Consider the following 143,275-nt stretch of genomic DNA (forward strand, 5'->3'; position numbering starts at 1 on the left):
ACAATGTGGATCAGTCTTAACTGAATTTTGCTAAGTGCAAGAAGTCAGATTCAAAAGGCCACATACTCTATGGTTCCATTAAATGACATTCTGGAAAATGTTTATAACTTTAGTGACAAAAAACAGATCAGTGATTGCCAGGAGTTAGTGCTGGGGAGAGAGACTGATTATGAAGGGGCAGGACAAAGGAGATTTTGGATTAATGTAGTTATTCTGTGTCATGTCTGCAGTGGTGGATACACAACTCTGTGCATTTGTTGAGACCTACTGCATTGCACACCAAGAAAAGTGAATGTTACTGTATGCAAATTTAAAAAAAATAGCCAGAGTATTGGAGGAACTTAAAATGGAGTACTCTAATATATAAAATTGTATGTAAATGTACCATACACCTATGCTGAAGGGGATGGGAAAGAAGAGAACCAAACCTAAGTAATGTTCGAAAGCAGTTTTGACTGGATACAATAAGAGAACGGACAAAAAAGGCCATGCAGGTGTTGACTCTGGTCAGGAAATCTGCTTCCCACAGGCTATGTCTTAGTGCTTCTGCAGCTGCCCCAGGGGCGGCTGCACTGGGGTGTAACACTCGTCATTCACGGCAGTTCGGGTCCACGAATGACTGAGGACACGGACTTAGCAAAGCCTGAGCCGCTGCTCCTCCGGAAATACAAGGCGAGCTTCTTGTGAGGACCTAGTCACCACATCTTCATCAACCAGTCAACACATAGCTTTGTTTTATCCGTGTTTTTGAGTAAAGAAACTTTATTAAATGATGTCGTTGATTCATTAGCAATGAGCTCATGATCAACAACGCCACGACTTGCGCCTGAAGGGAGCTCGTCTAACCGCCATGTTGTCCCCACAGGGCGCGTCACAGCCTCCTCTGCTCACCAGCGCCAGGCGGCACCTCAGCTCTGTGCGAGGGGACCGTGGTAAACGGCAACATCACCAACAAAAGCGTGAAGACAAGGAAAATGTCTTTACTAAATAGACCATGAGACGGCACTTGTTTACAGAAGAAGAGCAGACATAACTAGGCGGAGGGGCGCCTCATTTCACCTCGGAACACATGCCTCTGGCAACTAACTTGTTTCCCACTCTGCGCACGATTCACAAAACACCCTGAGCGTCGATTTGCAGATGAATAAATTTTAGTGAGAAAGAGAGCTCACAGTTTAGAATCCACAGTAGTTGCTGTTGTTGCTCAGTTGCTCAGTCGTGTCTGACTCTGTGACCCCGCGGACTGCAGCACACAGGCTTCCCTGTCCTTCACCAACTCCCAGCATTTGTTCAAACTCATGTCCGTTGAGTCGATGAGGTCATCCAACCATCTCATCCTCTGTCCTCCCCTTCTCCTCCTGCCCTCAATCACTCCCAGCATCAGGGTCTTTTCCACTGAGTCTGCTCTTCACACGAGGCGGCCAAACTACTGGAGCTTCAGCTTCAGCATCAGTCCTTCCAATGAACACCCAGGACTGATCACCTTTAGGATGGACTGGTTGGATCTCCTTGCAGTCCAAGGGACTCTCAAGAGTCTTCTCCAACACCACAGTTCAAAAGCGTCAATTCTTCGGGGCTCAGCTTTTTTCACAGTCCAACTCTTATATCCATACATGACCACTGGAAAAACCTTAGCTTTGACTAGATGAACATTTCTCAGTGAAATAATGTCTCTGCTTTCTAATATGGCTGTCTAGGTTGGTCATCGCTTTTCTTCCAAGGAGCAAGTGTCTTTTAATTTCATGGCTACAGTCACTGTCTGCAGTGATTTTGGAGCCCAAGAAAAGAAAGCCTGTCACTGTTTCCATTGTTTCCCCATCTATTTGCCATGAAGTGATGGGACCAGATGCCATGATTTTCATTTTTTGGGTGTTGAGTTTTAAGCCAGGTTTTTCACTCTCCTCTTTCACTTTCATCAAGAGACTCTTCATTTCCTCTTCACTGTCTGCCATAAGGGAGGTGTCATCTGCGTACCTGAGGTTATTGATATTTTTCCCAGCAACCTTGATTCCAGCTTGAGCTTCATCCAGCACAGCATTTCACCTGATGTACTCTGCATAGAAGTTAAATAAGCAGGGTGACAATATACAGCCTTGATGTACTCCTTTCTCAATTGGGAACCAGTCCGTTGTTCCATGTCCAGTTCTAATTGTTGCTTCCTGACCTGCATACAGGTTTCTCAGGAGACTGGTAAGGTTGTATGGTATTCCCATCTCTTGAAGAATTTTTCACGGTTTTTTGTGATCCACATAGTCAAAGCCTTTGGCATAGTCAATGAAGCAGATGTTTTTCTGGCACTCTCTTGCTTTTTCTACAATCCAATAGATGTTGGCAATTTGATCTCTGGACTCCTCTGCCTTTTCTAAACCCAGCTTGAACATCTGCAAGTTCTCTGTTCATGTACTGTTGAAGCCTGGCTTGGAGAATTTTGAGCATTACTGTACTAGCATGTGAGATGAGTGCAATTGTGCAGTAGTTTGAACACTCTTTGGCATTGCCTTTCTTTTGGGATTGGTATGAAAACTCTGACCTTTTCCAGTCCTGTGGCCACTGCTGAGTTTCCAAAATTTGCTGGCATATTGACTGCAGCACTTTCACAGCATCATCTTTTAGGACTTGAAATAGCTCAACTGGACTTCCATCACCTCCATTAGCTTTGTTCGTAGTGATGCTTCCTAAGGCCCACTTAACTTCACATTCTAGGTTGTCTAGCTCTAGGTGAGTGATCACACCATCATGGTTATCTGGGTCATGAAGAGGTTTTTTGTATAGTTCTTCTGTGTATTCTTGCCACCTCTTCTAAATATCTTCTGCTTCTGTTAGGTCCATACCATTTCTGTCCTTTATTGTGCCCATCTTTGCATGAAATGTTCTCTTGGTATCTCTAATTTTCTTGAAGAGATCTCTAGTCTTTCTCATTCTATTGTTTGCCTCTATTTCTTTGTACTGATTGCTAAGGAAGGCTTTCTTATCTCTCCTTGCTATTCTTTGGAATTCTGCATTCAGATTGATATATCTATCCTTTTCTCCTTTGCCTTTTGCTTCTCTTCTTTTCTCAGCTATTTGTAAGGCCTCTGCAGACAACCATTTTGCCTTATTCCATTTCTTTTTCTTGGGGATGGTTTCCATCACCACCTCCTGTACAATGTCACGAACCTCTGTCCATAGTTCTTCAGGCACTCTATCAGATCTAATCTCTTGAATCCATTTCTCACTTCCACTGTGTAATTGTAGGGGATTTGATTTAGGTCATACCTGAATGGCCTAGTGGTTTTCCTTACCTTTAAGGAAATTTAAGTCTGAATTTGGCAATAAAGAGTTTATGATCTGAACCACAGTCAGCTCCTGGTCTTGTTTTTGCTGACTGTATAGAGCTTCTCCATCTTTGGCTGCAAAGAATATAATCAATTTGATTTTGGTATTGACTATCTGGTGATGTCCATATGTAGAGTCGTCTCTTGTGTTGTTGAAAGAGGGTGTTTTTGCTGTGACTAGTGTGTTCTTTTGGCAAAACTCTGTTAGCCTTTGCCCTGCTTCATTTTGTACTCCAAGGCCAAACTTGCCTGTTACTCCAGGTATCTCTTGACTTCTTGCTTTTGCATTCCAGTCCTCTATGATGAAAAGGACTTCTTTTTTTGGTGTTAGTTCTAGAAGGTCTTGTAGGTCTTCATAGAACTGTTCCACTTCAGCTTCTTTGTCATTAGTGGTTGGGGCGTAGACTTGGATTACTGCGGCATTGAATGGTTTGCCTTGGAAACGAACAGAGATCTTCTGTCGTTTTTGAGATTGCACCCAAGTACTGCATTTCGGACTTTTTAGTTGACTATGAGGGCTACTTCATTTCTTCCAAGGGATTCTTGCCCACAGTAGTAGACATAATGGTCATCTGAATCAAATTCGCCCATTCCAGTCCATTTTAGTTCACTGATTCCTAGAATGTTGATCTTCACTTTTTGCCATCTCCTGTTGCTTGAGATCTAGGCCTCAGTTTACTCAGACTGATATGACCAAAATGCCAGAAAGAACTTCTCAACAGCTAGAGCCTTGGGTTCAGCCTTGGACTGCCCTCCCTTCCTTCCTAACTCCCTAAGTGATCTCATCCACTCTCATTACCATCTATATGGTACCATCTCTCATCATCTATATGGTACCATCTCTCAGTACCATCTATATGCAGATTCATACCTCCAGCCCTGACCTCTTTTCCTGAACTCCAGACTCCAATTTCCAACTGCCTTCACCACATCTCCACTTGGATATTTAACAGGCATATCAAAAGTAATATCTATGAAATAGAGCTCTTTTCCCTCCCTAATCGTTCCCAACCCAATGAACGGTAGCCCTAGTTGCTCAGGCTAAGATCTTGGGCATCATCCTCGAATCTTTTCTCTCACATTCTACATTCCATCCAGCAGCCGATTCTTTGGGCTCCTAGCACTTCCTACCCATGGACACGGCCCTTAGACTGCCGCATTCACTTCCTGACCTGGGTTCCCTGCTTCTAGCCTGGCGTGTACGGTCTGTCAAACAGCAACTGCAGTGGTCTTCATGGAAAATCTTGTCACATCATTGCTCTTCCCCCAGGTCCTTCAGCAGCCTCTCCTTTGCTTGGAGTAAAAGGCAGGGCCCACAGTGGACGTCCAGGGCCTGCTGGAGCTCCATTTCCTCTATCCTCTAGGGGGCTCACCCTGGCTCCTGCCGCTAGGCCCCTGCTTTCATGAATGCCCAGGCGTGTTTCAGCGGGCCTGTGCCCTTCGCCAGGAAATTGCCCCAGAGCGCAGGTTTGCAGACCTTCCACACTATCCTATTGGACCTGGACAAGCAGGTCTGGGTTGAAAACCTTTGCTTGCTGGCAGGTCACCCTCCTCCTCTCCCGCCACCCACCGGTGAGTCTCAGCTCTTTACAGCTTTTTCCACTTCAAAGCTGGGTTTTCACCTCCTCTTCCCAGGTTTGGAATGTGTCCCTAATCACTGGAGAATCTAATTACCACTCCTTCTAAGTGAGTTCTCTGTCTCTGTTATGCAAATGTGGTTGTAATTGTGTCAGGCAGGTTTTGTTGCCATTTTATCTTTCCTCCACTGTGTCTCCCCACCCCCACCCCCTACCCCTTTCAAAGTGGAGTTGCAGTTCCTTTTATTTTTTACTGTGAGGACCCTTGAGGTCCCCAGCTCCCCAACCACGGAAATCATCTTGATTACCCACTCTGGATCCCAGGAGCCGTAACAGGTCTGCCTCAGGGCAAACAGAAGGAAAAATAAACAGCATTTAGTGGAATTTATTTTATTTCTTTGGAGATGCAAATCAGAAGTTTCCAGAGGAGCTCTGGAAGCCGCAGTGAGGGGCGGGAGGAAGTTGTCTGTGCAATGGGGAGCAGAGACTGGGAAAACTGGCCTCTCTGCAGCCGCTGGGGCTGCGCTGATTCTAATGATGCTAAGCAGTGCGGGGAGGGTGTGTGTGTGTGTGTGTGTGTGTGTGTGTGTGTGTGTGTGTGTGTAGGAGTGGGAAACAGCGCCAAAGTCCAAACTGTTACATTTGCTATTTTGTCTTATTAAAAGTTTGAGCCCTCTCTGAGCAGAGGCTCTTGGGAAGCTCTGGTCCATTTCAGCCTTGAAATTGTCCATTGGCAGCCCCGGCTGGGATTCTGGGGTCCCTAGGAGGGGTGAGTTCTGTCCCTGGGATGGTCTGGGACCACTTCCTCAGCTGCCACATTCTGCTGACCTTTGGCTTCCCTGAAGTGGGCAGAGCAGAAGGCAGGGAGATTGTTTGAGGTTCCGTTTATTCGTTCATTCACTCATCCACAAACACAGTGAGTGCCAGGCAATATCTCAGGTTCAGGGAATATAGCAGTGAATAAGTTAGATATGAGTTTCCAACCTAATGAAGGGAGACAGACAATACACAAATGGGTGAATATATTTTATAGCAAATAGCAATGAGTATGAAGAAGAAAACCCATGCTGGAGAGATGGACTACAGCCCACCAGACCCCTTTGTCCATGGGATTCTTCAGGCAAGAATATTGGAGTTGTTAGGTAGTTAGAATAGGGAATGGGAGTCCAAAATGGCTGTGGCTAAAAGACAAGGAAGGGAAAAGCCAGCAAAAATAGAACAAAGGAAGTTCCGAGGACCAGAGTGAGAACCTCAGGTAGAACAAACAGCACCCCTGGCTAAGCCAATTTACATAGGGCAGGCCCAGGGGGAGGAGAAAACATATAAAAGGAGGAGCCAAGTGCTCTCTGTCTCTCTCTCTCTCTCTCTCTCTCTCTCTCTCTCTCTCTCTCTCTCTCTCGCCTGACATCTGTAAGAGGAAGTAGGGTTAAATCCAAGTCACAGCACCATAGATGTCAGGCAAGTGTATGCTACTCGGTTCTGTCTCATCACAGCAAAGATTTGGAGTGGTGGACATTAAAGTCTTCGGTGTGTCACAGCTCTAGGGTCTTGGACAGACCGTGTTATAGCTCTTAGACAAATCAGTGTTACAGCTCTGTTTTATTTACAAAATAGCAGGAAAATCCATCCTCGAGGCGTGAGGGCATGCCAACCCAAAGATGCGAAGAGAAGAGAGTGGAGGAGCGCAACAGCGCGCAGGGGAGAGAGAGAGAGAGAGAGAGAGAGAGAGAGAGAGAGAGAGAGCACTTGACTCCTCCTTTTATATGTTTTTTCTTCTCCCTGGGCCTGCCCTATGTAAATTGACTTAGCCAGGAGTGCTGTTTGTTCTACTTGAGGTCCTCACTCTGGTCCTCGGATCTTCCTTTGTTCTAGTTTTGCGGGCTTTTCCCTTCCTTGTCTTTTAGCCACCACCATTTTGGACTCCTGTTTCCTATTCTAACTACTGAACAGAGTGGATGCCATTTCCTTTTCCAGAGGATCTTCCTAAACCAGAGATCTAACCCAGGTCTCCTACATTGCAGGCAGATTCTTTACCACTGTGCCACCTGGGAAGCCCTATATGAGGAACAACACAATTTGGAAAAGGTAGTCAGGGAAGAACTCTGATAAAGAGACATTTGAACAGAGCATTTTGCAAACCATGAGGCTGGAAATCCAGGCCTGACTCCACTGGCCACTCAAATCTCTTGTCTGGACTCGAGTGAACATGTTCAAGATCTGCAGACCTGACTGGGGGAGCCTGAGCTGGATCCCAACAGTTGTGCAGCCTCGTGCTTGACTGGCTCCCAGTAATCCACCTGTTAAATGGGACCTAAAGGGCTGTTTGGTAATTAAATGATATACTGTGTAAGTGTGTGTGGACCTTAAACCTGTGGGCAGCGTGCTAATTTAAAAACACCTTCTCAGTGTGAGTCTTGCAGAAACTGTGTTGCTTCCAGTACGGCATAAGGTTGACCCCCTTCAGGAGGAGGTAGCTTTTGACTTGAGAAGGCAGCTAACCAGGGGAGGGAGGGGGTTGGAGCCATGCAGCTGGGGCAGGTGACTGCAGAAGCAGAGTGACGGAGGAGACGGAAGGGCTGAGGGCATTAGCAAATGCTATCTCGCCCTTTCTCTCCCATGCCCCAGCTCTCTTTCTCTCCTTAAGGAGGCATAATGACAGCAGGGTCACCTTGAATGCAGTATTCGTGCATATATAAAAATCATTAGCAAATGTGATCCTTTATTATTAGTAACAGATAATTTGTGTTGTACCACATACTGCCTGGGCTGTGATGCTCCTTGAGGACAGGGACCAGGTTTTATTTATTAATTGTATTGTCACTTTTAATTTCTGGCATGTTGGTGCATTGTAAGTTATCAGGAAATGTTTAATAAATGACTAACCAGTTTGGACACTCCCTTCTTCTCTACTACTGAAACATCAGCCAAAAGAAGAAGACTCCTTGGAACCAGATGGCTTAGGTCTGTAACCGGCATGACTCAGCAAAGGATTTAGGGACTTTGGGGATGCAATCTCCCATATGTGACTTCTGGGCAATGTTAGGATGTTGGAACCAATGTCCCAAGCTCTCAAGAAGAGAGTGGATGGCAAGGAGCTTCTCCAAAAGAGAATGGACTCATCTTATCCTCGCCTCTTACCTGGACTTGAACATCAGAGCCTAATTCCTGAGATTAGAGAAGAATGAGTTGACTGTTATTCTTTTACAAGTGTGTGTGTGTGTGTGTGTGTGTGTGTGTGTGCATGCAGATATGTGTGCATGTGCATGCGTACATTGTGTGTGTGTGTGTGTTCATTTAAGTAGTGGTTGAGGAAGTATTTCTGAAAGTCAACTATTAACTGAAGCTGAGTTTGTGCTGAGCTGGTTTCCGTGGTAACCCATCAGCTTCCTTTGCTTCCCTCTCTTCTCCTCCTCTATTATGAGGATATTCCTTTTCTAAACAGGAGGGCCAAGATGAGTGAAAGAGAGAAGGGACCCTCATCCAGCTCCTCAACTGCCCACTGACACCGCAGCTAAGGAGGTGTTGCTGGAAATCTTAGGGGTCTGCCCCCGCGGGGCTCAGAGCTGGTGGAAGGGCAGACAGACTCCCTGCTCCAAGGTCACCGCCCCCCAGATTCCTGCTCAGGCCTCACCTCACCCTGGCAGCTAGGCTGGTAGTGTAGGTACAGCTGTGCCCAGGGGCTTAATTAAATGCTTGGAATTCTGTTCTCTCCCAGACCAGGTATTAGTTTATAAAATGGAAGGACAGCAAAGGGTTTGGAGGAAGACAGGCACAGAGAGGGGAAGAATGACGGACAGGGTCAGAAAAGGGGTCCAGTAACCTTTTGACTGTTTGCTATTCTGAACAAGAAGAGCCCCCAGAGATTACTGGTGAAGGAACAGCTAGAAGACGAGGTCTCAGGCTCAGAACAAACACAGCCTCAGCCCACACATTTTCCAACTTTCAGGCTACTTATTTTAGAATACAAGGTGCATGAACCCATGAAAACTTCCCCTCCCCCCGCCAAATGTATATAAAGAGGGGACCACCCTTTTTTTATATTTTCTAATACAGTTAACTTCTTAGAGCAAGGAGACGCATTCAAAGAATCATAGACTTGAGATTTTATTTAGACTAGATGACTATGCCAGGCCCCACTCTTATGCCATCACGATATATTAATTAGCTCATTTCATCCCTGCCAAAAACCTTTAATATAGATGCTATTAAGAGCCCTCATTCTACAGAGAGGGAAAGAGAGGCACAGAGAGGTTAAGTAAATTGTCCAAAGTCACACAGCAAAGAGGTGACAGAGCCAGAATTCAGAATCCAGAATCTGTGTTTATAATCACTCTACTAGTGTGGCTAGAAAAGAATTTAGAGAACACCCATCGTGTCTGGCCGTCTCACTTTACCTGGAATAAGGAGGTGACCTAACCAAGGTCGTACAGCCCCTGAGCAGCAGACGCCAAGGGCAAGCGCTCAGATGATTAAGCTACAGCGGCTCTCTCCCCTCAGGAAAACCTCAGCCGGGTCACGATCTCCCCCACACCCACCCCAGTCGCCTGCCACCCCCAGGTTCGTGGTCCTGGCTCCCTCCCCTTTGAAGTGCCTGGGGTCTCACCCCTTGGGTGAAGGGGGCTGGGCTCTGCCGGAGTGACAGCACTGCCCACCACCCTGTCATCTCTGCCTCACTCGTCAGGGCCTCCCAGCTCCCAGCTGTCTGTCAGCAGCTGCTGGGATATAAATAGCCAACCGTTGGCAGAGGTACCCTGGCAGAGAGGGGCGGGAGCGGGAGGAGATGGAGCTGCGGTGGTGACAGGCAGGAAAGGAGCCTGGGGGTCTCCTCTGGGCTCTCGCTGCCATAGCGGGGCTGGCAGAGGCCCGGTAGAGGAGCGGGAACTGGGCTTTAGCTGGAAGAGGCCAAGCAGACGCCTGGAGCAGGCCAGCTCAGTCACAGATCCCTGGGTGCCGGAGCAACCTGCACGCCCCCAGCTCTTCCCTCTGCCACCTGATTCTTGAGGGTGTGCAGGGGGAGCTCCTCTCCCCACCAAATCTGTGGGGTGTGAGGATGCTGGTTCTATAAAGAGAAGACACTTCTAGAGACGAGAGGGCTCCTGAGGCCTGACGAACGCCCAGAGTAAGGGCAGAAATAAGAAGTAAAGGGAGACTGGCAAACTTGGGAGGAGAAGGAAGTAATTTAAAATTCAACTAACATCTATCAAACCTCTACCATATGCTGGGTGCTTCCGCACACATCACCTCATTGCATAGTCTCTGTAATCCCGGAGGTGAGCATTATCTCCATTTTACAGATAAGGACACAGGGGTGGGGGGGGTGATAAGGAGAAGGAAGGAGACTCGGGGCTGGGAGCTCAGGGGTGCAGTCCTCACTTCCGCCAAGGAGACACAAGGAAGCTGGTGACAAGCCCAGACACAGAGCCAGGCAGAGCTTACTGGAAAGAGCACCACAGCCCCTCATCCTGCGCCGCCTCCCAGTCGCACGGGTGGCTGCGGAGTCGGAGTCTCCGGAGCTCAGGCAGAGCTAGGGAAGGCGCTCACCAAGAGGAGACAGTGACCAGGCCTGCTTAATCACTTGACAAAAGCGGCCCCCCTCTGGTATCTTGGTGTACGATGGTCTCACACTTCACCGTCACCTGCAGGGGTTGAAGTGAAGGGCTGAGCCCCGCCCCTGAGCTTCTAGATCAGTCAGTGTATGTTTATACTTTTTATTTTTTGTTTTGTAAAGCGCTTTGTAATCTTGAAAACCTTTCTGGCTGAGAAGAGGGACTGCCTCTTGGGCTAATCAGGTAGCAAAGTGTCCAGCTGAGAGCACATCTTCCTTTGATATGCAAACTAACCAATCTGGAGCCAAACCTCTTCTAATATTTGGCTGGGACACCCCAGGAGGCAACACTTCTGCCTTAATCATCCCAAGGCTGGGTACCAAGCAACTAGTGACATCTTATCACTCAGAGCCCTCCAGAATTGTGCAAACCTGCCAGCCTCATCTTGCTTGCTTTTCCCACAATTCAGTTCAGTTCAGTTACTCAGTCATGTCCAACTCTTTGTGACCCCAGGGACTGCAGCATGCCAGGCCTCCCTGTCCATCACCAACTCCCGGAGTTTACCCAAACTCATGGCCATTGAGTTGGTGATGCCATCTAACCATCTCACCCTCTGTCGTCCCCTTCTCCTGCCCTCAATCTTTCCCAGCATCAGGGTCTTTTCCAAGGAATCAGCTCTTCACATCAGGTGGCCAAAGTATTGGAGTTTCAGCTTCAGCATCAGGCCTTCCAATGAACACTCATGCCTGATCTCCTTTAGGATGGACTGGTTGGATCTCCTTGCAGTCCAAGGGACTCTCAAGAGTCTTCTCCAACACCACAGTTCAGAAGCATCACCTCTTCGGCGCTCAGCCTTCTATATGGTTCAGCTCTCACATCCACATGTGACCACTGGGAACACCACAGTGCAGCTTTTCCCACAGAAGCCCCCGTAAGGGCTGTGCTGCCCCCTCCCTCCTGCGCCCCCTGCCTCCTGACGGTGCTTCCTCATGTGGTTCCTCCCTATGTGCCAAGCTTCCAGCTTCTAGAAGCTGTGAGTGTAATAAACACATTCCCCTCAGCGTCTCGGTGTTTCTTCCTATGGCCGCACCTGACTGACAGCCACATATAAGAACATAGTACAGTAGCTCCAGGGTAAGCCCTGAGAATTTAAATTTCCAAAAGTTCCCAGCTGATGCTGCTGATCCAGGGACCCCACCTTGGGAAGGTGGGTTCAAAGATAACTAAGGAAGGACTAGACAAACTTGCACAGGGCTCAAGAAGCTTCGTGAAAAGAATATGACCAAGTCACCAATCTTAAGTTCAGTAAGCAGTGCTGACCGTAGACACCACTGGGGGAGAACGGACACCAAGGTCTCCAAGGGAGAACTCATCCTGAGGAAAGAAAGCGCTAGACCAGGCTCTGCAGGAGGCCTGGTACCTGCATCAGCATCATGTGGCATGAGATGAAACGGTTACACCCCATCCAAGGCCTGCTCAGTCAGGTCTGTGTGAACAGGCTCTGCAGAAATTCTAATACAATACACAATACAACTGGGGAAGCACTAGTCTAGACTGACCTTCTGGCCGTAACGCTGGAGCCCAGGTTATCTTGGTAGCAGAGCAGCTGGTTCTGGCCCAGAGTAAGGCTGTGGCCAGCAATGCTCCCCAGTCCAGCTGCGAAGGCGGCCTCTGGGGACCGTGGCTGAGCGCGTAAGCACGCATTCATCCGTAGTGAGTCTGAGGCCCAGGAACGGAGCATCCCTGTGCTGGTCTGTGTGAGAACCTGAGCAGCAGGGACATCAAGGCAGCTGTGGAAAAGCGCTGCTGGACCTGGGAGACTGCTGTCAGAGCCTCGTTTCAGGAGCAGTGATGCACCGTGGACGGGTCAGGCCTTCCAATTATCTGCTCACCCATCCCTTCCCACTTCACAAGGCCTAGGACTTTCCTTACAGCTACAAGGGCCAGGAGTTCTGGCAGAAGACAGGGGCATCAAGAAAGAGGTACGGGGCTTCCTGCTAAACTGGGCAGGTGGACGGATGCTCAGAGGATTTAACTTAAATACTAAAAAACATCTGTGACCTGACTTGTCTCCCAAGCCAATGAAGCAGATCACACTGGTTATCTTTCGATACATTTCAGAATTCATCTGTGTCTCCAACAGAGACCGGTTCCTGGTACTTGCCACTGAGGGTTCTGCCTAACAGTAACCTGAAGGTGAGGTAAGGTGTGGCCCAGCGTCTTCACCTTGCCCTCAACAACTGCAGAGTTCCCACAACTGAAGATGATTCCATGAAGGTTTGCTGCAAGAGAGGGTCCCGGCCAGGAGAAGGAACGACGCGCCTGAGCACTAGGGTACCCTGGCCTCACCCTCATTTCTCAGGCTCACCTGCGCCTTCTAAGCCCTGGGCGACTTTCCACCTCTGCAGAGGACATTCCCTCCCACTGGAAGGTCATGCTCCACCCTACCCAGATGACACGTGTCTGAGCTTCCTTCAGGACTTGGTTTGGGGACCTTCTCTCAGATTTTCCAGACCTGTTCTCTGATGGTATGGCCATTTCTCTGCAGGCCCCCACTGGACACTATCTGTCAGAGCACAGACAAGGCTTTTTGCTGGACTGTAAATCCCCAAAAGGCAAAGATTACCTGCCTTTCTCTTTAGGCTCAGCTTCTTGCAGGGCAAGCAAGATAGTTACTACCCAGGTGGAGTTTATAATCAGGTATGACTTTTATAAAGTGATCCAGATAAAGAATTAAACCTTGGATGATGAGCCTTAAATGCCTGATATCTACCAAGACCTAATCTGCTTAAGAAACAGGCCTACCTGGGGAGCTCCCATTTGATGGGGGAACCTGGCCCCTGCCCCAGGAACACCAGTCTGGTAGGGGTGATACATCTCTTGTCAAGAAGGTTCCAGCATGATGGGTAAATATATTAAATCAAGACACTGTTACCTGCCATTGATGGAGAAGGTGGCCCCTAGAAGCCCAAAGCTAACTTGCCCTACAGCTCAGAGTCCAGAGGAAGAGACCTAGGTCCTAATATCATGTCCTGATGTCAGAGAAGGCCCTGTGGGGCCTGGCAGGTGAGGCAGGGTGAAGGGGGTAGCGGGCTGCTCACGCTGCCCGGGTACACAGATGGGTCTGCCCTAGGAGAGAGCTCTGGTGCAGGGCTGAGAGGGTGGACAGAAGACAGGCTGGTCCGACTGCGGGAGGCAGACCCCCACACCCAGCCCAGGATGCAGGCGTGGGCACGGAGGGCAGGTGCAGGTGCAGGCCAACATTGAGGGCGCTTAAGCGCCAGGGGGAGCCTGGGGGCCCAGGTCAGGGGGTCAAACAGCAGAGGCTGACCGGGAGGCACATTTTGACTGAGAACTGGAAGAGAGGGGCCTCAGGTGTTTGGGTCAGAGGGAGCGGAGGGGTCCTGTCAGATGCAGGGGTGCTGGGAACGGGTCGGGGTACTCTGGGGAAGGAGAGGGTACTCTCGGAGGATGGTGGAGGCGTGAGACCCAGCATTCCTGCAAACCTCACCCAGGTTTGTATCCTCTAGCACAGGACACATCTCCCTCAGGTCTTGGCACCAGCTCCTGGAAATCCACAGTTCTCAGGAGGACTGGAGAGGAAAGCCTGTGGCTCTACTCCTTCCTGAGGGAGAGACCGAGGGGCAGGGATTTAAGCCCCACGGAAGTTAGGCATGACTGTGGGGGGAAGGGGACTGAGCGGGAGGAACCAAGGCGGAGAGAGGTTTTTCGCTTGTGCAAGGAGCCGAGTACCGGGTGGGAGCTAACCGAGGAGAGCCGCACTGTTGTCATGGCAACACAGGCAAACCCAACTGTGCCGTAACCACGCCGTCTGCGTCTGCCGAGTCTCTTCCTAAACCTGGAGCCCAGGAGCCCTCCCTGGACAGAGAGGAGTGAGGACAGCAGAGCCCGGGGTGTGCGATCCCCCATCCCCCAAAGAGCCTGTCCCGGGGCCAGGGGAGGGTGGGGCCTCCTTTCGGAGGTCGCCTCTCCCCTTGGAGCAGACAGAGGCCAGCTCCTCAGGCAGGGTGCCTCCCGCTGCAGAAAGGAACTGAAGGGTGCAGCTTGGGCACCGGGAGTGGTGGAGCTGTGGGGCGCAGAAGAGAGGCCTCCCACCAGGCGGTCATGGATGGGGGACGGCCTTGCCCACGCTTAGTCCCAGGGAACCCAGGACTCATCACCAGGACCAGTTGTCTGGCGAGGCACGGCCCTGCTCCATCCTCCCCAGGAAGGGGCAAGCGGTGGCAGGAGACAGATCCCTCCGGTTGGCTGGAGGGTGGTGGCCTTCAGGAATCCCTGCCACTCCCAGCGTCTGCCTCCTTTCTTCTCCTCTTCCCGTCCCCTGCCTCTGCCAGCTCTGCCCGCCTTGCCGTTCCCCTTCCTCTTCCCCTCTCTCCTTTCTTCCGCCTCTCCTTCCCCTGGTCGCACTCTTCACTCACCCCACCTGCCTTCTCTCTAAATCGATACTAAGCCAGAGGAGTGGGTGGGAAAATGTGGCGCTGGGGACAGCAGGGAGGAATGCCCTAGTGTCAGGCCTTTTTCTTCCTACCACAGTGGAAGCAGCAGAGAGCCTGGGGGGCACTATCCCGGGCACACAGGTCACCCATGCACCCCACCCCAACACCGACCCAGCCCCCTCTTCTGTGTGGACACCCTGCAGCTACCTGCGGTCTCAGACTCAGGAAAGCTGGACCGTTCCTGAGTGCTGCTCACCTTGGGACCAGCCCACAGAAACCCTAGCTGTTCTGCACTGTCGCTGGCCGAAGCTGACAGACAGCCCTGTGCAGAATCGTGTGTGATGACCACGGGAGGAGGGCTGGGGCTCTGCAGGAACCCCTGGCCAGTTCTCTGTGCTGGAAAACCCCCCAGCTGCGGCAGAGAGAGAGGGCCGGTCGGCCTGAACGTCTGAGGTGGACAGGTTGGTGGGGAAGACTTTCTGCAGAGTCGAAACTAAAGTTCATTAATGAGAAAGGCCCTTCGATTCCCATTCTGCTGAAACAGTAACACCTCTTAAGTTTAAACCCACCAGTGAGACTGCGGCTATTACTAATGGCCTGTAAACACGTTTCCTGAATCTCACAGATCCCTATTTTTTGGGGGGAAACTACCCACCTGAGAGCCCACCCTCAACTCTGGAAGGGTACACTAGGTATCGGATAGCCAAAGGGTGTCCCAGGATGTCACCCTGCCACCCCATAGAAACTGTTGACCTAGAGCCGCCCCCCCCCCCACCCCCGCCCCCAGATGAATCCAGACTTATATCAGAGTCACCTTTAAGTCTCCAGGGCCCTCGAGTACAGCTAAGGGTGGTGAGGAGCAAGGCTGCACGCAAAGCGCCTTCACCACTGGTCCACAGCCCCACCCTGTGCAGACATTTGGGATCCTGGGTACTGGGGGCAGCACAGTTGGTCAAGCTTCAGTCAACAGCATCTGGGGTGCGCACACACGTGTGTGTAAAATGACTAGATCACATGCACCACATGGGAAAGAAAGAGAAGATCAGGTTAGCCAGCACAGGAGGTAAGAGAGTGGGCTCGGTAAGGTCTCACGGAACACTCAGCTTCTTTCTGGTACTTACCACAGTCTACACCTGCTGATCGTAACAGTTGTGACTTCTGTAGAATCTAGACATTCTAGAGCACTCTGACTTTTCAGAGCTCTTTCTCATCCATTATTTCATTTGATCCTCAAAGCAGTTTCACGGGGATCACTTTCCCAAATTCCAAGACAAAAGTTGAATTCGGAGAGGTTAACTGAATTGCCTAAGATCACACAGGTTATTAGATTTGATAAAGTACTTCCCAGATGTTTCCACTGGGTAAGAAATGTGTTATTTCTCAAAAAGATATGGCATATTATTTGGTAGCTCATCGGTCTGAAATGTGTCAAGTCCATCACTGGTCTAATACAGCCCCTCAGACCTCCTGGACTTGGACCAGGGTGGAATGTGCAGGCAACTGCCCTAAAGGACCAGGAATAAGTAAAAAACCTAAAATGCCTGGGAAAAAGCAGCCCCTGTAAGACTTGTGAACTGCCCCTCAGTGCTAGTTTCTTTGTGTGAATGCACCCACGCACACACGTCACCCGGGCACCCTCCCCCTGGGTCTCCTGCGTGTCATCCTTGCTAATGTCGTCCCAAGGCCAGGCCTGTTTGAGAGCAGAATCCTTGACCTAGGAAAGGGAGCAGCCCTGTTCCCGCGCCCGAGGCTCTCCTCACGTGGGCTGCCTGTACACGCAGTGATGCGACACTGGCAAAGAAAACAGAAGCAAACACAGAGGAATAGGCCGGCTGCAGCAGCTCCGCACGGCCCTGCTGGGGCGCAGGGCAGGGGCAGAGGGCGGGCCTGGGGTGCTGCGTCCAGGCAGCCATGTCTGTGGTTCAGGAAGTGACTTTAAGGGTGAGCTCTAATCGGTACAGATGGCCCGGGGCCCCTCCGCAGACAGTCTGCGTGGAGCATGACTGGGTGGAAGCTTAGACAGCTCCTTGGGCTCTGACTCAGGCCTGAGGCTCCCGTTGGGGCTGGGGCAGGAAGATAAAGCTGCAAGAGACAGATACTGTCTCTGCCAAGGCGTGGAGAGAAGGCACTTCCCTAGATGGCTGGGCTAGTGACTTTCTGTGGCCAGAGAAACAATCTGCTGTCTGAGTGCAGAAAGCCGTCTTCAGTTCCACTGGGGGGCAGAAGGGGGTCCCTCCCACTGCAGTAACCGCCCCATGAACAGGCTGGGAGAGGGACCAGCTCACTATGGATGACATGTCAGGGTGCAGCAGGGCACTCTGAACTCCTGGATGCCAGGCCTCCTGCCTTCTTCTTGCAGCTCTTCTTCCCCACGGGCCTCATCTGAGATCTGCTGGAGGCTGATTTAAATCAAGCTTGACCAAAAACTTCCTACCTTGTATCCCTTCGTTTACATTCCCCAGGCTCCAGTTTCCTGCTTGTAATTTGGACCTCAGGGAAAAGACATAAACATCTTTACGTTTGAAGGCTTCTGAGGAGCCACAGCAGCTCGGGGCCCCAAGGATCAGGGGGTGATGGCCCCAGCCCTCCCCCAGAGCCGGGCCCGGAGCTGGGAGACATGGGGTCCTGCCCTGCTTGGGAAGCCAGGAGACGGGGGAGGAGAGCTCCCTGAGCCACGGCTGTTCTGCAGTTTACAGCCGGGCACCTAATTTATAAGCTGTTTTTACTGCTGTTGTCAAACCGCCACAAACCAAAGAAATAAGCAGCCAGGGGAACAATGTCTGCCCTGGGCCTGGGCCCTCCCAGCCTGTCTGCTGTCTCGGGGCGTCCGTCTGAAGGGCCGGGGAGTTGACGTGCTCTGTGACAGCCCCTCCAAAGTGACTCCCCCAGGCACCTGTGAGGAAGGAGAGACATTCCAGGGGGCCTGATGGGAAACCTTCAAGGCTGGACCCCTGCACTGGACGCCCAAGGAGAAAGCTCCCGGCCCTCCAGACAAACGAGGACGTGCCCAGACCCTCCCGCCTCCTGGCTGAGCATCCCTGGTCTGCCCTGTGGCCCCTTCTCCCCGGAGCCACCAGGAAGGATGTGCAGCAGAAGGAAGGGGTGATGACAGCGCACCCCGGGGCGCACCCTGCTGGGATGGGCGGGCCATGGCTGTGCTCACCTGCAGACTGCAGGGCCACGAGCGGCAGCATTTGATGATGGGCACTGTGCCCTGGGGAAGGGTGGCTTCTACAAAATGACACCTCACACTGCTTTGGGGCCCCCTGCTCGTCGCACGTGGGCCCACAGAGGGCAGCTGACCAGCACCTACAGGGATTAAATGTGGTTCTGGGAGGGGAGGGAGGGGAGGGCTGAGAGCATGTGAAGGAGGCAGCAGGCAGACGGGAGGGGCCAAGTGTGCGGGGCCCGTCCGGGGAGGGGTGCGCGCCACCTGGGCATGCCTGCTGGACCCGGGAGGAGGGCCAGGGAGCCAGCCATGTCTCACAGCCTCTCTTCTGTGGGGGCAAACACAGGACGTGTTTGGTCAGATGCTGAGGCCCCGACCAGCCTCCCCTGTGGAGAGAAGTGTCAAGGCCTGGCTCCTCTCCTTAATCACGCTGGAAGAGCAGAGAGGAAGGGCGGTGTCTCCCGGGGCCTCCAGGAGGGTGTCACCCAGATAAGTATTGAAAACTGAGGTTCCCGGCTAGAGCAGGGGAGACAGCTATTCGAGCCACGGAAAGCTGGGCAGGTCGTGGCTACTCTGTTGATGAAGCCTGCTTGCCGTGGCTCAGCACAGACACCCAGACCCAACCACAGCTCCGAGCTCCGCAGCACCCAGACCACAAGCTCACCTCCACCACTCAGAAACCCTTGTCCTTAGAACTGTGAGCTAGGTAACTCCCTGCCGCATCCTTTAATCCGGACCCTGGCTAACATCCGGCGGGAGCCCCTCCGCTCTCCCTCCTGCCCAGGCAGGCTCCCTCTGCTGACTGCGACTGGCCGCCCTTTCCAATCCTTCAGCCGACCAGCACCACTCACCTACCCGCCCACCCTCCCACCACAGCCCCAGTCAGGCTGTCTCCATTCAGCAGCCTGCGTGGGCCTCCCCTCAAAGAGGAGAATGTGAGATGCTGGGGAAGGAAACCCGCGTGATACCTCGTCCTCGCCCTCGAGCGGCCCACAGTGGAGCAGAACACCCTGGCACGATGGTGGGGTAACTGACAGTCCAAGTCATTTCCAAATTATTCCCATGTGCACTCTAACCCAGGAGGGATCATAGCGGGTGCTCCTCCCAATAATCATGGCAGGCTTCACAGAGGAGGTGGGGACTCCAGAAGGAGGGGAATCTTCAAGAAAAATGGAAAGGCAGGAACAGACATTTCAGAAGTTGGAAATGGAATGAGCAAAAGCCCAGAGGCAGGATTTGTCTCAGTAGGGAGAACGGATATTGAGTCCTGAGTTTACATATTATCTTTTCATTCACTCATTCATTCCTTTACTCATTCATTTGTTCAATAAATATTTTTTATTGAAGTACAATTTATTTCCAAAGTTGTGTTAATTGCTTCTCTACAGCAAAGTGATTCAGTGCATACACATACGTTCTTTTTTATATTCTTTTCATTATGACTCATCACAGGATATTGAATGTAGTTCAATAGACACAGTGCCTGTGTGCTCACTCGGTTGCGTCCAACTCTTTGTGACCCCTTGGACTGTAGCCCACCAGGCTCCCCTGTGTGTGGGATTTTCCAGGCAAGAATAATGGAGTGGGACTGAACCCATGTCTCCTCCTGTGTCTCCTGCATTGGCAGGCGGCTTCTTTACCACTGAGCCACCTGGGAAGCCTGCACTATATACAGTAGGACCTTGTTTATCCATTCTATATATACCAGTTGTATCTGTTAATCCCAAACTCCCAATCCTTCCCTCCCTCCCTCCTGCCTTCTCCACTGGTAACCACAAGTCTCTTTTCTATGTCTGTGAGTCTTTTTCTGTTTCATAGATAAGTTCATTTGTGTCATGTGTGAGATTTGGCATATAAGTGAAACATAAGGTGTTTGTCTTTCTCTCTCTGACTTACTATCTCTAGCTCCATCCATGTTACTGCAAATGGCATTGTTTAATTCTTTTCTGTTGTTGTTGCACTGTGAGGCATGCAGGATCTTGATTCCCTGACCAGGGATCAAACCAGTGAATGAGCTTCCCCTACAGTGACTGCACAGACTCTTTACCTCTGGACTGCTGGGGCAGTCTCTTTTTCACTGTATCAATGGATGAGTAATATTCTGTTGAAACTCAACATTCAAAAAACTAAGATCATGGCATCCAGTCCCTTCACCTCATGGCAAACAGAAGGGGAAAAGTGGAAGTAGTGACAAATTTTCCTTTCTTGGGTTCCAAACTCACTGTGGACAGTGACTGCAGCCATGAAATTAAAAGATGTTTGGCCCTTGGAAGCAAAGTTATGACAAATCTAGATAGCATATTAAAAGCAGAGACATCACATTGCAGACATAGGTCTGTATAACCAAAGCTATGGTTTCTCCAGTAGTCATGTCATGTCTGGATGTGAGAGTTGGACCATAAAGTTGAGCACCAAAGAATTCATTCTTTCAAACTGTGCTGCTAGAGAAGATTATTGGGAGTCCCTTGGACTGCAAGGATATCCAACCAGTCAAAGTCCTAAAGGAAATCAACCCTGAATATTCACTAGAAGGACTGATACTTTGACCACCTGATACAAAGAGCCAACTCATTAGAATAGAGCCTGATACTGGGAAAGATTGAAGGCAAAAGGAGAAAGGAGACACAAGGGATAAGATGGTTAGACAGTATCACCAACTCAGTTCAGTTCAGTTCAGTCGCTCAGTCGTGTCTGACTCTTTGCAACCCCATGAACCACAGCACGCCAGGCCTCCCTGTCCATCACCAACTCCCAGAGTCCACCCAATCCCATGTCCATCGTGATGGTGATCATCCAACCATCTCATCCTCTGTCGTCCCCTTCTCCTCCTGCCCTCAATCTTTCCCAGCATCAGGGTCTTTTCAAATGAGTCAGCTCCTTTCATCAGGTGGCCAAAGTATTGGAGTTTCAGCTTCAACATCAGTCCTTCCAATGAACACCCAGGACTGATCTCCTTTAGGATGGACTGATTGGATCTCCTTGCAGTTCAAGGGACTCTCAAGAATCTTCTCCAATACCACAGTTCAAAAGCATCAATTCTTTGGCACTCAGCTTTCTTTATAGTCGAACTCTCACATCCGTACATGACCACTGGAAAAACCATAGCCTTGACTAGACGGACATTTGTTGGCAAAGCAATGTCTCTGCTTTTTGATATGCTGTCTAGGCTGGTCATAACTTTCCTTCCATGGAGCAAGCGTCTTTTATTTCATGGCTGCAATCACCATCTGCAGTGATTTTGGAGCCCAGAAAAAGAAAGGCAGCCACTGTTTCCCCATCTATTTGCCATGAAGTGATGGGACCAGATGCCATGATCTTAGTTTTCTGAATGTTGAGCTTTAAACCAACATTTTCACTCTCCCCTTTCATTTTCATCAAGAGGCTCTTTAGTTCTTCCTCAGTTTCTGTCATAAGGGTGATGTCATCTACATATCTGAGGTTATTGATATTTCTTCCAGCAATCTTGATTCCAGCTTGTGCTTCCTCCAGCCCAGCGTTTCTCATGATGTACTCTGCATATAAGTTAAAAAAGCAGGGTGATGATATACAGCCTTGATGTACTCCTTTCCTATTTGGAACCAGTCTGTTGTTCCATGTCCAGTTCTAACTGTTGCTTCCTGACCTGCATACAGGTTTCTCAAGAGGCAGGTCAGGTGGTCTGGTATTCCCATCTCTTTCAGAATTTTCCACGGTTTATTGTGATCTACATAGTCAAAGGCTTTGGCATAGTCAATAAAGCAGAAATAGATGTTTTTCTGGAACTCTCTTGCTTTTTTAATGATCCAGTGGATGTTGGCAATTTGATCTCTGGTTCCTCTGCCTTTTCTAAAACGAGTTTGAACATCTGGAAGTTTACGATTCACGTATTGCTGAAGCCTGGCTTGGAGAATTTTAAGCATTATTTTACTAGCGTGTGAGATGAGTGCAATTGTGTGGTAGTTTGAGCATTCTTTGGCACTGCCTTTCTTCGGAATTGGAATGAAAACTGACCTTTTCCAGTCCTGTGGCCACTGCTGAGTTTTCCAAATTTACTGACATATTGAGTGCAGCACTTTCACAGTGTCCGTCTTTCAGGATTTGAAATAGCTCAACTGGAATTCATCACCTCCACTAGCTTTGTTCGTAGTGATGCTTCCTAAGGCCCACTCGACTTCACATTCCAGGACGTCTGGCTCTAGGTGAATGATCACACCATGGTGATTATCTGGGTCATGAAGATCTTTTTTGTACAGTTCTTCTGTGTATTCTTGCCACCTCTTCTTAACATCTTCTGCTTCTGTTAAGTCCCTACCGTTTATGTCCTTTATTGAAGCCATCTTTGCATGAAATGTTCCCTTGATATCTCTAATTTTCTTGAAGAGATATCTAGTCTTTCCCATTCTATTGTTTTCCTCTATTTCTTTGCATTGATCACTGAGGAAGGCTTTCTTATCTATCCTTGCTATTCTTTGGAACTCTGCATTCAAATGAGTATATCTTTCCTTTTCTCCTTTGCTTTTCGCTTCCCTTTTTTCTCGGCTATTTGTAAGCCCTCCTCAGACAGCCATTTTGATTTTTTGCATTTCTTTTTCTTGGGGATGGTCTTAATTCCTGTCTCCTGGACATGTCACGAACCTCCAACCATAGTTCATCAGGCACTCGGTCTATCAGATCTAGTCCTTAAATCTATTTCTCACTTCCACTGTGTAGTCATAAGGAATTTGATATAGGTCATATCTAAATGGTCTAGTGGTTTTCTCCACTCTCTTCAATTTCAGTCTGAATTTGGCAATAAGGAGTTCATGATCTGAGCCACAGTCAGCTCCCGGTCTTGTTTCAGGCCAAATTTCCCTGTTACTCCAGGTGTTTCTAGACTTCCTACTTTTGCATTCCAGTCCCCTATAATGAAAAGGACATCTTTTTTTTGGTATTAGTTCTAGAATGTCTTGTAGGTCTTCATAGAACTGTTCAACTTCAGCTTCTTCAGCATTACTGGTTGGGGCATAGACTTGGATTACCATGCTATTAAATGGTTTGCCTTGGAAACGAACAGAGATCATCCTGTCATTTTTGAGATTGCATCCAAGTACTGCATTTTGGACTCTTTTGTTGACTAAGATGGCTACTCCACTTCCTCCAAAGGATTCCTGCCCACAGTAGTAGATATAATGGTCATCTGAGTTAAATTCACCCATTCCAGTCCATCTTAGTTCACTGATTCCTAGAATGTCAATGTTCACTCTTGCCATCTCCTGTTTGACCACTTCCAATTTGCCTTGATTCATGGATCTAACATTCCAGGTTCCTATGCAATATTGCTCTTTACAGCATTGAACCCTGCTTCCATTATCAGTCCCATTCACAACTGGGTGTTGTTTTTGCTTTGGCTCCATGCCTTCATTCTTTCTGGAGTTATTTCTCCACTGATCTCCAGTAGCATATTGGGCACCTACCAACCTGGGGAGTTCATCTTTCAGTGTTCTATCTTTTTGCCTTTTCATACTGTTCATGGGGTTCTCAAGGCAAGAATACTGAAATGGTTTGCCATTCCCTTCTCCAGCGGACCACATTCTGTCAGACCTCCCCCACCATGACCCAGCTGTCTTGGGTGGCCCCACACAGCATGGGTTAGTTTCATTGAGTTAGACAAGGCTGTGGTCCATGTGATCAGATTAGCTAGTTGTCTGTGATTGTAGTTTCAGTCTGTCTGCCCTCTGATCCCCTCTCTCAGTGCCTACCATCTTACTTGGGTTTCTCTTACCTTGGACATGGGGTCTCTCTTCACGGCTGCTCCAGCAAAGCACAGCCACTGCTCTTTACCTCGGAAGCTGGGTAGCTCCCCTCGGCAGCCGCCCCTGCCCTCGGGTGTGGGGCAGCTCCCCTCAGCCACTCAGTGGACATGAATTTGAGCAATTTCTGGGAGACAGTGGAGGACAGAAGAGCCTGGAGTGCTGCAGTCCATGAGGTTGAAAGAGTTGGACACGACTTACTGACTGAACAACAATATACGAACCACATCTTCTTTATCCATTCATCTGTTGATGGACATTTTGGTGGTTTCCGTGTCTTGGCTATTGTAAATAGTGCTGTCATGAACATGTATGTTTTGAATTACAGGAAGTGGCAACCCACTCCAGTACTCTTGCCTGGAAAATCCCATGGATGGAGGAGCATGGTAGGCTACAGTCCACGGGGTCGCAAAGAGTTGGACATAACTGAGCGACTTCACTTTCTTTCTTTTGTCCAGATATATGCCCAGGGGTGGGATTGCTGGATCATATGGCAACTCTATTTCTAGTTTTTTGAGGAACTTCCATTCTGTTTTGCATAGCGACTGCATCAGCTTCCATTCCCACCAACAGCATAGAAATGTTCCCTTTTCTCCATACCATCTCCACCACAACAAATATTTCTTGAGCACCTACTCTTTGTCAGGCATTGTGCTAAACCTTGGGGCTAGAGAAATGAACTATGGATGCAGATCTCAGATAACTCAGTCTAGTTGGCAAGACCAACAATATATGTGAAGATAGTAAGGTACACAAGTTTGCATGCTAGGGGACCCACAGGAGGGGCCCTCCATCCCTGCTTGTAGACTCAGGCAAGATTTCTCGAGGAAGTAGTTTCTAAGCTGAAACATGAGGGACACAAATATAGAACAATTTTAAAAACATTCATAGTCACTATCATCATAATCAGCGTTGTCAAAATAACTGACATTTATTGAGCCTTCACTGAGTGCCAGAGACTAATCTGAGCGCGTTACACATCTTCTCGTCCAGGACTCGTGAGATCCCTGTGAGATAGACGCTATTCATTACCCCTATTTAGGGATGAAGAAACACAGGCTAAGAGTGTTCACAAGATTTGTGCAAATTGACAAGACCAGGAAGGGACAGAGTCAAGATTCAAACTAGGTCAGATGGAGCTTAACCTTTATGTCCCTATGTACCATACTAGAGGTCGGAAAGAAGTATTCTTAAATCCCATGACATGCATGTTTGCATACGTGTGTGTGTGTGTGGGTGTTGGTTCAAGAGGACATTCGGTTAGCCCACTGGAGGATGTTTTTCAGTCTGCCCACAGTACTCCTCAGCATCACTGCAACTGCCCACACCCTCAAGCTTGGCCCTCCTGGCCCTGGACTAGGCCGATCCTTCAGTGTAAATCTGGTGCTTCGAAGGGCCAGAGCACCAAAAAGCAAAGGAAGGTCCAGAAGGGCCAGAGGCATTGTGTCCCTTTTCCTAAGCTTTCCCCGTCCCCCCAGCCCCTTCTGAGACACCGGCCCCAGGAAAAGTAGGGGCTGGGGCACAGAACCACATGGCTGACTCTGAGTTATTTGCCAGGGTAGTTCACGTGAAGTCCCACATCTATCATCACCAAGTCTCCCAGTTAACAAACCGGAACAGTTAGCCAGAAATAAATGCATGAAACTCATTCTCCGAAGAAGCAGCATGGAGTCCCATGGTGGGACTCCATTAACTGCTGCAAGGTCTCAGGGCCTTCATCCACAAAATGAGGGGTCTGGTCCATGCAAACCTAGACACAAGACAAGAAAGGGGGGACATGCACTCCTGGATGATTGCTTACCTTCCTGGGAGCCCCACGAGATCAGGATGGAAAAGATGAGCGTGGGCCTAGATGAGCAGTAAGGAGATGGCAAGTGATCGAAGCAGGACAGGCCTGTGTCTTTCCCTCCCAGAGACTTAGGGCAGGGAGAGAGAGCAGAGTTCCTGGAAGTGTTCACAAGGGGAAGGGGTGAGCATGGTTAAAGCAAGTCTTAGGACCCTACCCTGGACTCCCCTAAGGCAAGCTGCTCTCTGTAACCCATGTCAACAGCAGGGTGGGGCCTCGGCTCTCCAGGTACACGCCACGGGTTCAGAGAATGCAGACATGGCCCCAAAATAAAGCAGCAACAGAAGCAAGTCTTCTGGTAATTGAATTCAAGATCTTCCTTAAACTTGAAGGTGAAGCTGATTAGAGTTAGAATAATCAAATAAACAAAATATGTTTATACTCCTACTTCACAGGGTAGATAATCCACTTAGAAACACTACCCCAAGAGGAGGCACAGGATGGAAATATGCAGAGCTCCCAAACCAGATTATAATGATTCTGGGGGAAATGGACTCATTGTAGGTTAGAAGGAGAACTAAAGTATTTTAGCTACTGTCCTAATATTTAAAAATGCCAGCAGAATCTGGTCCTTCCAAACCTATCCTGAACATCAAGCCAGAAATCAAAGGCAGCCCAGCGACTGACAAACAGTAGTAACAAAGGGTAGAGAGGTTCTTTAAAAACAAAATCGGAATTGAATATTAGTACATTATACAGGTCTTATTGAGATTTCACCAATTTTACATGCACTCATGTGTGTGGTGTGTATACTTCTTCTATGCAGTTTTATCACACATGTGCCTGCATGATAAGTTGCTTTAGTCATGTCTGACTCTTTGAGACCCTATGGACTGTAGCCCACCAGGCTCCTCAGTCCATGGGATTCTCCAGGCAAGAATACTGGAGTAGGTTGCCATGACCTCCCCCAGGGGATCTTCCCGACCCAGGGATTGAACCTGCATCTCTTATGCCTCCTGCATTGGCAGGTGGGTTCTTTATCACTAGCCACACCTGGGAAGCAGTATCACATGTGTAGATTCATGTGCCACAGTCAAGATGAAGAATTGCTCCCATCACACCTCATACTACATTTTTATGATCACATCACACCCCTCTTCTCCTCTTAAACCACCCCTCCTCCTCTAACCAGTTCTTTGTACAATCTGTACAGTTTTATCATTTTGAGAATGTCATATAAACAAAATCATGCAGAAGTGACTTTTGAAATCGGCTTTTTTCACTCAACACAATGCTCTGAGAGCCATCCAAGTTGTTGCATGTATCACTAGTTCATTCCTTTTTGTTGTTTAATTGTGTTCTGTGGTGTGGAGGGACCAGATTGTCTAACCATCCACCCTCTGAATGACATTTTGGTTGCTTCCACTCTGGGGCTATTACAAATAAAATTGGTCATTCATGTACAGGATTTTATGTGAACATAAGTTCTCATTTCTTCGGGGTACATGTCTAGAAAGATGACTGCAGGATCATATGGTAAGTATATGTTTATTTTTTAAGAAACAGCAACTGGGACAAATAAACAGGCACTACTGGGAAGTGCAGACAACTCCAGCACATGATCAGAGGTGGCCACTAAGTCTGGCCAGGTTCAGCTGGGAAAGCGACTGATACTTATCATGCTACAGAGACTGAGATGTCAGCTGACACAGCGGGAAATGGGCAAAAACTGGACGGAAGAGCTATCTGAACTGCAGAGCTATTTCAAGCAATCTAGAGAGAACTTAGAAACAAATTTTAAATAGCAAAGTAATACTTTCATCCAATAAACCCCTAAACATGCTAGAAAGATGGGTTGCCCAGATGATTTTCAAGACTTAACCACATTCTGGTAAATCAGAGCCCTGCGCATAGAGAATGCAGTCAGAAGAACTCACTTGTGCACTAAGGAGCTGCGTCATGACCCAGCCCCAACCTGCTCTAGCTCTGCCTCCCTGGACCGGAGGGGCAGCCAAGGGGAAGGCACCAGACCGCTCAGTCACTCTCTCAGCAGGCATCAGTGGAGGCTCACGTCACCAGCAATGTGCTAGGCGTCTGATTCAACCTAGAGGAACCAGTAGATGGTCAATATCCGGGAGGAAAACAAGAGAATGTTGAGGGCTGTCCAAGGTTCCTTGAGAAAGTTAGCATCTTCACCAGACAGCATGTCTTAGCAGAGGGCAGACAAACAGGACGTGTGGAGAAGGCAGGTGTTGGGGGCCTTAGGGACAGTGCTACCTCTGATTGAGGACTTGGTCACCGTCGGACATCAGCAGTGTGCCGAGCATTTGACAAGACAAACGGTCCCTGACTTAATGATGGTTTAACAATGATTTTTTGACTTTATGATGGTACAAAAGAAACTCTTCAGTAGAAACCCTTCTTCAGATTTAGATTTTGATCTTTTCCCTGGCTGGTGACATGCAGTCTGATACCCTCTCACTTCTTACCATGCAAACATTTTATATTTCACTTTCAGTACAGTTACAATCAACTACATGAGATATTCAACACTTTATTATAAAATGGGCTCTGTGTTATATGATTTTTCCCAACAAAGGCAAATGTTAAGTGTTCTGAGCACATTTAAGATAGGCTAGGCTAAGCGATGCTATTCAGTAGGTTATGTTAAATGCATTTTTGACTTCAGATATTTTCAACTTATGATGGGTTTATTGGGATGTGATCCCACTGTAAATTGAGGAAGACTTGAAATTTAATAATGTAAGTTTCATGCAGTATATACTTAACGAGTTATCTCCTATATGCCTAGATGACTGAGAAGACACTGATTTCTCAAGATGAGGGAGTGACTTGGACAAGAGACTAAAGTGTCCTTGGATAGTCCCAATCTGGCATGGCTGGTACTTTTCTGCTTATCCTGTGCTGGGTATTATGGCAGTGATTCAGTGATTCTCCATGGAGATGGGTGGGGAAATTTGATCTCCAATGTGGGACTTACATAGAGACTGAAAGAACATATTCAAATGATATTATAATTCTATGTTTGGAAAATTAATATTATTTTATAATAAAAATTACATTCAGTTGGGCTTGATGAAATGTTCTCAGCTAGTGCAGATACATAGAATAACAATCGTTCTCAAAGAGGGTAAAGTTCTGGGGTGAGATGCTGCTGAATCTCTGAAAGGGTGTGTACTATTTTTATGGTCATCACAAAGAAAATCTGAATGAAAAGGAAACAAACAAAAAAACACATTATATTATCGGGTTACTATATTCACCCTGCCCCTGCCCACTTTCTCAAATAGACTCTTCCAACCAAAGTTAGAAAGCACAAGCTCTGGCCCACCAGTCAGGGGCCCTTCAAGGCTGCCTATCCCATCTTTCTCTGACACTGTCTCCTCCTCCAATAAGCCCTTTGTGGATGTCCACGTGTTTCCCTTTTCTCTGAAGGTTCTGCAAGAAAAATGCACCATGTATTTGGGAAACTAACTGAAGCTGGCCCTGGCTGAAAAATCCTTTCTTTTGGTGAACTTGTCAGAAGGTTGGTCTGGTAGTGAGGGTCCTGCCACATCAAGCAATCCCTTCAGCAAATCTGGTAGTAGTAGGATAGGAAGACTGGGCAGTGGGAAACTGTAGGGCCTCCATCCTGTCGCACCCACTAAACGCATCTGGCAGCTCCTAGAATGTTCCAAACCTCAATCAGAGGAAAAGGAGCAAGATCAGCTTCTCTTTGTCCTTAAGAAAAAAAGATACATTCCAGATAATTTCACTGTGATGAAAGAGGAAGAACCGCTGAAGTAGCAAAGGAAATAAATTAACGCCATCTCAGCTAAAATCACACACAATTAAAACCTGGATCTGAGTGTACTTTTCTTTGCGGAGAGAGCATCTTGAAAATGACATGCATTAGTCATCTCCTCCAGCCACCCTCCTCAGCGTGTGGGGAGGTCATCTCTGACACTGGGTGGGGGGGGGGGGTGCAGGGAAGGAGAGGGGCTGCGTGCCAGACCTGGGGCCTCAGCTTCCTGTTCTCCCATCTGGAGTCTGAAAGTCCCACTCCTCTGGGATGGGAGTGTCCTAGTGAGCAAGGGGCAACTTGTTCCAGAGGCTGTCTCATGGGTGGGACCCATTTAGCAGAAACAGGGGTCTGGGGTCTGTGAATGAATGTGCACCATTAGCCATTTGTGCAGAAGCAGACAGAAGTGACCCAAGATGCCCGGCTGTCTGCCAGGGTCCTGGTCTGCAAGGAGCTCAGCATTTGTAGCGGGGATCACCGTCTCAGGTCGTGCCTTCAGGCAGACCAGCCTCCCTCAGCTCGGGAAGTGATGGACCAATTTACAGCTGCAGCTCTCTTCTTTCTCCTGCTTTTCTCCTCCTTCCTCTCAAAATTTTTCTTCTCCCAGAAAAGAAAAGGAACTCCCCCCACCGGACCCTCAGCAAAGGAGATGCGTTTACAGTGCCTGAAGACAGAAAAGACTTCACGACGTCTAAGGCTAAGGGGTTCCCACATACAGAAGCTGGTGGCCGGTGACAGGCTGTTCTTCATCCTCCCACCCCGAGGTTAAAACAGGAAGAAATGTGGTTTGTGGCAGGAGGAGCAATAAGGATAAAACATAAGGATGAGTTTTCTGACAGTGAAGATTTTAATCCCTTTGACAAGTGGCTCTCAGGGATAATGGGATGGGGAGGCAGGGGAACTGCAGAGGGGGAGGAAAGCGAAGAACAACAAAAAAGACACAGCAGACTTTGACCAGAGGACATGGGGCTGAGTTGGTGGAACCCATAAGGACCAAGGGAGGCCACACACTAACCACTCCCTGCACAGAACCGGGAGCTTAGAGTCAATTTTGTCCAAGTTGCTTATCATGCAAGACAATGCCTTGGGACAGGAGAATGGGCCAAGCTGAACTCTGCCCGAAGAAGCATTTAATCCAGGGATAGGACAGTGCCCATGCCTTCCCCTGTCATCCATCCATTTTAAGGCTTAAGTGTCAAAACTTAGGGTCCAGGATGCTTGCTTTAGGCTGCTCAGCAGCGCTGGGAGCAGGGTGAGGAAAGCTGCCTACAGCCGAAAGTTAAGGAGGTGCCCACTCTCAAGGACCTGCAAGTGCAAGGTCAGCATCTCAGAGTGGCGGTGGTGGTGCTGCAGTCACTGAGTCGTGTCCGGCTCCTGCGACCCCACGGACTGTAGCCCATAGGATTCTCCAGGCAAGAATACTGCAGTGAGTTGCCATTTCCTTCTCCAGGGGATCTTCCCCACCAGGGATCAAACCCAGGTCTCCTGTACTGAAGGCAGATTCTTTACTGACTGAGCCACCAGGGAAGGCATCTGAGAGTGGGTACTGCCTTAAATTTTGCTCCCGAGGCAGCTAGCCTGCCTCATTCTAGTACTAGCCTTGCTGCTCAGGCCCCTGCCTTTGCTCTTCAATGTGTTTCTGGATGGGAAGCACATAATAGCCTTTGATGAAGCTACAGTCCCAGCAGGGTCATCTAGACTCATCAGTTTTTACCGATTCACTTCTCCCTAATGCTGTGGAGGTGAGATGGAAAGGACAAAGTCAGACAGAGCTGGAATCACCCAATCAATAAGGCTGTTTGATCCAGGGAACAACTCAAACACTTACCCCTGCCCTGAGCACCCAGGGTACAGACTACCACTGAAGCGGACAGGGGCTGCAAGGGGCAGGGGGATATATGGGAGGATTCTGTATTATGCACAGAGAGCATTTGAGAAGTCTGCCATGAGCAAGGTCCTCTGTTGGGCACTCTGGGGAAATAGTAATGAATGAGACACTTCCTTGGGGGAGCTAATAATTTAAGTAGGAAGGCAGGATACCCAGATAAAATAAATTTTCAAAGTGCAAATGATTGCAAATAAACATAAAGTGGCAAAAATAAGACTGTTCCTGCAGAAGAGAAACAGAGGAGTGATCAGAATCACGAGTGAATCAGAAAGCTTCCTGCCAGGAGCTGAATTTTATCCATGGTTTATAAATACGTAGTGTTCTCAAAGTGTGGTCCTCAGAATCACTTAAAGAACTGGTCAGAATTGCAGTTCAGGAGCCCCACTTCAGATCTATGTGGGATCCAGGGAAGTGCATTTTAATCAGTTGCCCAGGTGGTTCTTTTGTATGCACAGTTTCAGAAGCATGAGTTTAGAAAGCAAAATTAGACCCAGGCACTGGCTGCTGAGACAGACCTTAGGAGTGATCTCTGGAGAGTCCTGTGAGCTCTAAGATCTGTTGGAATTAATTCAAATATTGGAATTAAGACCATAAAGAATTCCTTCTCTGAGAGAAAATAAGAAAGAAAATACAGGTGTTATGAATAGCCAAAGCAGTTTTGAGAAAGAAGAATGGAGCTGGAGGACTCAACCTGCCTGACTTCAGATTACACTACAAAGCTACAGTCATCAAGACAGTATGGTGCTGGCACAAAAACAGAAATATAGGCCAATGGAACAAGATAGAGAGCCTGGAAATAAACCCATGCACCTATGGGCACCTTATTTTTGGCAAAGGAGGCAAGAATATACAATGGGGCAAAGACAGCCTCTTCAATAAATGGTGTTAGGAAAACTGAACAGCTACATGTAAAAGAATGAAATTAGAACATTTCCTAACACCAGACATAAAGATAAACTAAAATTGGATTAAAGACCTAATGTAAGGCCAGAAACTATAAAACTCATAGAGGAAAACATAGGCAGAATACTCGATGACATAAATTACGGCAAGATCCTCTATGACCCACCATCCAGAGTAATGGAAATAAAAAGAAAAGTAAACAAGTGGGACCTGATTAAACTTAAAAGCTTTTGCACAGCAAAGGAAACTATAAGCAAGGTGAAAAGACAACCTTCAGAATGGGAGAAAATAATAGCAAATGAAACAACTGACAAAGGATTAATTTCCAAAATATACAAGCAGCTCACACAATGCAATACCAGAAAAACAAACAACCCAATCAAAAAGTGGGAAAAAGACCTAAACAGACATTTCTCCAAAGAAGACATACAGATGGCTAACAAACACATGAAAAGATGCTCAACATTGCTCATTATTAGAGAAATTCAGATCAAAACTACAATGAGGTATCACCTCACACCAGTCAGAATGGCCATCATCAAAAAGTCTACAAACAGTAAATGCTGGAGAGAGTGTGGAGAAAAGGGAATGCTCTCACGCTGTTGGTGGGAATGTAAATTGATACAGCCACTATGGGAGATTCCTTTAAAAACCAGGAATAAAACCACCATATGACCCAGCAATCTCACTTCTAGGCATATACCCTGAGGAAACCAAAATTGAAAAAGACACAGGTATCCCATTGTTCATTGCAGCACTGTTTACAATAGCTGGAACATGGAAGCAACCTAGATGTCCATGAATGGATAAAGAAGCTGTGGGACATATACACAAGGGAATATCACTCAGCCATAAAAAAGAACACATATGAGTCAGTTCTAATGAGGTGGATGAATCTAGAACCTGTCACACAGAGTGAAGTAAGTCAGAAAGAGAAAGATAAATATCATATACTAACACATATATATGGGATCTAGGAAAATGTTACTGAAGAATTTATTTACAGAGCAGCAATGCAGAAACAGATGTGGAGAACAGACTTATGGACATGGGGAGAGGGGAGGAGAGGGTGAGAGGTATGGACAGAGTAACATGGAGACTTAGCCATGTTAGCCAACGGGAATTTGCCGTGTGGCACAGGAAGCTCAAACAGGGCTCTGCATCAACCTAGAGGGGTGGGACAGGGAGGGAGACGGGAGGGAGGCTCAAGAGGGAGGAGATCTATGTATACCTATGGCTGACTTCTGCTGAGGTTTGACAGCAAACACCAAAATTCTGTAAAGCAAGTATCCTTCAATAAAAAAATTAATTAATTAAAAAAAAAGAAAATATAGGGGTTAGAGACAGTGCCAAGAGAAAAGGACAGGATTAGACTAGAGGGAGTCCCAGTTTCTTTGCCCTGCCAACCACTTCTGAAATAAAATGTTCAGAAATGAACAGAGTCTGATTGGCAAAGAAAAAAATCAGAGAAGTCATGCCATGGAAAAAAGCTGGATTTGAGTAAACACTTTATTTTTAACATGTGAGACTGAGTTAACTCCTAGGCAGGTTGATAAGAAGTCCAGGGTCCCCAAGGAGGAGACATGGGTCTGGGGCTCTCAAGGAGGAGACAGATGTCTGGAATTCTCGAGGTGGAGGAAAGGACAAACGTTTTTTTCCCTCTACATTCCTTAGTCTTAGTTACATAAAACTAATTAATTTTTCTTAATAATTTTTTATTAATACTTTTGCTCCAGTTTCATGAAATCATATGTGTGTATTATGTTGTGGTGTTCAATGTATATCTTACCATGGTCTCTATCAAACCATGGCCATTTATTCCAAAGATTGTGCAAATAAGATACTTATGAGGATCTTCATAGCTTAAGGTGAAAGGTGTTAAGCCCAGAACTGATGATTACACAGCAAACAACTCAATTTGAACTCTGTACTAAGGATTATATAACAACAATATATCCTACTTGAGGACAGTTTTTCCTTCCTGGAAACCTTCTGACTAATCCTGATATCTTGGAATGTATATTATGAGAATGGGTCTGGTAAAATCTTTCTATTGTTAAGTTCTAATCTTGTTAGAACTTACTTAACTTATATGCTTATTTAACTTATATGCAGAGTACATCATGAGAAATGCTGGTCTGAATGAAGCACAAGCTGGAATCAAGATTGCTGGGAGAAATAACAATAACCTCAGATATGCAGATGACACCACCCTGATGGCAGAAAGTGAAGCAGAACTAAAGAGCCTCTTGATGAAGGTGAAAGAGGAGAGTGAAAAAGCTGGCTTAAAATTCAACATTCAAAAAACTAAGATTATGGCATCCAGTCCCATCACTTCACGGCAAATAGATGGGGAAACAGTGGAAACAGTGAGAGACTTTATTTTTCTGGGCTCCAAAATCACTGCAGGTGGTGACTGCAGCCATGAAATTAAGACACTTGCTCCTTGAAAGAAAAGTCATGACCAACCTAGACAGCATATTAAAAAGCAGAGACATTACATTGCCAACAAAGGTCTGTCTAGTTAAAGCTATGGTTTTTCCAGTAGTCGTGTATGGATGTGAGAGTTGGACTATAAAGAAAGCTGAGCACCAAAGAACTGATGCTTTTGAACTGTGGTATTGCAGAAGATCTTGAGAGTCCCTTGGACTACAAGGAGATCCAACCAGTCCACACTAAAGGAGATCAGTCCTGGGTGTTCATTGGAAGGATTGATGTTGAAGCTGAAACTCCAATACTTTGGCCACCTGATGAGAAGAACTGACTCATTGGAAAAGACCCTGAAGCTGGGAAAGACTGAAGGTAGGAGGAGAAGGGGACGACAGAGGATGAGATGGTTGGATGGCATCACCGACTCAGTGGACATGAGTTTGGGTAAACCCTGGTAGTTGGTGATGGACAGGAAGGCCTGGAGTGCTGTAGTCCATGGGGTCGCAAAGAGTCAGACACGAGTGAGCGACTGAACAACAACAATGGAGGGAAGGGGGAGACTCTGCAGCCCCCTCTGTGGCTCCCTCCTTTCCCCCAAAAGAGCATTTCTCCCAGGAATCTTCTGAATACATTAAATTAAGCAGAATGGGATTTGGTTACCATTTTGCCCAGTTTAGCTGTTTTATATTATATTATATACTCAAAGTCAATTTAACAAATACAGAGTGCAGGTGTCTCACTTAGAGTTCATTAAATATGATGTTTATGGTGTTTATACTTATTTCTATAAAAAGCTGGGCACCAGGACCTTGGTGAGAATTTTAATTTCCATCATTACATTGTTTCTGGGCAAAAACAGACTCAACCTACATCATTTTCCCTGCAGTACCTTTTCCAGGAATATAACCCAAGATACATTTGAGGACTCCCTACAGTTCCACTCAGTTCCACCATCTGCAGTGTCCTCTTGCCTTTCTGGTTCTCTGGGCTCCAAGGTGTCTATGGGTCCTGGGAGCTCCCTGAAGGCAGGGGCCAGGGGAAGATCCAGTTTTTGTGGGGCCTCTTAAGAAAAAGAACAAATACAAAATTAGGCCCAATGGTTTTATTTCTTTAGAATTAGAAAGATCACAACAATTTATGTGAACCTTGGAAATTCAGATCCCTTTCTTCTGATACCTCTTCATTCAGTTCACCAGAAATGCTTGCATAAAAATGCTTGCTATTTGTAAACCAACCTCCCCTCCCTTCCTCCCCTCAAGTGAACAACCATAAAGCTTTAATTTCATCAGCTTCATCGAAAATCTGCCTCTGGCAGGGACCCTGTGTTCTCCTTTCACTGTTGTTCCCCAACAGCCAGAATATAGGGCTCTGTACTTGTTGTGCCCAGGCAGAGAGTGATCAGAGAGTGACGGACACCCCACACCAGTGTCTCAAGGCAGCTTTCATCCACCACTTGAATCAGAATCACCTAGAGACTCTGCCAAACTGTAGATTCCAAGAACTAGAGGATCTAACTCTGGGGTAGGACCTGTGAGTCTGCATTTGCACACATGCTTAAGCCTGAGGACCACCGCTCTGGGGCCACACTCTCTACAGAGCTGAGTCATTGGTGGCACAACAGTCCTCAGCGACCCCAAAGGCCTCATTCAGGGCCTCCTGAGGTGGGGGCTGAGCAGAGGCCGCAGCCAACAGCGGGGGTCCATTGAAAGAGGTGGCACCAACCCGCAGTCTCCCTTCTCTAACTTGGCTCACCGCCAGGCTCCAGGAGCACCCCTTCTCTCCTCATCGCCCTCCCCCACACAAACAGCATGCTTCCAGCTCAGTGTCTGACTCCTACAGTAAAGAGCCAAGCGGACTTGAGCTGAGAATCATTTGTAGCGGTGTGTAATCCAGCATCCTTCTCCCGAGACACTCTGGGGTCACAGAGTCCCAGGCTTCTGGCAGTAGTGATGCACAGCTAAACCTAGAGATTAAATCTGGAGGTCAAAAGGTCACTCCCCGGGCCATTAAATCTCCCGGGTAATTACCTAAGAGCTTCCAAAGGAGTGAGTTGAGTGCCCATCTTTCCCCAGGAAAGTGTCTGGTCCGGAATGGAAGCCATGGAAGACGAGTTGAGAGAGAGAGAGATGGCCATTTACTGAGATGTGCTATAGGCCAGATAATGTGCCCACTGCCAGACACACATATCCCTGTGACATCTCACAACAATCCTCTGAGTCCCAGTGAACGCCCTTATCGCTACCCTCATCTTAAAGAGGTGGTGCAGGCTAGTGGTTCAGAGTTAGGACTCTATCATCAGATACCCTGAGTTAGATCTCAGCTCTATTATGTACTGGTTACATAATATTAAACCTCTTTTGTCTTCCCATCTCCAGAGTCCTAGGGTTGATGGAATTTTCAATGAGCTGAGGCATAAATATGCCTTACGTGTAGTAGGTGTTCAAAAAGTATTAACTGCTATTACTTGAATTTTTTTACACAGAAAAGAACTGGAACTCAGAGAAGTTAATGCACTTTTCCCGAAGAAAGACTAAGTGATGAGGAGAGTTTCAAACCTCAGGCTCTGAAACCAATGCTCAGGTCCATTGGATTGTAAGAAATCTGGAGTCAGCAAGAGGTTTCCCCCATTCTCTGCCCAGAGACAATACAATTCCCTTATCCCTTACCCAGCACATGTCTTACAGGGTCTGCCACTTAGAAACAGCCAACTGGCAATGTTACTTGCTTTCACCCCACTTATTCTGTAATTATCCGTTATTGAGCATCTACTATAAGGCATTGCTCTCCTGGTAGCTCAGTGCTAAAGAATCTGCCTGCTAACGCAGGTGACTCAGGTTCGATCCCCAACCCACTCCAATATTCTTGACTAGGAAACCCCATGGACAGAGGAGCCTGGCAGGCTCTAGTCCATGGGTTCGCAAGAGAGTTGGACTTGACTTAGCGACTAAACAACTATAAGGCACTAATCTCGACTCAATGCCGTGTGGGAAGTCTTAGCCCTCCAGAAGTTTCCTATCTGGGTTGGGAGCTAAGACACACTATGCAGCACGGATAGGTGTTGGGGGGCTGGGGCGCTGGAGTGTCGCTGAGTTGGTAAAGGGCTGGTGACACTTCCTCCTTTGTAAATTAGCCTGAATACACTGACATTGTCCCTCAGGATGGTGAACTGACAAGGGACTCCAACACTCCTGCTCAAAAGCTTAGAGTCAAGTTTTGACCCCTTTTCAATCAGTCAGTGTCAAATTTATATCAAGTCTTCTCACAGAGGCCTATTGCATTTACTCTCCAGTCTCACTGCTACCCTCCCTTTTGTTTCACTAACAGCCTTCTCTCCAGCCTCCCATCTTCCAGCTTCTTTTATCCCAAATCACTTGTGTTCTGGGCCAAGGCTAAACTGTTCAGCCTGGAAATTCATGTTCTTTGCTCTGCAGACCCAGTATGGTGTTACAGCAAGGGCACTGTGGTTCCAAGAAGAAGTTCAAATTCTGCCTATAGAACTTAAACTCTCTGAGCCTCTATTCTACTGTCTGTTAAAGGGGGGGTGTAAGAGTCAACTCAGACGATAAAATGAGAGGGACAGGGGTGTGTGACCATGCCTGGCATCCAATAGTAGCTCCATAAACTCCCTCCCTTGCCCCCTGCCCTCCAAGCAACCCACTCTGTTCTGCCCACTCTGCTCTGCCGTCTCTACTGGCTTGCATTTGCTCGTCCCTGTTTTCTGTTAGTTCTTCCATCCAGACTCAGCCTGATGTTCACCTCCTCCATAAAAGCTTTCCTGAATAACCTTAACCTATGACAGCCTTTTCTTTCTGTATTTCTATGGCACTTCCTTGGCCTTGAAATGTTTAAAATTGCTTCTTGTAGTTCCAACTTGTCCCTCTAAGCTCCTAGAGGCCATCATGCCCCACAGCAGGGGCGGAGAGCGTGCCATGGGAGTGGTTTAGGAGGTACAATGGGAACTTAATACGTGCTTACTGAAATACAAAGAGGTGAGAACCCCCTCCGTGCATACAGGACACGCAGACCTTCAGGCTGATTTGATAAAAGCCTCCGGGCATGGAGTTAGCACTGGCTGTGCCCTTGGAGAAGACAGAGCCAAAAAGCTTTCTGAAGCTCGCAGCTGGATGGAGGAAGGAAGACCGGATGCCACTCCTGGCGGACTCCCCATCCCTTGGGCTCCAGCCCACCTGCTTCTCTACGGTTGCTTCTGCAGGCTCTGATCAGAACCCATTAGTTAAGAGTGTGGCCTGTCATGGACCTGAGCTTGTTTTGAGTGGTCCAGGCTGAAGGACCCACTGAGGCAAGGGACTCAAGCTGTTGGCCCCAGCAGGAAACACACGCTCCTACGCTCTGACAGGGGTGGTGACCCAGCCTTTGTAAGCCACCACGTAGCAGCCGAGCATCACCTTCAGCGGCCTGCTCTCCTTTCCTAGTGTTTACAACGCTCGACCCGTAGTGGGGGCATCTGCCCAAGCCAAGCCCCAGAGTGGGCTTGCCAGTTCCTGTCTAACACCTATGGAGATGGACACCTTTGCTAAAGGCCAGGATGGAACCTTCCAGAAGGTCAGAGCTACCGCGCTGGGGGGGGGGGGGGGGCATGCTAGAAGGGTATGGAACTGGCGGGGGTGGGGTGTATATTCCACACTATTCTTTAGGATAAAAGACGCCTGTGCCCGTGGACAAATTCTCTCCCACTGTTTGCATTCCTTAGTCCGCTGTTAACTTGGGGGGAAAGGGGGGGGGGGGACAGCACCGCGCAAGGCAAAAATGCTGTGCAGTGAGTTGCACCTGTCCTCTAAAAGCTGCTGAATTTCCCCTCTGTCTTCCTTTCCAAGGGAGTAAGAGGCAATATGAGAGCGGCCCCTTTCCTCTCTCGGATCTCCCTTCTTCTTTCGGACCAGCCCTGCGTCTGAAGGCGCGAGGGCGCCGCGGCCCCGGAGGCCCAGCCGTAGCATCCGGCCCCGGCCCCGCCTCCCGCGGGCTGTGTCGGTAGCGGGCTGCCGGCCACTCAGGAGTTAAAACGGCAGCGGGCCTGGAGGGAGGGGGCGGCGCGGCAGGCAGAAGGCGAGGAGGCGCCCAGCGCGGGCTGGGGAGGCCGGGGCGCGGCGCAGCGGCGAGAAGAGGCCGGGCGGAGGGCGCGCGGAGGGGCGCGGGCGCCGCGGGGGCCTGCCGGCCGCACCCGCGAACGCGCGGCGGGCGGAGGACGCGCCGCTCTCGGCCGCCGCCCTCCAGCCTGGCGCGCGGGCCCGGCGCGGGCGGGGAGCGGGTGCTTCTGCCGGCGCCTTCACCCGCTCTGCCCCGGGACCACTCCCAGGAAAACTCCGCGGCGGGGAGGCGCCCGCGACCCCGCCCCGGCCTGTGCGCGCGGCCTCCCTGAGCCCGGCCCGGGCGGGAGCCGAGCGGTGCGCGGGCAGCAGACGGCGCCCGGGGTGAGTGTGCGGTGCGGCTCGCGGGCGGGCCCCGGGGGCTGGGGGGCCCGCTGGGGAGCTGGGGGCTTGGGCGGGGGGCGTCCGCGCGGGGGCGGGGAAGGAGGGCCGGAGACCGGAAAGGTTGCCGGCCGCGCGGGCTGGACCCGAGGAAGGGGCGTCCGAGCCGCCCCAAACTGTGGCCCGGCAGAGCGGGGGCCCCGAGACGTCGGGGGGCCGCGATTTAGGGGGGGGCGTGACGGGGGCAGACTCGCCAGGAAGGGCTCCAGAGCCTGCGGACTTGCCCTGCCCGGGAGCTTGGGCGTCCAAGGTGGCCTTCGTGTCGGTCCGAAGTCTCTGCAGCCCGGACCCCGGCTCCTCCCGGGGGGCCGGAGTCTGTGCGCGGGGTCTGTGGCGTGGAGGAGGGGCCGGCCCGGGCCGCGGCGGCCGCCGGCCGACCGAAGGTTGGCCAGCTACAGGTGGTGCGTCCGTCCTGCGGGCGGAGGACGGCGCGGGCTCCGGCCGCCCCGCCAGCGGGGAGCCGCCGGGTGGGGGGAGACTGAGCTCGGAGAAGCCCCAGAGGTGCGGAGACTGGGACCTGGAGAGGGGTCCGGGGGATGTTGCTGTGCTCCCCTTAGGGCCCTGCCCTTCCTCCCCCACCAGAGGAACAGGAAGGAAAATGTCAGCTGGGCTTTGTGCTCTCTTCTTCAGCCTGCCGCAGCTCCCATCTGTTGGAGCCAACGCAGCTTCTAATTGGGCAGCCGGCAGGGTCGGGAGGGGGTGGGCTGCGCGCAGCGCTCGGTTGCTAGAGATGGGCCGATTGGGCCCTCTTCTTGAAGACCCCAGAAGGTGGGTGGTAGAGAAAACAGACCCCCCCTACCCAGGGTAGAGGTGGCTCCCTGCCAGCTTGGCCATCATCATGGGGAGATCTGGGTCTTTCCATGCGCCCTGGTAGCCGCAGGCTCCCCCTTCCCTGACAGCTTGGGATGGGCTCTGGCCCATGTCCTCTTCCTGAATGAGAAGGCACAGATCCTCTCCCACTGCCCACTGCTCTGTAAAGTTCCCTCCAACAGGAGCACTGGGTGTGGGGCGGGCAGGGCCGTGTACAGGGCACCGAGGCCCCCTTGCCTGTTGTTGTTAGACGAAAGTCACATGTGAGCAGCCTGACCCACTTTCCTGGCTGGCCAGGTGCCCTTGTGGGAAGATGGAAAGAGAGACCAGCGAGGGGTCTGAGCCTTCTGGATACCTTTCCTTCCCCTGGGCTGGCTCACACTGAGTCTCCTTCCCGTGGTGGCTGGGGAGGGACCACCTCCCAAACCTAGGGTGAAACCTCATTGTTTGGAAAGGATGGAGCTAACCACCTCAGGCTTCAGGATTGGGACCTGCGCAGGGTCTGGCAGACATCTGGCATCTAGGGGCACCCCCAAATCTACAGCCTCCCCTGCACAGCCCAACCCAGAGGAGACGCTGGGTGGCAGGGGGAACTCAGAAGTCTTGCTAAGACGAATTCCACCCAGGCTGAGACAGCAGATTTCCTCTGGAAGTCTCCACAGTTCCTACCCACTCCTCATCCTTATTTCCGGTGCCCCCCCCCCCCCCCACCGTGCTCCTCCTGTCTCCTTCAGGAGTCTCTTCCTCTCCCCACCCCCTCACAGAGTTCCCCCTTCTCTCTCACCCTCCTCCTCTCCCCAGACTTCTCCCGCCCTCCCTTCCAGGCCTGTGTGCACCTTTTCCCCTTCTCTTCTGTAACCTGCAGCTTCAGCCACAAGCCAGGCGGTGCATGGGCTCCTGGCTCCGGAGCCTCCTGATGTGGGAACACCTGTGCTGGTAGCTTTGTTGCGGCCCCTTTGCAGGGGCGGAGCCTGGGTGGCCGGTCTGGCAGCTGCATTCCCCTGGCATCACTTCTGAACCAGGGCATTTGCCCCTCCTACCCTCTCTCTCTCTTTTTTTAAAATTTGAAATGGGAAAGAAAACCCATTGTTTAAAAAAAATGCATTCATTCAACAATTTATTGAGCACCTCCTCTGCTTAGCACTATTTTAGCAGCTGAAGATACAGCCATTAAACCTTTATATCTCAGGGCCGAATTTGTATCTGGACCTCCCAGCCAATCAGGTCTGTGCCCATCAGACTCTTTACCCATTCCTTGTGGTGTTGCTGGGGGAGGGGTGTGAACAGTCCTAGCAAATTGTCATCTTGATCATACTGAGTAACCTTTAATATGACAGGCCCATCTCCTTACAATAAACCAGATACTGCAAAGCGTATAGACCCAGGGTCATCCTGTCCTTAAGACATTTCTGACCTCCAAGGATGGACCAGTTCACATCTCATCGTTTATCTGGGAGAGCTGAGTAGAAGGCTGGTGTCTTAGATGGAGAAGGGAGAAAGAAGCATTTATTATTGAGTATCTACTAAGCATCAATCTGTCAGGAACTTTACAAAAATTATCTGATTCGATCCTCCTAATAACCTTATAAATTTGGGGTTATCATCCACTTTATAACTGAGGACATTGAGGACCGTGGAGGATAAGTCGCTTGTCCCAGGTCACAAAGGTCTCCGTTTTGAAATCACTGCCTCTTTGCAGTTCATTTGGCACCTGTGCCTGTGACAGCTGGTAACTGATGCAGTTCTCTGAAGGTTACATTTTAACTGAACTTTGCAGAAGCATGCCTTGTCTCAGAATATTAAGATATATAAAGATTTGCTGAATGGTTGCATGAATAAGCTTTCTCAAGGGATCAGAAAAGGCTTCCTGGAGGAGCTGGGCCCCTGGGAGAAGAGACAGGGCAGTGGGTCTTCCTAATCCCACACAGGTCTGTGACAAGGTGCAGGCAGGCAGTCACACACACACACAGCACGTAAGCAGAGGTCGCTGTTTTCATTCAGAGTCTGTGTGTAGGAGCTTGGTCTGTGGCCAGTCTAATGAATCAGTGTCACTGGTGTTCTCAGCTTCCTTGGGCAAGTCTGGATTCTAGAAAAGCTCTAAGGCAGAGAATGAGGGTGGAAGGCTTTCAAGCCTGCACGAACTATACGGAAGGGCAGGGACGATGGATGGAGGCTGAACGGGCCAGGACAAGGGGAGAGTGACCGACGAACAGACAAAGGCAGGAGATGAACAGAGACAAAAACCAGAAGGCAGGAGACGTGCAGGAGAAGGCTCAGTGGGCAGGACAGACTGCAGTATGCGGTGCACTTGCTAAGAGAGGGCGCATAAGAAGGATGCCTTTACCTGATGCTTTCCAGAGGGCCTTGGTCTCTCTGTCCTGCAGCTCAGAGGCTGGGACATTCGCCATGTTAGCCGTATGCAGGCACATGCTTAGCCCATCTTTTGTAAGCACCTACTGTGTGTTCAGCCCAGTGCTAGGTGCGAGGGATAGAAACACATCAGGTTTTGGCCCTGCCTTCTAGGAGTTCTAAAGCCACATCGCTGGGGCTTGAATCCAGGCCCCATGACTTCTAGCTGAGTGACATTGGGCAGGTTATCTTAACATCTCTGTGCATCGGTTTCCTCGTGTATGAATGGGATAATAACAGTACCTACTTCATAGAATTGTGATGATTGAATGAGTTAATACATGGCCTGAGTTTAGAACAGTGCCTGGCACAGTAAGCACCAGATAAATATTATTCTTAGTCTTATTAAATGGAGTAGTTAGCCTTACAATAATGAAACAAGTGCTATAATACATGGCTTTCCTGGTGGTCCAGATGGTAAAAGTGAAAGTCGCTCAGTCGTGTCCGACTCTTTGCGACCCCATGGACTATACAGTCCATGGAATTCTCCAGGCCAGAATACTGGAGTGGGTAGCTGTTCCCTTTTCCAGGGGATCTTCCCAACCCATGGTAAAGAATCCACCTAAAATGTAGGAGATCTGGCTTCGATCCTTGGGTGGGGAAAATGCCCTGAAGAAGGGAATGGCTACCCATGCCAGTATTCTGGCCTGGAGAATTCCATGGGCAGAGGAACCTGGTGGATACAGTCCATGGGGTCACAAAGATTCGGATATGACTGAGTGACTAAGCACATACAGCAGTTAGTCTTACAGTAGTGAAACAAGTGCTGTAATACAGGGATAGCGGATAAAGAGGTGACTATGTCTGTCTCTAGTTTACGAAATGGACCTTGGAGGACAGGATACTGGGGCGCAGCTTGAAAAGGAGTCAGCCAGGCAGAGGCGGCGGGCCGAAGGCCCTGGCGCCCAGGACTGCATGTGGAGGGGCTGTGCTGCATGCGTGCTGTCTTCTGTGGCGAGCAGGAGACCTTGGACACACCCCACTTCAGCCTCTGTTTCCAGCACTCAGAGCTGGGCTTCCAGTAGGGCTGTTGGACACACCCCACTTCAGCCTCTGTTTCCAGCGCTCAGAGATGGGCTTCCAGTGGGGCTGGCAGGTCATCCAGAGCATTCCAACACCCTCCAGATGCAAACAATCGGCCTTTGGGCAGGGGACCTGGTGCACCCCTAGGGTTGCTAGGGTTGGTCTTGTGACCGTGGCATCCTAACTGTTCTAAGCCTTTGTCGGGCAGTCTCTGCTCCAAAGCCAGTGTGGCCACGGGCCTTGCTCTCTGCCTCCTTGCTCTTCCTGGGACCCCAGAGACGCCTGGGCCTGAGGTGCCTGTCTTAGAAGGTGAGTTCAACCAGGCTTGGTTTAGAATTCAGTTTCTCTCTGTACATTTCTTCCACCCACACCTTCCCTGCTGCTCAGCGTTTGATGGACTTGAAGTTCCCAGATGAAGAGCAGGCAGAGGGTTCGTGGGGCACTGACTGTTATTCAACCTCCACCTCACACTTTGTAATGGCATTAATTACAGCAACTGGCATTTATGGGGCACTAACTATATGCCAGGTACTCTGCCATATGCTTTACCTACGTTATTCCATTAAGCCCTCAAAAAGTACCCCATTAGGTAGGTCCCCTTATTATCCCTAATTTAAACACCAGGAAACTGAGACTCAGGTTCAGTAACTTGCTCAAGGACATGTCGCTAGAAAAAAACTGAGGGAGGACTCAACATTCTCTCTGACTGCAGGGCTCCTGCTCCTTACGCCCCCAGAACCCAGTGTTCCTGGGCCAAGAGGTGCCCTGGTGGCATCCTGCCCGTTCTCCTCCACTTCCTACGGTAAGCTGCGCCCCAAAGGAAGGAGATGGGAGGGAGGGGATCTGGGTGTACCTGTGGCTGATTCTTATTGATGTATGACAGAAAACCACAAAATTATGTAAAGCAATTATCCTTCAATTAAAAAAAATACAAAAAAAAAAAAAAGATGCCCCTTGGACAAGTCCTGTCCAGGCCAGGGGCTGCCTGCCCCTCTTTGGGGACCTTCAAGAAGGGTTTCCTGTTTTTTTCCTCCCTCAAATGACAGCTCCTGGAGAACCAACATTTTTTCCTTCTGCTTCAGCTAAGTGCCTCAGGGGCCACATGGAGCCAGTGACCTCAGAGGAGCTGCACCCTAAGAGTAAGTCCCTGGGGGCTGACACAGCAGTGGGGCCAACGCAGAGGTGACTTCTGGGAGAGGTCTGCTCCCAGTGACTGAGGTCCCAGTGGGTCCTGGGAACCAGAGTGCAGAGTCCAGACACGGCGGTGGCAGGGGGAAAGCTTGCGACTAGTGTTGGCAGTGGGATGAGACACCTGTGTGTTGGGAAGAACAAGAACAAGCGTTCCTTTTTGCAAACATCTTGCAAGGCAGAGCCTCCAGGAGCAAACATGTGGAAGAAGGGGCAGTGGTTGTGAGGCAGCCAGCATGGGTCCCCCAGGAAAAGCAGGTCTGTCTTCCCTCATCCCTACCAGAGTGGGAAGAAAAAGGGCAAGGAGAGAGGAAAGGCAGGGAAGGCCGTATTCCTTTACACAGTGTTCTCAGAGTGAGCATCAGAGGCAGGTGATGAAAGTGTCTGGACTGGGAGGACAGGGGTGGTGATGCCCAGGAGATGGAGCAACCACAGGGGCAGCTGATGGGCAGGCTGGAAGTGTGAACGCTGTGCGGGCGGAGGGGAGGGGCTGGACACTTGACATTGACTCTGCCTGGTCCTCACCCTCACCCTTCACCTGCTCCTTGGAGAGCACTCCCAACAGAAGGTGCTTGCTCAGAGGTGGCCCGGGATTGGAATTGTGGAACCCTTGGGTTTACCCAATAGCTCAGTTGGTAAAGAATCTGCCTGCCATGCAGGAGACCCCCGTTCGATTCCTGGGTCAGGAAGATCTGCTGGAGAAGGGATAGGCTACCCACTCCAGTATTCTTGGGCTTCCCTTGTGCCTCAGCTGGTAACAAATCCACCTGCAATGCGGGAGACCTGGGTTCAGTCCCTGGGTTGGGAAGATCCCCTGGAGAAGGGAAAGGTTACCCACTCCAGTATTCTGGCCTGGAGAATTCCATGGACTGTACAGTCCCTGGGGTCACAGAGAGTCGGACATGACTGAGTCGCTTTCACTTTCATCTCGGGAGAACCTGCAGAAGTTCCTGTCCATTGTCCTGCTCTGAGCACAGCTGTGCGTTGGCCATCCCAGACCAGGGTGGCGCTGGGGTGTCTTTATTCAGCAAGTATTTATGAAGCACCTGTGTCAGACGCTGGGTACAAATAACTAAGCAACCAGAGATCATCACTCTTACAGAGTTTATACTTTATTGTCTGAGGATACAGTAAATAAATAGTACAGTTGCCCCTGAATCACACAGGTTTTAACTGCTTTTTTTTTTTCAATAGTAAATGCTGAAGCACTACATTATCCCTAACATGCTTGGCTGAATCTGTGGATACAGAACTACAAAATATAGGGTTGATTATAAATTAAACTCAGATTTTCAACTGTACAGAGAGAGGGTCAGTGCCCCAAACCCCATATCATTCAGTAGTCAGCTATGTATTATTAGGTTGGTGCAAAAGTAATTGCAGTTTTGCATTGTTGAACTTTGCCTATTGATATTGGAATATATTCTTAAATAAATGTGGTTATGTTATATGTCATTTTAACGTGCATTTCTCGCTTTATGTTTTTTTGCTAATGACTTATTACTTGCTGTTTGTTTTGTATTTATTTTAGACTAGGGAAATGATGTTAGACAAAAAGCAAATTTGAGCGATTTTCTTGAGTTCAAAATGGGTCATAAAGCAGTGGAGACAACTCACAGTATTAGCAGTGCATTTGGCCCAGAAACTGCAAATGGACCTACAGTGCAGTGGTGGTTCAGAAAGGTTTACAAAGGAGATGGGGGCCTTGAAGATGAGGAGCACAGTGGCCGGCCATTGGAAGTTGGCAAGGACCAACTGAGAGGGTCATCAAAGCTGATCCTCTTAAAAATGCACGAGAAGTTGCGGAAGAATTCTGTGGTCATTCGACATCTGAATCAAATTGGAAAGGTGAAAAAACTCAATAAGTGAATGCCTCATGAGCTGACCTCGAATAAAAAAAAAAATCGTCATTTTGAAGTATTTTCTCTTATTCTACACAATAACAACAAACAGTTTCTCAATTGGATTGTGACATATGACAAAAAGTGGATTTTATGTGACAACCGGCAGCAACCAGCTCAGTGGTTGGAATAAGAAGCTCCAAAGCACTTCCCAAAAGCCAAACTTGCCCCCCCTAAAGGTCATGGTCATTGGTGGTCGGCTGCCGGTCCAATGCAGCTTTCTGAATCCCAGTGAACCATTCCATTTGAGAAGTATGCTCAGCTAATCCATGAGATTCTCCATAAACTGCAACGCCTACAGCTGGCACTGGTCAACAGAAAGGGCCCAGTTCTTCTCCACAACAACTCCCAACCTCACGTCACACAGTCAGTGCTTCAAAAGTTGAAAGAATTGGGCTACGAAGTTTTGCCTCATCTGCCATATTCACCTGACCTTTCCCCAACCCACTTCTTCAAGCACCTTGACAACTTTTTGCAGGGAAAACACTTCCACAACCAGCAGGAGGCAGAAAAAGCTTTCCAAGAGTTGGTTGAATCCCAAAGCATGAATTTTTATGCCATAGGAATTAGCAAACATTTCTTGTTGGCAAAACTGTGTTGATTGTAATGGTTCCTACTTTGATTAATAAAGATGTGTTGGACCCTGTTGTTGTTCAGTCACTAAGTCGTGTCTGACTCTGCAGCCCCATGGACTGCAGCACACCAGGCTTTCCTGTCCTTGACTGTCTCCCGGAGTTTGCTCAAACTCAAGTCCATTGAGTTGGTGATGCCATTCAACCATCTCATCCTCTGTCACCCTCTTCTCCTCCTACCTTGTCTTTCCCAGCATCAGGGTCTTTTCCAGTGAGTCGGCTCTTCACATCAGGTGGCCAAAGTATTGGAGCTTCAGCTTTAGCATCAGTCCTTCCAATGAATATTCAGGTTTGATTTCCTTTAAAATTGACTGGTTTGATCTCCCTGCAGTCCAAGGGACTCTCAAGAGTCTTCTCCAGCACCACAATTTGAAAGCATCGATTCTTTGGTGCTCAGCCTTCTTTATGTTTCAACTCTCACAACTGTACATGACTATTGGAAAAACCATAGCTTTGACTAGATGGACGTTTGTCAGCAAAGTCATGTTCTGCTTTTTAATACACTGTCTAGGTTTGTCATAGCTTTTCTTCCAAGGAGCAAGCATCTTTTAATTCCATGGCTGCAGTCACTGGTCACAGTGATTTTGGAGCCCAAGAAAATTAAAATCTGTCACAGTTCCCACCTATTCCTCATCTATTTGTCATGAAGTAATGGGACCAGATGACATGATCGTAGTTTTCTGAATGTTGAGTTTTAAACCAGCTTTTCCACTCTTTTCTCACCTTTATCAAGAGGTTCTTTAGTTCCTCTTTACTTTCTGCCATTAGAATGGTATCATCTGCTTATCTGAGGTTGTTGATATTTCTCCTGGCAATCTTTATTCCAGCTTATGATTCATCCAGCCCAGCATTTCACATGATGTTCTCTGCATATAAGTTAAATAAGCAGAGTAACAATATACAGCCTTGACTTACTCCTTTTCCTAATTTGGAACCAGTCTGTTGTTCCATGTTCAGTTCTAACTGTTGCCTCTTGACCTACATACAGGTTTCACAGGAGGTAGTCTGGTATTCCTATCTCTAAGAATTTTCCACAATTTGTTGTGATCTGCACAGTCCAAGGCTTTAGGATAGTCAATGAAGCAGAAGTAGATGTTTTTCTGGAATTCCCTTGCTTTTTCTCTGAGCCAGCAACAAGACCTGGAGTTGACTGTGGCTCAGACAACGAACTCTTTATTGCAAAATTCAGACTTAAATTGAAGAAAGTAGAGAAAACCACTAGACCATTCAGGTATGACCTAAATCAAATCCCTTTATGATTTTGCAGTGGAGGTGAGGAATATATTCAAGGGATTAGATCTAGTAGGCAGAGTGCCTGAAGAACTATTGACAGAGGTTCGTAACATTGTACAAGAGGCGGTGGCCGAAACCATCCCCAAGAAAAAGAAATGCAAGGAGGCAAAGTGGTTGTCTGAGGAGGTCTTACAAGTAGCTGAGAAAAGAAGAGAAGTGAAAGGCAAATGAGAAAGAGAAAGATATACCCAACTGAATGCAAAGTACCTGAGAACAGGAAGGAGAGATAAGAAAGCCTGAAGTGAACAAGGCAAAGAACAATAGAATGGGAAAGACTAGAGATCTCTTCAAGAAGATTGGAGATACCAAGGGAATATTTCATGCAAAGATGGGCTCAATAAAGGACAGAAACAGCAAGGACCTAACAGAAGCAGAAGATATGAAGAAGAGGTGGCGAGAATACACAGAAGAACTATACAAAAAAGATATTAATGACCTGGATAACCACGATGTGATCAGTGTGATCACCACTGAACCAGACATCCTGGAATGTGAAATCAAGTGGGCCTTAGGAAGCATGACTACGAACAAAGCTAATGGAGGTGATGAAATGCCAGATGAGCCATTTAAAATCCTAAACAATGATGATTGACTTCCCTGTAGCTCAAATGGTAAAAAATCTGCCTGTGATGCAGTAGACCAGGGTTTGATCCCTGGGTTAGGAAGATCCTCTGGGGAAGGAAATGGCAATCCACTCCAGTATTCTTTCCTGGAGAATTCCATGGACAGAGAAGCCTGGCAGGCTACAGTTTGTGGGGTTGCAAAGAGTCAGACATGACTGAGCGAGTAACACACAGACAATGATGCTATTTAAGTGCTGCACTCAATATGCCAGCAAATTTGGAAAACTCAGCAGTGGCCACAGGAGTGGAAAAAGTCAGTGTCATTCCAATCCCAAAGAGAGTATTTGAGCTTAGTTATAATGATTCAAAAGTCACAGCCCAAAACTGCAATTATGTTTGTACCAACCTAATAGAAAGTTGGCAAGTGCTAAACAGAAAAATAAAGCCAGGAAGGGGGATAGGAGAGTCTTAGAGGAGGAGACTGTGGCTTTGTCCAGGCTGACCTTGCTGAGAAAGTGGCATGAGGAAAGCAGAAGGTGCAGGTACTGGACTTGGAGGCAGGGCTGTGCCTAGCAGGATTGAGGAGGCCAGATCTTGGCGAGCTGTGGAGCTGGGCTAGGGAGTTTGTTTTTTTCTCAGAGCGAGGGGAGCTTTTGCAGCATTTAGGGCAGGGGGTGGTATGGTCTGATACTCTGAAACCCCAAGGTTGGGGCCATCCATTTCCATGTTTTACTAGGTGGGAAGAAGTTCTCCAGGCCTTGAAGCTGGTTTATTCAATCCACATTGTCCCAACAAGTCGTCTCATGAAGGGTACGGCCTCCCAGGCAATAGTGGGTGGAGGGGAGAGAAGATAAAGAAATAGTAGACACGGTCTTTACTGGTAAGGAAACCTCCTGGTCACTGGAAAGGCAAAACTTAGAGTCACAAGAAATAAAGAGGGAATAATACCAGACAGTATTTAAAACCAAGTGCTAAACTGTGTGATTTAGACTATAAATGTTATCAGAGCTGTGAGCTCTGTGTGGGAGTATATTCTTCCCTGAGGAGGCACAGCTGATTTGGGCCTGGAAACAGGGTGGGGTTTGGATCTGCAGAGAGGAGGACTCTCTGGAGGAGAACTTGTGGGGTGGGAGGGGGGACCGGTGGCCAGGCCAGGGGAGGGTGCGTGGCTGGGGGTAAGGTGGCAGGTGTAGAAGCTGCAAGGGCAGGCGTTTGTCTCTGGAGTGGCCCTTCCCCATCACCTGGGCTTCTGGGTCCCCTTTATGCTCTCGGGGAACAGGAAGGCAGCCCTTCAGTGTTCTTGGCCTCTCCTTTGCAGAGCCAGCTGCCCTCTGTCCCTTGAAACCCCCTTGCTCTTCTCAGTCCCAGCCCCAGCTCTCTGGTGGTTTTCATGGACCCGCTGTCTCGCAGTCTGGGGCCATCCATGAGCCCCCAGCCTCCTCACGTTCAGAGCTCGGTTCTCTGCAATTCCCTGGGGCCCTGTCTGCAGCCAGCTTTTCGTCTTCCTTTCTCACTGCCTAGGCTCCTCTTCGGTAGGTTACTCCTAGAACACTACAGTAGTTTCACGTGTAGTGAAATGGGCCTTCCCTGGTGGCTCAGACAGCAAAGAATCGCCTGCAGTGCAGGAAGCCTGGGTTCCATCCCTGGGTTGGGAAGATCCCCTGGAGAAGAGGGTGGCTACCTACTCCAGTATTCTTGCCTGGAGAATCCCATGGACAGAGGAGCCTGGTGGGCTACAGTCCATGGGGTCGCAAAGAGTCGGACACGACTGAGCGACTAGAGAGAGAGAGCGCGCGAAATGGAAATGAAATTCTGCCCAGATGTGCTCCCATCCTTCTGTTTGTCTTGGAGAGGGTCTGCCTGGGTCCTGGGGGTCGGGCTTCCTTCTGGAGTATGAAGAAAGACAGCCCTGGAGCGGGGTGGGATCTTTGGTGGTGCCTCCCCTGCCCAAGACACCGGCCGACCCGAGCCAGGCGTCACTTGGGCGAAGCCTTCTGCCCAGCGGTCCGCTCTCCCTCCTCAGGGCCCCTGGCACCGTCACCTCCAGGATGCAGGCCTGAGTCTGGGGCTGCCTGCCGACCACAGGAGCTGTAACCAGAGCTGCTTAACATCCCTTCCCTGACCGTATGCCCTTGGGCATTTTACCTCTTTGAGCCTCAGTCTCCTCATCTCTATGTCTGGATTAATAGCACCCACTTCATAGGCTTGTTAATGATCACAGCTGAGTTGTTGAGTGCTTGTGATGTGCCAGAAGTTCTGCTGCATTCATCTCACTTAATCCACATAATGCTGTGAAGTAGATGTTATTTTCTCCCATTTTGCTGTTGAGGAAACTAAAGCTGGGAAACATTAACTTGCCTGAGGCCACACACAGCCAGCAAATGGCAGCCCGGAATTCAGCCCCCAGTCTTTCTGACTCCAGAGCCCTGGTTCCCAACCAAGTGAGCTAATGAGCTAATCTGTGTAGGATACCTGCTCCAAAGTAGAAGCTGAATAAATGCAAATTCCTCTTGCTTACCTTGTGGCTCAGCTGGTAAAGCATCTGCCCGCAATGCGGGAGACATGGGTTTGATCCCTGAGTTGGGAAGATACCCTGGAGAAGGGAAAGGCTACCCACTCAGTATCCTGGCCTAGAGAATTCCATGGACTATATAGTCCGTGGGATCGCAAAGAGTCAGACATGACTAAGCAACTTTCACTTTCTTCTCCTCAATCTCTCCAGGGCCCCACCTCCAAAGAACAACTTTCCCCTCCTCTATCAGATTTCTTCTCCAGAGTTCCCTGGGGCACATGATAAAAGTAGGAATGGGAATGAGCCATCGGTTGATACCAAGGGGGAAGAAAGGCTGAGAGAGGGTGAATAATTTGCATAAAATTAAAAAACCCCAGGGCTGTGATTAATACTCAGGGTACCCTTCTCATAAAAATTGGGTACTCAGCTCCACTGGGTCCCAGGCAGTTTGGCAGAGACTATCTTGCAGGAGTGAGAAAAGGTTATGCTGTATGGGAGGGCCACCGTCTCCCCCCAGGGCAAGTCTAGGCTCCCAAGGGGCCTAGAGACGCGCTAGCCGGGAGATTCTAAGACCTTTGCTTTCTGAACTTGGGTGCTGTTTCTAGAGTTTATTACAGATCATCTGGGGGCTCCTCTGGATGGATTTAGGAGGGGGACAGTGAGGGAAGAAGAGATGCTATCTCTTCTTTTTGACTGTCAAGCTAGTGCACCTTCTGCACCAGATGCAGTGCCGAGGGCTGGGAATGGGTAATGGGGTGCAAAGCAAGCAAGGACGTGGCCTCTGGGGTCACCTGGTCTGATGGGGAGGTCATTCACTGCATGCCTGGGTACACCACACACACAGCTCCATCCGACCTGACCAGAAGCAAAAATAAGAACAGATGACTTCAGGGTAATGCAAGTATGTGGATACAGAGGGATGGGAGAGGAAAGAGTTGAGTCTGGTGGATTCCCCAAAACAGGGCTCTTCTGGTGGACACGGAGACCCATCTCTCTGCATACCCTGCTGGGACAGCCCAAGCTGCCAGCATTCACTCTCAATGGGCAGGCCCTAGAGTTCCTCTGAATTTCCTTGCAAGGGTCCCACAGGGAGAAAAGGAGGTGTCCAGGTCGGAGCATTTAAAACTGATGGCCACTGAGAGTCACGTGGCTTTCAAACATTGCTAGAAATTGATCTGTTTTTCAAAACAAAGCTATATGTGTGGTAGGCAGAATAATGGCCTCCCAAAGATGCTCACCTCCTGATCTGCAGAACTTGTAAATTTGTTATGTTACGGGGCAAAGGGAATGAAAGCTGTGAATCAGCTGACCTTAAAATGAAAACATTATCCTGGATTATCCAGGTGGGCCCGTGTTATTTTCACAAGTCCTTTGAATGTGGAGGAGGGAGCAGAAGTCAGTGTCAGAGTGACGACATGCGAGGAAGACTGGCCGTTGCTGGCTTGGAAGGTGGAAGGGACCGTCAGCCACGGAATGCTGCAGCCTCAAGAAGCTGGAAAAGGCGTGGAAACAGGCTCTCCGCAAGACTCCAGGAAGGAACACGTACCTGCTGACATCTTGATTTTTGCCCAGTGAGACCCATTTTGGACTTCCCAGGTGGTGCTAGTGGTAAAGAGCTTGCCTGCCAGTGGAGGAGAAGTAAGAGACGCAGGTTTCATCCCTGGGTTGGGAAGATCCCCTGGAAAAGGGCATGGCAACCCACTCCAGGATTCTTGCCTGGAGAATCCCATGGACAGAGGATCCTGATGGGCTATAGTCCGTGGGGTTGCAAAGTCAGACATGACCGAAGCAACTTAGCACACATGCACGAGACCCATTTTGGACTTCTGGCATTTCAAATTGTAGACAATCATGTTACTTTAAACCAATAAATGTGTGGTAGTGTGTTACCGCAGCAACAGGAAATTAATACCGGCTGCTGTAGCTGGAGCAATGCTGAACCGCAGCCCCACTGTTCAGCCTCCTCCTGATCTGGAAGAATCGCTCCAGAACTCAGAGGCTCGGCAGAGCCCTTTTGAGGTACACTGTGTCTGGGACACAGTCTGGTTATTTTCTCAATGATGAACTCGAGGCCCAGAGAGAAGTGGCTTTGTCGGAGGTCCGCCTAAACTGGTGTTCGGTCCAGTGCCTGCTGCTGTCCTGTCAGAGATCTCGGGTACTGACCACGTTCGTTCCCATCTACTCACCTGTTTGTGGCCAGTGGGTGTATGTGCTAAGCCCTGGGCCGAAGCGCACACGAGTTCCTCGCCCAGGAAGGTGGGAGAGGGTGGTTGAGCGTAGTCCTGCCCTCACCCCTCAGGGGCTTCTTCCTCCAGACTCCAGCCAGCCGCTCCGGTTACTGGAGCATCAGCTTTCCTCCCCAGGGCTGGTCCCCGAATGTGCTTCATCACCTCCTCCGGGCAGAGAGGCAGCTCTCTGAAGGGAGGGGCTGCCTGCTGGCCTGGTGCTGCTGCCCTTTGGCAGCGCGCAGGGCCTCGGGGAGGCAGGGGGCTTGGCCTGCTGCCCCCCGCAGCGTGCGCCCGCTGGGGCCGCCTCTCCCCTCTGCCGGGCGTTCCGGCCTTGCCAGCCCTGTGCGCAGCACACCGGGGCCATGGGCCGGCCCGCAGGGCTGCCAGCTCCTGGTGCTGGTCTCCATGGCAACCCCGCATTTGCTGTTCTGGTTCCTAATGACTTATTGGCATGTGTGGTAATTTGCAGAGCTTGGCAGGCAGAGCTAGGGGAGTTTGTGGGGGAGGGGAGGGGGGCTTGGCAGCGGGGAGGGGGTTCAGGTTTGGGAGGGTAATTGAGGCCCTCTTTCCTTCCCAGCCCGCCCTGCCTGTTCTCTGCTGGTTAACACCTGTAGCAAAGGAGGACCTTCAGGTCCAGGCCCCCGTCTGAGGAGCATCAGCTCCCTGCAGGCCCCTGAGATGCAGATGGACAGACAGATGTGGAGTACAGCTGCTCACCTGTCAGGCAGTGGCGGGCAAGCGTGGGCTGACAGCCATGTTCATCCGTGCAGGTCAGACCCCTTCTGTTTTCTGACATCTCCTGCATGCTCCCTGGGCCCTGAGAACAAGGGTCCCTCTTGGACAGATAGAGTTTCCCCCTTGTGGGGAGGAGACAGGGCCGGTTTATCCACAGGACAGGTCTTTGCTGCGTCTTGGCCTCTCACACACTCAGAGAACCAAGTCAGGCAGTGCTAAGTGGGATGCCAGCTCACATAGGCAGTGGGTGATCCAGCCAAGCAATCAAAGAGGGAGGCATGAGCAAGGGCCTGACCCTCTGCACTTCTCTTCAGCAAAGCTTACCCAACCTCAAAACTGCTTCCCTGGCCAAGGCAGTGGGGAGCCTCACCTGTGTGCCACACAGTCTTTGCCCTTCTCTGCTACCATCTTTGCTTCTGTCTTCATTCTGATCTCTCTAGGTGAGAGGTAGCTTGGTGTATTGAAAAGAGCACCATCTTTAAAGTTGGATGCATCTGGGTTAGTGTCCCAGAGCCACTGGCTACCACTTCTATGACTTTGGACATATCTCATAACCTCATTTTGAGCCTCAGTTTGCTTATCTGTAAAATGGGATTAACAGACCCATTTCACAGGGTTCTGTAAATGAAGCCAGCTCACACTTCAACAATTGGCATATAGTACTGTGCTGTGCTTAGTCGCTCAGTCGTTTCCAACTCTTTGCGACCCCATGGACTGTAGCCTGCCAGGCTCCTCTGTCCATGGGGATTCTCCAGGCAAGAATACTGGAGTGTGGGTTGCCATGCCCTCCCTCAGAGGATCTTCCCAACCCAGGGATCAAACCCAGGTCTCCCACATTGCAGGCAGATTCTTTACTATCTGAGCCACCAGGGAAGCCCAAGAATACTGGAGTGGGTAGCCTCTCCCTTCTCTAGGGGTATCTTCCCAACCCAGGAATCAAACCCAGGTCTCCCACATTGCAGGCATATTCTTTACCAGCTGAGCTACCAGGGAAGCCCCTGGCACCAATAAATATCAAATAATTTAAGAAATAATCTTTTATCTATGCCAATAAATAGCAGTGTGATCAATAATTTAAACAATTTTGGTGGGCTTGGTCAAGTTTTCTAAGTATTTGAAAATAGTCTTCATTTATTCAGTAAATGTTTACTGAGTACCTACTGTGTACAAAGCCCTGGGCCAGATGCTGGTCTTTGCTAATATTATGATTAGGGGGTAACTAAGTTCCCTGTGCAGTCCCTAAGCATTAGCGTCGGACAGGAGGTGGAGGGGGGCCGAGGAGGTCTGGTGGCCGAGAGAGGGGAACCCAAGCTCAGCCACGTAGTGCTTATCTGTGGATCTCCAAGGAGTGGTGGCCCCAGAATGGTCTGCACTTTGAAGGCTCTTTCTGGGTCACGTGCCCCGAGACATTCTGCCTGACTCCTTGGAAGTAGGGAGCCTGTTTTTAGAACTGGGAAGTCTTGCAGGAGCCAGGAGGAGGTCGCTCCTCCACTTCCATAAGTTGCTGCGGAGGCTTGAGGGGGCCACCTGCGACCCTCCCGGCCCAGGACGGGAGAGGAGCAGCCACACCAGCTCACTTGGGCAGCCGTGTGGGTCCCAGCCCTTCAGCTGTTGCTGGGAGGGAGGTGAGGGGAGCTGGGCACTTGGCTTCTGTCTCTGCCAGCAGATGGGCTTCTGCCTGCAGCCAGAGTCTGTCTGTTCTTCCATCAGCCTCCCCGCAGCCCCTTCGGAGACGTAGCACTGAGCCGCCTGGGCCTGGGGAGTCTGGCCCACGCTTCTCTGCACTCTTGTGCACCATGCAGCACTCTGACGTGATGACGGCGGCTCAGAAACTCTGACTCGGGGGCTGAGGGGCCCTGTGTCTGAGCACACCTGTAACCCATCTGGGGAGCGCTAGCTTAGCCAGTTCCCCAACCTATTTTTATTGATGTGAAATCTGAGGCTTGGGAAGGGGGATGGACCTGCCCAAGGTCACATAGCATGCAAGTGACATCAGGACTGGTGTTCATTTCTTGACTTCTGACCCTGTGCTGTGTCTGTTACCTCTTGTCAAGACTCTTTCTGCTTTCTCTTCTGACCTTCCACTCTGGAGAAGGTACTTAAGGTGCAAGAGAATGTAATTCTCCTAAGAGATCATTCTTCCCCAAATCTCAAAAAATTAGGCTTCATCTTCACCTCCCTCTTGTCATCACCAAGCACCCTCTTGTTCATAGAAGCCTTTGGCATCTGCCCCTAGGCATCCTCCTCTGGAGCAAGTCTGTCCATCATTAGGAGTGAGCTCAGTGACTCGATGGGCAACGAGTTCTACCCCCAGGCCCATCAGCCCCTTTACGGGTCTCCCCCTCAGCCACCCACTACCAAGGTCACACATTGGATCTTGCCCTTGCCTGGAGGTCACCTGATAGAGCCCCTGACTTTCTGGCCACAACCTCCTAGCCCCTGGCTTGTTATCTCAGACTCTCACACAGCCATTTTTAACCTCGCTGAGACCTTTGGTTCATATGGACATTGATCCTTTGGGACCTGTGTTCTGGAGTCTTCGGTCCACTGGCACCTCTACTTTCTTGCCATCCATGACTTTATTCTGCCTACTCTTCGAATCCAGAGAGGTTCCATGTTCCATCACTTTAAGAACTCTCCTGCTGAATTCAAGGATTCTTTAATATCCACAAATCAGTCAATGTAATAAACCACATTAACAAATTGAAAGATAAATACCATATGATTATCTCAATAGATGCAGAAAAAGCCTTTGACAAAATTCAACATCCATTTATGATAAAAACTCTCCAGAAAGCAGGAATAGAAGGAACATACCTCAACATAATAAAAGCTATATATGACATACCCACAGCAAACATTATCCTCAATGGTGAAAAATTGAAAGCATTTCCCCTAAAATCAGAAACAAGACAGGGGTGCCCACTCTCACCACTACTATTCAACATAGTTTTGGAAGTTTTGGCCACAGCAATCAGAGCAGAAAAAGAAATAAAATGAGTCCAGATAGGAAAAGAAGAAGTGAAACTCTCACTGTTTGCAGATGACATGATCCTCTACATAGAAAACCCTAAAGACTCTACCAGAAAATTACTAGAGCTAATCAATGAATATAGTAAAGTTGCAGGATATAAAATTAACACACAGAAATCCCTTGCATTCCTACACAATAACAATGAGAAAACAGAGAAATTAAGGAAACAATATCATTCACCATTGCAACCAAAATAATAAAATACTTAGGAGTATATCTACCTAAAGAAACAAAAGACCTATACATAGAAAACTATAAAACACTGATGAAAGAAATCAAAGAGGACACAAATAGATGGAGAAATATACCATGTTCATGGATTGGAAGAATCAATATTGTGAAAATGAGTATACTACCCAAAGTAATCTATAGATTCAATGCAATCCCTATCAAGCTACCAACGGCATTTTTTACAGAACTAGAACAAATAATTTCACAGTTTGTATGGAAATACAAAAAACCTCGAATAGCCAAAGCAATCTTGAGAAAGAAGAATGGAACTGGAGGAATCAACCTGCCTGATTTCAGGCTCTACTACAAAGCCACAGTCATCAAGACAGCATGGTACTGGCACAAAGACAGAAATATAGATCAATGGAACAAAATAGAAAGCCCAGAGATAAATCCACGTACCTATGGACACCTTATTTTCAACAAAGGAGGCAAGAATATGCAATGAAAAAAGACAACCTCTTTGATAAGTGGTGCTGGGAAAACTGGTCAACCACTTGTAAAAGGATGAAACTAGAACACTTTCTAAGACCATACACAAAAATAAACTCAAAGTGGATTAAAGATCTAAATGTAAGACCAGAAACTATAAAACTCCTAGAGGAGAACATAGGCAAAACACTCTCCGACATAAATCACAGCAAGATCCTCTATGACCCACCTCCCAGAATATTGGAAATAAAAGCAAAAATAAACAAATGGGACCTAATTAAACGTAAAAGCTTTTGCACAACAAAGGAAACTATAAGCAAGGTGAAAAGATAGCCTTCAGAATGGGAGAAAATAATAGCAAATGAAGAAACAGACAAAGGATTAATCTCAAAAATATATAAGCAACTCCTGCAGCTCAATTCCAGAAAAATAAATGACCCAATCAAAAAATGGGCCAAAGATCTAAACAGACATTTCTCCAAAGAAGACATACAGATGGCTAACAAATACATGAAAAGATGCTCAATGTCGCTCATTATCAGAGAAATGCAAATCAAAACCTCAATGAGATACCATTACACACCAGTCAGAATGGCTACTATTCAAAAGTCTACAAGCAATAAATGCTGGAGAGGGTGTGGAGAAAAGGGAGCCCTCTTACACTGTTGGTGGGAATGCAAACTAGTACAGCCGCTATGGAGAACAGTGTGGAGATTCCTTAAAAAACTGGAAATAGAACTGCCATACGACTCAGCAATCCCACTCCTGGGCATACACACCGAGGAAACCAGATTTGAAAGAGACACGTGCACCCCAATGTTCACCGCAGCACTGTTTATAATAGCCAGGACATGGAAGCAACCTAGATGCCCATCAGCAGACGAATGGATAAGGAAGCTGTGGTACATATACACTGTGGAATATTACTCAGCCATTAAAAAGAATTCATTTGAATCAGTTCTAATGAGATGGATGAAACTGGAGCCCATTATACAGAGTGAAGTAAGCCAGAAAGATAAACACCAATACAGTATACTAATGCATATATAAGGAATTTTAAAAGATGGTAACGATAACCGGTAACAATAACCCTGTATGCAAAACAGAAAAAGAGACACAGATATACAGAACAGACGTTGGGACTCTGTGGGAGAAGGCGAGGGTGGGATGTTCTGAGAGAACAGCATTGAAACAAGTATACTATCAAGGGTGAAACAGATCGACAGTCCAGGTTGGATGCATGAGACAAGTGCTCAGGGGTGGTGCACTGGGAAGACCCAGAGGGATGGGATGGAGAGGGAGACGGGAGAGGGGATCGGGATGGGGAACACATGTAAATCCATGGCTGATTCATGTCAATGTAAGGCAAAACCCACTACAACATTGTAAAGTAATTAGCCTCCAACTAATAAAAAGAAATGGTATGTGTGTGTGGGGGGAGATAAAGAACTCTCCTGCTAGTATCCTAAACTCTCCTGACTCATTGTCTTTTTATTGTTCCAGTCTGGCAAAGTCCCAGTTCTGGATTAACCCCTCTATCTGCTGCTTCTTGCCTGCATCCAGTCAACAAAGCTGCTAGAAAAAGACTCAAAGTGAGGCAGATTGGGACCTGTAAAAATTCACCATCACCAACCCAACTTATTCTTCAGAAGTGTTCCTACCACATTCCTATGGTTATCTCCCTCTCAACTCTCTACGATGACTAGTTCACACCTTCCTTCCCAAAACTCTACCTACGCCCTCACTCTCAGCTCAAGACCTCGCTTCCTGCTTCACAGAGACACAGGAGCCATCAGGAGAACACCCTCAACTCTTGCATCAAGCCCGGAGGCCCACCTGCCTCTGCCCAGCCCTGCTCCTCCCGCCCATCTGAGCCGAGGCGGGAGGCGGTGTTGCCCCTGCAGCCCAGCTCCTGCTCCGTCTGTGCCACACACCCTGTCCTCTGGTCTCGGGACGTCCTTCCAGCCATGCTCATGCCTCTCGCGTCTCCAGCCACAACAGAAAGCGTCCTCGATCCCAGCGTCGCCTCCTTAGGGGCTGTGTCTTGAAAGGACCGGGTGCGCGGGCTTCCGTTTCTGCCCTCCCACCGCTCCCTCGCCCCGCCTCCTCCGTGAAACAGCTTTCCATGGCGCTAAGTGCAGGCAACAGTTTTTAGTTCTCAGAACCGTTTTTCACTCCTTTCTGACACTTCTTTTCCCCCGGCTTCTCTGACCCCCTATTCCTGGCTTTTCTGGTTATTCCAAGTCTTCTTTGCTGACTCATCCTTCCCTTCTCTGCCTCTCAACGTTGGCAATGCTTGTAGTCTGGCTCACGGTCTTCTTTCCTGACGGGGTAACTGTCCCTAGACGATTTCATGACAGGCTTCTCCTGTCAGCCCTGTGCATGGGTGTTGCCCGCACGTTTCCTCTGAGTTCCACGTCCCTGTGTCCACCTGCCTAGTTGACGAAGTGGGGTGTCGCGAGGAACCTCAGCCGTGCATATCTAAAGACAGAGTCGTGGTCCTCCTGAATCTCCCCTGCCCCTCAGCTCCCCTGCCTGGACCCCTCCAGCGTTGCCTGGTTTTTGAATGCCACCACCTCAAGCCAGTTCTGTTCTGGGAGTCCTTGTCAACTCTTCCCTTTACCCCTTTATGGATGCACTTGCTAAGTGCATCCACAGGTCCTGGCCAGTCTCTGGAACAGCGCCCATGTCCCCCACTCCCCATCTTCACACTCCCCTTCATACTGCCTTCACCTCTCGCCTCGGACACTGGAATCCCCTTCTGATTTGAGTATCTACATCTGCCCTTGCCAGTCCGGTCTCCAAATAGCTGCTGGAATGGTCTTTTAAGGATGCAGATCTGATCTGGTCCCAGCTTTTCTGTACTCTCAAAACTCCTCAATGATTCCCAGTGCCCCTACCACCCTCATGCTCTACACTCTGCACACTGCCTTCTTTCCATTCTTTGCTAAACTCTTTGCCTCACGGTTTTCACACATGCTGTACCCTGGCCTTTTGTCACTCTTCCCATTCCATACTTCTCCCTCAATTCTAGTTAGCTTTCAGATCTCAACTCAGATAACCCTTCTTTCAAAAAGCATCCCCAGGGCACCTGCAGAATTTTATCAGGTCCCTGTGGGACACACTCATAATGCCCTGTATGCCTGGGTGCTTGTTGGACAAGTGTCCATCTCTGCCAGAGGACTGTGACCCTGTGAGGGCAGAGACACTGGCTGTTAAGCTCACTTTTGTAACACAGATTAGGTGTACAAAAAGTATTTGAGGAGTGAATTAGTTAGTGAAAGATCTCTAAGTACAAAAAGGATCGCAAGAGGAAGGGTGAAGGGAAAAGCCAGCCCCAAGCGCAGCGTCGGTAGACCAGATGGCCAGAACACAGATTACCTGTGTTCCCCTGTGAAAGGAAGCAGGGCTGATGGTCCTGTCTCCTTTCCCTTCACTCTCCTACCCCAGCTAAAGACCTTATCCAGCTTCAGAGGTTTACTCTGGTTTTCCAGCCAGAGGGGTAGATGACTCTTCACCAATAGTTCTTTCAGGAACAATAGCAGTAATCTTCCACATCTGGACAGTTGTTTGCAACCTACAAAGCTCTTTCACATATGTCATCATAGTGTTTTTTAAAGGCCTTTGAGCCACCCCTTTGAGGAAACTGGGGTATGTATTATGATCACTTGTTTCATAGCAGAGGAAACTACTGCTCAGAAAGGTCCAGTGACTTACTTGCAGCCATGGGGCTGGTCAGCGAAGAGTTAAGCTCAAACCTAGTGCTTGTGGCCCCAGTTCTGTGCTCTCTGCACTGTTCCATTCATGCTAGTATTCGAAAAAGAGACAAGTTCTGGGTTATCAACAGTAGTGGAAGGAGTGGTACCAAAGAAAAACAGACAAACCTACACGGGTGGGGAAGGAGGAGGTGGGTTAGAATGTGATGTGCAATCTGGTTTGTGTAGATTTACCTTCTACGCAGCTCAGGGCGATCCCACTGGGCTCTGTGGAGCCTGCACGGGCCTCTCACCAGGCACTTAGAGTCCCTCTTTCAGCACAGACCAGCAGGACCCATCAGGCTCTGGGGACCCCAGGAGCAGAGTGCCGGGGGAATCCAGAGGAAGGAACAAGGTGGCTGAGGTGGGCACGGGGCAGCGGCCCCCACACTCACCTCCAGAGGGAGTGTTCTGGGCTCCCAGGGCATCCGTGGCTCCCTGCTTGGCTCCTGCCTGCTTTGCAGCCTCCTTCCCTACCACTCTCTGCCCCCTAAATGCGCAAGTGAGCCTTCTCTGTCGCTCCGCACCGTAAGCTTTGCTCTGCTCTTGCCCTGCCTGGGTGCCTTTCATGCACACTCATCTGGTCAGCTCTCCCTGAGCTTCAGCACTCAGCTCTGGTGACATCTTTCCCAGGAAAGCTTCCCCGAAGCCTGGAGACCTCTTCCCTTGTACTGAGCACACTCAGCATGCCATATGAAAAATCTCTTTCCCGTGTCTTCCTATCTCGTTGGATTGGAAGCTCCTTGAGAACAGAGGTCTCTGTGACTTATTGATGTGGTGCTCCCAGCAACTGGCAGGAAGTAACAACAGGTAATGAAGGCTTGCCATGTTCTAGATGCTGTGTGAAGTGCTCTGTATTAATTCATTGAGCCTTAAAAATAACCTTATCCTGTAGGTACTATATACCCTATTTTTAGAAAAACGTTTTGTCTTGGAATAAGTATAGATTCACTGGAAGTGCAAAGAAACGTACCAGGAATTCCTGAGTATGCTTCATCCAGCCTCCCCCAACATTAACATCTTATGTGGCTATAGTTCAATATCAAAACCAGGAGACTGGCACAGATGAAATTCATAGAGTTTACCCAAATTTCGTTTGTGTGTATAGCTTTGTGTAACCACCACAATCAAGATCCTTACCTGGATGATCACAGGGCTCCCTGCTGCTACCTTCACAGCTACACACCCCATCCCTAATGTCTGCCAGCCTCTGACATGTCCCCCATCTCTGTGGTGGTGTTATTTCACAGGTGTTACATCAGTGGGATTGTACAGTCTATATCCTTCACCATTGGCTTCTTTCCCAGCAGCCCAGTTTCCTTGGGCTGCAGTCAGCTTATTCGCTGTATCGGTAGTTGGCTCCTCTTTGTTGCTGAGTGGTGGTCCCTGATGGGGATGTGCTCCAGTTTAATTACTCACCCCCTGAAGTACATTTGCGTTCCTCCACTTTCAGGTGAGAAAACTCACTTGCCTAGGGTCACATAACTAGTAGCTGGCATTTAATAAGGGTTTAGTAACAGGCACCTAATAGAGGTCTCTTCTCTTAAGCTCAGCTGAGGGCACTTCGTGCGCTTCTGTTAGTTCCCAGCCTGGTGTCTTACACATAGTAGGTGTTCAGTAATATTTGCCGTGAGGCTGTGGATGCAGTTGCATCTGTGTTTACATAGGTAGCAGTAATGTCTAACTTATCCCTGTGCCTAGACATTTGCAAGAGAGACATTTGATAGCTTACATAACTGCACTTTCAGTTTCACTTGGAATATCAGAAAAGGAAAATTGGGGCAGTAAATATGATCACATACAGGGCTGGCATTTTATTGCCTAAAATGCCCAAAGCTGTTGGTTCCAAATTAATACATGCCGTATTTGCATGGTATTTTGCATCTGATTTGCAGGTGGCTTGTTTTAGCACAATGGAGAGAGGCCCTTCCGGCTCCTGCTTGTCACCCCGGCCCTCCCAGCTGCTCCAGGCAGGCCGGCTGGTGCAGGCTGCGCAGACCACAGTTGGGGCCTGAAAGTACTCACCCTGGGCCAAGAGGGCCACCAGGGTGTTTTCGCCCACTGAAGAGGACCGGAGTTGTCCCTTAGCAGGGGCCTCTGGAGGTTTAATTAAGGAGGATTTGGGGAGTAGTTGGAAGCCTCAACCTCAGGTGTGGAGCCAAATGCGATTAAGTGACTGGAAGGGCTGGAGACAAGGTGGCTTGTCTCCACCTGGGCACGGCACCCAGCGGACGGGCTTGCTCAAGCCCCCGTGCCATCCCTCTGTCGGGAGAGGAGAGGTGGCAAGAGAGCCAGTCCCAGCCTCCAGGAGTCCAGTCAAGGCCTCACCAAGGGTGCGTGTTGGAGGGTCAAACAAAAAAGGTGAGCCCTGCCCTCAAGGAACTGCTAATGGTGTTGATCCAGCCTTAAAGCAATTATTTAAACACCAAACTAAATGGTACAGGCCCCCACACCAGTGACAGTTGGTGGAAAAGAGAGGCTGTTAACTGGAGATAGTGTCCTAGAGGAGGTCAACCTGGTGGGTGCGCCTCTCGGGGGAAGCTGCTCCTTGACTCAGAGGCTGAGTGGGGAAACACTAGAAAAAAGCAAGTGTGGGTCCAGCGTGAAGTTCACAGAGTCAGGCCAAGACTGCAGAGTCCCTGGGGCTTTTCTGCAGGCCACTTGGGACTGTGTCCTCAGATCCCCGGGATAGCGTGACCACTCTCTGTGGTCAGGGCCACTCCAAAGGAGCAGCTGGCTTGCCTCCCTCAAGAGCGTGGAGTGGTGGGTGGAGAGGCAGCGTGGATATTGGGAGGACGGTTCTCTGGGGGCTCGGCCGACACCGGGGAGAGGGTGTGGCGTGTCTGATTTGGGGCCACTCGGGTTGGAGTTTGGTTGCTTAGGAACTGAGTGGAGAGAAGAGATCCTAGCGCTCGGTGGTCACCGGGGTGGTGCTGCCAGTGTGATGGGGGGGCCAGGGAGGGCGGCCCTAGGCGGGGGTGAGAACCGGGAGCACGGAAGACGGGGAGAGGGTTCCCCAGTGAAAGGGCTCCTCCCCGTGTGGCTGATTCCATCAAGGACTCCCAGAGGTTGAAAGCAAACAAAATGCTGCCAAGTTGAGAAGAATGGTGAGGCTGGAAAGCAGTTCACATAGCACTTTTCTAAGCCTCTGTTTAGGAGGAAGAGCAGACCAAAATGGCATTTTTATTGTTGGTTTTAAAGGTGGAGAGGGTGAGTGAAGGACTGAGTTTCCTGGAGGTGGGAAGGGATGAGGTTGATGTTTAAAGAAAACCTCTCTCCTTAAGACAGAGCGAAGGAAGAGAAGACGGGCTGCTGGGCGAGGTGGGGGCGGAGGCCCAGTGCAGGGGTGGTGGGGGGGGCACGGGAGGTCATGCCTGCCCAGCCCGTCAGCCCCACCGGTTGGCAGGGTCTCTTGTCAGAGGCCAGGGAGAAGCAGGTCTGGGAAACGGCACCCAGAGTGTGCCAGGGTGGCAGTGAGAGAGGGCTGAGAGGGTGGCAGCGAGCCGGCCAGGGAGGCTGCCCCTGCAGGCCTGTTAGGTGGCTGGTCTGCTGGCTTCTCTGTCTTCTTCCTGCAGTGCTTTGGGAGGAAAGGAGCAAGGCGGGGTAGGGAAAATCACTAATCTTTTCATTAAGACGGGGTGGCATTGATACCAATAATCTTTACCTTACTTCCTGGGGCCTGGGCTCCTAGACTTCTCCAGAGACTTTCCCAGCCTGGCCTCCTCCTGTGAACAGCCCAGCCAGGTGGCCCATCCATCTGGCCTTGCCATCTAAGGAGTCATCCACCTCTCAGAGGCTGAGGTCATTTCTTCTTGTCCAGACTTATCAGTGGATCCGGTTCTAAAAGAGTCCCATTTGCCCTCAACTGCTCTCTGGGCCCTGTTTTCATTTTTCTCCCCTCCTTGCAACAGCAGCTAAATAGCCTGCGAGAGGGTCAGGCGGGGAAGATGAATGCTGGCCTGTGGGGGCTGCATCCTGCCTCTCCGTTAAGGAGTCGATGGAAGGCGGGAAGCAAAGAATGGATAATCCAAGGAAACAGCAACAGATGCAACATGCACCTTGTAGGATAATCCAAACAGCGCTTCCACTTGTGCTTGGAGAGTGCTGTGATGACTCGAGTGCACCGATTTGCTGGTCTAATTAGGTCTAATTTGGAGAGCACTGGTTGCATTGCCTAGAGGAGAGGCAGCAATAAGCAAAGGATTGTTGGGGAGAAGCCATCCGGCGAATAATCGCCAAGTGCACGCAGAAGCAGGATGGAGGGTCGGTGAAGGCCGCCTCCCGGCTGGTCTTCAAAGCAGCCCAGATCCTGCAGGGCGCCCCAGGACACAGTACTCCACCCGTGTTGTGTGTTGACCCCCAAAGGCCAGGTTAACCAGGGAGAATGCCTGCACTTGACTCTCTCCCTCGAGATAGGAACAAAGAAAAAAGGAAAAAAAAAACACCAGATTTTTCCCGTGCTTAACCCTAACCCCACCTCGTGGCACTTTCCTCCCTGTCCCCACTCCAGGCTTGGGAGATGTCATGTTTGGTTGCCATCCTCTAGTGCTTCTGGAGGCCCAGGACCCAGCGCGGTGCCGCCAGAGGACCCAGGCCTGTTCCCCTGCCCATCTCCCTGTCACAGCTCCGGGGGACACACACTTGCTGTGTGCAGATTGCCAGAGTCCAGGCACACTCCTGATGAAATTGGCCAATTTTAGCTACAAATGAAAAGACAAATGAGATGGAAATTGCACAGAACAAGCCTAGTCCTCGTCAGTAGGTATCAGTCCTGACACATGGAGTGGTGCAGCCTGTTCAGGCCCTTCCCTCCCGCTGAGGTCCACAGGGCTCTCCTGTGCTGAGAAGCCCGGCTCCTTCGCTCCCAGCCCAGCAGAGGGGCGGTCTGAGCGGCTTCCAGAGGAAGCCAGCCAGGGTGTGAGCATGTGTGAGATGGTGGTGGGGTGGGGGGTACAGGTAGGGGACACAAAGCAGATACCGAAATAGCACCATGCAGAAAGAAGAGTTCATTATTCCAAAAAGGGGGAAAAAAAAATGAACATCTGTGTGCCCAGCCCTGTGCTAAGTGTTCACACTGTAAAGGTAGAGAGCCCTATGGGCTGCCAGCCCAGGGGACATGAAGAGAGAAAACGAGAAGATAGGGCCAGAGACAGCAAGCGCAAGAGGACAAGCCTGGCAGAGGGAGGAGGCACTGGGAGGAAGAAGCAGGGATGGCAGGAGAGCGGGGGTCAGCTCACACAGCGGGGACGGAGCAGTCTGAGCGCTACAGCCGGCCAAGGCTGTTTCAAGACCAGGGCTGTCCTGGAGCCTTAGGTCCAAAGCAGAGAGGGAGAGCTGGGAGGCGGCGGCCCGCCTGTCCCCTGGACCGGGAAGGGGCAGCCAGGAGGAGAGCTTACCAGTGCTTTACAGACAGCAGCTAATTGGCTCCAGGTGAAGTGTCAAGGAGTAGGGGTGACAGGGAGTAAGCGCACCAATCTAGTGAACGAGGAGAACTAACAAGCCAAATGTTTGAAGGATAGTTGACTTGCTCTTTGTGAAGAGGAGTCAAAGACCCGGAGTTCTCAATCCCTGGGTCGAGGGACCTTACACATTTTCTGAGCTGAGGGAATTGCAGAGAGGTGGGGAATGCAAATTTGTTTTCATATGGATGTAAGCTAAATACAGCTCTTGTAATAATAACAGTAGCAGACACTTGTAAAGCACTTACCAGGAGCCAGGCTATTGTAAGCACTTAACCGAGCTATTGTAAGCACTTAACCGTATTAGTTCATTCCCATAGTAAATATGCTGGGTCTGGGGTTCAAAACCAAACACATGTAACTTAAAAGCCATCCATTTCCTTTCTTCCTCCCCTCTGTGAAAGTTGATTAAGAACTGGTGGCCACAGAAGGAACTCTGAGCCAACTCTCCCTTACTTGGGTTAGCATGAAGTAGAGGGCTGGGGATTTGGGAGTAGCTCCCGGAGGCTTTGGATGATCTGATCTTGGTGGGTCAGACAGACTCCCCGCTCTGCCTCTGCATTCTCTGAGCTGAAGTGCTTCAAGCCAGGCCCCTTGCTAGGGTGGGGCTTGGTGCTCACGGAGAGAGGAGATCCAGGAGACACTCTGAGGGGTGAAACCGGCCGTTAGGGTGAGTATGGCCAGTTCTCCAGGGACTGCTCTCTGCCCAGAGCCAGAATTGATGTGCATCCCACCACTGTGAATGTCTTTAAGCCTGACTGTCACCAGGGAACAAGTTTCTATAGTGACAGAGATACACTAGACCCTTGACATTATCAACATCATAGCCCGTCATGAATCAGTGGATTAAAAACTACCCTATAATTTCCCCCTTAAAACATAGTATGGCTGAGAAATGTAATGAGGATGACTAGTGAGGGCAAAGTTACCTAACTCTCAGCTTGCCAGAGGTTTCCCTGAATCACACTCAACAGCCTTCAAGTCAATGCCATGCACTATTTCATGTCAGATGTGGGCTGGTGGTTGCAGTGTAAGCCACTTTATGATAAACTTGAGAATGCCAAGTGTCTACTGCTTTTCAAACAGCAGGTAGCACAGAGGGGCTGTGATGGAACGGGGTAGACTGAACTCACCCATGCTTCTCTCTGCTGCTGCATGTAAACGAGTAGAGGGGGGTGCAAGCCCACAGGGCAAGTGACAGGAGACCAAAGTGAGTCAGTGACGTCTGCAGCTTTGGAAGTTGAAAAGCTGACTGACTTGGCTTGATGGAGAAAGTAGAACCAAGAGATCCCCGATGGACAGATTCCTGCCAGTGAACTACAGACAGGCTCAGAAATCAGCGACATCTGACGATAGGGTAAGGAGTAGGGCCAGAAGCAGAAGAGTGATTCCTCACCCATTTTACCACCTAGTAGCATCCTGGAGAGAACTTTATTCTCCAGAGAGGACCGAACCCAAGAAGTGCTGGCTTGGGAACACAGGTACAGGCATGGGTGGAGATGAAGCAATTTATTGAAAAATGGGCATCTGCTGAATGTTTGCAAGCCAAATGGGGAGATCCCCTTGCCCTGTTCTTCCTGTTGGCTCTAGGAATGCTGGTGAATGGGCAAATGGTGACATTTGGGGGACTCCATTGAAACCTCCCTTGGTGAGATGCACACGGAGCTTCCAGTCAGCTTCCAGATGCCCCACTCGTAAATACGAGCCCTTGGCCAAGCACCACTAAATTTTTAAGGAAGGCGTCCAAATTAAGAAAGCATTAGCCAAAATAAACATAAAACAAATTGAAGACAGTAAACATATACAGGGAGCAAAAGAAAATGTAAACACCACCACCGCCACAATTGAAATCCTCAGAAAAATAAGGGAGGGTTTTTTATGCCCAAAGATCCTTTAAAAAAAGAATTGAGATATAATTCAATTTATAAATTGGTCCTTTAAAAATGAACAGTTTCATGGGTTTTAGTGGTACCCACATGGCCAGATCACCACTATGTAATTATGGAACATTTTCATCATCCCCAAAGAAACCCCACATCCATAAGTAGTCACTCTTCATTCTTTCTTCCCCAGCCCCTGGCAGCCACTAATCTACTCTCTGTCTCCATCCGTTTACCTATTCTGGACATTTCATAAGTGGAATCATGCAATATGCAGCTTTTGTGTCTGGCTTCTTTCACTTAGCATAATGTTTTCAAGATTCATCCATATTGTGGCATTATCAGTACGTCACTCCTTTTTATGACTGGATAATATTGCATGTGTGGATATTTCACATTTTATTTATCCATGTATCAGTTGATGGACATTTGGGTAATTTGCAGTGAAAATGCAAAGTATAAGAATGAACTCTTATAAACTTAAAATATACTCCGTATTTCTTAAAGGAAAATGATTACATAATTTCCAGATCACAAATCCATTAGGTGGCCAGCACAATTAGTGACAAAAGGCCCTTACAAAGACACATTTTAAAATTTCAAAATATTGGTGATAAAGTGAAGATTCTGTAGGCATTAGGATAACAGCAGACTTCTCAACAGAACCCTGGCAGCCATTAGATAATGGAAAGATTCCTCCGAACATAGGAGGGAAGGTTTTTAAAATTTGAAGTTATATCTTCAGTCAATCCATCAATTAATTATGGAGATTAAGACATTTTCAAGCATGCCAATTATTAAGAAACTCACCTTTTGTTGAAAAAAGTAACTTGCCAGTGTGCCCCACCAAAACAAGAAAGATGACGTGAAACCCAGACAGAGGAACAAGCAGTAAGAATATTTGCTACCGTAGGAAGAGCCTGAAAGGACTTGCACTAAAATATTGGTATCAGTTAGTTGCATTTGGGGGAGAAGGCAATGGCACCCCAGTCCAGTACTCTTGCCTGGAAAATCCCATGGACGGAGGAGCCTGGTAGGCTGCAGTCCATGGGGTCGCTAAGAGTTGGACACGACTGAGCGACTTCACTTTCACTTTTCACTTTCATGCATTGGAGAAGGAAATGGCAACCCACTCCAGTGTTCTTGCCTGGAGAATCCCAGGGATGGCAGAGTCTGGTGGGCTGCCATCTATGGGATCGCACAGAGTCGGACACGACTGAAGCGAGTTAGCAGCAGCAGCAGCAGCAGTTGGAATTGGGAGGTGGAAAGGGAGATTATTTAAACCTTCTCCATGTGTTTTTCTCTTTGCAATAACAATGCTATATTGCACCTACATGACTCCCTGTGTGTCGTCTCATGCTGAGACGAAGGCAGGATCGAGGCACAGAGGGCAGAGGCGAGTCCCTCTGGGGGCTCCCCTCCATCACCCCCACTTCAGCGCCCCTGTGACACGCTGCAGCCTCTGGGGCTGTGTCGGACCTGCGTCTGTCTGTCTGTCTGCTCTGCTAAGCCGAGAACTTCCCAGCTAAGATCTGGCTCTTGCCCATTGTGTATACCCCTGGTGCCTGCAGAGAGCAGGCACAGAATCAGAGCTTGAATGAATCTATGGAACGAGAAAGGGAGGAGGAAAGCAGAGACTCCCCACCACACGTAGACCACAAAGTGAGTGAGGCCTGGCAGTAGGGCCGCCGTCAGAGATTCACAGACCTGCTGGCCTGGAGATGAGGTCAAGGACGGTAGGCAGCCCGGGCTTCCTCCACCGGAGCCAGTGGAGTCAACTCCTGGAGTAATAATTCCCCAAACACAGAACTGCACCGCTGAGAGGACCAGTGGTCACGTAGCTTTTATCTTATAGACCAGATTCGGAGGCCAGGATCCGGTGAGTGCCCCACTCAAGTCTCTTCCTGCTCTGGGCCTCAGTTTGTTTCCCTGAAAAGCCAGGAAGCAAAGTGAGGTGACTGAGGTGAGCTCTGACCACCCGAGGCTCTTAGAACACGCATCCCAGGAGGCTGAAGACCAGCTCATCTTACTTAGGTGTGGAGGGTAGAGGGTGGGTAAAGGCTCCGTCTCCCAGCCAGCTCCTTCCCTCTGTGGAGGCAACTTCTGAGATAGGTGCGGTGCTGGACCACGTGGGCCAGCTTTCCCCCAGGAGGCAGACGCTGGCCTGGGACAGCATATTGGACCCAGCCACCTACATCAGAATCACCTGCTTAGAAGTGAGTTCAATCTGCAGGTTTCTGGGCTCCACCCCTGGGCTTGCACAATCAGGGACTTACAGTTGCTTGTTAACAAGCACCTCAACTGATTCTTGGGTGCCCTCTGATTTGAGAAATGGATTCAGGGGGCTGGGATTAGGGTGGGAGGTTCAGTGCTCATAATCGGGAAATAGCTCCTGTTCATCCCGTACCTACTCCACGTGGGGCACTTTCGGACATGTCTAATCTTTACAACCACCAGCCCACAAAGTAGGTATTACTCTAATTTGTACAGAAGAGAAGATTGAGACCCAGAACATCACACAGCTAGAGAGACAAAGACCAGAATTTTATCTGAGGTCCTTCTTTCCTGTCCTACTACGCAACTCTGGCTCTCGGGTGCCTCCAGTGTTTGGAGGGAACCCGCTGCACCGGCGGACGACGGGGTCGTGTAAAGGCGGGGCTGCCCTGGCGGGGGGGGGGGGGGGGGGCGTGAGGGGCACTGCGTCTCTTCTCAGGCTTCCTTCAGGCCCCCAGGCGCGTTTTGAGGGGGCGTGAAGTCATCTGCGACCTCTGTCTCCCCTTCTTCCCAGCCTCTCATTGTCTCGCTAATTAAAGAAGCCTCAAAGAACTGCCCTGCTGTGAGCCGCTGGCCGCCTGCCCACACCCTCTGGGGAAGCGGCGGCAAGGCGGCAGACACCTGGGCCCTGGCGGGGCAGCAGGCCGAGAGAGCAGGGCAGAGGGCAGCGGCCTGGGAGGACGGTGTTCCTGGAGGAGCCTGCCAGCCCCTCCGGGCGGGTCCCTGTCCTGAGCAGGAGTCCCCACAGCTCCGTCGCCTGCTCTGGTATTTGCCATGACTCCCCCTGGGACGCGTTCGGTGGAGTCACCGGAAAGCCCCACCTCGGAGCCTTTGCCTGCTGTCCCCTCTGCCTCCCAGTGACCAACCGTTTGGTTTGCTCCGCATGAGGGCTTTGGGGATTCTGGACTTTAAAGCTGGGAACCGGGGACAGATTGGTCATCGTACTCGCTCCCCCATCCCCATTCGGGTCTGGGTCCACTAGGCCTTCCTCAGAGAGAGGTCTTCCCAGACCCCAGCATCCAGAACCACAAGTCACGATCCTGTCACTCTTTGGTTCCTGGATTGGTTTTCTATTGCTCCTGTAACAAATCACCCCAAATTTACTGGCTTAAAGCAACATGCATTGTTGGCTCACAGCGTGTAGGTCAGCAGTCCATCTTGGTGGTTCTTGTGGTTTCTCTACTTCAGGTTTCAAAAGGCCGAAATCAAGCTGTCAGCCAGGCTGGATGCCTCATCTGGAGGCTCTTGGGAGAACCCACCTCAGAACTTAGGCGGGAGCAGGTGGAGCCCAGCTCCTTGCAGGCCTCGAACTGACATCCCTTCTTCCGTGCTGGCTATCAGCATCCAGAGGCCTCTCCAGCCCTGGGCATAGCCCCTGTGCCTCGAAACTAGCAACAGGACCCCAAGTCCCTGCATGCCTGGACTCCCCCTCCGCTTCAGCTGGACAAAAGCTCCTGCATTTAGGGACTCATGTGACTAGGTGAGCCTCACGTAATAATCCAGGTCACTGCCCCGTAGAGTCCACAACCGGAGTCATATCTGCACTGTCCCTTTTGCTGTGTAAAAGGTAACAGATTCAACAGATGCCAAGATTGTCAGAGGGCCATCCTGCTTACCACATTCCTTCAGAGCCCTTGTCACTAGCAGGTGTCTTATTTGCGTAGGTGTTTATTCTCCATTGGGCTTCCCTGGTGGCTCAGAGGGTAAAGCGGCTGCCTGCAATACGAGAGGCCTGGGTTCGATCCCTGGGTTGGGAAGATTCCCTGGAAAAGGAAATGGCAACCCACTCCAGTATTCTTGCCTGGAGAATCCCATGGACAGAGGAGCCTGGTGGGCTATAGTCCATGGGGTTGCAAAGAGTCGGACACGACTGAGCGACTTCACTTTCACTTTCTTCTCCCCATGCAAGTGCCACACCAGCGGGACGGCATCTGGCATCTGTATCATTCCCTGCAGGGCCCCTGACCCTTTCTAGTGCTTGGCACGCAGTAGGCGTGGCACGCAGTTTGTTCGATGAGTGTTATAGTGATTGCTGGACGCCCGGTGGAAAGGGCAACTTCTGCAAATTGCTGAAGGCTTCTCAGAGCTTGCCCCCCGCACGGAGCAGATGGCAGGAGGTCGGGCAGGGAGACACCCGTGGCTCCAGTACCCTTGGCACTGACTTCTGACCAGCCCAGCCTCTCTGCCAGTGTCCCCCCCTCCTCCCAGAGCCCCCAGATGCTCAGTGTCTCCCTGCCTGAGGACCCCAGAGGGCAGAATCCTGAGGCTAGCTGGCGCCCTAAGGGGTGGTAAAGACTGCAGGCTAGCCCAGGAGGAGGCAGGGACTGCTGCCTCGGCTGGGTTCAAAGCCAATCCACCTGGGACTTCCAACAATTAATTTCCCCCATCTGCACAACAATCAGCTTCTAAGGGAAAACAATTAGCCCACTGCAAATTGTAATTGTCATCTCACTCCTGACTTTAATTTGGACTAATGAGGCTAAGTGATTCCCACTCCCTCCGCCTCCCGGGCCCTGGGCCCTCACCTGGGCGGGCAGTTAACCCTTGGCTGTCTGCCTTGCACCAGAGACTTAGGGCCATTTGGAGGCTGGCCCAGGCCGGGGCTGGGCCCAGCAGAGGCTGGCAGGAAGGAGAAAGGAAGAGAGTGCCTCAGGCCTGCAGGGAGCTGCCTGTTTCCCACGATCAGAGTTTTATTGAACAGAATTGACTGCTGGCTCGCTCCTCTGTCACAGCCAGTTACCTCTGGCGCGCCGTCTCTGGGGACCCAGCGTCCGGGAGCCTCTCCCTCCCGCAGGCCGGGTGCCCCTGCCCACCCTCTCCACTCTCCTGAGCTGAAGCTGTGCTTCTCCACAGCCGGGAGAGTCACGGGGTTGGTGTGAGCGACTTGGCTTCATTCAGCTCAACCCTGCTCCTACTGCACAAACCAGGGCCGGAGCAGGCAGGGACGTGCTCAACGTCACGAAGGGGTCCGGCCTCAGGAGGAGCACGCACCACTGTGCTGCTTATTGCTTACTCATTTCTCGTCTCCTCTGGCGCGTCCTTGCTCTCTTGCCCATGGTTTGCCCCCGGCACGATGCCTGGCATCCTCACAGATGCAGGAAATGAGGCGCGTGCAACGTCCTGAGTCCACCAAGCCCCTCAGCCCACGTGGCTGCTTTGATTCATGCACTCACACTCATTCATTCATCCATCACTGTCGCTGCTGGGAACCACGCTAGATGCTCGAGCACAAAGACAAGACCCTTCCCGGCCCTCGAGGACCTCCCAGCCTTGTGGCTCTCGTGTGTGGGGCCGTTCGGCCCGGGACCCCCAGCCTCCGGCGGGTCAGTCTTCAGTGAGAACCGACTCTGACCTGACCGGCCTCAGGTGAGGGAGCGGGCCCTGGCTCCCGGCCCCCACCTCTGCTGTGGAGCCACCCTGTCCCTGCTGCCTGCGGAGTTAGGTGTGGAGTCAGGAATTTGGACTCCTCATCCTGGCTTTGCACTGGCTCTCTCTGGCCTTCCGCAAACCCTCTCCTCCCTCCTGAAGCCAGGGTGCTGGGCTCTGGTGTCTGCACAGTGGCCTCTGGAGACACCCCACCATGGGGAGCTGGTGGGGCTGGTGGGAGGCCCCGGGCTCCTCAGGAGCAGCCTGGCTCCAGGCTGCCGCCACCCCCGTGACCTGAGCCCACGAGCCCCCGTCCCTGGCAGGTAGAATGGGGCGGGCGGTACGAGGCCTGCAGGTGAAGCTCTGCGCTGCAGCGGGCAGGCGTGGAGCCCCTTAGGTGACCGCTGGCGCCACAGGAGAGGAAGCGGGCCTTGCTGGCGTGCCCTGGTGGGAGCAGCGACTCGTGGGGAGGCGGAAACTGGGAGTCGGGAGAGAGGGACCTCTCAGAGCGTCCTCTCCCAGGCTTCCGTGGTGCCGGGCGCGTTGGCCGCTGAGCTTTATCCCCCGTGATATCCTCATGATGGCAGCCTTGAGGGAGGCCACGGCTTCCTCTGGGCCCTGCCCTGGCCCCTCCGTCACCTCCTGAGGGAGACACAGGCGACTGCCCGTCTGCTGCCTTCTCTCTGCGTGCTCCCGTGGCCTGCCCATCCCTGGACCAGCCAGCCGCCGCCCGGGGTCGTTTCCTGCTCCTGCCCCTCTTGGCTTGGCTGGGCCGCCGGCCCGGGTCCCTCCTCTCCCGCCCCGGCCTGTGCCTATGAGGGAAAGTCATGGGAATATCAGGACCCCTTCTGCTCTGAGGCCACTTAGAGCTCATCACCATCGGCCTGTTTGTTGTCCCTGAGGACGAGAAACCAGATGCCCCAGCGTGGCTGGTTCCTCACCCAGGACATCCCCACTGCGTCCCTGCTGCCGCGGCGTGGCCCATTCCCCAGGTGCCTGGGAACCGCCTCTGACACACACGGCTGCTTTCTCGCAGCCACCCCAGCCTTCCCTCCACCTTGTGATGCACACCTGGTCCTTCACTTATGCTTGAACCTCACCCGCTGATGGGGCCGACGCAGCCTGCTCCCAGCTGGGGCTAGGGAGGGCGCGCCCCAAGCCGGAAGTCTTACGCTGACCCTGACTGGAATCTCCATCAGTGCTTGTCAAAGACCACCTCCAGAGTGGGTTCAGCACGCAGATTCCTGGGTCTCACCTCCAGAGAATGTGATTCCAGAAGTCTAAGTGTGTATAGGAATCTGCAGGATCAGTAAGTACCCTGAACCTGATTCTGGTGTAAGAGGACCGTGGACCACCCTCCGTGAAAGGTTGCTTGATCTAGATGTGGTGAGAAGAGCTCTCCCCTGCTCTTTAAGGCCTTGGAGCTCAGGGTCAGAGAGAGAAACCAGCCAGACTTGGTCGGGGCTCTGGAGTATTGGCTCCCCCGAGGTCTTCAGGTTGCTGTCAGCACTCTCTTCCTGCCTGGGTGCCCCTGGTAATCCTGGTCTTCATCCTTATTCGTGCACGCCTGGGAGGTGGGCGCCTCAGCAGAGCAGAGGGGCTGGCTGTGGGCAGCATCTGGGAGCTGGCCCAGCGCTGTAGGAAGGGTATTTACTTCCCCAGGGACTCGGCGATGCTCTGATGCTCTCCCACCTCCTTTAGATGAACTTTGAATCCCCCACTTGGGCTCGCGAGGCTGGTGTTGTGGGGGCTTCAGCACGGTGCCCCCGGTCCAGATCCCTGCCCAGAGCGGTGGTGTCTGCCACAAGGCGCAAGTGCATCAGGCCACCCTTGGAGGTCAGGAGCATCACCACTGCACCTCCCTCCCGCTGCTGCTGCTAGTCCCTCTCAAAGACAGGTGAGGGAACAGTGCCCTGAAGTTAAGTAGTTCATGTTACGGGTCACAGAGCTTTGGGGCACACTCAGAAGTCATCTGCCCTCCCTTCATTTTACACTGGGAAAACCAAGGTGCAAGGGGTAACAGTTTCCAGATTATCACAGAGGGCCGATGGAGAAGTTAGGCCTGCAGCTAGTTAGTGATGAGACTTGGGCAGTGTCCAGTCCTGGCTCCTAGGAATAGGAAGGGGAAGCGTTGAGTGAGTGGTGGAGGTAGGATTTGGACCTACATCTTTCCAAACTGCAGTCTATGCTATGGCTCCTCAATAGAAATCTAATACAAACCACAGTTTATATATGGAGTAGCCACATGAAGGGCTTCCCAGGTGACTCGGTGGTAAAGATCCTGCCTGTCAAACCAGGAGACACAGGTTTGATCCCTGGATCAGGAAGATCCCCTGGACAAGCAAATGGCAGCCCACTCCAGTATTCTTGCCTGGGAAATCCCATGGACAGAGGAGCCTGGAGGGCCAGTCCCTGGGGCTGCGAAAGAGTTGGGCATGACCTAGTGACTGAACAGCAGCAGCCACATTAAAAATGTAAAAAGAAACAAGTGATGCTGATAACATATTTAACCCAGTGTATCACCCCAGACTATCATTTCAACACGTAATGGGCGTAACAGCTTTACTAGCACTTTCACTCTTTTTGCACACTAACCTGTGAGCTGGCGCAGCAGGCAGTGCACTGCGTGTCTCAGGCTGGACTGGCCACGTCCACGTCTGGTGGGTTCAGTGGCTGCGGGGGCTGCCATGTCGGGCGGTGCGGGCCTAGGTTTCGCAGCCGCTCATTTCTGCTGCTTCGCCCGGTGACTCAGCAGAGACAGCAGAGCTGCCTCCTGGCCCCTGCCACCCTGACTCCCTGCCGTCCCCGGGGCCCTCCTCTTCCTTTGGGCTCTCAAACGGGATCATGGTCTTCCTTCCCTCTCGCCCGCCCATCTTCCCGTCCACCTCTCTCATCCCCCCTCTCCTGAGTCTCTCCTGGAGGACTTGTTGTCAGACAAGAAACCTTTAAATAGGTGAGACAAAGGTGACAAATGTCCCTCATTTACATTCAGGTCCTATCTGGATTTTTGGCCCCGTTGAATGGCACTTCTATCAAAACATCTCATTTGGAAATGTCAGTGTGCTTTTTGATAAGTCATCAGTCACTGTGATGGCGACCAGCAGACGGGAAACAGCGTGGTGGCATCTAACACGCTGCAGAACTGCTCTTCTGCCATTGCGTAGTATTTTATTTATTCAACGTGGCATGAAATCTCTCCTGAAGGAAAGACGTGATTAACCCTGCCACACCAGGCCTATCAAGGCCTTCTTTTCTCCTTAACTTGCCAGCCTCACTCTTGCCTCCTTGCGCCTTTTCTACCTGGAGTCAGGATCTCGCGGTCACCAGGGGCCCCAGGGCACCTCCCCTCGAGTGGGAGGCAAGCCAGCTGCCCTCCTGGCACCCGAACAGGAGCTGTGAAAACTGCCCAGCTGCCGCAGGACCCTGGCTCTGAATCCAGGCACCAGGGCTGCCCATGAATTTCACCTGGACCTAGAGCAGTTCCCCTGTGCAAGGAAAGCTGGCGTCCTCCACAGTCACTGTCCACTCTGGTGTGGTTGCTGGTCCTCCGTCTCCCCCTCTCTACATCCCACCCTTCCTCAACTCCTGCAGAGTCCCCGCAGGACTGCGCCCCCAGTCGTGCACTAACCAGCTGCTTACAGTCCTGATTTCCTGTCCATTTCACCAGAAACAAGAGTGGATTTTTGAAAAGGAGCATTAAACATTTAAGAAAAATGATAATGCACATGCAAAAAAAAAAGCACAGGAGTCTCAAGTTTTCCAGATCACGTTTCTGATAGAAAGTAAAGGTACTGAAATCTGAGATGGGCTGGTTCCGTCCAAGCAGCTGGCCTCCGGCTCCTTCCTTCATTTCATCCTTGTGTGGAGTCCCCCTCTCCTCTCACTCTGAAGGGCTCCCTCCCCCTCCCCACACTTCCTCCCCAGCCTTTTGGGGCTGAGACTTGGGCCAAGCAGTGCAAGTAACCAAACATGGCGTAGAAGCAAGTGCAGGCAGAAGCCCCTGGGTTTTTCACTGCTGTGCTGAGGGCCATTCCCCTCTGGTACTTGGAGACGGTGATGGCCGTTCAGAGGCTCTCCTGTGACCCTGAGCCCATGTGAAAGCCGTTCAGAGGCTCTCCTGTGACCCTGAGCCCGTATGAAAGCTGCTCAGAGGCTCTCCTGTGACCCTGACCCCATGCAAAAGCCGTTCAGAGGCTCTCCTGTGACCCTGAGCCCATATGATGGCCGCTCAGAGGCTCTCCTGTGACCCTGAGCCTGTGTGAAATCCCCTGACCCACATCTGGGCATGCGGGAGGAGAGGTCATCCAGACCTTCCTCCATCCCTTCTCTCTTCATTGGTGTTGAAGGGGAAATATCACACAGGCACACACGTGCGTGCACACAGTCTTTCAGTGTGAGCCTTTCCCCATTCCTTCTCCCTGTGGGTGCTGTGTTATGATTTCTGCAGAAGACAGCATCTTGGGAAGAAAAGGGCTCTGGCTCTAGAGCAGGACCATCAGCTCCGGTTTCAGCTCTGTGCAGCTTCTTGCCTGGCTCTGGGCCGGTGAGTCGCCTCTGAGCGTCAGTGTCCTCGCCTGTGAAGTGAGCGGAGGATGCCAGCCTCTCAGAGCTTGCCCGAACACTGCCAGTGTTCCTGATGGTTAATTCCCCTCCTCTCCCCCTTCGCATCCACTTCCTCCTGATGCAGGAGCAAGGTAGAGAAGGGTCTGCAGTGATTGGCAGAAACCCTGTGCCCTGGTCCCGTGGCTTGAAATAGGCACGTGCAGATCCGCCTTCTAATTGTCACCCACTACTCGTCTAGTCTAGACACAGGGTTAAACCTGCCCCATCAGGGCCCCAGCTGGCCACCTTTTAATGGGGGGCCATCCCTTTTCAGGAAGCTTCCTGTTAAGGGCAGCCCCACTGCCAGGCATGGGCAGTCAGACCACTTGTTCTTTTACCCCCAACCCACATTTATTGAGCACCAGTCATGTGCCAACCCCTGTGTGAGGTGAAGGGGAAGCCGGGCAGAGCAGGCCCAGCCCCTGCCCTGGAGAGACTCAGGCCCAGGAGGCAGCCTCCCTATGGCTGCTGCTCAGCTAGGGTTGGTGCTGGGGGAGGGAGAGGACGGAGGGCAGGGATGTCTCAGAGGAGGTGACAATTGAGCTGACGCTAGACGATAATTAAGAGTTCCCCAGTAGCGAATGGAAGGGCATTCCAGAACAAGTTAAAAGTTTGACTGCAGGCAGAGAAGGGACCATCCAGTTCCTGTTCAGCTCAGGAAATGAGGAGAGGAGGGGAGGCCCTGCAGAGGGGGTGGGGATGGATGGGGCTGGGGCTGCTGCTCGAGCAGCCAGGGGTCTGCAGTTGGTCAAGGAGAGCTGGTGCCCTCCGTCATCAACAAGGAGAGAGCTGAGGCAGATGGAGCGCCCAGAGGAGAAGGGGGCCCCAGGGACGCATGAAGGATCGGGAGATTCGGCAATGTGGGCAGAAGTAGCTTCTGGCCCATTCACATGTTACCAAAAAGCCGCTCTCCCCTGCGGCCCCTTTTCTCTGATACTGCGCTAATGAAGCAGGAGGGTGTAGGTGTGCATGTCACACCCATGTCTGCTGGGATACAGAACTCATTTGTTGAACGCCTGCTGCGCACCAGCACTGTGCCAGATTTTCTGTCAGTATTACTTCGTTCAGCTCAGTTCAATTGCTCAGTAGTGTCTGACTCTACGAACTCACGGACTGCAGCACGCCAGGCTTCCTGTCCATTACCAACTCCTGGAGCTTACTCAAACCCACGTCCATCAAGTCAGTGATACCATACAACCATCTCATCCTCTGTCGTCCCCCTTTCCTCCCACCTTCAATCTTTCCCAGCATCAGGGTCTTTTCCAATGAGTCAGTTCTTCACACCAGGTGGCCAAAGTATTGGCACTTCAGCTTCAGCATCAGTCCTTCCAATGGATATTCAAGACTGATTTCCTTTAGGATGGACTGGTTGGGTCTCCTTGCAGTCCAAGGGACTCTCAAGAGTCTTCTCAAACACCACAGTTCAAAAGCATCAATTCTTTGGCACTCAGCCTTCTTATGGTTCAACTTTCACATCTATACATGACTACTGGAGAAACCACAGCTTTGACTAGATGGTTGGATGGCAACACTGACTCAATGGACATGAGTTTGAGCAAGTTCTGGGAGATGGTGAAGGACAGGAAAGCCTGGCGTGCTGCAGTCCATGGGGTTGCAGAGAGTCAGACACAACTGAGCGACTGAACAACAACCTCACTGAATCCTTGATAACCCTGTGATACACTATTCCCATTTTACAGATATAGGAATTGACGCTCAGAGAGGTTGAGTTATTTGTTCAAGGTCACACAGCTAGGAAGAAGCAGAAGTAGGATTTGAACTCAAGTCTTTGCTATCCTGAAGGCTGTGTTCTCTCCACGCTGCTGTGTAAAGCGTTTGGTCCCCAGCTTCCTGAGCCTGTTCTTCATCTAGCCCCTGGGGTTCTGGAGGGATTTATATGACTTTGATGCTGCCTTCATCATTAGAAAGCTGTCACTGGGGTGACAGAGAACAGCAGATGCGGAGCTGTCACAGCGGGAAAAAGGCGACAAGGAGGGCGCTTCCTCCCTGCCGCTCGATTGGAGGCAGCCACAGCCCTGCCTGGTGAAAGCCTCCCTGTCACAACTGTGCTCCTGCTATGTCCCCAGAGTTGTCCTAGGCCCCTTCTTCAAACCGGTGGGCTCCAGGCCTCAAAATCCCCTGCTGGTTTCTGAAGGATGCAGAGAATTGTATGGAAAGGGGCCAGTCCATCCTCTTGAGAACTGACCAAGGAATAGAGCAGTGGTCCTTAACATTTGGGGCCATCGACCCCACGCACGGATTTCTGGACCTTCTCTCCAGAGAGACATACCTGTATGCTCACACTCACGTGCACACACACACACATGATTTCAGGTATTTTCCAGGCTCTTCAGTCCAACTGTGGACTCGAGATTAAGCAGGCTTTCTCTCTGGAGATGCAGGGGATATGTTGATGATAAACACAGTTGCTGACTGTGTTTACCCTTCTGACCCTTTCCTCGTCCTGTGGCTCCTGGAGGAAGCAAAGGAAATGTCACTCAGATTCAGTAATTGCTTTTCAAGAGTGTCTTTGGGAGGTGAAGTCACGGGCCGCTTGAGAGTTCTGGCTTCTCCGTATTTAAATTGCCAAGGCCCTTCACGCCTGTGAGGGCTGCACAGGCTGCCTGGGCAGCTGGGAGTGCGCTCTGCCTGAAAGTCTGCCAGGATGCCGGCTCTCGGAACCTCGGGAGCGCTCCTTGTCCTGGGCTCCCTGAAGATTGCTCTGGAGGAGACAGCCGCTGCCGCGAGGCTCCGAGGCCCTGCGCCTCCCCCGCGGCCACCGCTGGAAGCTCCCGTTCCTCCCCGATGGGAAGCACGTGCACTTGTAATAGAGCTGCCTAATCACTTGTCTAAACTAGACATTTGGTGTGTAATGACTCCTGGCTGCAACCAGAAAGAGCCATCAGCCTTTCTGCAGGGACCAGACCTGCCAGCTGTGGCTCCATTGGCTGGAGGAGCGGGGCCGTCCTCCCGAAGGTAGCACCCCTGTGTAAGGAGCCCAGAGAGGGGGTCACCTTTCAAGGTTGGGCAAAGACGGCTGACACCCCACTTCTTTCTTCACCTGCTTGCCTCCTCCTGGGCACGGGGTGAGCCCAGGATGGGAAGGAGTGAGAATGTGGGACGGCGGGGTGCCGGGGGTCATTTCCCACCTCTGCTAGTGACCCGAGGGGGCAGCTTCTGGAACAGTGGGCCTGTGGAATTGTGGGCCTGCCTTGCCGGCCGGCTGGAGAATACAGGAAATCTGGCAGGGCCTGAGGCTTCCCAGGCTCAGGGGTATGACTGGAAAGCTAGCAGATTTGCTATTTGCCCAGAGTTTTGAGATCTGGGGAGAGAGACGCTGGAGAAATATAAGCCACAGCTGTGTTAATTATTATTATTTTTATCATTATTACAGAGGAGAATGTTCCCTTGTTAATTCCCTGGGAAAACAAGCTGGCACCACTCAGGCTTTGAGCCCAGGAGAGCAAGCAGTGGTTAAAAAAAGTAGCCTCCGTATCTGCTCTGCTCCGAGCTGGTTCACCTGGCCGGCTCTGTGCCTCTCACCCACACATATGCACACACACAGACACACACGCGCCCTCATATGTGGCATAGCCCCTGAAGTGCTTGTTCTTGCGTCAATGGGAGAAAGCTGGCCAGGCCAGAGCAGAACCATGTGAGACTTGCGGAGAAGACCCCTGCTTCTGTTATTCTGGAGTTTCGGTCGATGAGCGCTTTGAACACATCCACCATCCACAAGTGGGCTCCCTCGCGGCCTGGCACGTGGTGTGGTGAGGAGCCAGGGCCCAGCGTCACATGGCTGGACTTGTGTCGTGGCTTCTGCGCGTGCCAGCTGTGGGGCCTGGGCGGCGGCTTCACTTCTCTGAGCCCCCATTTCCCCTGCAGTGCATATGCCTGCCACTCTCAGAGGGCTGTTCACGTGGGTTAGAGAAGAGAGAAACTTTGGGAAAGGCCCCGGACAGAGTAAGTGTTCAGTAAATTGTACCTGCTAAACTTCAGAGCAGATGTTCTTTCCCATTTTACAAGTGAGAAGCATCTGGGGCTCAGGGAGGAGGTCCCCTAGTTGGTAAGTGGTAAAGCTGCTGTTTCTTTGGGAGATTTCCGTGGGGGCAGTGTGGACCTGGGCCTCCCACTTCAGTCAGCTCCGTCATCCCTGGACTGCACACACACACGGTCACCCCTCTGGGGACTGCTCCAAGAGCTGACCTGGACTGCAGCTGCCCCCAGCCTCTGCCAGGTGGGGGCAAGGGTGTGGAGACAGAGGAGACCCCCAGCCAGATGGCAGCATCGGGAGCTGGTGGGGGCAGGGAGAGGAGTGATGGATGACCTGCAAGGTGGGAGAGGGGCAAGGAGAGAGGGCAGCAGTGAGAACAGGTGGAAGCTGGGAGAAGGCGGGCCCCACTGGCTCCCGGGGAGCCCGTAGATGGGCTGCGGCTCCATTTGCTCAGACAGCTGGATGCCCCTTCCAAGAGGACTTCCTGTTGGTAATAATAAAACATCCTTAAGCTTGGTGGCAAATCCGGCCACTAAATTTACCTCTCAGTATAATATGATTGTGAATTTGTGGCACATGAATTATATCTGAAAACCATTATTTATATGTAATAATTATATAAACTGCACATACATATATATGCACATGCATATGCATATACTTGCATATATGTGTGTCTGTAATCACACAGTCATGTCCAGCTCTTTGCAACCCTTGAACTGTAGCCCTCCAGGCTCCTTTGTACATGGAATTCTCCAGGCAAGCATACTGGAGTGGGTTGCCATGCCCTTCTCCAGGGGATCTTCCCAATCCAGGAATCAAACCCACATCTCCTGTGTCTCCTGTGTTGCAGGTGGATTCTTCACCCACTGAGCCATTGGGGAAGCTCTGCATGCATATAAAATATATGTTTATAAATATATAAAATGGGGTTGTTAAGGCCACTGGTTCTTGACCCTTCCTAGTTGTATGATCTTGGGCAAGAAGTTTAAGTTCTTTTAGCCTCAGTTCTCTCATCTGCACAATGGGGAGAATATAATGGTTGTTCTGAGGATTTAAAGAGGTAATGAGGGGCAAGTTCCTGGCAAAGAAACAGTCCTTAGTGAAATTGCTTTGCATCTGCTTTAGTTGGACAAGGGGTATGCCATTGCCCCTTGATTAGGATCAAGGAAAGTGAGCCCAAGAGGGCTGTCTGCAGACCTGGAGGGCAGGCGCTGGTGGAGCGCTGACTGTTTGCAGAGTGAAAGGCGTTTCGCCCCTTCCTGGGAGAGGCACAGCTCTGGGAGGCTGAGGAGGGTGGCCCTGTGGCCCCGGGGCCGACTGGACCCCCAGTGGACTGAGGGCCCCCTCAGAGCTGCCAGGGTGGGCTTCTCACACCAGAGGGACCCTTACAATTAAGGAGCTGAGGGAGCTGCCAGTTGAGGGGGCGGGGTGGCCACAGGTGGGGTCCTGGGTGGGCTCCCACTTGGAGCAGATGAGCTGAGATGCAGTTTCTTAGCAAGATGTGCCTTTTTAACCCCAACCGCTCTCTCATCAGGAAGTTCTTCCCCACATCCAGTCTCAGCATCCTATGGCCTTTCACCTGCTTTCCTGACCTTTAGTTCTTAACAGATGGGCTTGGCTTCAGATGCCCCCAGCCAGCTTCCTGGAGGCAGCCAGGAAGTGGGTTGAACCCCCGCATGTGTCGGTCCAGGTGTGACCTTGCGTGGGGCACATTCACATGTTCCCGCGTGGTGGGTCAGGAGGCCAGGGTCCTGGAGAATCCCCATGCCCGCCCCAGCTTCACCCTGGAATTACTTTCCTAGCTGGGCGCCTGGAGTGGAACCCGTTCTGAAGGCTGAAACAGGAACACGCCACCAGCCTCAGGAGCTAACAGGGAGCCTCTGCAGGCAGACTGTCTGGGCTCGCTTCTCTGCTGCATACTACTTACAAGATCCTGGGCAAGCTCTGTAACCTTTAAAGCCCCGGTTTCCTCATCTATAGCGTGGGAATGCCAGTAGTTCCTACTCCGAGGGTTTCGGGCGATTCCGTGAGATCCTGCGTGGGAAGCACCGCGCTGGGTGCCATGTAGGTGCTGAGGCTGAGTTTGGAGGCCTGGCCCTGCGGCACCGCCCTGTGAGTGGTGATGCCCGCGGTCAGTGCTGGTCATCAGCTCCCAGACTGCGGCCGGCAGGCTCTGCCGGGGCCTGGCACTCGGGCTGGGGGAACGGGCAGTCGCAGCTGGGGGCCCCTACACTCAGTGAATGCATTCATGAGGCAGAAGGGGGGCCAGAAAAAAGCAAAGGAGAGGAAAGAAACACCAGCAAATTCTCCTCTGTCCTCCCCCAGCTCTGCAGCTCCTGGGGGAACTGAGCTGCATAATACAATGGGATTTAATAAAATGCCTTTAACTCACAAAGTTTGTCTGCCGCCAGCTCCTTAATTAAATTGCCTAATGCTGCTTTGCGATGGCAGCACAGACTCCTGTGTTTAAAGAGCGTGGTGTTGCCATGGCGCTCTCCCGGCAGGGCCAGCCGGCCTGGAGGAGCATACAGATGAGACGGGGGCCTGGCCCTGCCCGCAGCGTCCGCCGCGCCACACACACCCCAGAGACACACACACACCAGACACACACACACACCAGACACACACACACACCAGACACACACACATACCAGAGACACACACACACCAGACATACACACGTACCAGACATACACACATACCAGACACATACCAGAAATATACACACACTACAGGCCTGGCCCCTGCCCACAGTGTCTGCCCCACACACATACTACACACACACACACACACTACAGTATACCCTGGTGTTCCTGGGAAAGGATTGAATCCCTGCCAAGAACGCTAGCTGAGGCTTTAGAAAGGGGAGACCTGGGGACACTGAGCAGAACGGAGCTGGCCTGCTGGCGTGGTAGTGGTCCTGGGCCTCGCCCTGGCACTCGGGCAGCCCCTCAAGGCCTGGGAGTCAGTATCTCCCCAGCCACCGCTCCTACAGGCAGTCACTCCCTCTCCCCTGGTGCCTACCCAAACACCCTTGTCTGTGTGTGCCGAGACCCAGGGAGGGCCGGGAAATGCTGGTCGAGAGTCCGAGTTTGATGAGAAAGGGGTAGGATATTCTTTCACACATGGAGGGTGGAGGAAAAAGACGCTAACTTGCTTGTGGAATTTTCCTTTAGATGCAGTGCTTCTCAGTAAAACCAGTTGGGTATTTTCCCCCTATACTTTATTGTGAAAAATTTTAAATATTGTATCACAGCAAAGTTGATGGAATTTAACAGTGAGCAGCCATATTCTTGCTACCTAGATTCTACCATTAACCTTGGGCGAGACTTGCTTTATCACGTCTCCTCCCATCCATCAATTCGTCTTATTTTTCCTGCATTTTAAAGTAAATTGCAGGTATTAGTACATTTTCCCTAAATGCTTCAACAACAGTGGAGTTCAACTTTATTTTACAGATTTGTTTTTTATGTAAAATTTTCATGCAAATAAATTCTGGGGAGTTTTCATTCCATGCCTGCGTTGTACCCCCAGAGACTGGTTTAATTGGTCCAGAGTGAGATGCAGACATGAGTATATTTTAAAAGATCCTTATATGAATCTCTGGTGCAGCTGGAGTTGAAAAGCAAAGATAACAGGAGGCAAAGAGTTATCATTTTTATTTCCCCCAAGGAGAATGCGAAGCTCTGGTTGCCTCTCCCCTGTTTACACTTCCAGCCCCACTTCCCTTCCCCCAATACCCTGTGTGTATGCATCACACGTCCACATTCATGCTTCTTTTAGGGTGTACATGTGAACCCACTCATGCTCATGTTAGCCTTACAGGGTCTCTTCATCTATATTTCCAGTGGCAAAATCCATATCTGTTTCAGATTGTGTACAAGTCACAGAGATGAACCTGAACAAATCTTAGGATGATCAGGGAGCTTAACGACGACCAGGATTGAGGCAGCAGATGCAGGGATGATGATGCTAGTGAAAGGTGTTCTCAGTAATGTGTGGGGATGACAGTGAGTGAGGGGGTCCTGGCATCACCGCTGAGGACGAGGGCGACGACAGGGGCTGATACTGATGGAGACGGGGTGCTGCAGGCGGGGGGCCACCAGCGCGGCGTGCATCCCAGGTGAGCGCCTCCTGGTGGCGGTCATCGCGTGCTGCTGCTGTTCCCTTCCTGGGAGGGCGTGCAAACAGACGCTCACTCACCACACTGATGCCCATCTGGGGAGAATGTTGGTCAGCACATGGCAGGAATGTGGGTCCCGCCACCTGAGAACCCCACTGCTGCAAAATGCAGCTCCTTCCCAAACGCCGAGAGGTCACCTGAGAGCCCAGGACGAGGCCCTGACCGAGCAGCGGCCGCGCAGTCGGCTGCCCTGTCGCACTGTGCTTTAACAAGACACAGCTCTAGCGTTAAGTACAGGCGGACCTTTAGCAACATTTATTTAAGTTGACCAGCTCTGAGCCAGCTGGACTTGGGATGCCAGCCATCTCAAGATCGATAGAGATTTTATTTGCTGCCTTCATGGTTTCCTGTTCCTTTCATGCCTGGTAAGCTTGAATGAGGACAGAGGGAAAGGGCTCGGGTTCCTCCCTGAGACAACAGGGGGCAAAAGGGTGCAAAGCCCAGCACTCCCCTCTCACCACAGCATTAGCTGGCCCCCGTCTGCATTGGCCTGGGCTGCTGGGATGAGAATGAAGTTAGGGTGCTAAGGTGTGCTACTGTAAATATATACATATGTATCAAATATATCTCAACATATATATGTATAAGGAATTGATAGAAAAATATCTTAATGTTGTTCAACGCTTTCGTTTTACAGATGAGAAAACTAGGGCCAAGTGGGCAACAAATAAAATCCCTGTTGAGAACAATAAAAATCCCTTTCACGTATGTAATATTTCTAATGTGGCAAAGACACCTCACACCTGTGATCTGATTGGATCTTTAAACCAGCCCTGTGAGCTGGCAAGGACCTTCCTGCCCATTTGACAGATGGCTCCTGAGTCATTCCCAGATTTTTTCCACTAGCAGTTAAGCCTAGGTGGTATATCACAGCCCATAGCATATTTCACACTCATGTTTTCATTAGATCTAAACCAGATCTCTGGACAAAAGACGGAAGGCGCTAGTCTAAACCCCATTTTTCAGAAGTGAAAACTGAGGCTCATGGAGATTAAGCATTTTGCCAGGCTTGTACAGTTAGTAAGTGGTAGAGTGACAGCCAGAATCTAGGATCCCAGCATAAGTTTGCTGGGGCTGCCATATCGAGTACTACAAAGTAGACTGGATGGCTTAAAAAAGAGTAACTTAATCGCCTTGGGTTCTGGAGGCTAGAAATCTGAAATCGGTATGTTGACCGGGCGGCAGGGGTGCAGTCTTCCTGCAGCCTGGAGGGGAGACTCCTTCCCAGCCCCTGGTGCTGTCTTCCTCGGCTCAGAGCTGCAGCGCTTCAATTGCATTCTTCATCACCTCACTGAATTCTCCTTGTGTCTCCGTGTCTGTATCCACGTTTACCTCTTCTTACAAGGACACCAGTATTGGATTAGGGCCCACCCTAACCTAATATAACCTCATTTTTACTTGGTTACATCTGCAAAGACCCCGTTTCCAAATTAAGGTCACATTCACAGGATCTAGGAGTCGGTCTTCGTTGTATCTTTTGGGGGGGATACAGTTCAATCCATAAGGGTCCAGTGGTCTGCAATGCTGTTTGCATCCTGTGCTTCATCGCACCCACTTTCTCCTCCGTGGCTGCTTCTACCAAGGATGAGGCACTCCCCTCTCCTGCAGTGCAGAAAGAGGGGCTGGCTTGGAGCGCTTTTCACCTTCCGCTCTTCCCAAACGATTACAGGCTACTAGGGTGGAATCATGAAATAGAGGCAGGCTTTTTGTCTTTTTTATTCTCAGACAGTAAAAATCATTAAGACTTGCTCTTAATTAGTTTCATTTCGAAGCTTCTAAATATTGATTTAACCTACACTCCTTTGTACTTGCTGCAGTCACTGAATTATGCCTGATATTGATCATGGGATGGGAGCGTTTTCCTCCACCAGGCCCGGGGCCCTGGAAGGCCGTGGTCCCTCAGTGGGTTTGTGGGGCTCAGAAGGCAGTGATGGGCTTGGAGGCAAGAAGCCCCTGCCAGGTTGGATAGGGCCTTCCTCTCCCAGAAGGACTATTCAGCTTAGGCCACGGGCCAGTTTCTTTCTCCTGGGCTGGCCCATGCTTGGGGGAATTTGATCAGCTGGAAACCTCCCATTCCTTTCCAGGCCTGAAGAGAGCCAGGCAGGGGGAGCTGGAGGTGCTGTGGGGTCAGGGTTTAGAGTGTGGGCATTGGCAGCCTCCAGACCTTGTTTGACTCCTAGCTTTACCAGCTGGATGTTGTTGGGCGAGGGACCTATCCTCTCACATCTATGAAATGGGGCTAGTAATCCCTTTATCTTGCTGTGGTTTTGAGCATTGAGTGTGACCACTCATGTCAGAGCCCAGCCCAAGGCCTGGCTCATAGAGTCCTCAGTCAGTGGCTACCATTATTAACACTGCTGTCCCTCTGGGGTAATAAATCTGGATTTGGAAGCACACACTGTCTTTTCGCTGTGGCTCCATTACTTATTTGCTATATGATCTTGGGCAAGTCGCTTAATATCCTTTCCATTAAAATGCGAGTGATGACATCTATGACCCTGCCAGCCTACTGTGAGACTCACACAGGATCATGGAGGAGGAAGAATTTAAACTGTGAGGTGCATACGGTCATAAGGGGTATTACTGATGACTACAGAAGGTACTGCCTTCGATGCCCTCTGGGCTGCCCTCTGTCTGGTACTGTGGCCCTTCTGGCTCCAGCCTGCTGTTCCAGTCTCTTCTCACCACTTGCACTCTTGGAAGCTAAGGGGGACCACTCAGTTCTTGAAGTTCTCTTCATCATTTTTATCCCAGGACCTTTGTTCCTGGTGTCCCCGGTATGTAAAGAATATCTTTCATCATCTGTGCATCTGTTGACCTGTTGATTTAGACAGCACTTCCCTGGGAGGTTTGTTTTTTAAAGAAACAAAGCCAACTTTATCAAAGTACATTTCATACCTTCAGATCTACCCATTTTTTGTGCATAGTTGAATGACTTTTGGAAATGCCCTCTGAATTTTTGCCCAGTGTCCCTCATGAGGCAGACAGTGTCCCTGTTGCCCTTGGTAGGTACTTCCATGACACCTCTTATCCTGCTTTAGTAGAGTGGGTTTTTTTAAAATCTGTGATCACACATGCCCTTCCTATGACCTTGTACCCCTAGCTGCCCATAGTGCCAGCATACAGTCGCAGGTCTATTAATGCCCATTGGGTAGAGAGTTTCCTCGCGGCCAGGACAGAGGTGCGAGGGGCCTGGAATACTCAACTTGTACCTATCAGCATAATGATAAGAAGCTCATCATACACAGAGTTTTAATTAAGCATTCCTAGCTGGCACTGTTCTTGTTTACAGAATTCTAGGCTCAGCTGTGGGGGGAGCCTTAGAGATAATCCAGCCCAGCAATTCTCCAACATGGAGCCCGTCGGAGGCACCTGGAGGGTTTGCTCAAACACAGGTAACTAGGCCCCACCCTCCGATCCTGGAGGTCTGCGGTGGGCTTGAGAAGCTGCACGGCTAACAAGCTTCCACGTGATGCCGATGGTGTCAGTCCGGGGACCCCAGCTTTAGAACCGCTCTGTAGCCCAGCCCCCCAGTTCACAGGTGAGGGGCCCGAGGTATGGAGCAGTAGGGGGACACACCCCAAGGTCGGTCCAGGCCAGGCCGCAGACCCAGTCCTGCCCTGCCCCGTGTCCTCTGCCCCGTTCCCGTGCTCTGACCTCTGCTCCCGCCCCAACTGCAGAGAAGGCGGGTGCAGGCACAGGCCACACAGGGCCTCTGGCAGGCTCTCCACCGGCCTGACTGCAGTCGGGGAGGGACGCTGGGGTGCTGACTGAGGAGGGAAGCAGGGGATGGGGAGGGCCCCGGGAGGTGGGCAGGGCGGGCCCGGAGGAGGCCACGAGGACAGGCCGTTCTCACTGCAGTTGGTTGTGGGGGGGACCCCCCGCGGGGCCACAGCTGCAGCCATTTGTCTCGCAGGCTTGCCCAAGACAGCTGACAGAGAGGGGAGGCCGTGAGCCCCACTGGGACCAAGGCTCCTTCCGACGCGTGATTTATCTCGGAGCTTCATCTGGCAAACCTGCTGATGAAACGAGTCTCCTTTTCTCTCCGCCTCATCAATTTTCATTCTGATTTCATTTTCTTTTTCCGTTAGAAGAGCTTTGGCCCTTCTCCTTGTTTAACTGGTCTGCTCCCCACTTGCTCTGCGTCTTTCTCCTGAGCCGCCCAGGCCCTGCGCCCTCCCCCCAGGCACCCCTCCCACCGCACCCCACTGCGCACACCTGTGTTTCTCGCCCCCTTGGTCCTGGGCACACGGGTCACAGTTACCCTCGAGGGGCTCACAGTCTGACAGAGGAGCTGAGCACCGTACTGGGTGTGGGCTCCTCGATGAGGAAAAGAGCAAGGGGTTAATTGGCTGGGGGCGGGGGGGGTAATGGAAGACTTCAGAGGAAATGTGAACTGAGACCTCAGAGAATCCCCAGGGTCCACGAACGCTGATGGGACTTCTGGGCCAGGGCCCTGCAAGTGCAAACGCAGGAGGGCAGGAAAGAGCATTGCTGCCTCTCTGAAGCCTGCCCCTCCTTCCGCCTGCACCTAGCTCCCAGGGACCACTGTGTCTTAAGGGCTGCTGCCCAGCACCCCCGCTGATTCTAGGAAGGGCAGGGGGAATTATAGGGAGGGAGCCGGGGAGGCTGAAGGTCAGCGCTTGGTCTTCGCTGCCCCCTCGGCTGGTGGCCAGTGCAGAATGTCTGCGGGCTGCAGTCACACCGGGGCATTTAGCGCGCCTCTAGGAAGGGCCCTCTGGACCCTTCCCAGGGGCACCTGGGCAAATGGAGGAGCTCCTCACCTAAGCCAAGGAGAGTGAGCTGTTTGTTGGGTGAGAGTGTCCGACATTGGTGATCTATAAGTTGACTGAGTTCTAGAGCCTTCTAGAGTACTGAAGATTAGAAACAGAACCCTGATAGGAAGCCGCAGGTAGTGCTTAGAGAGAGATGGAGAGGGCAGCTCCATCAGGAAGGAGTGTCAGCCTGAGATGGAAGACCTCCTGAGAAGGGCTGCCTGCTCTAGGGGCACACAACCTGGGGCAAGCCGTCTGGGGCGGGCCTGGTGCGTGGGTGGCCTGGAAGCTGGAGACTGTGCCCCAGACAAACCCAGGGAGACGGAAGTGGAAGAGGGCTCCCCTGAATGCCAGGCGCTTGGCAGGCATCACCTCTTTCAGATTTCCCCCATGAGGGAGGTCTCTCCCCAGTTACAGAGGAGCAGCCTGAGTAAGGATGCTCAAGGTCACCGGGATTCAGGTGCAGACTGACTCCAAAGCCCTTTTGAACAGCTGACCTAACCTAAGGTCCCCAAGAGTCCAAGGCCAGTCCAGAGACCTGGAGATGCAGATATTTCTTTCTGGAAATAAATCCCTTCCCTCCCAAGTCGGGAAAAGATTTTTACTGGGACAGTGACTCCTCTCACTGCAAAGTGGAAGAGAGGGCAAAAGTGGACAGGAGAACCTCATCCTTTCCCCCAAGAGATGCCCCCAGTTTTTATCCCTGCTCTCCTCAAGTCTTGCCAGCATCTTCTACTCTTGGAAGTCAGCTTCTGGCACTAGAATCATGGAAGCAGAAAGGGCTGGTGTGCGAGGCACAGCCAAGTTCCCACTCAGGCCCATCCACATCTGAGCTGTGGGACCTGGGTCTGATCCCTGGGCTCCACTGAGCTGAGGTTTCTCTTCTAAAAAGTATGCCCTTATAGGGGATATTGGAAGGATGGGAAGAGGTATCTAAAGGGCCAGCAAATAGAAATCCAGCATGTACAAATCACTCAGGGATGTCGTATCTTCCCTCTGACACTGATTTATATCATCCTTCTTGTAGCGTCAATGAGAGTTGAAGGGACTCACCTCAGTCAGAGAGGCTCTGCAGACTCATCATTTCCAAGCTTCTATAGCTGCAACTCAAAGGCAAAAATGCATGATTTTGCATCATATCTGTTTGTGCGCAAGTGTGTACATATGTATAAGTACATGTACATGTACATGTATATGTACATAAGTATAAAACAGAAAGAAAAACATTTCTCAAAACATTGCTTAGTCTAGCTACATACCATGCACTGTATTGTCTATTTCATTTTTTAATGCACATTGTTATCCACTTTAGACTGTTTTCATGACCCACTAATGGGTTGAAGTTCATAGTTCATGGTTGTAAACACCTCCCACCCTCTACACTGCCCTAGGTTCTGAGAAGACAAAAGTCAGTACCAAACCATCCTTTCCTGCAGGAGCTTACATCCTGGTTGAGAAAGCAGGCTGACTGAATGGCAGTAAGACAGATGCTGTTATGGTGGAGGTTTGTTCCGGGTTCCAGGGGCTGCAGTGGGCGTGACCACCTTTCTCGGGGGGACTCTGGGCACATGTCACAAGAAGGTGGCATTTGGGATGGGTTTTTATGACTGGAGAGCAGTTTGACAGTTGAAATTGGGGAGAGGTTTTGCTGATTGAGTGGGAGGCCTGGAAGGGAAGGAAATAGCAGGTCTAGTTTGGGGGAAGTGTGAGGTGTTTGGGAACAAGAGGATCTTTCAGGGCTGAGGAGACACCGAAAGAGGCTATTGTGAGAGTCAAGACGACCGGTGAGAAGAGATCGTAAGCATATGCACTGTGGCGGGTGTGTGTGAGGCGGGAGAGGGGTGGGTCAAGGTGGCGGAGAGTTCCAGTCTTGGAGACGGATGGGTGCTGGTGCCGCCTGAGCAGGTTTGGTGGAAGATGTTGGGCTTGGGGCACGTTGAGTGCGAGGAGCCTCTGAATGGGCAGGTGGAGGGGTGCGGGGCAGTTAGAGGAGTCTGATCTGGGTCTCTCCTTTCTGGACACGCCCCTGCTTGTCCTCTTGCCTGGAGCCACAGACTGTCATCAGAATATCTACAGCTCTGGTAGCAGAAAGGGGCCAGCAGTGCTGCCCCAGGAGGAGGCCAAGACTCAGCAGGGCTTTGGGGAAAGGCTGCCAGGGGTGTGTGAGGCCAGGAGGTCATCCTGCCTTTGCCTCTAGGCAACATGGTACTCACGGGTTCAGGTCATAGGGTTCCAACCAGAGAGGGGACCCTAAGATGTAGAACTGTAGATCAAGAAAGAGAAATAGGGCTTCCCTGGTGGTCCAGTGGTTAAGACTGTGCTTCCACTGCAGGGGACACAGCTTCAATCCCTGGTTGTGGAAATAAGATCCCACATGCCACGCAGCATGGCCAAATTAAATAAATAATAAAAATTTTTTAAAAAAAGAGAGAAATAGAGGAATCAGTCTCCCTTCTTGGAGATCACTGATTAAGAATGAGACCATGAGAAGCTATAGTCACTGTGAAGCAGAAGGATGAATTAAGTGAATTTCAAGTCTGAGGCTCTGGAATTCCGTAGAGCCAGAGTCAACTATTTCCAGAGCCATGGTTTCGACTTGTGATGGGAAAGGATGGGAAATTCGGTGCTTAAAAGATGAAACTGACTGATGGTGACAAAGCCAGGTGGGACGATGGCTACTCCAGGTGGGACCTGGACAGTGACTGGGAAGCGTCACATGGGAACCTCAGGAGGGCTGGAAGTATTTGTTTCTTGTTCAGGGGCTGGTTATATTGGTATCTACTAATGTAGAAATTCACCAGGCTGCACACTTGGGATTTGTGCCATTTATGTACTCTCTTATTATACCCGAATAAGAGAAAGGAAAAGTTTACTACAAAAGGTGAGAATTGAGAAGTAGGAGCTAAGATGGGAGGAGAGGCAACGGGAAAGGGGGCCATGAGGACCACACACAGGCACGTCCTAGACGTTGATCCGGGCTCCTCACAGCAGCTCTGTGAGAAGGTCTCATCCTCACGTCCCTGCCCGGGTCACTGACTTTGCCCAGGGTCGCACAGTGAGCGGCAGAGCCAAACTCAAAGCTCTGATCGCAGAGATCGGCTTCCTTCTGCTTCACCACTCCTCCTTTGCATAAGTTATTTATGGAATTCAGACTCTGGAAGACCAGATAAACACTGAGGTCTCCTGCAGCCCTGAGGTCCTGGTTGTCTGTGATTAAATGGGAGGCGGGAGTGAGGACTGTGCTCCCCTCCCAGGAGGAGCTCTAAGGGGCCAGGTGCTGCCCCCGCCCCTGCCCCTCGCGTCCCCCCACCCAGCACTTATCTGCCAGTGAGGAGGCCGGAGTTTATCAACGCTACACTCAATTATGCTGCCCATCTGTCTCCGCAGCTCAGGGGGCCCTGGCACTGAAGCTGCAGTGAAAGCCAGGCCATCGATCACTGCCTGCTGCCCCTCCCTTCTGAGGGCTCCCAGCCCAGGGGGCTGGGCTATGAGGAGGGGAGGGGGACAGAGCCGCTCTGCACCCACAGCCGTCTGGAGGAGTGGCGCGGTCTGCTGGCAGGAGCCACTGGCCCTGCCGGGCCAGAGAAATGGGAGAAGGGCCACTCTGTCCCTGATGCCAGCTTCTCCAGAATTCTTCATTTGGTGCTTTGCCTAGGATCAGGGTTCAGTGGGAAGTGTGTGGAGTCCATTCCATACTTTCTGCTAGGTCCAGAGCAGCTGCCCAGAAGAGGGGGGTCCATCAGGGCTCACAGAGCCAGCTTTTCCAGGAGAAGCTTTGCTCCTCTCTTTTCTTGGGCTAGATCACCCTGCATCCCCCTTACTGAAGGCCAAGGCTGCAGCGGTCTGCACACGGCAGCCCCCAGCCCCCGGTCCAGAGGCAGACTGAGGTCTGTGCCACCTCACAGAGGAGCAGAGTCTTCTCTGTGTGTCCCCACGGGAGTCCCTGTAGCCAGGAATCAAGGCATGGTGCCCGAGGGCCCCCTCAGGTTGCCGTCGGGGAGGAGGGGCAGAGGGGGAGGTCGTCCCTGAGGGGGCTGGCCTCTGGGGCACGCTTGCTGGGCCACCAGCCCTGCATCCTGCTCCTGTCCGGCCGGCATCGGTCTGCCAGGCAGTGAACCTTGGCTGGGCTGGGGAGGCAGGTTATGGAGTCAGAGATCTGGGTTTGAATTCTGACCCCACCACGTCAGAAGCTATGTAACCTCCGACATGTCACTTAATCTCTTGGTGCCTCAGTTGCTTCTGCTGCAAAGTGAGACTAAATAATCTCTTCCTTCTCTGCCTGCACACAGGATCGATAGGAGAATTACACACTTCACTCTTTGTATCCACTCACCAGTACCCTTGCACACTCAGTCCTACACTTGGCACCATGGGGACACAAAAACATGCATGACACGGCCCCTGCTGCCAAGAGCTTGCAATCCAGTTGGGGAAAGCATACATGTGATAATCTGAACTCTTGCTCACCCAGGGAGATTATAGATAAAAGACAATTAGCTTTCTCTGCAGCTCCCAGCAGAAACTGCTAATCAAATGCATGAGTGGGCCATGTGCAAGACAGCCTTAAGCAGTGATGGCAGGTGAGTGGGCAGCTCTAAGTTCTATCCTGGAAGGGGCTGCAAGCTCAGCAGTGATGGGGAGGACTTGTCTAGGCCTTTGCCAAGCATCGGGGCCAGAGGTGCATGTGAACGTGAGGCATCCAGTCACTGCCCCTCTCTAGATGCCGGCTCACCCCCCAGCCCAGCCACAGGGGCAAGGAGGTGGGTGTGCATGGGGTGGAGGGAAAGGCACATCTCTGAACATTTTAAATGAGTTTTAAGTGGCTTCTCGATGCCCTTCACACAGTTGTGCACCCAAGAACAGAGGTGCCAGGACAGAGGCGCTGGAGGAGCCTGGGGCTTGGACAAGGCTCGGGGCCCTCCCCACCCACTGCGGCCCTCTCTTCCCTCACGAGCTGTCTTGGGCTCTCCTCATCATTTTGCATTTTTGGTCCTGCCAGAGTAGAACTCTTAAAGGTGTGGCATTTGGCTCTGCCCCCAGGGCCCCAACCCACCTGGGGATGACACTGGGCCTACAGTGGGCAAGCTTCATAGGGGCTGGTTAAGTCCTAGGATCCAACTTCTATCCCCTCTAAGAAGTCCTGGAGCTGGGGTGCCTCCCCATCCTGGGGGATGCAGAGAACTAAGACTAAGCCCTCTCTCTGTGCACCGCACCCAGCTCCTTCAATCCTAACTACGAGCTCATTCTACCCAAAGGAGCAGATGCTCAGAAAAGTAAACAGCTTTTCCCAAAGTGCTCTGGTAGGAAGTGATAAGTAATAGTAAGATCTGTTTGATGGTAGGTAGTGTTCTCTCAAGTCAGGCCTGGGCAAGAAGCAGAGGCCTCTTGTGTGCCCGTGAGGCAGGACTGCAGTCCTAGCCCCATGACAGGGACAGCCCTGCTTCCTCTGCACCCACATAGCACATTGCAGAGTCCTCACCCCTCCTCCTGACCTCCACTCACCGGCCTGCATGGCTGAGTTCCCTGGCTCCCCTCTGCACGTGGATGTAGGTGTGCATGCTTTTGTACACGTGTGTTTGTTTGCCCTGAGTTTTATGTGTCAGTGTACACACACCCCCCACGCAAAACCTCTGTGCATTTTAAGTCATGTTGTTTTTCCCACCTTCAGAAATAGCTGCAGAGGAAGGTGGGAAGTAGACAAATGTAAACAGGCATGCCGCTCCCCTGCTCAGAGGAGGCCTCCAACTGCTCCCCTCCCAGCCCCAGCATCCTGGAAGTGGGAGAAGGCAGGCAAAGAGCCCTTCTGGCCAACTGAGAGGCACCTGCCTGCAAGGTGATAGGAGACACAGGTCCCAGCCTCCCATCGCTCCCTGGCAAGTAGTCATCTCCTCGGGGGACAGAAATAGTCACCCAGCCTGCTGCTGCAGCGGCCAGGACAGCTCAGGGTGCCCAGGATTGGGTCAGGCAGATGTGGGGCAGAGGACAGTATAAAGGGCACACCCTCTGAGTTCCTGGCTCTTGCCACTTGCCAACTGTGTGGCTGGAGCCAAACTCTCCAAACTGAACCTCAGTTTCTTCATCTGGAAGCTGGAAGTATTAATGCATGTCTTATCGACTCTTTATGATGGTTAAGTGAAATAAGACATGCACAGTCTTGGGTCCTGGCAAATTGCAGGTGTTTAGTAATCATGTGCTCCCCTGACGCCTACAGCTGGAAAACTACCAAGTCAGACCTCCACTCAGAAGTCAGATGAGGCTTGGAGGTGCCCTCTAGTTCCCCATCTTGGTTCTAGGCCAAGGCTGGACTTGCATCAAGGGTGATGCAGCTGGGCCCTGGGTTCCAGAGAATCTAGACCAGATTGTCCATGCCTGGGAAGGAGGAACAGCAGTGGCTGGGATTCTAGATGGGGGTAGGGGTAAGGACCCAGCCTCCTGGGGAAAGGAGCCCTGGGACCACAGAGATTGATTTATATGATAAACCCTCCCTGGGCCCCTGCCCTGGGCTGTAAGCATGATGATGAGTGAGAAGGTGCCCAGCTAGAGAGACATTTACACATGGTGTGATCAGGGCTGTGACGGAAGAAAGCAGAGAGCACTGTGAGAGCAGGAGCCAGGCCCTTAGCCTTCCAGGGGTGAGGAGGGTGAGAAGCAGCTTTCTGTAGGAGCTGACTGGCCTTAAGTTGAGTTTTGAAGAACAAGTGGAAGTTGTCTGGGAGACAGTGAGGAGGAGACAGGGGTGAATGTCAAGGGTAACTTTGGCCCAGAATATTGGCTGCAGTGAGTCAGTATGGTGGCCAAATCTAGGAGAATGGGCAGAGGCCAGATCATGTAAGATCTTACCTGCGTGCCTGAAGGGCTCAGGCCCAGGCTTAAACCCACCTCCTCCTCCTAGCAGCTTGGCCAGGCTGCTGGAGAAGGGAAAGCCCCTACCTCCAGGTAGGGAAGTTGGCAAAAAACAAAGCCAACCTCCATCCCAGGACAGCCTAAGCAGACCCTAGACGACCACCCTACCGCCCCAGCCAGTCTGGGTATAGGGTTGGGGCCCACTGCCTTTCAGCTTTCAAAGTTTTAGGAGCTTACCCTGGAATTGCAAAGCCACCTTTGGTTCTGCCACCCTCTACCCACACTGTTCAGACAGATATCTGAAAACTATCACTTTATTTCCCATTTACTCAGTGAGCCGAGGAGGAAGTGAGGAGAGAAGTGAGGCAGGCTGGAGAATCTACTTCATGTCTCTCTGGGCTCACAGGACTCTGAAGATTACGGCAATTCCAGCCACCCCCTCTCCTCCACACACACACACACACCTTCGCCGAGTTATCCGGGAAGCTTCCAAGGCTCAGAAGACTCCCCAGAAGACTTCGTCACTCCCCCAGCAGATGGGAGAAAAGGACAAAAAAGCCGAAGGGCTGTAGGATGGAACTCAGGAGCCCTGGCTCATCTTGTGCTTTGGCTTCTTGAGTCTAACGAGGGAGCCACGGGAGGAGCGGGTAGATTTGATCCTTTGAACCCTCCTTAACTCTGCGTCCTCTTCTTCCAGGTTACCCTGATGCGGCATGGTGATGAGTGAGCAGACCCGGCGCCTGTAGACCAGGATGGAGCGCTGTTCCCAGGAGGGCAGGACATGGTGTCCTCCCATCCCCGCATAGAATGACTGCCCTGGGGGGGTGGTTCCCTGGGTCCGGGCTGAGCTGCTGACCCTCAGCCTGCAAACCGCCAAGAGCACCAGGACTCCAGACTCTCCTTGTGGATGGTCCCCTGCCTTGCAGCTCCACCATGAGGCTCCTCGTGGCCCCCCTTTTGCTAGCGTGGGTGGCTGGTGCCACTGCCACTGTGCCCGTGGTACCTTGGCACGTGCCCTGCCCCCCTGGGTGTGCCTGCCAGATCCGGCCCTGGTATACTCCTCGATCGTCCTACCGCGAGGCCACCACCGTGGACTGCAATGACCTATTCCTGACGGCTGTGCCCCCAGCGCTGCCCGCAGGCACGCAGACCCTGCTTCTGCAGAGCAACAGCATCGTCCGTGTGGACCAGAGTGAACTGGGCTACCTGGCCAATCTCACAGAGCTGGACCTGTCCCAGAACAGCTTCTCAGACCCCCGAGACTGTGATCTCCGTGCCCTGCCCCAGCTGCTGAGCCTGCACCTGGAGGAGAACCGGCTGACCCGGCTAGAGGACCACAGCTTCGCGGGGCTGGCCAGTCTGCAGGAACTCTATCTCAACCACAACCAGCTCTACCGCATTGCCCCCAGGGCCTTCGCGGGGCTCAGCAACCTCTTGCGGCTCCACCTCAACTCCAACCTGCTTCGGGCCGTTGACAACCGCTGGTTCGAGATGCTGCCCAGCCTGGAGATCCTCATGATTGGCGGCAACAAGGTGGACGCCATCTTGGACATGAACTTCCGGCCCCTGGCCAACCTGCGCAGCCTGGTGCTCGCAGGCATGAGCCTGCGGGAGATCTCTGACTACGCCCTGGAGGGGCTGCAGAGCCTCGAGAGCCTCTCCTTCTACGACAACCGGCTGGCCCGTGTGCCCCGGCGGGCGCTGGAGCAGGTGCCGGGGCTCAAGTTCCTAGACCTGAACAAGAACCCACTCCAGCGAGTGGGGCCCGGGGACTTTGCCAACATGTTGCACCTCAAGGAGCTGGGGCTGAACAACATGGAGGAGCTGGTCTCCATTGACAAATTTGCCCTGGTCAATCTCCCCGAGCTGACCAAGCTGGACATCACCAACAACCCTCGGCTCTCGTTCATCCACCCCCGAGCCTTCCATCACCTGCCCCAGATGGAGACCCTCATGCTCAATAACAATGCTCTCAGTGCCTTGCACCAGCAGACCGTGGAGTCCCTGCCCAACCTGCAGGAGGTGGGTCTCCATGGCAACCCCATCCGCTGCGACTGTGTCATCCGCTGGGCTAACGCCACCAGCACCCGCGTCCGCTTCATCGAGCCCCAGTCCACGCTGTGTGCCGAGCCCCCGGACCTTCAGCGCCTCCCAGTGCGGGAGGTGGCCTTCCGGGAGATGACGGACCACTGCCTGCCCCTCATCTCCCCCCGCAGTTTCCCCCGCCGCCTCCAGGTGGCCAGCGGAGCCAGCCTGGTGCTGCACTGCCGGGCACTGGCGGAGCCCGAGCCCGAGATCTACTGGGTGACGCCCGCTGGGGTCAGGCTGACGGCCGCCTGGGCGGGCCGCAAGTACCGCGTGTACCCCGAGGGGACGCTGGAGCTGCGGAGGGTGACAGCGCAAGAAGCAGGGCTGTACACCTGTGTGGCCCAGAACCTGGTCGGGGCCGACACGAAGACGGTTAGTGTGGTTGTCGGCCGGGCCCCCCCACAACACGGCAGAGACAAGGGCTGGGGGCTGGAGCTCCGGGTTCAGGAGACCCACCCCTACCACATCCTGCTGTCTTGGGTCTCCCCACCCAACACAGTCTCCACCAACCTCACCTGGGCCAGCGCCTCCACCCTCCAGGGCCATGGGGCCACCGCGCTGGCCCGCCTGCCACGGGGAACCCACAGCTACAACATCACACGCCTCCTTCAGGCCACGGAGTACTGGGCCTGCCTGCAGGTGGCCTTCGCGGATGCCCACACCCAGTTGGCCTGTGTGTGGGCCAGGACTACAGAGGCCGCTTCTTGCCACAGAGGCCTAGGGGACCGGCCCGGGCTCATAGCCATCCTGGCTCTCGCCGTCCTCCTGCTGGCCGCTGGGCTGGCAGCCCACCTTGGCACCGGGCAGCCCAGGCAGGGCGTGGGTGGGCGGCCTCTGCTCCCAGCCTGGGCTTTCTGGGGCTGGAGCACCCCTTCCGCCCGGGTGGTGTCGGCACCCCTTGTCCTGCACTGGGATCCAGGGAGGAAGTGGCCCAGGTCCTCCGAAGGGGGGACTCTGTCCCCGCCGTCGTCACAGAGTTCCTGAAGCTCAGCCTGTTCTCAGCAGTAGAGAAATAACTTGGACTACTTTTTACCAAGAAGGAGGCGATCTGGGCCAGACGCCCTGCCAGGAAATTGACCTGGACCCACGTGCTTGAGGCCTGGCAGCTGGACTGAGACAGCCAGCTTCGAGCCCTAGGGGGTGTCTCTGCAGCCTCCAGGAACCGCCTCACCTTCGGGGGGTGCCTTGGCTGCCATTCTGAAGAGCGGCTCCAAGGAGCAGGAAGGACTCCGGCCCGAGCCGCCTACCTCCCCAGTTGTCTTTCTGCCCGGAGAGTCCTGGGCCTCTGCCTGGATGTCCCCTGCCTGCGTCCCCAGGCCCCCGGCCCACAGGAGGCACTCCCTCCTCTTCGCTGTCTCTGTACAGTCTCAGTTGCTTGCTCTTTCCGCCCCTGGGCAAGGGCTGAAGGCCTCTCCTCCCCACCTGGGGGGGAGCTGCTCCCCACGTGGGCCGCCCCCCGGCCCTCGCTGGATTGGAAGGACGCATGGAAGAGGGACGCCCAGAAACGGCTCTGCCCAGCAGCCGGCTCACACTGACGGTGACTTTCTGTAGGCAATTTTGTACCTTCGTGGAGAAACGTGTCGCTTCCCCTCAATTCAGTTTTGCTCCTGTTTTGTAAAAAATAAAAATAAATAAGAATCACAATAATAAGGGGAGGGGAATGGAACAAAAGAGAAGCGATCATTCGAATACTGAGTGTAACTACAGAGCTCTCAGTTCGGAATCCCTTCGGAGCCTGAGGGTGACAGGGGCTGGGGGGATGAGGGAGTTGGGGGGGCTTGGAGCTAGAAGCCCGGTTTGCCCCGCAGGTTTGGAGCCTGACCTGCAGGTGCCTCTGGACCGCTCCCCAGAGAGCCCTGTAATGGAGCAGGAGATCTGGGGACGGGGGATAGTGTGCAGGAGAGGCTGACAGGACAGGAAAGAAGAGGAGACACGGAGAGAGAGGGAGAGAAAACTGGAGGAGAATCTGGAGATGGAGACAGTGGAAATTTCCATCACCACACACTCTCGCCCCTTCTCTTTCTGTGATAAGCAATTAACATGCCAGTACATAGGAAGCACTTCCCAGCCTATTTCTAATTAAACAAACCCAAGAGGCAGAGTCATGCAGAGAATTTCAAATCGTCAAGACAGCAAGGACTTTGGCTCACGGGGGCAGGGGGAGTGTTGGGGGGTGACGGAGGGTCTGAGCGGGGAAGGCTGTGGGAGACCGCAGCATCTATCTTTCCAATCCATTTCAGTATAATTTGCAATGAGCTGGGTTTGCTTTTGCAGTATTTTTTTTTAATGGATCGACTTCTTAGGACCAAATGTGAAGAGAAACATCTGTTGGAAAAGCAGAAGAGCCAAGGGGAGGGGGCTGCCGTGGCCAGCCAGTGGGGGTTCCAGGGCAAGAGGCCACCAGACAACAGCTCTTGTTTCTGAGACGAGTCTCTTGAGACGGAAAAGAAGCCACACGTGAACCTGAGGACTCCAATGTTACAGACACAGTTAGCAGACATGAAGGAAGTGGGCTCGAAGTCACCCTCAAGGTTGTGAATGTAGACGCAAGTGAAGCCAGACCAGTAGCCGCAGGTTCTGACCCCCCAGGCCCAAGAAAGAGAACCCTCAGCCAAGTCAGAGGGTGATGCCCCTCTCCCGATAAACACAGACAGTAGGGTTCTCTGAAGACCTTCAGCATAAAGCCAGTTGAGAAGGCTTCTTCCTCTTGGACAGAAGGGTTCTCACACAACAGAGAGAGTCACATGAGGGCCGCGTCAGCACGGAGGCTGGTCCCACCTCAGAGTTTCTGATCCAGGTCTGGGCGGGATCTGAGAGTGTGCATGTTTAACAAGCTTTCAGGTGATACTGCTCTTGCCTGGAAAATCCCATGGACGGAGGAGCCTGATAGGCTGCAGTCCATGGGGTCGCTAAGAGTCAGACATGACTGAGCGACTTCACTTTCACTTTTCACTTTCATGCATTGGAGAAGGAAATGGCAACCCACTCCAGTGTTCTTGCCTGGAGAAGCCCAGGGACGGGGGAGCCTGGTGGGCTGCCATCTATGGGGTCGCCCAGAGTCAGACACGACTGAAGCAACTTAGCAGCAGCAGTAGGTGATACTGATACTGCTGGCCTGGGGACTACACTTGGAGAACCGCGCAGCTCCAACCTGGGGTGGCTGCAATGTCTTGCTTCCTCTAGGCCCCAGTTTATTTTTTTCTAGATAGTGGTATAGGTTATGGCCCTGTGAGAGGGTTGCGGGAGGGGCTGGAGGCTGGTCCATTGGCTCCTCTCCCCTCTACTGTGGGGCTACTCAGCCCCGTTTCAAAAGGACAGCCCATTGCCCTGAGTCAGCAGGCTCCATCCACATGTGCTCTTTCCCATGCACAACTGACACGTTCCTAGGGGAAAGTGAAAAGGAAAGTCACTCAGTCATGTCCGACTCTTTGAGACCCCATGGAATTCCCCAGGACAGAATACTGGAGTGGGTAGCCTTTCCTTTCTCCAGCGGATCTTCCCAACCCAGGTCTCCCACATTGCAGGTGGATTCTATACCAGCTGAGCCACAAGGGAAGCCCTCTTTAGGGGAGGGATCTGGGAAAGCTTTAGGACCATCATAGCCAAGTTCGGGGCAGCCTATTCACCGCTGTTGGGGGTTCATCCTCCATGATCCATAAGCTCTGTGGGGAAGAGACAGGGCAGGACCTGCACTGATCTCGGAAAACTGAAGTCAAAAGTCAACACCTCCACTGTCTAGGATGAAGGGCAGGTGCTACCTTCCTGATGGGCCCACATGGCAAGGAGAATCCAGGTGCTGGGCCTTTATATAAGCACCCAGAGCCCAGTGAGCCCTGCAACCCTCTCCCAGCAACACCTCCTTTGCCACCTCAGAACTCCCACCCAGAATGCCTCTAAGAGCTCAGGCTCAGTCATAGCAACCCCAAAAGGGAGCCCAGCGCACCTCAGATCCTGCAAGTGCAAATGCTTGTAAAGGTGCCTGGGGTTGGAGGGTGGAAAGGCTGGAAGATGAAAGACATCTTTGCTACCTTCCTTTCCCAAAGACTCCTGAGTTACAGGCAGGGAGCCCTGAGGGAAAGGGGTGCAGCTCTGGCTCCACGTCCTCAGGAGTTCCCAGCACTGAGACCTTGAAAGTGAATCCCTTCTTCTGGGGGGAAAGGCATTATGGGGACCCCGAGTCTCAACTGAATTCCCTGGTCCTGAGCATGTGGCTGCCCCCAGAGAAGTTAGGTGAGCTGGGAAAGGATGGGGTTGAGTGGCCTCTTTTCTCCTGGAAAGAGAGCAGATGCTGCCAGGCTGAAGCCAGCTGAGAAGGGGAGGGATAGGCACTTTGGGGTTGCCGTGTCCCGGAATAGCTAGAAACTGAGAAAATGAGAGCCTCTACCCTGGTACAGAGCCGGGCCCGCGGCTCAGGTGTGTTGTGACCAGGTGGGTGGACAGTGGACTCACTCCCAGTGTATCTATCAACACAACCTGAGTGCCATTCAAAGTCTTAGCTTTCCAACTAGACTGGGTGTGTGGGCAACTAAACATGCTGGGGTTAAGACAAAGCGGCTCTTCAGCCTGGTCTCTTCTGGATATTTAAGATTGCTTTTTAAAAAATGCTAAATAGAAGGCAGTATTTGTCACTGTTTGAATTTCAGGTTGTTACATTGGGCCTGTCATTTCCATCTATTGAGATGATTTCCAAACCCTACTCAGGCTTGCTCATGGTGTGGGTTGCCCCTGGCTAAGGCACGCCTCTGCAGTATCCAACCCTGTTTCTCTGTCCTCATCCACGGCCCAGAACGTGGAGAAGACGCAGGCCAGGATATGGTTCTGTGGCTCACCACAGCGGCCTTCCCACAGCTGACATGGACCCGTCCATCAACACATCTGAGATGGGTGCTCAGCCAGCTACAAACCGCATAAACATACCCTCTTGCAGCCCACGTCTGTGCATTCTCCCACGAGACAGACTTCATGGGAGGCTCTGCCAACACGAGGAGAGAGTGAGCATAAGGCAGTGCTGAGAGCTCTCAGATTAGTCCCCGTATGCAGGAGTCACTGAGTTGGGCTGATCTAGTGTAGCATGACCAACTGGGTCTTTCCCGGCCTCAGCACTGAAAGTCCCTTGTTTCAGAAACTCTCTGTCCTGGGAAAACTGGGATGGTTGGTCACGCTGGTCTAGTGACCTCTTTCTCAGCGTACCAGCCACCATCCTTCCTCCTGTTCTCCTTTCTGCCTTCCCATCAACAAGCATTTAATGAACAAGACTATGCAGCTGGCACAGTTCGAGGGACTGGGGATGCAGATAACTCTCGGAGCCCATAAACTTTACAGTTTAGTGAGTGAAGGAAGTTGATGAACAGGACAGATAAGTAAGAATATGTAGCCTTTTGGGTAGTAGCAAATACCATGGAGAAAAGCTTGAGGCAGGGAAGAGGATGAGTTGGGGTGGGGAGGCTACACTGGAGGGCTCAGGAAATGCCTTGCTGAGAAGCTGATGTTTGAGCAATGCCTTGGGGGAGGGAACCAACCAGTTATCTTGGAGGAAGGGTGGTCCCAACAGAGAAGGCAGGCAGGAAGCCCAGAGCAAGGAGGAGGGTGGAGGGAGAGGAACCGTGAGCCCTGAGGGAAGGGAATAGCCTGGCGGTGGGGCTGGGCCCCATAAGCTCACGCGAGGACTCAAGAGTTTTCCCTCCAGTGAGAGGGGAGACATTGGACGGTCCTGAGCAGACGTGGGCGGATTTGACTCAAGCGGATCCTCAGATCATGGGCATGGGGGGAGGCCGAAGGCAGCACAGAGAGACCACTCAGGAGGCCACAGCAGTGAGGGCCTCAGCTTAACCATCGCTTCTAGACACACACTCACGTGGCCCTCTTTCCTAAGTCTATACTTTCCCCCATTTTTGAAAATCAAAGCCTCATCTACACTTGCAGGCTCCTGACCCATCTCATTCTCCCTGTGACTTCAAGGCAGCTCAAGGCAACGTAGGTCAAGACTCCACCATCAAGTCTGCTAGTTCTGCCAATGCCTGCCTCATAACAGAGACTAGAATTTACATAAGGTAGTGAGAGATGATCTTCACTGTCCTCTAATTTCATCTTAATTGTGTTTGTCATTCAAGCACGTTAGTCATTTCAAGGGAGAAACAGCAGAGGCGGCAGTCCTTATCCTGCCCATTCCCTGACAACGCATTGCTGGGAGTGTTGCAAAAACTCTGCAGAAGCAATGTGATGACAACCCGTTGGCTGTTCCAGGCCTGAAGTCTACCTTCCTTCTTGATGGTTTTACCAAAAGAAGCCTTGTGTGTTCCTCATAGGTTTCACACACCTACTTAGCTTCCTAGTACAATTGTTACCCATTTGGGCTATCCTTTTACAGATGCCCTTTGATTGAAAGTATTTTGTATTTTTTTATGGAATGGTAATAATGGCTAATGTTGAGCATTTACCATATGCTAGCCACTCTAGTAGGGATTTTGACCGACCTTCATTTCAGTCACAACTTCCTTATGAAGTGGGTACAGGACTTCCCTGGTGGTCCAGTGGTTAGGAATCCACCTGCCAGTGCAGGGGACACGGGTTCAATCCCTGGTCCAAGAATATTCCACATGCTTCGGGGCAACTGAGCCCTGTACCAGCTGCTAAAGTCCAGGCTGTAGGGCCTGTGAGCCGCAACACGTGAGCCTGGCACCCTAGAGGCCGTGCCCCACAACGAGAGACGCCGCCGCAGTGAGAAGCCTGCGCTTCACAACTAGAGAGAGCCCTCATCCAGCAGCGAAGACCTAGCGCAGCCAAAGATAAATAGATAAACATTTAAATAAATAAAGTGGGTGTAATTACCCCCATTTTACAAATTCAGATATCAGAACTCAGAAAAGCTAAAGGACTTATCCATGGTCACACAGCTAGTAGGTGGCAAAGTCAGGATTCAATTGCTGTCTAATTCCAAAAATCTCTCATCTTAACTACTGCTCTACGATATTCAAATGTATGTACTTTTAAAGTATGTCAATAGATTTCCAGAACACGAGAACTTCTAAAATCTGTCTGCAGGTTTAGAGAACTCTCTGTGCAGCCACATCTATTTTTAGATGCTGCCCTCTTTTTTTTTTTCTTTTAACTCAGGATAATTTGTGGCTTTATTGTCAGGCCTTCAGTTTTAAAACCTCTTGAACTATATTCTCTTGAGAATCAACCACAGCTTCTAATTCTTTTCTCTGAATTTTTGGAACATGCCTTTTAGAAGTCTGATTGTGCCCCCTCACCCTCTGCGTCCTTAGATACTGTGAACTCTAAAATTCCGCAGTGGCTTCCCCTGGAGGTTCTGATGTCTCCCCTCATCAGTCAGTTCTCTGTTGATTAGAATCACATCCAGAGCAGCCTTTGCCCACGAGCTTCCTTTTCTTCCGAGTTCAGACATGGGCTGGCCAAGTCAGGAACGCATCACAGGCTCCACTCTGAGCCAAGCAATGCACCAAGCAAATACCTAGGTGGCAAGAGTCCTGTTACTGCTTCTCTGGCCTCTGTGCCCATCCTATAGCATCCTTTAGAAAACACGGTCCCCATGGCCCCCTTCCGACCCAGCAACCCTCATCATTCTCATACCACAGCGTCCTCTTGAGCCATTCTCCTTTCACCTTCATCCAAAAGCTGGTTCTGCCCCTGGTGACCTTGCATTGCCCCGGGTCAGCCACCAGTCAGTGTCCCCACCACACACTCCAAATCTCTGTGCCCCTCCAGGTTCCCCTTCCTACAGTCACCAGCCAGGGAACCCAGAGTTCCCCTCTGCCGTAGTCCCCACCACTGCCGTGCACAGAAAGAGACCTGCTTGTCTCACTCGTGAATGTCTTAGAGCAGAAGAGCCAGTGTGGAAATGGCAGCTCCCTTGGCAACAAGAAAACACAAGTTGGTTGAGGAAATGCTAAGGAGCTATCCCTCATTCCTTCATTGCTACCCTCAGGAATCAAAAAGCATCAGGCTATCAGCCTGTGAGGGAAGGAAGAACCCAAGATCAACTATGTGACAAGAGCAAGGTGCATATGTTGTGGTATATTACTAAGCCCATTGATACGCATGTTCTCTCTTGCTCTTAGTCATAATGAGTTGTGCTATACAGATACAATTATTATTCCCATTTTACAGATAAGGAAACTGAGGCTTGGAAAATTTAAATAAGCTTACCCAAGGTCACACAACCAATAAAGGTAGAATGGGAATTTGAACCCAGGTCTTCTAATTCTGAATTCCCATGCTCTGTTCACCTACCCACACCTCACCCAGACATGGAGTGAGTGACTGTGCTCCTCTCAGGATTGTGGGGTGGGGTGGGCATACCCAGGTACTGACTGCAGAGGACAGAGAGGAGAGGGAGTCGCTGGTACTGACTGGGTCTCAGGAGCTGGTGAGAGGGGCGCAGGAGCAGCAGCCCACAGATGGGCTCCAGGACCACGGGGCTGCCCCAGGCAGCAGAGCCGCGGCCAAGAAGGCCAGGCGGCGGCAGTGCCCAGCTACTGGGCGCAGAGGCCAGGCGTGGCGAAGTCCACCTCCTTCAGCTGAAGCCAGCCTCCAGAGTCCCCTGGACTAAGTCACTGGGTGACGGATGGGCATGCCCCTCAGAGCCGTCCGTTAGAGCCAGTCATTCACAGATGGATGGAAAGTCCATGGGCCGCTGTGAAAAGCTGGCAAATTTTTCTGTGCACATGCATATGTGACATTTTCTGTAGAAAGGGCACCTTGGATTTAGTAAGACTGAAATGGGCCCCAAATCCAGAAAGACCAAGGGTTACTGCATTAGAGGGTCCAACAGTCCCACTCACAGCTGTAGGCCTTCTGTTGGGAGTTACCGCAGGAAACAGGGCCACCCACAATTTGTGGATCTGTCTGAGAGGATTAGATTGAAGAACATCCCTCATCCTTTGGTGCACGGGCTTCTCTAGTTGTAGCAAATGAGCTCAGTTGCTGTGTGGCATGTGGGATCTGAGTTCCTTGACTGGAGATCAAACCTGCATCCTCTGCACTGGAAGGTAGATTCTTAACCTAAATGGATTCAGATTTCCTTATATAGACATTTCCTTTAAAATGAGGAAGATGAAGTGAATTCTTAACATTTTCATTTGTAAACATTGTCTGCCCCTAACCAATCAAAGCATCAAGCTTTCAACTCATCAAAACCTATAAGCTCCCTGGAACTCCACAGCAATCCCCACTTGAGCTCCATGGGTCCCCCAGCCCTGAGAGCCCCAAGAGAGCTCACTCAGCCGCTGAGCAACACCCATCTGACAAGCATGTGCCCAGGGAAGGCACAGGATTCACCCAAATTCCCTGGGAAACCCAGGCTGAAGCCTTTCTCTTTAATCCTGAGTAGACTAGAATCCTGTTCTATTTCTCCTTTACCCCCCTTCCCTAATTCCTCAACTTCTCTGACCCCCTGTGCACACACACACAAGCTGTGTGCACACATGCATGTCCATGTATTTGTTCAAACACACACAACTTTGTAAATGTCATTTGCAGCTCTGTTCCAGTCCCCGTTCTCCACGCCATCTGCCAGAAGCTATTTTAAGCACCTAATAAAACTGTTTTAGAATGAATCCTGGGATGTTCTGCCCTTTGCTTCCCCAGGACAAGAGCAATTGGGCTCCAGATGGAGCTATGTGTTGGCACCAAGTGAAGAGAAGGAGAAAGAATCATCAACCCAGGGCCAGCAAGAGAACCCAGTCACCTTCCCACAGCAGTGTGGTGTCTACACAGCCATACACCTGGATTTAAATCTCTGCTGTGAAGACTTCCCTGGTGGTCCAGAGGTTAAGAATCCACCTTCCAGTTCAGGGGATGCAGGTTGTATCTCTAGTCAAAGAACTCAGATCCCACGTGCCTCGTGGCAACTGAGCTTGTTTGCTTCAACTAGAGAGAAGCCTGCGCACCGAAGGAAAAACCCACGTGTGTCATCTAAGATCCGATGCAGCCAAATATATAAAAATAACTCCTCATGGTGATCTTTACCATCCCTGAGACCTTGGCTACTGACTACACCTGTCTGGTTCGTCTGTGAAGGAGGGCTGCTGGCACCTCCACGGTTCTCAGCCTGGAGCACACATCAGAGTCAGCTGGAGGGCAATTGAAACGCAGACTGCGGGGCGCACCCTCAAATCTGGAGTGAAACTTGAGAATTTGCATTTCTAACACAAGCTCTCAGGAGGGTGCCGCTGGTCCAGGACCACTCTCTGAGAAACAGTGACCTAACTTCCGAGCTCTTGTGAGGATTAAATGAGAAAATGGATGTAAATCCCCTGGCACTTAGTATGGTAGTGGCTCTCCACCTTGACTGTGCATTAGAACCACCAAGGGAGCTTTGAAAAGTGGTGCCCAGCACCACAGACCGATTAAATCAGAGTCTCTAGAGGAGAGATACAGACATGACTACTTTTTCAAAAAAGTTCCCGGGTGACTGAAACGCACAGTCAAGGTTGAAAGCCACTGTAGTAGGGACTCAGCACATTTAAAACACCCTGTCCAGGCCGCCCAGCCGCCACTGTTTCAAGACCTCTATTCTCTCCTCGGGGCCCCATCACCCACTCTGGTTCCCCTGGGAAGGACTGTGGGGAAACTTAACCTTGAATTGACTGCTGGAAGGGCCAGGTGCTGAGGACCATTTGGAAGATGAGAACTGGCTTATTCATTCAAAGCACTCAGTCAGACAGTCATTCATTTACTAACCATCAACCAAGTTGTGAGGCTTCCCTCATAGCTCAGTTGATAAAGAATCCGCCTGCAGTGCAGGGGACTCCGGTTCGGTCCCTGGGTCGGCAAGATCCCCTGGAAAATGAAATGGCAACCCACTCCAGTGTTCTTGCCTGGAGAATCCCACTGACAGAGGAGCCTGGCGGGCTACAGTCCATGGGGTCACAAGAGTCGGACATGACTGATCACAGCACAGCACAACCAAGTTGCTATGACTATTTATGAGGTGCTCAGGAGGGGGAGATACGAGAATGAATAGAACCCAATTCTGTCCACAGGAGTTCCTGCCATAGCACAGAGGAGGTGGAATAATCACCTCTCAGCTTTGGAAGTTCTCAGCCTCTCCTCCTATCTGCCTGGGAGCTCTCTCCACAACAACCCCATCATTTCATCCTAGCTTCAATACTAAGAGAGCTCCTTACCTCACAAGGCGGCTGTGGGGTTTAACAATTCTACCTTTTAAAAAAAGTTTTCCCTCAGACTGAACAGAAACAGAGCCTTTTGACTCCCACTCATTAGCTCTCAACTCGCCCCAGGCCTCCCCACCCACGTGTGGGCCTTCCTGGTGGGGTGGGGGGGTTGGCAATTACAGCTGCAAGTTGAGAATGCTTTCTGATTACCATCGACGTGTCAGAAGGGCAATGCAGAGGTTCTTGGTAACTGAGTATTAATTCACCAGCTTTCACAGGTTGTGCCAGGACCCAAAAGTCAATGTAAAACAAAAACACTAATGAACTGACCACCCTCTAACCTTAACCCTCACTCAATTTTGTTCTGTAGTCTCAGGCTGACCCTGTGGCAAAGGTCTTTGTCCAGGTTCTGCTAACTGTGGGAGGTTAGCAGGAAACAAATAAGATACAAGCCCATTGCAAAGTAAAATTGCATATCTTGCCCCCCAAAATGCAGATTTTAATGCTGTTGACAAAGTCAGTGTTATAGAAGTATTTAAATCATCCACAAAGCAATTGAAGAATTAATGCTGGGGTGGGGACACCACTTAACAACAAAGAGAAAGTCAACAAGGATCATACACAGCAGTCACTTCAAAAGGAAATCATTTGGATACCCAAAATTGAGAGGCCCATGGGAAATGGAGGAAGCACTGTAATAGTTTAACAAAATGAAGACCCTCTTTAAGATCCTGTTCCTTCCTTGGTGGCTCAGACCATAAAATGTCTGCCTGCAATGCAGGATACCTGAGTTCGATCCCTGGGTTGAGAAGATCCCCTGGAGAAGGAAATGGCAACCCACTCCAGTATCACTGCTTGGAAAATTCCATGGATGGAGGAGTCTGGTAGGGTACAGTCCATGGGGCTGCAGAGTCAGATACGACTGAGTGATTTCACTTTCACTTTAAGATCCTGTTGCAAAAGTAAAGAAATAAAGACTGTTTATCTCTAAGAATCTATCATTTGGTTAAGGAGTCAAGTGTTACCCAATAAAAGAATTTCTATATTATGCCAGTAACATACAGCAGTGATGATCAAGAGTTGGATTGAGGGGAACTCAGATTATGAGTTCAGGAGAGGAGAACCAGTGAAGACTGGAGAGGCCAATGAAGGTCTTGCCAGGAAGAGGCTTGGTTTTCAAGAAAAATGTACACACACCACCAGTGTTCCTTCCTGACTCCTCTGTGGATACTCACCACATCCTAGTCAAGAGTCCCAAAAGTTTAGGAAAGCCAAGTGCACCGGCCTACCCAGCACACCCCCATGTTTCTGGTGAAGATCCCAGGAGCTTAAACACACGATGGACCACACCCAATGGCAGAGGAAAGCCAAGGGCTGGAGGGCGCCTGAGGTGGCCGAGCAAACACTCAAGGCCCTGGTCACGTCAGTCCAGCCCGTCTGGGGGCGCCGCCAGCAGCACATTCCTGGGACACCAGTGGATCTGACTGCCTCAGCCTGAGGAGGGGTGAGGAAGGCAACAGGGAGTCAACGGCCGCCTTCCCCGCCACATGGGTGAAAAGAGTTTCCACCCACCAAGCCACCCAACCCTGGTCTTCAGTGGGACCTCAGCTCAGTTTTCTGGAGGAACAGAGATTGCTTCTCGGCCTTGTGGCTAAGATCGAGCGGAGAGACCGAGCAGGGAGGAGAAACTGGGAGCCAGAGACACCTCTAGACGAGTGTGGAACCAAGGCCACTTCAAGCGTCCGCCTCTCCGCCTCCCCACTGTACTTACAGAGAAGAAACAAGCTAGGAGTAGTGTCGAGGGGAAAGTCAGGTGAGAGTGTTCAGAGCAGCTACAGTGTGTGTGTGTGAGAGTGTGTGTGAGTGTGTGTGTGTGTGAGTGTGTGTGTGTGTGAGTGTGTGTGTGTGAGAGTGTGTGTGTGTGAGTGTGTGTGTGTGTGTGTGTATGTGAGAGTGTGTGTGTGTGAGTGTGTGTGTGTGTGAGTGTGTGTGAGTGTGAGTGTGTGTGAGTGTGAGAGAGTGTGTGTATGTGAGTGTGTGTGTGAGTGTGTGAGTGTGTGTGTGAGTGTGTGTGTGAGAGTGTGTGTATGTGTCTGTGTGAGAGTGTGTGTGTGTGTGAGTGTGTGTGTTTGAGTGAGTGTGTGTGTGTGAGAGTGTGTGTATGTGTGTGTGTGAGAGTGTGAGTGTGTGTGTGTGTGTGACTGTGTGTGTGAGAGTGTGTGTATGTGTCTGTGTGAGAGTGTGTGTGTTTGAGTGTGTGTGTTTGAGTGTGTGTGTGTGTAGGAGGGGCAATGCGGAAGCCACAGCTGTGACCTTGGCCATTTGGGTACCAGTTCAACACTCAAGTATTTCTTCTCCTGCGGCACCAACAGCCACCTCAAGCCCTCACAAATCCCATGAGGTCAAGGGGACTCCTGGGAATCAGATGTCCTTACCTAGGGCTGCTCAGGGAGGAAAGTCAGAATACAGTCCGACCTCTCACTTCCTACTCCCCTCAGAGAGTGGGAGCTGTTTATACCCCCACCCCCTGGCCCCTGCTTTGCTTTCTTTTTAATTTAAATCATCTGATTTTTAAAATTTTCATTTTAAATTGTGGTTTAAAACACACAACATAAAATGTAGTATTGTGGTGAAGAACATGCCTGTCACTGCAGGACACCTGGGTTTGATCCCTGTGTTGGGAAGGTCCCCTGGAGGAGGGACTGGCAACCCACTCCAGTATTCTTGCCTGGAGAATCCCATGGACAGAGGGGCCTGGTGGGCTAAAATCCATGGGTTCAGAAAGAGTCAGACACCAATGAAGCCACTTAGCACTCACGCAGAACCCATTCTAAGTATACAGCTCAGAAGTGTTCAAGATATTCACACTGTTGTACAACCACCTCCACAGCTTTCTCATCTTGCAAAACAGAATCTCAGTTCCCTTTAAGCAATGACTCCTTGGTCTTTCCCAGTGGTCCAGTGGTTAAAAATCGCCTTGCAATGCAAGGGATACTGGTTGAATCCCTGGTCCGAGAAGATCCCATGTGCTGCAGAGCAACTAAGTCCATGAGCCGCGACCACTGAGCCAGCTCTCTGAAGCCCATGGGCCGCGACCACTGAGCCAGCTCTCTGAAGCCCATGGGCCGCGACCACTGAGCCAGCTCTCTGAAGCCCATGGGCCGCGACCACTGAGCCAGCTCTCTGAAGCCCATGGGCCGCGACCACTGAGCCAGCTCTCTGAAGCCCATGGGCGCACCACTAAGCCCGTGTGCCCAGAGCCCATGTTCTATCAGGAGAGAAGCCACCACATGAGAAGTCGTCACATCGCATGGAAGAGGAGCCCCCCTCACCAGCTAGAGCAAGCCTGCGTGCAGCAGCAAAGACCCACTGCAGCCAGGAATAAAATTAAAAAAAAATAAATCTTCCAAGAAGACAAGCAATGACTCCTCATTTCCCCCTCCCCACAAGCCCTGGAAACCACTATTTCTACTTTCTGTTTCTGTGAATTTGACTATTCTAGGCTCCTTTCATTTACATAATATCTTCAAAGTTCATCCATGCGTTGCATGTATCGGAACACCTTTCCTTCTGAAGGCTGACTGACACTCTATTGAGTGTATACACCACATTTTGTTCATCCATTTATCTGTCGGTGGACACTTGTGTTGCTTCCACCTTTTGGTTATTGTGAATAATGCTGCTGTGAACATGGGTGTACAAATATCTCTTTGAGATCCTGCTTTCAGTTCTTTTCTATATATACCCAGAAGTGAGGCTTCTGGATCATATGGCAATTCTATTTTTGATGTTTTTGAGGTATTGCTGGGCTGTTTTCCGCAGCAGCTGCACCATTTCACATTCCCACCAGTGGTGAACTCGGGTGCCGATCGCTCCGTCCAGCTTTGCTCTTAAGGAGTTGCTGAGAAGGAGGGGCTCCCAGCGTCTCTGGGCTTGATGAAGAGCTTGGACCTCAGAATGCTTGCTGTCCTGTCCTTTCTGGCCTTATCCTCAGAGGTCTCACGTCACCCCTCAGCCCGTGAGGAGCCCTGCTCTCCAGTGGGTTGGGGGGAACAAAGGCAACAGTCTTCCCAGGTAGCCTGCAAAACAGATTCCCGAGAGCGATGGTGCTCAAGTAACAGGAGTGCCCGGCAACGAGTCAGATCCGGGTGAGGACAGGAGTGGGCCCCTGCCCCCCACCCTGAGCTGCCTGCGCAGCAAGGGGTGGAGGGGGAGAGGCTGGCTGGGGAGCCCCTCCTTCTCAACGAATGTGGAAGTCCACACAGCTGCCAGCTCCCCCCTGAGCCCCCCAACAGCCGGCAACCTGGCCCCCAGCCTCTCTCAAAATGCGTGGGCTCAGCAGCAGGCAGAGGGTGCCTTTGAAAATTCAAACCCAGTCCTCTCACTTTGCTACTGAAAATGGTTCACTGCTCCTCCTGCCCTCAGACTAAACTCCTTGACACAGTCACAGCCCTTCACATCCCAGCCCTGCCTAGCCCTCGGTGCAGCCGCTTTGTCCCTCCCTCCTACTCCGAGATCCAGCCACACAAATGTGTTCCAATTGCTAGAACATGCCACACTTGGTCTCTGTTGGGCTTTTGTACGTAATGTTCTCTCAGCTTGGATCAGTCTCCCCCACAACACCCTCTTTCCTCTCTTCATCTAACTAGTTCTTGGCATCCTTTGAGTCTCAGCTTAGATGTCACTTCCTCCAGGAAGCCTCCCATGGCCTCCAGGATTCTAAGTATTACCATAGGGGTCATCTCGGGACTCTGCTGCAGGCATCTTCCCTGGTGACTCATGTTCCTAGGACACTAGGTTTTGTGAGCAGTGTCTTGTCCATGTTTATCCCAGCTCCTAGAACACTGCCTGGCTCAGGGTAGGTGCTCATGACAAGTTTTTGATGAGTGAATGAGTGTGTGAATAAAAGCCTGGAGGCTTCAATCAGGAGGCTGATGAGACCTTGGAGGTACAAGGGACTGGCTTCCTTCCACCCCCCTTTTAACCTCAACCTTGTCTTTTAGCTTTTAGTGTCCCCCAAAGTTATGGGGAAATGAGGATACGCTAAAAAGGGGATAGGGCCCATACAAATGAAGCATAAACCCTGGCGTTCCTTGGGGAGCTGTTCCAAAGCTCTGGATTATCAGGATATTTGAATTTATCTGGCTATCCCTGACCTTGTGACCCTGAGTAATGAAGAGTTCATGGCTTCTTCCACCTTCTCTGGCTTCCCAGATTGTGCACAGTGATCACGTTCTGTCCCCTCTGGCCCTACCCCCATTGCTAGGAGACAGCTGTGACCTATGACCATCTGCCTAGGGGGCCCCCCCGGCCAAGAGGCCCAAGGCCCCAGGTACAAAAGTGATGTACCTCTCAGAGCTGGGCTCTAACGGGCCATACGCCATCGTGTATGGGGATGTGGCAAGACAAAAGTCTCCCCTACAGATCCTGAATCTTTCCCCCGCAGCAGAGAAACAGCAAGCCCTGGGCCTGGGGACATTCAGAAGGGAAAGGCAGCAATTCGGGGAGAGGAGGGCAGACAGGGTCGGTCCCAGCACCTGACCTCTCCCCAGGGTCCCAGGTCTGTGTACATTCCAGCACTGCCACGTCACAGAGCCCGGGCCCTTTCTGCTCCCCAGCGCTCCCCAGCCTCTCCTGTGGCAGGCGGGTGAAACACGGTCCTTTGTTTGTTGTGTGGTGACTGAGGGCACCATGGTGAGGCCCGCAGAGCCCACTGCACCCTTCCTCGGGCCCAGGCACCATGCTCCCCGCCCGTTACCCGCTTCAGGACTTGGGAGGGTCGGACAGCACATCCAAGGCCTCGCGCCTTCTTCTGGGCATCAGGAGCCACACTGCAGTTTTTTCTGGCTGCACTGGGCCTTTGTCGCTGCACTTGGGCTTCCTCTAGCTGCGGCAAGCATGGGCCCCTTCCTCTGGCGTGCAGGCTTCTCACCGCAGGGACTCCTCTTGCTGTGGCGCCAGGCTCCAGGCGCATGCACCGTGGCTGTGTACACAGGCCTAGTTGCCTCATGTGGGATCTTCCCCAGCCAGGGAATCCCCTGCACTGGCAGGCGGATTCTTAACCTCTGGACCGCCAGAGAAGTCCACATGACATCTTAATTAGGAGGAAATCTGAGGCCACTAGCATGAGGGCTCTTAGCGAGAGTGACAACCACCTCCTCACACGAGGGTCTCAGAGCACTCCCCCGGGGCTCATGTGAAGCTGTTGTCAGCCGAGGCCTGCGGTCTGGGCCCAGGTTACCAGAAGCGGGCTTTGGGGGCCTCCTGGGTTCTGCACAAATGCAACCTCCTTGGTTATCTCTTTGCACTGGGGACTGGAGGGGATGGAGGAGGTGGTCCAGAGGTCATCCCACGTGTAGAGCTCAGCTCAGCCTTCAAGGAGGTTTTTCCAGTAAAATGACATTCAGTTACAGCCAAGGAAAAAAGGAAAGGTCCAGACAAGTGAGGCAAAGACAGGCACTCAACAGCTGTTCTAGAAGATTACTTTGCCACATCACACACAAACTCATGTGTGTACACACACACACCCCGTCACAGCTCCACCCCAGAAGAGACAGTTGCTAAGCATCACAGACAAACCAGGAATAGCCAGCTCAGCGGCAAGCCAGCCAGTCCAAACGGGCCAGGAATAGCCAGCTCAAAGGCAAGCTCTCTTGCCTCCTCTCTGCCCAGCACTTAGATCCAGAGACCAGACTCACAGATGACTCAGGCCAGACCCAGGGGGCTTGCAGTTCTTACCCTCTCATTATTGTTCCTGCTTTGAGCTAAACACCACAGTAATTCACCCACACATGCCAGAGCAGTGGAAGAATTTCTCTTGCCAGAAAAGCTAATGGGAGGCGAAATGGCATTAATAACAGTATAGTGTCTAGACAGGAGGCAATGGTCCGGAAACTCTCTGCCCTGGTCAGGCCTCTCTTTGCTCAGCCTAAGAGCCACATGCAGAGGCCACTGGTAAACCTGGGCTCCCTTCAGCAAGGGCTCCAGAAAGCAGGATGGGGGTCTAGAGGGACTCCTTCCCCACTTGCAGCCTGTGAGAGCCATCTTCAGATGGCTGAAGGTGGAGGAGACTGGTTCTCAGCAGGGTCAGGGTGGACACTCAGAACAGGCCTGTGAGTTACAGGGAGGTGGGTTTCCACTCAAAGGAAGAAAACCTTCTAACAATCAAAGCTGCTAATGATAGCACTGTCATCTTGTGAGGTGCTGAGACCTCTGTCACTGCATGTATTCCAACAGTACAGCGTGGTGTTTAAGAGCTTAAGCTATAGACTCAGATATATCTGGCTTCAATTCCTTACCGCCACTTACTAATTGTGTGACTCGAGGAAGTTAATTGAAATTGTTTGCTCATTGGTACATAAACATAATAATTACCTCCTCAAATTTTGATGCATATATGAGATTAGTACATGTAAAGTAGAGTACCTCATAACCCCGAATACTCATTGGAAGGACTGATACTGAAGCTGATGCTCCATTACTTTGCCCACCTGATGCAAACAGCTGACTCTTTGGACAAGACCCTGATGCGGATGCTGGATAAGATTGAAAGCAGAAGGAGAAAAAGGCAACAGAGGATGAGATGGTTGGATGGCATCACCAATTCAATGGACGTGAACTTGGCCAAACTCCGGGAGATGGTGATGGACAGGGAGGCCTGGTGTGCTGCAGCCCATGAGGTTGCAAAGAGTTGGACATGACTTGGTGGCTGAGTAACACCAACCACCACCTCACGGTAATAAGCACTCGATAAATTTTAGCTACAACTGTTCATACATATAATAACAAGCAGAATAACAACTAGTGGCTACCAGTTGGGGGATGCTAACAAAGAGAGTCTCAGAATGATTAGAGATGGGAATAGATAATTTGAGATCCTTTCCAACTCAAAGGATATACAGAGCCACTTATTCTTTTTTATTTTTCTCTTTTTTCTCATTCAACAAAAAACCACTCGGTGACAGAAACTATGCTAGACTCTGAATAGACAAAGGAGCAGAGGCTGCCTCACACTCCTCCTTCCCTCTGAGAGCTCTTTAATCATTTCTGGCCTTAAAGCCCTCCCCAGCTGATCAGCAGGATGAGATGTTGGCATGCAACAGGCGTGCGTACACACACGCACACACACACACACGCACACACACCACCGCCACCACCGCCTGCTCTGCCCTCACCAGCATGACAAACGCTGAGCCCTGCACAAAGCATAAATGCTTCTACACTTGGCTTCTTGCTCCTGTAGCCAGCTCTGGCCCATACGCCTCATCACAGGCTGTCTCTGGACGCTGTTGATGACCCAGCCCTAGCAGTAAGATCTCTCTGCCACAACCTGGCTCACCAGATACCTAGTCCTTGGGTAAACAAACTAAGGGCTGCAGACTCCACCGTTACAAACATGACCCTGGTTTGCAGGGACCCTCTTTCCTCCAGGAACAAATGTCTGTTCCAGGAGAACAAGCTCCATGGATCAGGAGCCACATTACATCTCAATTAGAAGGAAATTTGGGGCAATTATCTGAATTAACCAAACTAGCCTAAAGCAGCTGACACATCCCTCTAGATTATGGTGCAGGTCAGGAACTCAGGGTTGGCTCCTGCTTTTGGACTGCTGGGCATGTAACGACGGCAGTAATTGGCTCAGCTTTGGTGAGACGATGTGGCTGAGCTATGCCAGGCCCTCAACCTGGTCACTGTGGCTACTCTGTTCAAGCCACTGAGCAAACACGGGGGAGGCGGAGGGAGAATCCGAACGCGTACAAAGTGGACTGTCTTGTCCAACTGACCACAGTGGGAGCTTGGTAAAATTCATGTGGGACACAAGTATTTTCACACTCTGTGCACATTCTAAGAGGCCCATCACACACGTTTTTTCTAAACGTCCTTCCTTGTCACCAGTTCTTGAATCTTATCCCTTCCAAGCTCATGACCAAACCACAGAAATTAGTGGTTTAACTAATTAGGCCTTAACTCAGGCCATCTCTCCTTCCAAGTAAAGTTGTCCAGCTCCAAGCACTCGCCCTGGACAGCATCTGTCCCCATGTGAGGGCCATTCCAGAACGAGCTGCGGTGCGAGGGGAGTCCCTTCAGGTGGGAGTCAGCATATCAGGAAGAACTCCTCAGCGCAGTCTGGGCTGTTCTCCTCCTGAGTCACCTCCCCCGAGGCCACAGGGGTCAGCTGAGGAAGGAGCGTCAGAGAAGCAGGAGTGGATACCCTCGGAGCTTGAGTGTCTCGCCACGAGAACGCAGGAGAGCCACGGGTATCACTCAGCCCAGTCCCGCTGCTAGCGCCTGCACCTGATTATGGAGTGCCGCTGGGCAGGCCTGAACTCATGGCTTGTCAGTCGTGATGAGTAACTGTGGTTGCAAGGTCATGAGTTATCCTGTGGTCAGAGATGTAGGCTATCAGGGCCGGCGACGAGCCAAACTATTCCTCAAAATAACAGTGAGCTGACAAAGCGTGTGTTTGTTCCCAAAGCCTCAGGACAGACTGCGTTTGCCACAGGTCCCACAGAGCATCCCAAGGTCGGTCTCCAAAATCCAGAGACCAGCTTGGAGTCAGGATGGTGCAACAAGGAGACGATTTACCCTCCCACCTAAGACAGCCACACGCCAGACAAAACATATGAAACAACTATTTATAAAACACAGCACACCGGGCAACGAAGGACGACGATCCCTGTGAAGTGGGAAATAAACAAGGTCATCCCTGGGATTGCCCCAGCTTGCTACCTTAAGAGGATCCCCAGGCAGCCTAGGGAGACGGAATCCATGTGGAGCCTGATGGGCTGGCTGAGACAAGGCAGTGATGCTGAGAGTGCAGCAGGCTGAATTCACAGGACAGAGAACAGGAAGGAAAGAATGCACAGAGGAAGGACTCTGGAGACCTACAGCGCATCCCCGCTGGGTCCTCAGCTGAGCACTGATGAGCACGGACACGTGAGGAACCTCAGCGAGGCTGGGGAGGAGTAAGCCGGGAGGACCAAGGGAGCAATGCTCAGCGCTCACACGGGCTGGGAGCGGCGCTGGCTCCCACGCAGACAGGAAAGCCCCGCGACTCAGGAGAACTGAGGAGCGGTGAAGGGCTCCTTAGGGCCTGGAGGACGACTTCTCAGCTTTCTCAGCTGACATTTGGGCTGGATAGTGCTTCACTGTACAATAACTCTAAACATTATAAGCCTTAGAGCTTCAAACTACATGAAGCAAAAACTAACAGAACTGTAAGGAGAAATGGGCAAATCCACTATTAGCGATTTCCATACCCGCTGTTAACAACTGATAGAACAAGTAGTCAGAAAATGAGCAAGGATAAAGGAGATTTGAACAACCCTATCAACCAACTTGACCTAATCCACAATTACAGAACATTCCACCCAACCACAGCCAAGTATGAGTCATTTCAAATAAACTGTTATTCAAAAAGATTGTCTTCTGGGCCATGGATAAAACTCAATACATTTAAAAGGTCATACCAAGTATGTTCTCTGACCGCAACAGAAATAAACTAGGAATTAATACAGGAAGATATCAAGAAAATCCCTAAACATTTGGAAACTAAATAGCACACCTGTAAATAATCCGTGTGTCAATTAAAAAAAACTAGAAAGTATTTTGAATTTAGTGAAAATAAAATGAATGACAACATATCAAAATCATGGGTTTGGGTAAAGTGGGACTTGTATGATTTTTATTATTAATCATAACAAGTAAAATTTGTTGAGCAGTTACTGTTATGTGCCAGGCATATGTAAAACCTTTGTGTATATTATCTCATTTAATCTCTATAAAAATTCCATATTAATAGAGTGCTATTATTATTCCCATTTTATACATAAAGAAAGGGCTTCCCTGATAGCTCACTTGGTAAAGAATCCACCTGCAATGCAGGAGACCTAGGTTCGATTCCTGGGTTGGGAAGATCCACTGGAGAAGGGATAGGCTACCCACTCCAGTATTCTTGGGCTTCCATTGTGGCTCATCTGGTAAAGAATCTGCCTGCAATGCGGGAGACCTGGGTTTGATCCCTACGTTGGGAAGAGCCCCTGGAGAAGGAAAAGGATAATCACTCCAGTATTTTGGCCTGGAGAATTCCATGGACTGTATAGTCCATGGGGTTGCAAAGAGTCAGACATGACTGAGCAACTTTCACTTTCACTTTCTTTCATACATAAAAGAAACAGGCTTAGAGAAACTAAAAATAATCATCAGGATGCTGCTAAAACAGTACTATGAGGAATTTAAAGCACTAAACACATAGCTTAGAAAAGAAGAATGATTTTAAATCCATGCTCCAAGGTTACTTCTCTCACCATCCTGCTTCTATCCCATGACCTGCCTGTATCCACCCCGCAAGAGTAAGTGCTGTGAGGGCTGCATCTGTATCGTGTGCATCCTAACACAGGGCCTGGTCCACCATGGGCCTCCAGAAACACGCCTCGACCAAAGTTCCATGCTCACTGGCGTCCCTGTCACAGGAGCCAGAAGAACGCCTTGGGCCTGGGCCTTCTATTTTGTTCTATCCAGAGTGAACAGAATTCTGGTCCCATAACTTGGCTCAGGGAGCCTCCGAGGACTGGCGACGGGCCCACTCCCCAGCCCAGTCTGAGAGGGACCACAGGGCGAGCCAGCCCGACCCGCGTGGCTCCAAGGAGACCCTTCCCACCACGGGCCTCTGTACCTGCGCCCTCTCCCCGGGGCTCTTTCTCACTGCTGTGGTTTCAGTTCATTTCCTCACACGGGCCTTCTGTGCCCCTTACCTATAATCCTTCCTTCTGTAGCATCACTGATTGGTTTTGGATAGCCACGCCTCCCCCAGTAGATCCAGTCCTAGTGAAGCTGTCGGCTAAGGCGCTCTGGTCTCCCTGGTGAGAGAGCTGTGCGCCTTCTGTTCCTGCGTCGTGACTGCTGAGCTGGGTGTCACAACAATACTGTCCGGGGAGCTTTCTCCCCACATCTACCCTCTGGAGAGACAGTCCAATGGTGCCACAAAATAACCCTGGTTCCTATGCCTTCCCTTATTCTCTCTCCCTTTTATTCTGTCCTTTGATCCTGCGACCTCCTCTATTCTGTCCAGAAATTTCCTTTTTTTCAAGCCAGCTCCTTTGGCTTACAGTAAAGACCCCTGACAACAGTGTCCCACCTTCAGCCATTATCTGATTCTTCCTCTTACAGCATTTTTCAAAATCCAAACTGATTTTTTTAAAATGTGCTGACATGTAAAGTAATTAGCCTCCAACTAATAAAAATAAATGGAAAAAAATAAAAATAAAAAAAAAATAAAATGTGCTGACATGTTTGTCATCTGTCTGCACCATGTCAGGAGGAGCCTTTTCGGTCTTGCTCCCTGCTGTCCCAAGACCTCATCCAAGGCTGAGGCTGGTGCAGGCAGGTCTGTCCCGCTGGGCCGTGTCTCACCGCCAGGTCCTCTGGCTGGAGCGCCGCCCAGGCTGTGTGAGAGGGGGTGGGAGGGGGCCATGGGGACCAGAGGGGAACCTCCACCTTCGCTTCGGATACCAGGCAACAGATTCCAAGACCAGGTCTCTCTTCCCCTCTCCCAGTGATCTCTACCAATCCTTGTAAGTCTCGAGCAGTGTCTTCTAAATCTTTAATTACAAAAAAATTTGCAACCCAACCAGTGAACACATGAACACTGTTGATAAATATTTAAAATTGCTACAGCAGCAGATCTGAAGGGATTAAGAAAAGATATATTGGAGTGACAGTTATTAAACACTAAATCCCAGTAAATGTTACCGAGCAGATAAATAATGCAAACTCCTGACAGCCGCTCTGCTGCTGACAAGACAGGAGAGACATCTGCTCGGGAACATGGCCTCGGGGGAGGAGAGGCCCTCCCTGCTGTGGCAGGGGTGTCGGGGAGGGGGCAGCGTGGACGCAGCTCCCTGCCCCCTAGGCACGCCCCGCCTCGTGCTCCCTCACTGTCCATGAGGGGACAGCGCCACTGCCCACGGAGGCGCAGGGCGTGGCGGGAAGGGCAGAGAGAGAAGCCTGCCGGACGGTTGCCGGAGGCTCTGGGGCTGGACCGTTTGGGCTGCCACCACCACACAACTCCTCGGACTGACCATTCACCTATCACCCCAGTATTTCCCTTGTTTAGATTTCTGTGTCTGGAGTGGGCTTTCTGTATTCTTGTCAGTATTTCCCTAAGAGAGTCACTCACTGGCGTATGCATACTCTCACACATTCATTCAGCTATGCATGTGCTAATTTACTTATTAGTTACTCACTCACTGGTCAAATGTTTGCTGAGAGCTTGTTATAGCTAGGGGGACACGGAGCTTAGGAAGATCCAGGCCTCGCCCTCAAGCTCTGAAAGCCTAGGTGTGGGGTGGGGTGGAAAGCACAAAGGTGAAAATATAGCCACCCCGTAGACTCAGCATTTGCAGATTCCATACTTGAAGTCTGGCTACTCAATAAACAGCCACAGAGGTCCGCGACCTCCAGGGACATGCCCTGTATTTGAGACACGCTTGAATTGCGTGTGCACTGAGACTGGTGTGTGGGAACGAGGAAGGTACCAGAAAAGGTCGAGAGAAGCACGCAGGAAAGCAAGATGGTATCAGACATCACCTGTATGCCAGGCACCTTGCTCTATGACTGGATGGCTCTTTTACTGATCAAAACAATTTCCCGGCCCATCTTGAATATTAGGAAATCAGAGATCAGCTTGTCCAAAGTCACAGTGATAGCAACAGCCTATATAGAACTAGAACTAGAGAGTACCTGACTCCAAAGTCAATGCGCTTTCTACAATAATACCCAGCTCCAGCAAAGAAGAGCGGGAACGTTTTCTCCTGGTAAGAACAGCAAGGCAAGGTTATTTTGCTGATTATTTGAGATATAATTTATGTGCAGTAAAATGCACAGATCTTAAGTGAAGAGTTCAATAAGCTTAGACGAATGTATACAACCATGTAACCAATATCTAAATCAAGATATAAAATATTCCCAACACCCCAGAAAGTTCCTACCAGAAGCAACTGCTATTCTAATTTCTATCACCATAATTTGGTTTTGCCAGTTCTTGAACTTCATATAAATGACTTCAGTGTATAAATGGCTTCTTTCCCTTAATATAATAAGAGAAAGTTTTTTAAATGGATTTTTTAAAAAAGAAGTTAAAGAGAAACTTTCAGAAATACCCAACCCAATGAAGTGACATATTACCAAGTTCTGACTTAACTGTAAAAAAGGCTAGATGGGTTGGCACTGCCCAGGCCACTCGAGATCCCTAGTTCCACCTGCTTGCCCTGTCATCTGGGGTTAGGGAACCCCACAGAAGCTCAGAGGGCAGCCCCTGTGCTCCGGGTCGGGGAGCCTCTGGCCCTGCAGAGCCCATCTTGCAGCAGGCCCTCGGGCTGAGCTGCTGTCTGCTTGCCTTCTACCCTGGGTCTCAGAGCCACCCGGCCCCCTGGGGAGGAGGGTCCGTTCCCCTCTGGCCTCCAGACTGGCCCCTGCGTTTTAGACGGCCCCCACCTGCCTGGCCACGCCTTCCTTTCACCTCCAGGAAGCAGGAATCGGGGTTATTTCCGGGATTCCCGCCCTTTCCTGGGGGTTCTGGCCACCATCTTGACTCTGGCTCTCTAGGCGCCCAGCAGCCTCCACACTGGACACAGTCTTCTCAGGAGGCTTCTGGCTTTGCGTCAGCTTCTCTGTGGGTCGGAACCTGTGCCTCTGGTCTCTGCAAAGCTTCGCTCTCTTCCTGGAGGCCCCCCAAGTCCCTGTGTGCCATGTGAGCATGCCTCTCCTGAAGAGCGGGGACCACAGAAATGGCTTGGCTCCCGGAAAGAACAGGCTGGCTCAGGGAACCCGGGCTGTGGATTGCAGGGATGACATCCAGGTGTTCCCCAGGGAGGGGCAGAGCATTCCTGAACGCCGCTCCATTATATTTTCAGCACCTGGGGGATCACTTTCACACAGGACAACTGGATAGCAAGCTTTTCTGACACAGGGTGACTGGGGAAGGACGGGGAGAGTGTGGGGGGAAGGATTTCCCAAGTGTCTGCAGCTGCAGAGACCCAGGTGTGGTCAGGACTGGGTCAGGTGAGGGGCGGGGCAATGACCTTGGGGCCTCTTGGGCGTTCCACTGTCTCCCTTTAAAAGAGCTGTGGCTGAACCAGATGCCTGATGGAATCTCTTTAACTGATGTCCTAGACATCTCAGCAGTAATTATCTCCGGCTCAGGCTATCTCTCCCCGAGGCAGCTCAGTACTAATGCGCCCTGTGGCATCCTTCCAACAGCCCCTCACAGAGAACTCAGGCTTTGCCCTGCCAATTATCTGCAGGTGCTGCTCATCCCAGAAGGAAGCAGGGGCTGGACAGAGTAACATCTCTCTTCCAGAGTCTGTTCATCAGTCAGTCAACAACCACTGAGGAGCCCTTCCAAGGCAAACGCCTGTTTCATTCAATTTGATCTTTAACCACCTGGGCTCCCACGCTATTTCCTAGTTGTCTCCTCTTTCCCTCTGACATACTCATTCATTCAGCAAAGATGTAAAGAACTTGAGAGACAATCCAGTATGATAAAGAACACTGACTTTGAAGCCAGATATTCTGGGTTTGACTCCAACTATTCCCCTCACTAGTTCTGTGATTGCAGACAAACTGTACCTCAGAATCAATAACTGACAGTTAGTGCAGACAGTAGATGAGTTAAATACGTTACTGATTTGGAGGGTTTCTGGCACATGGTACTATAGATGTGTTTGCTATTAAAATTATAATCATCACTGTGTTCAAAGCATGCCACTAGCTCTGGAGATAAACAGTGACCAAGCATAGAAATTTCACCTGCCTTCATGGACTTTAGCAGGGAGCTGCCTCTGACTGTGACAGGTGCAAACACAGGGATTGAGAGATGAAATGGGGGTCACCCGAACTGACCGCCCCCCCAAGGAAGTCACGCTGAGAGATGTAATGGGGGTCACCTGAGCTGAGCACCCCCTCGAGGAAGTCACACTGAGAGATGAAATGGGGGTCACCTGAAATGAGCTCCCCCCCAAGGAAGTCACGCTGAGAGATGTAATGGTGGGGGAGGGGGAGGTCAGCTGAGCTGAGCTCCCCCCTGAGGAAGCCGCACTGAGAGATGTAATGTGGGTCACCTGAGCTGAGCTTCCCCATGAGGAAGTCACACTGAGAGACGTAATGGGGGCCACCCAGGCTGTAATGGGGGTCACCTGAGCTGAGCCCCACCCCGAGGAAGTCACACTGAGAGATGTAATGTGGGTCACCTGAGCTGAGCTCGCCCCTGAAGAAGCCGCACTGAGAGATGTAATTGTGGGGTCACTGGCTGAGCTCCCCTCTGAGGAAGCTGCAGTGAGAGATGTAATGGGGGGTCACCCGAGCTGAGCTCCCCCCTGAGGAAGCCTCACTGAGAGGCGTAATGGGGCCCACCCGAGCTGTAATGGGGGTCACCTGAGGTGAGCTCGCCCCTGAAGAAGCTGCACTGAGAGATGTAATTGGGGGGTCACTGGCTGAGCTCCCCCCTGGGGAAGCTGCATTGAGCTGACTCCGCTGGATGCTAGGAGTTGGCTGCAGGAACAGCTGAGGGAGAGGGGAGCCGCAGGCGAGACTGAGGGGGAGCGCATCTGAGGAAGCGAGAGGCCTGGGGCAGCAAGGTTTCAGAGGGAGGGGCAGGGAGCAGGTGGAGAACCTGGGGTCAGGATTCAGGAGACCTTGGTGTGCGCCGCGTAAAATTAGACAATGTGAAAAGCATGAGTCATGAAAGAAGAACTGGGAAGCTGGACTTGATGAAAAATATAAACTTCTGCCCTGTGAAAGACATATCCAGAGAATGAGAAGTCAAGCTAAAAACTGGAAGAAATTATTTACAAAAGATATATCTGACAAGAGACCGTTATCCAAAATATACAAAGAACTCTTAAAACTCAACAATAAGAAAATAATCTAATTAAAAAATGGGCAAAATATATAAACAGACAGCAAAGAAGAAAGATATACAGATGGCAAATAAGTACACTAAAAGATACTGTAGGGAATTCCCTGGTGGCCCAGTGGTTAAGACTCAGGGCATCCAGTGCAGGGCACATGGGTTCAATCTCTGGAACTAAGATCCTATATGCTATGGCACATGGCCAAATAAATAAATTTTTTAAGAAAGATACCCGATGTCATATGTCATCAGGAAAATGTTAATGAAAACAAAGAAATATCACTACACATTACACATTAGAATGGAAAAAATCCAAAATACTGACACCGCCAAATGCTGGCAAGGATGTAAAGTAACAGGAACTCTGGTTCCTTGCTGCAGGAATGCAAACACAGACAATTTGGCATTTTCTTACAAAATTGAGTTCCTACCATGTGATCCAGCAACTGCATTACTTGGTACCCAAAGGAGTTACACAGAGATTTGCACACCGATGTTTATAGCAGCTTTATCCATAATTGCCCAAACTTGGAAGCTAACAAGATGCCCTTCAATAGGTGAATGGATAAATTGCGGTATATCCAGACACTGGACTGGTGGGGTATCCAGCAGGCATTTAAATTTGTAGCTCTGAAAACAGCAAGGTCCTACCGTATAGCATGGAGAACTATATTCAGTGTCCTATGATATGCCATAATGTAAAAGAATATTTTTTAAAAGGATGTATCTACTAACATATGTGTAACTGAATCATTTGGCTGTACAACAGAAAACAACACAACACTGTGAATAACTATACTTCAATTAAAAACTTTTAAAATTTATGGCTCTGAAGTTCAGAGATGAGGGAGGCATCCACATATGGTTCGAGCCAGGAGAGTGGAGAGATTGCCCAGGACAACATGAAAAGACAGAAACAGGAGGCCTGGTTTCTGCGAAGATTACGTGTGGTCTGTCTTGTGCAGCCCAGCCACACCCTGAGGCCCGAAGTTGTGCCTTCTTACCATCAGCGTTCAGGCAGCAGCTGGGGCTCCGCCTTCTTGAGGAGAAAAAACGTGGTCAGACTTCAGCACCCAAAGTTTAGGGGGAGAGGGTTTGTCGGACTGAGAGAGGGCATAGAGGAGGCAGACGCTTGAGGGACAAGGGCACTGTGGCCCCAGCTGGGAGTGGAGGGAGGCGAACAAGCAGGAAGGGGAAGCGGTGGGTGAGAGGAAGGAGAGACAGGCCACAGCGGTCCAGCGTCATATAGCTCTAAAGAAAAAAAAGATCTGGAAGCTAGCATTTACCTACAGTGGGAAAGGGAGCTTCCTGACAAATACATGCGTGCAAGTATGCGTGTAGGTGTAGGTTTGAATATGGATGGTGGCCGACATAGAAACGGACGTGGATGCCGACGTTATCGGAGATGGAGGCACGGGGCTGCAGTGCACGCCCTGATAAGGAGAAGAACAGGGGAAGGGCCACAGATGAGCAAACTGCCTGTCTTAATGTAGATGGGATTCTATCTTCTGCTCCCCCCATATGTACACACATCTGAGAAGCAAGCCTGTCTGTAGCCGTCTGCATAGCCCAAATGCGCTAAACTAACTCATCAGGGTCAGTTACCAGCTGAGGGAAGCCAAGCCTTGGACCCCAGAAGGCAGACTCCTCACTCGTGACCTCCCCGTCCTGCCACAGTCCCTGTGCCCCACCTGACCCAGCCTGACCCAGCTAGGGTTTGTTCTGTCTCTGCGTGGAGTTTCCCGTCCTTCCTGCTCAGAGTCCCTCACTGTGCCTCCCCAGCAGGCAGAGCCTCCCCCAGCCCCAGGTTCCTTAGCTGAGCTTGCCGGCAGGTTTCCCATGGCCAACAGGCCCTGAGCCATCCCTGCTCTTCCCTCCTGCCCTGAGTGGCTGGGCAAGCAAAGGCCCAGTGACTCTGCCTCCCCTCACATGGACACTTTTCTGTGTCACGTGCAATCTGTGTGTCTCATACAGAGATTCACCCACGGCAGGTCCTCTACCCAACCACTGCTTAGGCTGAAAATACAGGGAACTACTTTAAAAAAAAGGTGGGGGAGGGTTGTTCCCCTTGAAAGAGTTCCCGAGGAGCCTGAAAGATGAGGAAGGGTGCAGTTCTTCTGATCCTTGGGCAGTTAAGTCCTTGAACTATCTGCTCTGCTGAGACCCAGAGACAGTGGGGTTGAGCTGTGTCCTGCCTTATCTGACCTCTTTCCCCGCAGCTCCAGGGGATGGGTTGGGGAGAGCCCCCATCCAGGGACACTTGGGTCCCCACCGCTGGATGTGCCACATTGCTTCATAGCATGCCTCAGGAGCCTCCCTCCTCTAGTCACCATGAGGACTCGAAGGGCCGGTCACGTTCCCATCTCTCTGCCCAGCCTCAGCTCAGTACCTGACGCATCATGACAGGAGTGCACAGAGCAAACACCAAATGAACTCTTGCTCTCTGCCAGGCACAAATCCCTTGCACATACTGCAAGCCACTAGCGTGCCCATTTTACAGATGCTGAGGCTGAAGCCCAGAGGTTGATTTACATGCCCACAGACACATGGGTAGGAGAGACTCAACTCACTTGCAGGCTCCTGAGTTTCTAGTGAAACTTATCTGAAATAATCATAGAGCAGGAGAAATCTGGAGCTAGCTCCAGATCAGGGAGGGAGGGCTCAGAGGAAACACTGCCCCCGGCTTCGCCTCTATTGAGGTGAGAGGTGACTTATCCAAGGTCACAGTGTGGTAAGAGCAGACCAAGTGTCTGTAAGCTGGAAAGGGTTTCAGAAGAGGATGGAGCTCATCTTTACCTGGGGAGGAAGCCTCCCTTCGGCCATTTGCCGGTGGCTCGAGGCACCCGAGGGTGACTCCTCTGTGCTCAGGGCCTGGGTCTGAGCTGCCCATGCATCGGCCTGTTCCTTCTTGGAGGCAGAGGCCGGATGGCTAGCCCTCAGGATGGTGCCCATCTGGTGCAGGCCTCCTGTCCCTCAGAGGCTACACCCTGCAGAGCCGCTGTACCAAGGAGGACCAGCAGTGTTTTCCCACCTAAAATACTGTTACGGAGTTGCAAACACCAGACTCTAAAGTGGGCTGTCTGGGTTAGACCTTCTGAGTAACTCTGAGAGTCAGTCATGGAGAAACTGGCCCTTCCACCCAGAATGTGGCTGAACCCAGAGCCCGGATGGCACAACAATGTTACCACCACGCTGGTAAGTTCAGGCTGAGCTGCAAGGGGGCACGGATGGAGACAGGCAGGCCCAGCTCTCAGGAGTGTGTGCAGCTGGGGCGTCTGTACAGCTGTGCGTGTGTGCACCTGAGACACACCCAGCAGCTGCAGGGGACTCCTAGAGGGCTGGCTGCCAGGAGCTTCTCTTCCAGAAATTGGCTACAGCGAGACTCCCAGGTGTCAGCGCCTCTCCCCCAGCCCTAACTCCCAGCCCATGACTGGACCAGCAGTGCAAATCCATCTTAGCTGGGCCACTCAGAGCATTTTCCCTGGGAATTTGGATTTATAACCCAGAGATCCCAGCAAGGTCTGGCTTTCTCATAAACAAGTGTTAGTCACTCAGTCGTGTCCAGCTCTTTGCGACCCCATGGACTGCAGCCCGCCAGGTTCCTCTGTCCATGGAAATCTCCAGGCAAGGATACTTGAGTGGGTTGCCATTCCCTTCTTCAGGGAATCCTCCTGACCCCAGGATCAAACCCAGGTCTCCTGCATTGCAGGTGAATTTTTTACTGTCTGAGAAAGAGGGTTTGTAAATTTCAGAAATGTGGTTATTAGCCATTTTCCTCCATGTAAGCAAGGAAACAGGGGAAGCCAGTCAGCAGCAAGAGAAAAGAAGGAGTCAGACCTAAAAAGAGAAGGACTAGAACCTTTGGGTTCTGCAATACTCTAAGATCCTTCTAACAAAGTTGCCATTTTTACATAGGGTTGGTTTCTGTTATTTGCAACCAATGCAGAATTAATATAATGCCATTCAATTGTTCTCAACCAGGGGTGATTTGTTCCTCAGGGGACACTGGCAATATCTGGAGACATTTTTGGTTATCATAACTGCAGTAACACATCCTACAATACACGGGACAGCTCCTGCAACAAAGTTTTCCAGCAAAAGTGTCAATAGTACCAAGGTGGAGAAAGCTTGCTGTGACTGAATGTACCACGTATACCTAAGGCAAGAGCATTATCATATAAAAGTAAGTTCTGTGTTTCAGTTCCTCTTGAGTAAAGATTATTTTATGCTAAATAATAATTTTCTGGTGGTGAGAATTCTCAAGCCTTGAGAGAGAGAGGAGTGTGGATTAGTGCAACCTCACTGAAGAATCATTTAACAATATATATATCAAGGTCCTTAAAATATTCACTCTTAGATCCAGTAATTGACTTTGTAGAACTTATTCATCATAGAAAATCTTAATACAGAGATATACACAAAGATTTATGTGGGAAGGATATTCACTGCAGCTTAATAATGGTGAAAGATTACATATTAGTTACATAAATTATGATACACTCATATCACAGAATATTATATGTAGTACTGAAAATTGTTTGTAAAGATTATTTAATAACATTGTAATGTTCATTATGTTAACTAAAAAAAAGAATTTAAAAACTTTGAAACATAAAAGTACAGAAAAAAGACTTCAGGGAAATATACAAAAACATTAATTATGGCTATATCTAGAGAGTAGGATCACAGTTAGGTTTTGCTTTCTTAGTTTGAAGAAACACCAATTTTTCTACAGTGAAGCATGTATTACTTCTTCAAAAAAAATATTTATTAATTTATTTGATTGTGCTGAGTCTTCGTTGCTTCGTGTGGAATTTCTCCACTTGCAGTGCAAGGGTTTCTTGTTGCGGCAGCTTCTTTGTTTCGGAGCGCAGGTACTATGGCGAGAGAGCATCGGTGTCCGCTGCATACAGGCTCTACAGTTCAGGCTCAATAGCTGTGGCTCTCGGGCTGGTTGCTCCACATCATGTGGGATTGTCCCAGATCAGGGATCAAACCCGAGTCCCCTGCACTGGCAGTCAGACTCTTAACCACTGGACCACCAAGGAAGTCTGTTCTCCTACTTTTATTATTTTTATAATTAGGAAAAATTAACACTATAAATGAATCCTAAAATTAGAATTGAGGACAATGTAGATGTATTCATCTATCCAAAATTAAATATATACATTAAGAACCTTCCATGTACCAGACACAGTGAACAAAAGACAAGGCCCCTGCCTCACTGGGTGTCTAGTTGGGAAGGGGAAACACTCTGGAGTTTCCAACCACTTTCAAATTCAGTTTCATAGAAATTCTTTGAAAAGACTTCATTATTAATATCTAAACATCCACCATTTATTGAGAGTTTGTTGTAGAAGTACTAGATGCCTCAAAACTTGGATATCATGATCTCTGCACAGCACCCCAGAGAGATACTGTCAGGTCTTGATTCAGGTCACGAGGCTGTTGGCAGTGACGGGGACTCAAATCGGATCCACTTCTGCTGTGAACCAATTAACCTGTCTACTCTGCTCCCTGCCTCAGTAACTGCATCTGTGAGCCTGAACCATGGGACGTGGCAAACAGGGTTCACCAAGAAAGATGTTGGGAAGGGCCACGAGGGGGTTGGGGGTGGCCTGGGTATGGGGTTAAAGCGTCAGGCACTTGTGGTGTCCGGGAAGGTGGCAGGGCGGGGGCGGGGCAGTCAGCGGGGCTTTGAGCGGTCCAAGGGCAGGAAGAGGGAAGCAGGTATCCTGCTCCCCTGCTGACGAAAGAGCCCAGGAGAGCGGCGTGCAGGGACGCTGTTGGCTTGGGATCAGCGGATTAACTTTGAGAACTGAATTAAGAAACAAGAGTGGAACGCCTGGAGTGGAGCAACTCAGGTAGTTTTGCCCAGGACAGAGTGAACAGCGTCTGCACTTCTAACAGCTGGCTGACTGGGTCAAACTTGCCCCTCGAAGCCCTGGTCACTGCAGTCGGCGGGGACATCCTGGCCCCTTCAGTGTCAGAGGCAGAAGCTCGTTGGTGGAGAAATACCAGGCAGATTGACCTGATGTCCACTCACAATCTGGTTCTCTGCTTTGGTTCAGATATTTCGTCCTGAGAGGCAAAGAAATTTCCAGGAAGGCTCGGAGCCCAGAAGCCTAAGGGTCAGCCTCTAGGGTCTGCTCCTAGTCGCACAGGTTGCAGTTGTCTGTTTCCAGCATTTTTTTTTTTTGTCTTTTTTTTCATCTCTTGCCCTCACCAGTTCCCCTGCCCTCCACTCCCCACCCCTGCCATCATGAGCTCCTTGTCTAATGTGTTTTTGTATCCCTGGGCTCTGAGGAAATCTAGCCATATGACTGTAGGCTCAGCAAATGTGTATCAATTTGAATGAATGGGTAAATAAGGTAATGTATGTGAAATCACTTCTGCCAGTCTTAAGAATGATGCTTTTTAATAGTTCATTCCACAGATACTCATTCATCACCTGCTAGTCTTCACAAGGCCTCTACTAGGTGCCTTAGGCATGCATATGAGTCCTTGCCCTCAAGGAGTTTGCAGGGGAATGTAGGAGAAACCCCACTGTAACTTTATTCCCTACAAACTACAATGGCATAAGCATATTAGCATCAGGATGTGCTAAGAAAGGCCCAGGCAACGTGGGAGTACAGTGAGGAGCAGCTCTGCCAGGGTTTGGGGAGGCTCTCTAAAGGAGGGCTGCTTTGGACGCTGCCCGTCAAGAAAGAAGAAAGGGTTAGTTGCTCAGTCGTGTCCGACTCTTTGTGACCCCATGCACTGTAGCCTGCCAGGCTCCTCTGTCCATGGGATTCTCCAGACAACAACACTGGGATGGGTAGCCATTCCCTTCTCCAGGGGATCTTCCTGACCCAGGGGTTGAATCCTGGTCTCCTGCCTTGCAGACGGATTCTTTACCATCTGAGCCACCAAGGAAGCCCAAGCAGTCTCCGCAAAGCCTTGGACCCAGCCCTCCCCCAGCCCTGCCCTGCCTCCCTGAGGGCGGAAGTCATCCCGGGACCACAGGGACCCCTTGCCTGAGTCTCTGCCACGCCCACTCTGGCCAGGGCATCAAGGCCGGCAGAGGCAGAAAGTGACAAAATAGGGCTTTGGAGATGCCAAATTGTGGCCCTGCTGCTCACCACTGTGTAGCCTGTATCCAAGGATCAGTCTCCTTGTGCACAAAGTGAAGACACTTGTAATTGATGATGTGGTGACACAAAAGAAATAGTACAAGTGGAGAACCTAGAACATTAAAAAAACGCTCAATAAGTGTAACTTATTGAAAGTGAAAGAAAGTGAAGTCGCTCAGTCATGTCCGACTCTCTGCGACCCCATGGACTGTAGCCCACAAGGCTCCTCCATCCATGGGATTCTCCAGGCAAGAATACTGGAGTGGGTTGCCATTTCCTTCTCCAGGGGATTTCCTGACCCAAGAATCAAACCCAGGCATTGCAGGCAGACGCTTTAACCTCTGAGCTACCAGGGAAGCAGGACCTATCAAACACAGTGCTTCTCAGCCAAGGGTGGGCCCTGGGCCTAATGGTGTGTCACTCAAGACATCTCATAGGCCCCACCCCTCCCTCTGGTCTTTGGGTTTTTCCTGGTATCACAGGAAAATTATGCATGTTTTTAATAGTAAAGCCCAGAGCTCCCAAGTTTTATAGGTACATTTAAGAATCTCTCCCATCATCTGGGTCAAGAATTAGCCTGTGATTAAGTTATAGATATCTGAAAGAGAGAATGGTCCCATTTTAGCCTCTGACACCGTGAGGCACAAGAGGGCAGGTGTGATTACCCCAGATGAGGAAACCAGGTCTGCAGAGGGGACATGACTTGCCCAGGGTAATACCAAGAGCTCTCAGCCAAGTCCAGGCCAAATCTACTCCTGCCTCCACCACGCAGAGTGACTGCCTAACAGGTTGGATGCCAGGGCTGATCAGAACCTACACCTAGAGCCACCCTCCGTGACACAGGGAATGATTTGCTGGGTTTGGGGGAGATACTCCTGGGAGCTGATGGGAAATGCCTAAAACCCTCAGTGAATACATCTAGCTCTTAGCTCTGCAACTGAAAGCTCTGAGACCTTGAGCATGTGCCTTTCCCTCTCTTGGTCCTCTCCTCCTCCTTGTGGAAAGAGGCAATTTTCCTTGAAGTCTCCAAGATGCCTTTGCCCTGACTCTCGTGGGCTCCCAGGCATTCAGCAGAGGGGGCGTAAGGCTACATGTCCCGCCAGGACCCCACTGTCTTTCACAGGACACAGGTCTTAGGGAGAGCTAACCCTGCCCCCCACCACTCCCCTCGCCACCTGCTTCCCAAATGGATCTGCCCCCTCCCTGGCTGTCAGTGGTTGGCAAGGAAGGAAAGCAGAGGCCAGACCTGTGACAGCCTTGCTCGTGGCCACCACATGGCTGCTGTGGATGATCTGCCACATGTGTTGACCCATAGGCTTCACCTCCATCCACCCACTCACTCTGCAGCTGCGTCATCTGCAGTCACCCCTCTCTCCCTGCACCCCGTGCCCCAACCACAGAAGCTTCCAAAGTCAACAGCTCCTTGCCGCTGGACCCTTTGCCGTGGGGATGGGAGCCCTCCGACCTGGGTATCTCGGGGAGAAGGAGATTTGGGCCTCTGCTTGCTGGGCCTCCTCCCTGTTGCCTTTGTCCCTGTGTGCAGGGTGGGGAGGACAGTCACTAGTCCCCTTACCTGATACATTAAGGGTGATGCAGAAGTCTGGGCTGTGTTCCCAGCAGAAGCAGGAGGAGGAAGCCGCTCACTCAGCGTGTGGTAGGTGCTTGGCCAAGACACCAGACCTCCGTTGCCCTCACCCCACCCTCTCCATAGATATGGGGAAGGGGAACTCTGTCTTCTAACTCAGTGTGCTGTGCAGATTCAAGGAGAACTCAAATTCCAAGACTGGGATGGGACTTCCCTGGTGGTCTGGTGGTTAAGAATCTGTCCTGCAATGCAGGGGACATGGGTTTGATCCCTGGTCCAGGAAGATCCCACATGCCCTGGGGCAACAAAGCCAGTGTGCCAAAACTACCGCACCCACGCAAATGGCAACTCCTGAGCCCACACGCTGCAATACTGAAGCCCATGTGCTTAGAGCCCACGCACCTACAGCCCATGCTCCACAACAAGAGAAGCCACTGCAGGGAGAAGCCCGCACGCCACCTGCTATCTAGAGAAAGTCCGTGCACAATGACCAAGACCTCACAGCCCAAAACAAACATATTAATATAGAAATAATAAAAAAAAAGAATTCGTCTGGCAATGTCAGGGACATGGGCTCAATCTCTGGTCGAGGAACCAGGATCTTCCAAGCATCAGGGCAACTAAGCCCACACGTCTCAACTAGAGTCCACGTGCCATAGGGAAGGATCCATGTGAGGCAATGAAGATCCCACGGGCTGCAGCTAAGACCTGATGAAGCCAGATAAATTAAAAAATTATTTTAAAAAAAAGTCTGGAAGAGAAGAGTGACAAAGGGGGAGAAGATAAATCAAAGACCACACCCCCTAAAGAGAGGAGGTGCCTGATCCACGGATCCATTCTTCCAACCCCTTGCCAGCACCCAGTGCCTGGTGCAGCTCCCACTGCTACTGAATCTTTAATTGAAAGAACAGACTTACGTGGGGATGGGTTGCAAGCTACACACATAATCTGCACCAGAGACTGTCCCTCCTGGACGGCTGAGACACATCAAGCTCTCTCCATGGAGCACATACTCTCCAGGGGAGCGAAAGAAGACTTGGAAAACAAACAAACAAACAAAAAGGTTGAGGAAAGAGAGGAGAGTTGGGAGTGGGGCAGAATCTGAGGAATGCTGGCCAAGGAAAGCACAGACTTCCAGACCACCTTCTCCCCTTGGGTCTCTCCGGCCTCAGGGAAAAGACAGTTGTCCTCAGCTCCAGGGCCCTGCCGTGAGCCCCAGACTCTGTGCACCTAACCATTGACGAGCCCGCCTGAGACTTGCTTCCGTCTCTTTTCCCAGTAGCTTAGCCCTCCCTGACCACCCGCCTTCTCCTTCAGGCTTCTCAGCCTCTGCTGCTTCCTCTGCCCAGACTGCCCCTGGGTCAGGTTTCTGTCACTTGCAATCAAGGGTCTAACATAAGAGGTCGCTCACCCTGGGGGCGGGGGGCAGGTGTGTGTGTGCAGAATGGGTAGTGGGGTACGTGGACTTTGGAGGGAAATTGCCGGGTTCAAACCCCTGTACCACAGTTTGCTAGCTGTATGACCCTGGGCAAGGCCTTTAGCTTCTCTGTGCCTCAATTTACTCATTTGTCAAGTTGGGTTGCAACAGGACCTACCTCACAGAGTTGCTGTTAGTGAGTTCGTCTCTGTGACTCTCTGATGAGAAGGATGTGCCGTGTAGACACAGGCCATTACCATGGCTGTGGCCATATCCCACCGGACTGACTGGCAAGGGCTCCTTGCCAAAGCAGGTTTTCAAGTTCCTTGTTCAGCCAGATTGGCCACGCCTGGTTCTGCAACCCGGGAGTAAGTCCTCCAAGGCCACATCTAAGAGTGGGAGGGTCAGACTGTCAACCAGGGAGAGGTGCAGAGGGAGAGGACCGTGGAGGGAGGGAGAGGGGGAGCTGCGGAATGAGGGAGCGTGCGCACGGAGCATCTCAGAAGCCCTGTCCTCCACGTGGTGCCAGCAAGTGGGCACCATGGACCTGCAGAGGGCAGGGCTGAGCTCTGGTCTCCTTGCAGGGGTCCCTCTGGCCCTCTGACACGGCTTCCTGTCCCACAGCAGCTGGCTTCCTCCTAAGAGGTATTCAGTCAAATGTACCTTGCCACCAGAAGGTCAATTTCTTTTCAAAGCTCCCATTCACATTCCTCCATCTCTCACGGCTTTACTCTTTCTCACAAGAGCTCAGGCTCCTGGCCTTATTTTGCAAATAGAGCATTTGTCCCCCATCTTTCACCTTACAAATTGTTTATAGATTTGCTCCTCAAATTGAGCAAAAACATCTTAATTTGCCCTGTATGGGAAGGTAGGGAGGCAAGTGGGAGATGGCGTGAGGTGGGGAATAATTAAATAAATTCTTCTACATCATGAAAGGAGAGCATAAAGCATTTTTAATGTGCTGTTCCTCTCAATGAGTTAGCACTCACTTCTATCTGATACTCAGTATTTGTTGAATGAATGACTTAACAGCATGTGATTCTGCCTTTCCTGCTCTGTTAAGTTAAAAAGTCCTTGTGGCCAAGTCAGCATTAAATCTAGTTTATACAGTTTTGTTTTGGGACCCAAGGCCAAGGTTGAAAAGAACTGAGAATGTTCACTTGCTGTCTGTGTTTGGTAGGGGGAGGGTTTACCTGGCTTGGTGTTGGAAACTGGAGGGTGGCCTCCCACTCCTGCAAATGCAGTTCCCTGTTCCCAGACAAACCAGGGTTAGGCTCCCCATCCTACGCTGGGACCCCAGAAGCAGCTCCGGTGAGTCACCGCCACAGGGGACTCATTGCTTTCTTGCTGGGCCGAGTAGCGTGCAGGAGAAGCAGCAGCAGCCCGGGCAGGACAGGCTCCGGCCTCAGCAGGGCCCTGCCTCACTCCTCACGGATGTTTCGGCTCTCTCGTGCTGCGGCGGCTCTGCCCTTGGCCCCACGGGGGAGTCACACACGGATCCTGGCTGCTACCGGTACGCTGAGCATGCTGGGAGATTCTAGGGACGATAATTTCTGAGTAAATTACCTAAGTGCAGAAGGGTCTACCACGGGAGCTAGGGGCGCCCAGAGCAGGGGCAGGAGGTGATGTGTCATTAATCACAAAACAATCAGTGGATGCCAAGGGACCCTGGAGTCATTTGGTCTGTCCAGCTGCACTTGGTGGGGGGAAGGTGATGCCGGCCCCATCCATCACCGAGACACCCACTCACCTGGCGTCCGTGTGCTCTGGCTCAGCGGCGATGCCGCGCTGACCTGGCTCATGGTCCTTGGTCCTCAGGGCCGTTCCAGCACCGCCTGCCTGGCCGCCCCCCCTTGTGCAGGCCCAAGGTCTCCTTGGCGTGCACAGTGCAGAGGGCGTGTGGCCTTGGCCAGCTGCCTTTAGGAGGCTCTTTCGGGTCTGGTCCTCCTCAGCTCTCGAGTGCAGCCTCCTCTCCCTACTCCCTGCATCTTCCTGGCTGTCACGTGCCAGGGGGAGAGCATGGTGCTCACTGCTCCCCCCAGCGCCCTCCTGGTTCTGTCAGGGCCACATATCCCTCAGCTCAGGCCGGTGCAGCCCCGAGGAGCCCCCGCTGCCCCTCTCTGCCTGTGCTCTGGCCCCTCTGACAACTCCGTTCCCAGGTTTAGATCAGTTTGTTTTGGACGTGATTTTCACGGCAAGTGTGTTAGGCCTTAGAGGGCGTCTCCATTTTAACGGGGGCACTGTCCATGCCGTGTGCAGCACTGGGCAGAGGAGCTCCGCAGCGGGGGCCGGTTTGGGGAGGAAGCAGCCAGGACCAGAAGGGCTGCTTCATGGCTCAAACCTGCAGCTCTGGAGCCAGGCCCTGGATTTCAATCTGGCAGTCATTGAACCTCTTCTGGTTCCTCACCAGGGATAGACATATCTGTCTCCCAAATCTCAGGAAAGAATTTAATAGTGTATATTTTAAGAACCTGACCCAAAGTTGAAACTATACCCCAGTGCACGGTAAGCCTGGTGCTTTTGGCATTGGACGGGGGTGAAGGGAAGGGAATCAAACTGTCTCTGCAGCTGAATGTCAGCAGGGCAGGTTATTTTAAAGGCGCTTGACCCCAAATATCTATAACCCAATATCTCTCTGGTCACCATTATGGTCATTCTTCCAGGTAAGCATTACTGTTTCCTTAGGGTCCTCTTTGGAAATGCGAAAATCCTTGGGAATTCAAAGTCACTAATACTATAATATGAGAAGCTTAATCAAAAATTTTACTTTCTTTG

General features: G+C 51.0%; 1 protein-coding gene across 1 annotated transcript; it reads left to right on the forward strand.

Moving 5' to 3' along the window:
• Positions 1-39,511: 39,511 nt before the first annotated feature.
• LRRN2 (leucine rich repeat neuronal 2) lies at positions 39,512-103,422 on the forward strand. The gene is made up of 2 exons (XM_070474632.1): positions 39,512-40,069; positions 100,949-103,422. The coding sequence occupies exon 2, from the start codon at positions 101,185-101,187 to the stop codon at positions 103,321-103,323; it is 2,139 nt and encodes a 712-aa protein (XP_070330733.1). The 5' UTR covers positions 39,512-40,069; positions 100,949-101,184; the 3' UTR covers positions 103,324-103,422.
• Positions 103,423-143,275: the final 39,853 nt, after the last annotated feature.

The sequence above is a fragment of the Odocoileus virginianus genome, chromosome 11, assembly GCF_023699985.2.
Source record: "Odocoileus virginianus isolate 20LAN1187 ecotype Illinois chromosome 11, Ovbor_1.2, whole genome shotgun sequence".
NCBI classification, from domain to species: domain Eukaryota; kingdom Metazoa; phylum Chordata; class Mammalia; order Artiodactyla; family Cervidae; genus Odocoileus; species Odocoileus virginianus.

Coding starts and splice junctions, on each gene's coding strand:
- LRRN2 (XM_070474632.1), top strand. CDS start 101,185: ATGAGGCTCCTCGTGGCCCCCCTTTTGCTAGCGTGGGTGGCTGGTGCC.